The sequence below is a fragment of the Camellia sinensis genome, chromosome 11 (genome assembly GCF_055761805.1).
Source record: "Camellia sinensis isolate YWXY chromosome 11, ASM5576180v1, whole genome shotgun sequence".
NCBI lineage: Eukaryota > Viridiplantae > Streptophyta > Magnoliopsida > Ericales > Theaceae > Camellia > Camellia sinensis.
This window is the reverse complement of record NC_138971.1, coordinates 71,586,027-71,699,353: the sequence shown is the minus strand read 5'-3', so window position 1 is coordinate 71,699,353 and position 113,327 is coordinate 71,586,027. Positions and strand designations below refer to the sequence as shown.

General features: G+C 33.8%; 3 protein-coding genes and 1 long non-coding RNA gene across 53 annotated transcripts; 1 reads left to right on the top strand and 3 right to left on the bottom strand.

The window, feature by feature from the left end:
• Positions 1-19,672: 19,672 nt before the first annotated feature.
• LOC114299797 (uncharacterized) lies at positions 19,673-107,134 on the top strand. Of its 50 annotated transcripts, none has more exons than XR_014344008.1 (22): positions 19,673-21,296; positions 22,110-22,169; positions 25,849-26,132; positions 26,213-26,256; positions 27,045-27,126; positions 28,579-28,627; positions 29,202-29,253; positions 43,896-43,977; positions 46,037-46,112; positions 62,474-62,771; positions 62,852-62,895; positions 63,686-63,767; positions 64,120-64,206; positions 64,307-64,340; positions 65,242-65,290; positions 65,842-65,917; positions 80,211-80,290; positions 80,672-80,729; positions 81,749-81,797; positions 82,376-82,427; positions 86,742-86,952; positions 87,095-87,320. XR_014344008.1 is itself a non-coding variant. In XM_082894080.1 (10 exons), the coding sequence occupies exons 3-9, from the start codon at positions 26,120-26,122 to the stop codon at positions 64,155-64,157; spliced, it is 360 nt and encodes a 119-aa protein (XP_082750206.1). In that variant the 5' UTR covers positions 19,674-21,296; positions 22,110-22,169; positions 25,849-26,119; the 3' UTR covers positions 64,158-64,206; positions 64,307-64,533. The 50 variants fall into 50 exon arrangements, 1 of the variants encoding a protein (XP_082750206.1); XR_014344028.1 differs by lacking the exons at positions 62,474-62,771; positions 62,852-62,895; positions 81,749-81,797 and adding exons at positions 44,315-44,416; positions 45,441-45,486; positions 63,885-63,942 and having other exon boundaries at positions 19,674-21,296; positions 80,643-80,729; positions 82,352-82,427; XR_014344024.1 differs by lacking the exons at positions 62,474-62,771; positions 80,672-80,729; positions 81,749-81,797 and adding exons at positions 44,315-44,416; positions 45,441-45,486; positions 63,885-63,942 and having other exon boundaries at positions 19,674-21,296; positions 82,352-82,427.
• LOC114309129 (uncharacterized) lies at positions 34,222-36,066 on the bottom strand. The gene is made up of 2 exons (XM_028254829.2): positions 34,583-36,066; positions 34,222-34,466 (listed from the first exon to the last, which is right to left on the bottom strand). The coding sequence occupies exon 1, from the start codon at positions 36,064-36,066 to the stop codon at positions 35,176-35,178; it is 891 nt and encodes a 296-aa protein (XP_028110630.2). The 3' UTR covers positions 34,222-34,466; positions 34,583-35,175.
• LOC114309131 (uncharacterized) lies at positions 53,836-56,587 on the bottom strand. The gene is made up of 2 exons (XR_003645688.2): positions 54,199-56,587; positions 53,836-54,080 (listed from the first exon to the last, which is right to left on the bottom strand). It is a non-coding gene; the product is annotated as an uncharacterized LOC114309131 (long non-coding RNA).
• LOC114309111 (GDSL esterase/lipase At2g03980-like) lies at positions 88,750-90,926 on the bottom strand. Its single transcript, XM_028254811.1, has 4 exons — positions 90,722-90,926; positions 90,524-90,619; positions 90,169-90,375; positions 88,750-88,817 (listed from the first exon to the last, which is right to left on the bottom strand). The coding sequence occupies exons 1-4, from the start codon at positions 90,924-90,926 to the stop codon at positions 88,750-88,752; spliced, it is 576 nt and encodes a 191-aa protein (XP_028110612.1).
• Positions 107,135-113,327: the final 6,193 nt, after the last annotated feature.

Below are 113,327 nucleotides of genomic sequence, written 5' to 3'. Positions count from 1 at the left end.
GTGTAAATAATGTTGCGATCAAAATACATTTGTAATTCATACGTATCATATTAAAATTTATAAAGTCTGTAATATTTTTTGACAAAAATATTGGAAAAATATTTTTAAAAAAATACTATTATTTTCAATAAATTGTAACAATTTTACTTGTATCACACGCTTTATAAAACTCGAATAAAATAACAACGAAATAACCCAAAACTCAGGTGATGCAGCCCACAGAGAAGCACCGAAATACTCCCACTGCTGACAAACAAATAATTATTCTGTTGTTTATACCGATTGATATATATCTACCAAATAAATAATTATTATGTTGTTTAAGAATTTCAATTTAGTAGTTTATTCAACAAACAATAAAGCTAAGATTCTAAAAATAAAAATAATAATAAATAAAATATTGTGATTTCTCAAATGTCGTGGAATTTTCGGACCCCTTTCCCTGGTTGGTGATGGGTCACCCAAAGCTTTTTTTATCAAATTTATTGACTTAAAATAAATTTTGTAGATTTAAAATGTAATTTATCAAATTTATTGACTTTGAAATGAATTTTGTAAAAGTGCCCAAACATAAATACACCCCAATAAAATTAAAGTAAAAATTAAAAAATATAATTTATTATAAGAATTTGAAGTCAAAATTCTATTAATAAAAAAACTCTTCTTTTCAGTTTTTGAACAAATCACACCACTCCCATTATTTCACCTCTCTTTCTCAAAATTCACTTTTATGATCATTTTTTTACACAACCCAATTTAAACCTAATTTAAATTTTGAGTTCAAATTTGTCTACACACACCAAAAAAAAAAAAAAAAACATTTTCTACATAAACACAACTCATAAACTCAATTTTCATACAAATTTAAATTCACCATTTTTTTTAACAGAACTCAATTTAAACTCTCATTTAAATTTTGAGTTTAAATTTATCCAAAAAAAAAAAACCAACATTTTCTACAAACATTTTCCAAAAAGATTGGATTTTCTTTTAAAAAAATTAAACCCACTTTTTTTTGTGTGGCATTGTGCTGGGTGACCCCCTAACCTCCACTCATTCTCCCTCTCCATCTTCCCCACTTTCTCTCTCTAATCCCTCGGTCTATCTTTCTCATTCTCTCCTCTTATAGAAAATCAACACCCATTCTCTCTCTTTCTCAGTTTTAATGTTTAAAAAAATAAATCTTAGAAAAACAAATAGAAACACAAATCTTAGAAACACAAATCAAATTGATGTATATCAAGTGTGATTCCATTGAATATATGGATTAAGATTTAGAAAACACAAACCAAAACATATACAAATCCAAACCCATTTCAGAAACTCATCTCTCTTGCGGTCAAAATATAAGTACAGGTCCGGTTTCGACTTTCAATTGCCTTTTTATAAAATTACCCATATAAAAATGCACTCAATAAAATTATAGTAAAAACTGAAAAAAATAATTTATTATAAGAATATGTCTCGTGGGTTTTGTCACCGAAGTGAGTAAAAAAGTTCAGTTAAAAAAAAACTCTTTTTTTAGTTTTTAAACAAATCACATACCCTCATTATCTCCTTCTCTTTCTTACTTGTCTTGTGAAAAGATTATATTTTAACCGAACTCAATTTAAATTTTGAGTTCAAATTTATCGAACCCAAAAAAACAGTTTCCATAAAAACAACATTTTTCACATAACCTTTCTTTTTTTTTTTGAAAATGATAGTTACTTTTTTCAATAAATAAACATTTCTAATGATACCACTTTTTTTTTTCTTTTTTTTTTTTTTTTGAAAATGATAGTTACATTTTTTTAATAAATAAACATTTATAATAATGTTACATTCCTTAGTAAACGGAAACATTTTTTTATTTTTTTATTTTTTAAAATTTTAGATTTGGCTATTTAAAAATAAAAAATAATAATAAAACAAATTCAAATGTGCTTTTCCTACTCAAATCTGGACCGTTGGATCAATTCAAAGAGTTATTTCCTTTGTTTCATCTTCCTCTTTAATGGTGGTGGACAGCTGCGGAATGGACAGTGGCGATGAGCCGCAATGAGTCCCTACTTTCATTCATACTTTTTCTATTTTTTTCTTCACTCTATTTTCTCTCAAATTTATGATTTGATTAAATTATAGAAAATCAATACCCTCTGCAAAACCATGTCAAAAATCAAAACCCACTTAAAAAATAAAACCCATTTTTATAAAGATCAAGTATTATTTCAAATTTAAAACCTTTTAAAAAAATTAAATCTATTTAAGAAACATAATGTTAAAATTAAATTGGATAAAATAACCCACGAAAAAAATTAACCATTAAAAAAATAAAAGTATAGCAATTAAAATCACTAATGTAAAATTTTTATAAAGGCTCCAAACCTAGGCCAAATTGAATGAAAAAAAAAAAAAAAAAAGTGTAGATATAAGACAAAGTAAAAGATGATGAAGATAAAGATAGATGGACCAATTCCAATAAAAAAAAAATTGAAATTAATCGCATTGTTCAGGATCTAAACAACCATGCTGAACACTCCTCCAACCATCATTGGACTGTGGGTCAATCTTCCAAGTGTAGGAGCGTGATTTTGCACTTGATTTTACACACTATTTTTTGCGCTTTTGGTTTGCTTCCACAAAGAAAATTAGTGCTTGAATTTATTTTTTTTTAAATGCTCTACCAACCAATAATGTCAAGACCCACTTTCTCTCTCTAAAAAGTTGAAGACTCATAACTCTCTCAAGCTTCAACGCTTCTGACCGATTGACACTAGCACACGCCACCTCCATGAGCCACCGCTAGCCATCCAAACAGTACTTACCCTCATAACAACATAAAAAAATAATAAAACAAACCCATTTCCCTATCCCCATTCCCTGTCACAAAAATCTCTATAGCCTCTTTGTTTTGTGCTTCTTAATTCTTTCTTTTCTCCACTTTCCGATGAACACAACAGGCTAACAAAATCTCTTCTGTCTCCCATTATTCCTTTGCTTCCTTTATTCTCTCTGTTAATTTGTTGCACAGATCAAAACCATTCATAAACAAACAAATATCTATTTTTTTTTTATCGAGATAAACAAACAAAATAAACAGACAAATAATGATAGAATATGAATTATATAACCAAATTTAACAGAAAATATGATTTAATCTGGGTCTTTTCTGAATTTGGCTCGACTATTTTTATTTTTAATTTTTTTTCCCCCTGAATCTACATGAGGTTGAGCCATCTAGTTTTAGGCCTTGTTTAGGAGTGGCTATTTTAGCTAAAAAGCCAAAAAATTACTAAAAGTTGTCACATCACCTCTCTACTTTTCTGCACATCTTTTCGTAAAAAACCAAAAAATTACTAAAATAGTCTGTTCCCAAACGAGGCCTTAATCTGGGTCTTTAGTTGGAAGATTGGGTCTCCATCTAGTTTTATGATTTTTTTGTGGTTGATTTGTGTTCAAAAATTAGAAGAGCAGATCGATGGCAAAAGACTGAACGTAAAACAAAAGGAGGAGTGGAGCAAATGAGAGAGAGACAGAGACAGAGGAGAACAGGGAATCTCAACCCGGAAAGAAGAAGTTTATACTCACAACTCTCCTGCAATAATGGCAGAGACCCATTTCATATATATATATATAGAGAGAGAGAGAGAGAGAGGAATATACGGACGATGATGAATTGTTCATCTGATGAACTGCTTCTTTGCTACAGCTATATACCTCTATTCTTGTGGCTTTGAATCTATTGAACCTGGCGGTGGCGGGGCAGGGACGGGACCAAGAATGAGATGTGTAGAGAGAGAGAGATAAACAAGGAATGGGGTATGTGTAAACAGGGAAGGCAGAGAGATAAAGATAGACTGAGGGGGGAAGGGAGACGTGGGTAAGTAAGGAACTTATTGTTTGGGCGAGAAGTAAATGTAGATATATATTTAGGATTGATCTATAGTCATTTCAGTCATCCATCTAAATACACAAATGAATCATGACCATTAAAATGTCTTAGTAGGACAATTGTCTCTAGGATAAATTCAAAAACCCTCTTCCCTTATTATATAGATATATAAAGCATCTTATAACATGCAGAGATAGCAATTGAGGATTGGTTTGGTGGGTGTTAGTCTTACATGGAAATGAGAGTTTATTATAAACATTATATATTCAGTATTGAGAATTCGTTTGTCATGTTGATGGGATTGAATGACCGCAGAATGAGTCATGGTGATGGAATTGAACGATTATTATTATGGTTGTGGTCGGTTTCATCTTAGTTTTAAAACTTGAATCGAAATTTTGGGGACGAAATTCTTTAAGGGGAAGGTCATAGTGATTTCAGTTTTGACCCGACCCATTTGATTTTCTGGACTTGGGTGTTATGGTTGCTGAATGTTATTCATGTCTTTTTCTCTCTATTCTTACTTGAGTTTGGCTATTGGGTTGTATCGAGCATGTTTGGAACAGGTTGGTTGCTTAGTTTTTCAAACCTTTTGTTGCCCAGGATTTTGCTCCTCCGCTTGAGTAGTACTTCTTGCACTCAAGCGAGCTTTGTGAATTCTCAGTACTTTTGCAGGTCTGCAAAACTACTGAGAGAGTGTATTCTACGCTCGAGCGGTGTTTTCTGCGCTCGAGCAAATGGGCGCTTGAGCGGCCTTTTTTGAGCTCGAGCATTGGTATGTTGTCTGCAAAACTACTGGGAGTGTGCATTTTGCACTCGACCGTCACTTCTTGCACTCGAGTGGAACAACTTATTGTGTCTAATGCTTGAGCGTACGTTCGAGTGGACTGTGCGTATATCAGTTCGTAAAAACCACTTTTTACATCACTTTTTCATCTCTTTCTCTCTCTAAAACATTTCAAAACCCTAGATCTTGAGCTTCTCTCTCTAGAACTCACATTCTCTCTAAATTTTCACCTAGATCCATTGGTTTCTCAACCCTAGTGTCTTTGGTGTTGAGCATCTCAAAAGCTCCATTTTGATCCGAACAAAAGTCAGTTTCAGCGTCTTTAAAGTTTTCTTCTTGCTTTGTTTGTCTTCTAACTTTAAGGTAGGGGCTTTCTATACTCTTCTATGATTTTTAACTTAGTTATTTGTTGATTATGTAAATAATGTTGGGATTTGGAGGACTTTAGACAAACCTAGGGTTTGGGTTTAAAATCAAAATATGGATTTTCAAATGAAGGTATTGTGTTAAATTTATTGATTTTTCACACATAGATTGGATTTGGGAGAAAATAGAGCTTTGTCCTAAAATGTTTCAAATAATTATTTTGTGTAAATAATGGAATTGATATTGGAAATCTAAAATTGGATAGATGTTTATGTAAATGGTGGAGTTGGATACTTGTTATCTTTCATCTATGAAAATTTAGGTAGTTTATTTGTTTTGGATTGTATATCTGTTTAGAAATATCTATTTTGGCCTATCAGTGAAGGATATCTATGATTGTTGTAGAAATTGCATGAAGATTAGGTGAATTGAAACTAATCTCTTATTTGCGGTTATTGAACATGACTGTGTTTTAATACATTGTATATGTATGATGTTTGAGAGGAGAAAATGGATGTACTCTATGTTTGGGAGAAGAAAGGGGATAGTCTCCATTGAATTTAGTTGACTTGAGTGTCCAGAGTGAAAGTCCCGAAAACCGTACGTATATACATAGGTGCCGATTCCCACGGACGAAATTTTCATAAAATGGCAAATTGAAGTGTTAGTGTAATGGTTGTATTGATTAGAGAACTACTAAGTTGTAGCCTCAGTTGGGTTGTGTGGATAACAATGGATTTGATTCATGAATTGAGGTGAAATGAATTGACTTGAAATGAATTGAGATATAAAACTTGGCATATTATGATCTTGTAGAATATGAATGATTTTATCACAAGCATTGCATATGCACATTATACTTATGTCTTTGTTAATATTCATATATTGTGTTAGATTATTTTCTACTGGGCTTTGGCTCATCCTACTTGGGAAAAACCATTTTCAAGTGCTATACAAGCCTAGGATTTTATTTGTTTTGAGCTAATGACTCTTTTTGTTATAACCAAGCACGGTCTTAGAAAGATGTAAGCCTATAGGACATATGAATATCTGTTTAGCTTTCATTCTTTATTACGCCTTGTAATACATGCTGTAGATTCAAGATAAACGATTTATGAATGTATATCGCATGTGTCACCTTTTCTATATTAACTCTGATTAATGGAAGCCTCTCATTTTATGTATATCACCTTGTACTAGTGCTTGGAGTTAGATTATTGTAATTATTTTGGAGCGTTACAGGGACTATGAGATTAACAGTTCGGATCATCAGTATAGGTCCGAATTAAAACCCATAAAAGAAGTTTGTAGAGATATAGAGATATGAGGTGTGAAGGAAAGCTTATCCTGGTAGAAGGAGAGGTCCAAGAAATAATTTCCGTTTTTAGTTAAGATCTCTAAATGTTATTAGTTTAGGTCATTTATCCTATCTTTTATATTGTTTAAGTGATTTTAAAACTTTAAAATTTAATAACTTTTGATTTACATCTTCATTTTTTTATATAAAATTTATATTTTTGGAATTCTATTGATAAGATCTTTCAAACAATATACATGAGTAATATGAAATTCTAAAAAAAAAAAAAAACATTCATAAAATTTCATTGACTTGGTCATCGAAATTTCACTGACCAATTGAAATCCACCAACCTAGGTCATTGAAAGGTTAGTGAAATTTTACTGACTTGGTTATCGAAATTTTAAAATTTCATTGACTTAAACAAGTTTTCTCATCGAAATTTCATTGACTTAGACTGACTTGGTCATCGAAATTTCACTAATCAACTAAAATTTCACTGAACAAGGCTAGGTCAGTGAAATTTCAATGGCTTCGCTGATTTGGTCATCAAAATTTCATTGATTAACCGAAATTTCACTAAATCAGACTTGGTCATCGAAATTTCACTAACTGATTGAAATTTCATTGACTTGTCTTAGGTCAGTGAAATTGCATCATTTTTTTTTTTTAAAGAATTTTGTATTCTTCATGAATATTGTATTACAAATCTTGATGAAACGATTTCAAAAATACAAATTTTATAAATTTAAAAAAAAAAAGAGAGGGAGATTTAAAGGATATTTGAGATTATCTAAATAAATATATTTTTTTGCTTTTTACGAAAAAATATGCAAACAAAGTAGAGAGGTGATGTGATATATAAAAAATAAAAAAAGAGATTAAAAAAATGTGCTAATATAGGTGATACCAAATAGTGTCTTAGATAAAAAGTTATAGAATTTTCAAAATTTTAAATGAGTTAAAAAAGTTATAGAATTTTGTCACCATGTGTTATGGAGGACCTAAATTAATATAGAAAATTGTATTGTCCTTATATTTCTAAAAAAAATATTATTAGGGTTCTTTAACTGAAGACCAAAAAAAAAAAATCAAAAAATATGCAGAATTTAAAATGAGTTCTTTAGATTTATATATATTGTCATTAAAACCATGTGAAATTTAAATATACACCATAAAATTTGGAGAAATATGAACTAAAATATGGGATTGGACCGTCTTCAGTCCATAATCGGATTGGATAGACCAATTTGGCCCAATAGGTTCACTTTTGGGCCATGTTTCGATAATCTAAACCATTCATATTTTAGAATTCATCGAGTATATTATTCCAACAAAAAATAAATTGATCGGATAACGAAAACCTATGCATTCAAATCAATTTTATTTATTTTCTCACCATCTATTTTTTTAATACAAAATTGATCTAACCATATGGTTTATGTTATCTAATCAACTAAATTTTTTATAAAAATAATATATTCAATTAATTTTAAAATATAAACAATTTAAGTTATCGAGAGCTAAAACTGAACTCAAACTGCCCAAATAACACATCTCTTGTTCTCCACCGGACTGGCCAAAAGCCATAGTCTTAAAATATATAGACACAATTTGAAAAGCAGAGACAACAACATATAGTACTATAATATGATATGATATGGTTGGTGAGCTCTTTAATTGGGTGTTTAATTACTTCTCAGTTTTCTCAAAAGCTGAAAGGGACATCTTTAATTGCTTAAAGAGACATCTTTAATTACAAGTGAAAGGGACAACTTTAATTGCTTAATAAGACTTATTGGGTGTTTAATTGTTTCTCAGTTTCTCAGAGCTAAATAGGACATATCTATCTATATATTACATAAGAAAAAGAAGATTTTTAATTTATAGGCTTTGTAAGAGTTTCAATATCCTAATTTTAATTTTCTAATTTCTTGATTTGAAAAAAAAAAAAAAACTTTAGCATTTATTGACTTCTCCCAACCCATCAATTTTTTTGACTTCTCTCATAACTATTGCAGCATCATTTTCAATTTCTCCTGTACACTATGGTTACACACAAAAATAAGGAAGATAAGAATTTAGCTATGGATCTCAAAAAGATATAACAATATCTAAATTTGAATTATGATTTAGTAATATAATTATCTATTTTTTTGATGTGTATCTATCAAATTTTAAATCACTTAATGGGACGAATTAATCAATTTTCTAAAATTATTAATTTGTTAATTTATAAAATAGATTAAAACAACTATTGTCTGATTTATTTATTTAATAACAAAAATATTTCACAATCTCTACATCCTAATCTCTCTCACCGATTTCCAAAAAATATAATATTAAAACGTGCCTTCCTTCACTCTTTCCCAAAATATCAGATAATATTTTTTATGAAAGTTATAGATATATCTATCTATATCTTATATATTATATTATAACATAACAAAAAAAAAAAAAAACTAAAAATCAGATATACAAACAGATAAAATTAATAAATTTGATTTTTATTTATTCAGTTAAAATCTTTTTTTTTTTTTTGCATCTCAATATCCATTTTTAAATTTTAAAAATCTTTAAAGTTTATCTAAATAAATCTAATTTGAAAATATCTCCCACCATTATATTTTAAGTCAATAAAACTCACATTCCTATCATATATCTAACTCACATCATAACTTACCTAAATAATAATAATTAAAAACAAATAGAAATAATAGATAAATTAAATTTAAAAAAAAAATAGAAACCCACAACTCCATCTTAAATAAATTGAAAAAAAAAAAAAAACCCAAATAGAAACTACACAAAAATAAAAAAGATAAAAATTTAGATATAGATCTAAAAAAAATGACAATATCTAAATTTGAATTATGATTTAGTAATATAATTATCTATTTTTCTGATGTATATATATCAAAATTTACAGATTAATTAATTTTCAAGTCTTATTTAAAGAATAATTTGATTAGCCATCCCAACTCCTAAACTTCGCGGGCACTAACAGAGGAGCTAACCGATTGGGTTAGGTGAGGTTTAAGTTATTGGAGGTAACATTCTCTCACTCTATAAATTTATTTATTTTTTAATTTTATTTTTTTCTCGTGTGATTCTCTTTCTCCACTGTTGGTTTGGTTTTGGTTTCAGTTTTAGTGAGGTTTTTATGTTTGTTTACAGGTTTGCATGGTAGAGAACAATTATTGGTGATTATGGTTGCAATCGAAGTATCTACGTCCGTTCCATACCAAGGATTTTGATCGAATTTTGTTTTCTTCAGTGAAGACCATAAAATTGAAGTAAAAAAATGGGTATCAAATTTTTTATTTTTTATTGTCATTTTATTTTATAAAAAATGTGAAAATTTATTGAGAATTCAAGATTTTACTATAATATTAGATTTTTGTATAATTAGGTAAATTTAAAACTTTTAAATATCATTGTATTTTTTTATTTTTATCCTCTTTCTATCCCATTAGACCATTACTGCTACTTGTTAGTTTGTTAATTATAATTTAATTAATTGAAAATGAAAGCTTAATATAACTTTTCATATATATTATAGTTAATTTGTTATATAATAGTTGTATATAATAGCATAATATATAAGGATAATCTCTAAGTATAATGTCTATTTTTTTATGTGATTAAAATAGCCCATCTTAATAATATATAGAAAAGTTAGATGGTTTATTTTATCTCTAAGAAACCCAATCTTTTTTTTTTTTGACTTTTTAATTTTTTTAAATTGAAACATCAATTGTTTATGTCTATAAAACAAAACTGATAAACACATATAAAAAAGTTACACAATTTTTTTCTTTTTCTTTTTCTTTTTTCATTTTTAATAAGTAGGATATTTACAAATGGAAAATGTTTGACACTCCAAATTTTTTTCCATAATCCAACTTATAATGATGTAGTCATAAGTGTCAATTTTTATACAAATATAAGAAGAGAATTAATTAAATTATATATTTCAACCGACCACATACTCGAACTTTGATTATTTCAACATGTTATTTCACAATAATTCCAATTAAGAGAATCTTCAACCCTTAATATATTTTTTTTTATCAAATTATAATTTCATAAAAATTAAAAAGATGAAAAGTTGAATGTGTTTGGTTTGAATTTTCATGATTAAGTTTTTTGAAAACTGAGTTTTTTGGTTTTCGTGTTTTTTTGTTTTTAGTGAATATTTTTAAAATTTTAAACATTGTTTTTACTTTTTTAGATGCACCTTACTTAGATGTATCTAAAAAATAAAAAAAATGTGAAAAAATATTTTAAAAAATAAATAAATACATAAAAAATACAAAAAATGTACTGAATTCTTGTATTTTTTTTGTATTTTTGGTATTTAGTGAATTTTTAAAAGATTTTTTTTACAATTTTTTTACTTTTTAGGTGTATTTATGTTAAATGTGTCTAAAAAATAAAAAAATTGCTTAAAATATTTTAAAAAATTAGTAAAAACAAAAAAAGTGGAAAATAAGAAAGTAGAATTTTCTAAAAAGTGTTTTTGGAAAAATGGAACCAATCATTTTTTTTTTTCCATCAAAATTGGTGAAAAGAAAAAAAAAATGGGATAAGAATGAAAGTTTTTTTAAAAATTGATAAAAATTTAATGAAAAAGTTAAAGTAATTCATATCAAATCAAAATTTTTATTCAAATTTAAAATCAAATTAAATAAAAAAAATAAAAGAAAGTGATGAAAGTTTAAAAATATTTTGAAACCTTCTTATTCATAAAGATTAGAAATCCGTGTGTAACTTAAATTATTGGATTAATAATAGAAACATCATATTAATTATTGTGAAATATCACTTCACTTCATATTTAATATTAAAATTATATATTTTCTTTAGTTATAACTTTTAAATTTGTATATTTTCATAATAAGAATAGGTATGTCATAACTCAATTAATCTCATTTAATCAGGTTTAACCTTTTTTTATACAAATTGCCAAAATTGTACTAAATATATATACACATATATATATATATATTAATTTTTTTAAACTAATAATTTATAAATTTATAAACATAAAAGTTAACTTATAAATTTCATGTATACCATAAAATAAAATATTAAATTACTTTATGATAATTATAATAATTTTTTCTTAATTTATAAAGTTTGGTGCATAGCACGGATTACCACAAATAATCACATGATGCAAAAGACCAACTAATAATTTTTCCAACAATGGCCAAGTCCATCTAGTCAAATGCCTTAAATTCTCTCTCTTTCACTCACACACTCTTTTTTTCTCTCTCTAAAAACACCCATAAGAGGATTTATTCATTGGCATTCGATATGTACGACGCCCTCTCTAGAAAGAGAAAAATCACACAGTGCAGAATTGTTTGGACTTAGTAAATTTATTTTAGAATTAATTTTAATAATTTAAATTGTTTATTTTCTAAATTTATTAAATAAAATATTCACATAAAAAATCAAAATAATTAAATATCAGTAATTATATAATTGAATCATTTATTTTTTAAAAAATAAATGATAAATATAATTTTAAAAATAATTATCAATTCTTAAAAAATTAAATCATCAAAACAGGATATATAATGGGCTATACGAATCTCTTAAATTTTCTTATATTGAGATCTCAATATAAGAAAAATCGAATTCTAAATTCTTAAATTACATATATAATAAGTCATAATATGTAATTTAAAAGCCAAAAATATTTGATGATCGTTTTCATAAACATTTTTCAGTATATATATAGAAAAAGAAGTTGTCCTTACCAATATACTCTTTCTGTGTCTCTATTATCTTGCCACGTGCTCCTCGCGTGCCTTTCAATTCTCTACAGCCCTTCCTTCTCGTAATAGCTTCTCTCTCACCGGTGACTTAAATACACCAACCTTCCATCAACCCCTCATTTCCTCTCTCTCTCTCTCTCTCTCTCTCTCTAAACATGCCTTGTGTAGACGATGTTTATTCACCGCCATTCCTCATCGTCAAAAGAGGTACCACTACCATCAGAATCCCTCAGATCAACCACAACGACTCTTCTCCACCATTGTCATCTTCATCTCCGTCTTCTTCACTAATTATAGTAATCATCATCATTGCCTCCTCTATCATCATCACTGCCTCTCTCTACCTCCTCCTCCGTTTCATCACTCGCCACTACAACAACCGCTCCTCTGCCGCAGTAGATGGCGTCGTCTCCTCCAGAACAACCAATACTATTCAAATCGTGATCGGTGTTTATATGAGCAGCGAAACTCCTCCAACGATTTGATTAACTCTCTTCATCTCTTCACATTCGGTTTCGTCACCAGAAACATTGTTAGTGGTGACTGCACTATGTGTTTATCGAAGTTTGAGAGGAACGATTAGCTACGGTTACTTCCTTTATGTTGTCATGCTTTCCATACTGATTGCATTGATGCGTGGCTTTCGTCCAATCAAACGTGTCTGTTGTGCAGGTCCGCTGTGTATCCAACTGAGGAAGTTGCACTGAATAAAATCATTTCGTCCACGGTACCAGAAGATCGTGGGAACAGTTTTCGGATTGAGATCAGAAGCGTGAGTCGACGACGAGGTAGGTCCGATTCCAGTGATGGTCGAAGATCGTACTCAATCGGCTTGTTTGACTATATTGTTGATGAAGGCTACGAAGTCTCCGTAGATTCCATATATCGGCGAGGACTCTCTGATTGTTCTTCCGTTAGCAAGGACTCGGCTGAAGTACCGATGGTGGTGAACGCGCCGCTGGGAGAGAATTTGGCTTCTGAAGTCGCTGGACGAAGCTAGCTGAGAGACTACGTGGATCGACTTGCGTTGATTTCGTCTTGCACGGTATCATTTAGCAACTCTGGCAAGTTTTTCACCAGTAGTAGTCGCCAGACCAACACGGTTGTCGCCATCAATGAGGAATTGGAGGCTAATCGTATTGAAGAAGAGATAAGTGAGTTGTTTCGGTGGTTCTCAGGGGTTTGATTGGTAAATTTAATTTGTTTTTTAAGCAATTCAGATTTTCAAAAATTAATTCCAATTTTTTGCTTCAAATATACAAACTCGATTGTGTAGCAAAAAATTGGAATGATTCAATTTTCATATATTTCTATTAAATCATTGTACATATATTAGGGTTCTATAAATGGATATAGAGGTGACTAAAGTCTTTTAGGTATGTAAATCTCTGTTAATGATTTTGTTGCGTTTTGTATGAGTAAAAAAGTATTTTCAAGTGAACGATATTCTTTATAAATATTAATATGCAAAATCATAATATTTTTCTTGATTTTGTAATTAAGTTTTGAAGACAACACTAACAGATATTTTCCCTTAAAACAAGGTACTAAATTATGCAAGTATTAAATTTTAAAGATCTTTTTTAATCATAAAAGGAATGAATACATATAAATAATTTTTTCCCCTTTTATTTTCCTTCTTAAATTCAAATTTTAAAATTTTAATCGTGTGTTTGATTTTAATTTTTTGAATTCAATTTTTTAAAAATTGAGTTTTTGTTTTTTGTTTTTTGTATTTTTTATTGTTTTTAGTAAGCATTTTTTTTTTATATTTTTAGATGCACCTTACTTAGATGTATCTAAAAACTAAAATATTTGTAAACAAATATTTTTAAAATTTAATAAATATACAAGAATACGAAAAATATACTGAATTTTTATATTTTTTAATATTTTTGATATTTAGTGAATTTTTTAAAGATTTTTTTTACAAATATTATACTTTTTAAATGTATTTACATTATTAAAAAATTCAATAAAAATAAAAAATATATATGAAAAGTAAAAAAATTTAATTTTTTGAAAAGGGAATCTTGAAAATCATAACGAAACAGACTGAATGTGTTTCAATTGAATGTTTTCATTTCTACAAAAACGTAAATAAAAGAAGTTCCATACAAAAACAATTGAACTTTAAAAAAAATACATAAAGTAATAAATCTTATATATTTTTTTTAAAAGTATTTTTCTTGAATTAGACAAGTAAAGAAATTATCACAATTCACAAGCAGAACTTGCATATATATAGAGAGAGAGATAGACAGACAAACAGAGAGAGAGAGAGGGAGAGAGAGAGAGATTGCTTACAGTTAACTTGAACCATGGGTAAGGAGCTTTCTCAATTTATGTAGTTAGGAAAACCCCAGAACGTTGATTGACTACTTGTTTTTGCCCAAATATATAGCACTGGCTTACAACCGAGCTATCGTGCTGGTCACACTTTCAAATTTGGAATAGGCCCAAACATTTATTGCATGCTCCTATATCGTGTGTAAATAGATGATATGTTATAATTTTAAAAATTTTAAATTTTTATAATTTATATGATAGGTGGCGTTATAATTTCAAAATGATAATATCAGTTATATTGATACACTAATTAATATATTAATGAGTGCATATAGGACTATCATTCTTTAATTCCTTAATTAATATTAGAAATTAATCCCAAAGCATATTCAACTTGGTATTTTGGAAAAATTGTTAGATATTTTTATAATATTATGCAACATTTATTTCATAGTATTTTTAGCTAATGAGAAACAACATTATTTTTTTAGATTGGGAATGAGAAACAACATTATCACATATAAATCTATTGAATAATTATTCTATCAAAATATCACATTTAATTCACACGCTTTTGAAGTCAATATACCAATTCTGTTTTAATTTCTCAAGATTATATATAACATTGTAGATAAAATTGAAAGTTTTGGATCTTTAGAGACATATTTACGTAATCTATCCTATAATTATGTTTCGCATGCTTATTTGGATTAAAATAGTCATATAGGACAAAATTAACTATTTTAGTCAAATATATAGGACAAAATGTCACATTCAAATTATAATCATTTTATTTTTTCTCTCACAAAAATCAAAAAATAGAAAAAAAAAAAAAAAACTTATCCCAAATGAAGATTTTTAGCCACAAACTAAAATAGTCAAAAAGTCAAAAAACTAACCCACATCCTAAACGATGGCTATATATATTATAGCAAAATATGTTTTTGTGAGAACCTTGTGAAGTCGCGAGGACTCCATAACCTTATAATCAATTTGTGAATTTGTTAAATTAAAAATAAATTTAAAAAGTAATACTCCCTCCGTACCAAAATATTAGTCCCTTATTCTATTTTTTATTGACTCAAAATATTAGTCTATTTTCAAAAATTAAGAACAAAAATAATATGAATTTCCTATTTTGAATTTCTTTTAAATTCATTAACAACATATAAAGTACAATCATGACAATTGATATTTCCTAAAAAATGTACTATCAAAGGGTAATTTTGAAAAATTAATTTTTTTGAAGTGCACTAATTGTACTACCAAAACAAATTGAATTTCTCAAAAGAGACTATTATTTTGGGACGAAGAGAGTATTGACTAATCTATTAAAGTATATAGTTTTTAAAATATTAATTCCCTAATTTATAATTTTCAAAAGGAAAGATAAAAAATACGGTGATGATTCGAGGCTCGAATTCGAGGCTCGAATTTGGCTCGAATTCGTCGGAGTCGGAGTCGGAGTTGGAGGAGGAGGGAGGAGGAGGAGGAAGAAGGGGGAGGGAGGGGAGGGGGCCATAAAAATGGCTGGAGGAGGAGTCGGGGCCGGAGGCGGGGCTGCGCGGAGCTGCGGCGTGCTATGACGATCGGCGGCGTGCTGCGACGGGGACGGCGGGCGGAGGCGACGAGCTCCTCGCGACGAGGACGGCGGGCGGAGGCGGGGGAGCTCCCTCTCTCCTGTTCCCCTCTGTTCCTGGTTTCAACGAAGAAGACGAAGAAGAAAAGAAGAAAAGAAAGAAAGAAAAGGAAGAAAAAGAAAGGGAAAAAAAAAAATGCAAAACGACGTCGTTTTACAGATTCGAGCCAAAAGTCGAGCCAATTATTCGAGCTACCAGGAATTATCCTAAAAAATATTTCATATCTTTTCAATCTAATCTCTTGATTTTTATTTTCTTTCCAATATATATATATATATTTAAATTTGCTTCTCTCTCTCTCTCTCTCTCTCTCTCTCTCTCTCTCTCTCTCTCTCTCTCTCTCTCTCTCTCTCTCTCTCTCTCTCTCTTCCCCTCTTCTCAACTTATCTCTGTCCTATTGATTGGCTAATCCATAAAACTTTTCTTTAGTGACAACTTACAGACCCTAAAGAAGTCATATCATGCGAAAGAATAACCCACAACTTTCATTATCTTTTTTCCAAGATTTAAAAGGTTAGTTGATATTTAACTTTTCACCTTCTTTTCATTACATTTTATGGCGAAAGCTTTTTTTGACTTTTTGGGTTAGAGTCTATAAAATAATAAAATAGGCTAAAATAATTAATAAGATAAAATATTACATCAAATCCATAATCATATCATTTTTTCTCTCACAAACATCACATCCAACTACAAAAAAATCAAACTATCTTCTCAAACACAAAAATTTTAGCCTATTAAAATAACCAACAACTAAAACAGCCTACTAAAATAGCAACTTCCCAAACACTCACTTGTAAGATTCACACCACGCCGTTTTCAAACTCTTTTTTATCGTTGAAGATAATTATATATTAGCATATCACTCGTGCTATGTACGAAATAAAATAATATATTATTTAATAAAAATATGATAATTATATTTAATTTTTTTTGTATTTTGTAACATAAAAATTAAATGAAAGCTAGCCAATCGAGATTTTCGTAATTGTTTAAAATTAAGAAAATTAAAAAAAAAATAATATGAAATATTGATCATAAGACTTCTCACTAAAAATCTCATTTTGCATATATAAATGGGAGCATAAGATTCACTTTATGTAAATGAAACAATTCACTTTTTCCTTTTTTTTTCGATGTGGGATTATAAAATAAAAGTTAAATGGAAGCTAGTCAATAGAGATTTTCTTAATTGTTTAAAAGTTAACAATGGTTTAGGAAGGAACTTTATTTTGAATCAAGCAATCTTAACCGTTTAATATTTAATTAGGTCAATCTTTAATTTATTTCGAATTAAACAAATTTTACCAATATATTTTGATAAAATCACTAAAATCGCAATTAAACCAGCAAATCAGTCAAACCGAAAATGGTTTACCCTATCGGCTAGGTCAAAGGACCAACCAACTTATACAAAAGTTAATTAATTAAAACTTTTAAATTTTATTTGAATTTTAAAATTTAAACTGTCTTGAACTGAAACATACACAACACTACAATATTAAATGGAAGCATAAGGTTTATATAGTGAAATAACTCATTTTTTTCTCATTTTCCTGATGTATGATTGTAAAATAAAAGTTAACAGTTGTTTGGACGAAAAGTTCATTTTTAATCAAACAATCTTAGTCGTTCAATTTTTAATAAGGTCAGTCTTAGTTTATTTCAAATCAAACAAATCTAAGCAATATATTTTGATAAAACAGCTAAAACCGTGGTTAAACTAGTGAATCAGTCAAACAAAAAAGGATTCAGCCTAATCAGTTAAGTCAAAAGACTAACTAATATATAACAAAATTAATTAATTAAAACCTTTAAATTTTATTTTAACCTTTAAACCATCTTGAACTAAAACATGCACAATATTATAATATTAAATGAGAGTATAAGATTCAATTTGTATAAGTGAAACAACTCACTTTTTATTTCTTTTCTCGATGTGAGACTGTAATTATTTTAAAGTTAAATATTATGAGAGTTTTAAAATTTTAAATAAAATTATTTTTAAAATCAAAACATTTATTTAGGATTATAAAATAAAAGTTAAATGAAAGCTAATCAATTGAGATTTTTTTAATTGTTTAAAATTAAGAAAATAAAAAAAATGGTATTGATTATAGAGTTTCTCACTAAAAATCTTTTTTTACTTATATAAATGGTTTTTCTTTCCTTTCCCGATGTGGGATTCTAAAATAAAAGTTAAATAAAAGCTAACCAATAGAGATTTTCTTAATTGTTTAAAATTAAGAAATTTCAATAATTTATATAAAGTTAAGTGAAACAATTCAGTTTTTTCTTTTTTTCTCGATGTGAGATTATAAAATAAAAGTTAAATGAAAGTTAGCCAATGGGGATTTTCTTAATTGTTTAAAAGTTAACAATTGTTTGGGCGGAAAGTTTATTTCGAATTAAGCAATTTTAGCCATTTAACCTTTAATTAAGTCAATTTTTAATTTATTTCAAATCAAAACAAATTTAACCAATATATTTTGATAGAACTGCTAAAATCGCAGTTAAACCAGCGAATCAGTCAAACCGAAAACGGTTTACCTTATCGGCTAGGTCAAAGGACCAACCAACTTATACAAAAATTAATAAATCAAGACTTTTAAATTTTATTTTAATTTTAAAATTCAATCTCTCTTGAACTGAAACTTACACAACACTACAATATTAAATGGGAGCATACGGGTTATATAGTGAAACAACTTAGTTTTTCTTCCTTTTCCTGATGTGGGATTGTAAAACAAAAGTTAACAGTTATTTGGACGGAATGTAATGACCCAAAATATATATATTTTTTAAAATAGTCAGTGCATAAATTAATTGAGTAATATTTGAATTGGAGTGTTGTGTAAAGTTATGTGCAAAAATGGTTCAATTTTGTAATAATTTCTTTTAAAAATATAATTTTCCATCTCAGAAATTATGAAATTTTTTATTATGGTGTTCTTATAAGAGTCTAGCATGCTGGATAAAAATTTCGAAATTTAATGGTGAGTATTTATTTTATGAGAATTTACAGACTGATTGGTGTTCAATTTAATTTATAACAAATATTAAAATTGAGTTTTGGGTATTTGGACCATGATTTGAGATAAATTAATTGGGACTATTTTGGTATATAATTTGACCATGTTTGACTTATGGGTGAGATCCATGATTTAGATTCAATTTAATTTGAATTTGTTTATGATTCATGTTTAATTATCCAATCCCTTTTAATTATGTGATTGGTAAGTTACTATTATTTATTACATGAGATTATAATAAATATGTAATAGTTGATTTTATGGTGTGTACCATATGATGAAAAATTATATATTTTTATAGTGAATAAAATGGGTGTATATTTCGTGGTTAGTAAAATATTATATTTTGTGATGTACAAAAATATTATATTTCGTGATGAAAAAAATTATATCATTTTATAATTTATATTATAAAATTTTGAAGTATTATAACAAAAATTATATTATATTTTTTTTTGAAAAACTCATTTTAGAAAAGTGTACCCACGTGGGGTTGTCCCCACGCCACTCCCTCTCCCTTGTCCCTTCTTTCTTTTCCTTACCTCTTCTTTTCATTTGTTTTGTTTAAATTGGCAAAGAGCTCAGCGCTCTCTCTCTCCCTCTCTCTCACAACGTCTCTCTCTCTCTCTCTCTTTTCCCTCTATTATTGGCTTAAGCTTTAAGCTTAGAATGAGAGTTTTTAGAGTGAAATTTTATAAAAATGTTGTAAATGAAAGTCGAAGAGCTCATCGTGATCTCCGCAATGGTGGTCTCGGATCCATGATCGGGTGATGTTTGCATGTTCGGATTAGTTTTTCTTTATATTTGAGGTAGAGATTTTCTTCATATTATTTCATTAAAGCTATGTTAGGGCTATTTTGAGAAAATATATATTCATAGGAGGCATCACATATATATATATATATATATTTTAGATTTTTGTTTGGTAATTTTTGAAAGAAAAATTATGTTGAAATGTTAAGAAGATTGGTATTTTGAGATTGATTTGGAAAAATTACCTTGGGTTGATAATTTTTTTGCTAAAAATCTGAAAATTTGTTGATAATTTTTTTGCTAAAACTTTGAGAATTTGATTTTTATAGTTGTATAGATTGTATTCACATCATATTATGATTAGATGATTTATTTTGAAAAATATAAAGTTGAATCATTTTCCATTTTTGATTTTTTTTTTTAGAATTTTTTTTTGAGAAAAATAAATTTATATTGAGGAATATAGTTTAAATTGTGGAGTTGGAATTATAGAGTGATTTTGGAATTAAAGACTCTAAAAGTGTTATAATTAAGGATTTATTTTGGAATTAGAAATTAAAAGTCTAAATGACTTAAGAATGTGAAATTGATGAGTTGAATCAGTTCAATTTCGAGTATTAGACCATATGGGAGTTTAATTAAACATTTGATTGAGCTTAGTGAAATTAAGATTTGATCAATTGGGTCCGAATTGAAGTTAATTAAGTTATGAGGATTTTGAAGTAAGATTATTGTGGATTAAATTTATTTATGAGGTGTTGAGTTTGTGTATGTAATTTATTGACGGATATTTCGAGTTTATCTGAAATTGAAGGCCTTAAAGATTTGAGGAGTCAAAATTGATGATGGAAATAAGTTTAATTTGATATTAGGAATCTTTTGGGAGTTTGATTAAAAATCTGATTCAGAATGAAAAAATTAAATATAATTAATTGGGCTTTAAAGAAAGTCAAATTAGACTAATTAAATTAAGTAAGATTTGTGATTAGTTATGATTAATTTAATTATTTATTAATCAAATTTTATTAAGATTAAGTGCTGCTTAATTAAATAAATGCTGATCATCAATTAAATTGTAGAATGCTCTAGAATTTGAGGATCTACGTGGGTGTTGGTGTGGGTGTGGGTGTGGGTGTGGGTGTGGGTGTGCAGAGAACTATTGTGTGTGCTGAGAAATCTGTGTTAGTGGGTACATGTGAGGGATGTATATGTGTAATGGTTGGAGTATGTGTGTAATGGTTTGGAGGGTTTGCTTCAATTGTTTTGTTGGAAGCTCAAAGAGCCGAGAGAAAGAGAAGAAAAACCGAGAGAGAGAGAGAGGGAGAGACCAACTCTAGAGAGAGATTGAGTTCCGAAATTGTGAAGAGAAGAAGAGAATTGAGCTCAAGGAAGAATCAAAGAAGGAAAGTGTAGAAAGGAAGGAAAAATTGAGAAATCATCGAGGACCTCATCAATTGAAATAACTTTAGGTAAGATTTTTCCATCTTTTCATGTCTTGATCTTGTTTTGCATGGATTCACATACTAGAACTTGTATTTTGGATTTTGTAGAGAAGTTCATGGAATTTTGCAACCTAGGGTTTGAGATTGATGAGTTGATGCATCTATCTTGTGTTTCATCCTTATATTCATGCATTTTTCATGGTTTTATGAGAGAAATCATTTACCAATCTTGTTTTGTAAGATCAATTGCATGTGTATTTGAAGATTTAAGAAAGTTTCACTATATTTAAAATAGCGAATGAAAATTTTTGAAAATTTGTTTTTGTTTTGAATGTTGAATAAAGCTTTCAATTGAGGTTGTCTAACATGTTTTTGGAACCTTATGACTCACTTTAGGAAACGAATTTGAAGTTTGTTGATGATTTTTTAAAGATGAGTTTTCATGTTAAATTTATGAATCAGAAAAATTAGAGATTGTTTTAAATCTTGGATTATTCTCTCAATTGAAGTTATTTTACTTATTTTTGGAACTTTGGGACTCTATTGAGGTTGGTTAAATTGAGTTTGAAAAGATTATTTTGAAGATGAGTTTTATGTTCAAATTTACGAAGCAAAAATCATTGAATTAGGCTTGATTCGTGGATTAAGTTTTCAATTGACCATGTTTTCCTTATTTTCTTGCATATGGGACCCCTCAGGACATCTAGATTTTGCATTTTAGTACTTTAAGAGCATGTTAGCAATGTTTTGAGCTAGGCATAAGGTTGAGGTTAGGTTTAGGCCATTTGTTGCATTGTTTATGTTCTAAATCTTCCAGTACATGCTATATGTGATATGTAGGTCTTGCGCCGAGCGTTGAGCCGTCTGTTTAGAGGTTTTCTCACATTTTCTTCTTTTGAGGTAGGGATTTCTAGTTCTCCTTCAACACTCTCATTTACAGATAGATTTGTGGTATTTTCCTTATACAAATTCAAAATCTATATTTTAAGCATATTGTGACAAATCATGAGATTTGGGGGTTTAGGGTTTGAAGGGTTGGGGTTTTACTTGTTGGGTTATGATTTTGGGCTATGAATTTGGGTGTATAATTAATGGAAGAGTTGGAATAAAAAATGTTTTTGTGCAAAGCTTTAATTTATCTTAAAACCCTAGTTTGGCTCATGAAAATGGTTGATGGTTTTGTTAAAATTGGAAGTAGTATTATGAAATTGCGGGGTTAAATTGCACATATTCATGGTTAATTGAACTTTGATGATGTTTGGAAAATTCATGTAAAAATTACGATTGAACTCTTGTTAATAATCTAAGTTGTGTTATGGAATGAGATTGAGAACATTGAATTGTGAATTGTATTGATAATATGAAAGTTGTGATGAAATTATGAAGTGGAAATTTAAGGAAATGAGTTGGGTTGTGTTATGTTGAATTTTATTGTGTTATGTTGAATTGTATTGAGTTATGTTAAGTTATGTTGAGTTGAGTTGGGTTATGTTGTGTTGAGTTGGGTTATGTTGAGTTGAGTTGAGTTGTGTTGGGTTGTGTTGTGGTTGGTACTCGCGCGGGGAGTCAAAAATGTTTTTGGGTGCCCACGTCCTTCTATATGATAGTCGGTAAATGTGGGGGTGATTTAAAATTCAAGGTGCCCAATTGCCCTGTCTAGGCTTATCGTTGGACGAATGTGGAAAAATGTTTTTGGGTGTCCACTGGTCCTGCCGTATTGTAGTCGGCAAAAGTGGAAAAATAGATGATTTTGAAAATGATTTTTGGTTGTCTACATCCTGCCGTATAATAGTTGGGAAATGTGGGGATGGTTTTAAAGTTAAAAACGTATTTGGATGTCCACGTCCTGCCATATGATAGTCGGTAAATATGGAAAAACATGATTTTTGAAAAACGTGGTTTTGGAAAAATATGATTTTTGAGAAAATGGTAATTTTTTTTTTTTTTTGGGAGTTCACTTCCTGCCGTATAATAGTCGGCAAAAGGTGGAGGGTGTTAGGAGTCAGGTGCCCGCTATCCTGCCATATCCAGTTGGCAAAAGGTGGAATGTGTTGAGTTGGTGATGATATGTGTGACTTGTGATGAACTTATGAAATTACAATTTGATGTATAATTTGGTATGGAAGGGGAATGCGTAGAGAAATTATTTAAAAATAATGGATAATAAAGTAGTAATTGGATAAGGGGTTGGTGATAATGAATTCACTAGGTTGTTTGTAACTGTAAGGAAAGATTATGAGTTTTGTTTTGTAATTAATGGAGAAATTGAATTAAAAGGGTTTATTGTCATCATGATATGTTGAATTATAATTGATAATACAAATGTGGATGTGATGTTGTTAGACAAGTAGGAGTTGAGTGTAGGAGAATTGTTATTGAATATGAAGGAGATTTGGATTTCTACGTTAAGGAGTTATAACAATAATGGATAGATAGGTGGGAATGGAGTGTATGAGGGTGGTTTTTGAGTATTAAGGGAACTTGAACTTTGAGGTTATAGAGTTATAATAAATGTAATTAGTAAAAAGGAAAATGGAAATAAAAAGAATAATATTAAAATGGAAATTAAATGAGGAATATTTTGAAATTGGTTAAAAAATTTAAAATGATATTGTTCCTTAAATATATTTGTTTTCAAAAAGGATTTATGGTTTTCTAATGATAAGAGATAATTTGTAGTTTTCCTTAAATGTTCAAGTAAATTTTGAGAAAAAGGTACTTTACGTATGATATTTTGAAATTACAAAATGTCACGTTACTATATGGTATCACCCTACATGCATGATCATTTCTATCTATAGAATGATTATTGTTTTAGAATTCTGAAATTCTTACTGGGCATTACTGCTCATCCCTCGTCGTTTTACTTTTTTTTTAAGGAAGAGAATTCGGATTCATTAGTTGAAGAGTTAAGAAGTGCATGTGTCTCTTATGTGCAATTTCATTGTAGATGTGAAAGAAATAAATATTAAACATTGATATTTGTAGTTTCGTAGCTGAAGCTTGGCATGTATTATTGCTATTGTTGTATTCATTGAGAGAGAGAACATGTGTTATTATGTTTCTATTACTCAAGGGTAAATGATATTTGTAAAAAAAAAAAAAAAAAAAAGGACCTAAATTAAAGGTTTTTGGTAATGTTTTCGAGTAATTAAAAAATTGGGGCGTGACACTTTCATTGACATCTGTGAGTCCTTGATATGGTTATATAAACTATTTATTGAGTCCCTCTCTGTTATTGAGTCCCTTCGAACTCGCAGAATTTTTTTCATGATTATTTTTTTTTAGTCAGATACATTGTGTTCTCTCATTTGTTATTGAGTTTATTTATTCCTTTATTTATTGTGTTTGTGTGCTCTGGTTTTTGTTCCATTGTGAATAGCATTTAGATAGCTGAATTTTGTTTAATGCAGTTGGATTCCCAAATTTTGTGTTTGTGTGCTCTCATCCAATACTTCTCTTGCACCAGGTTTATGCAAAAGCCTATATAACAATGCTTGCAATAATATCAAAACCACTACTGTAATTAGTTAATTACTTAGAACAATGCTTGCAATAATATCTAATTCCCATATTGATGCTAAGGGAATTAAAAGAAACAATACAAAACCTTGATAGATATTCTATCACTATGGACATGTTTGGGGGTTGAGTAACAGCACCCATGAAAGGAACAATAAGTAGTGAGTTAGAACATAGCAATAACTTAAAAATAAATAAACAAAAATAAAAGCCATCAAAGTAAGGTGATACCCTCAATTTCAGAGCACAGTTTGTCTAGAAAGTTGTTGATGTTTACCTCCCTTAAAAATTCATTGATTTGCTCTGGATGAAAGTCTTGATCCATAAGAATCTTGTTTTTGCCTCTGGCCTCATTTTCATGAATGCTCAAATAGAATGAGTTCCCAAAGGGTGTGGGAATGTTCTCTCACTCCAATTTATTAAAGTCATGCCACTGAAGAAATGTTTTCTCACTCAAGGAATGTTTAGGGAAAGCTTTGAGTAACTTAAAATTTGTTATTGAAAATTGAAACAAATTGTTTATGTTGGTTGTTGATTTATATATATACTAGCGTATGCCCATGCTTGAAGGCACAATGTAAATAATGTTAGGATTAGAATATAATTGTAATCAACACTATTTAAATTTATTTTTTAATTTGATAAATGCACAAATTTATTATAAAATTTTGAAGTTCTCACCAAACTCCTAACGAAAACTCGCTTTTGCTTATATAATATATAGCTAGATAGATGTTTCCGAGTTTGTTTGATGGTGGGTCACCAAAGCTGAACAATAGTTGTTTGCCTATGCCATTTTCTTGATATAGAAACAGGGATTTTAAAAAAATAAAATAATAGTATAATGATGTTGGGTGGTTCTGTTTTTGATTAAATAGTATATTGATGTTTAACAGTGTTGTTTTTGATTGCAGTGGTTCCTGTTGTAATTTTTTTTTTTCCATTTAAATTTTTTTCGATTAAAGGCATTGCAGTTTGGTTTCATATTTTGTTTATGGGTGGATTTGAATAGTTTGAACTATTTGATTGTTTTATTATTTATTAATTTTTTTTGCAGCTGCTGTTCTCAGGGAAGAGGTGGCAGTCCACCTAATCAATTTAGATTCAGTTTTGGAACTAAAATTTGACAATATTATATGTTATGTTATGTGATGTGTATGTGTGTGTTTGCCCAGGAATCTGTTATGTTATGTGATGTGTGTGAGTGTCTTTGACAGTATATGATAGTTTCGATGGCTTTTACTGGGAATCAATTTTTTTTTTTTTAATCTAAATTTTGTTTTTTTTTGTTGTGGCAATGGGTGGGCTGCTTCCCATGAGCAAATTAAATGGATTTAAAAGGTTGGTTTCATATTTTGCTTATGGGTGGATTTCAATAGTTTGAGTTATTTGATTGTTTTATTTATTTATTTATTTTGCAGCTGCTATTCTTAGCATTTCAGTGCACCATGTTAACCCATTAAAGGTATCCAAATTCTTTAGGAGGATGCTTGGCTTCCATTGAGAATTAAATTGTTGAATCTGTTTGTTGTTTACGAATTTTTTTTTAAATTTAATTTTGTTATTTGTAAGTTATTGAAATAAATTTACTCATTTCTAATATTGTTAAATTTACTAATTTCTTATGGCATGTTTGTTTATATAGTGTTGATTGAATTTTTTCCCCTTCAATTTCTCTATGGATAACTGAAAGAGGAGTGCAGAGAAGTTGGGCATAATTGTTTGTGATTCTTTACGGTTTTGATTTCATTTATATGAATATGAATTAGGTTACTATGAGATGACATAAGGCTTTTTCAATGAAATGAGTTTCTATGAATGGGTGACTTCTATTTATTTTTCTGCTCTAAGATGAGATAAGTCTTTTTTTATGAATGGATCTTCAATGTTCAAAAATTGTAACTCAGTATGGAAGGTTGAAACAGTGATTGTGCTTAATTGCTATTTACTACCTTCAGCTTGGTTTGCTTATTCATATGTTCATAGAAATGATTTTTCATGCTTTTTGGCACTCACATTTGTGGATTGAAATGCCACATTTGTTTGGTTACTAATTGATAGTTGTAAAGAGCATGCATTTGTCTATTCACTCTCAAATTGGCCCCTCTATAAAACATGTATATTCAAATTGGTGAATCAAATAGTGGGAGTTGGATCTTATTTTTAATAACAAACAATGGGCAATTTTTAGGGGGTTGATTTTGGATAATGGAGCTTGCTTACTTATATTTTCTATTCTTCCTTTTGTTTCAGGTACATATGCCTTGGCTTGAAGGAGTGTTTGATTCGCTCATAAAAAGTTGTTGTGACTTTGTTTGCTGCAATGGTCGATTAGGTAATTGGTCTGCCTTCCATTGATGGATTTGTCAATAATTTGTTGTTTATCTATTGTTCAGCTTGGCTTCATTTTATATGTTGTGAAAATTAAGAATCTTAAATTTTTATTAAATAGGCTTCATTTACATGTTGGCTATCTTCTGGATTATTAGCTAGGTTTAGAACCAAGAAGAGCGAGTACTTGATTTTTTTATGGTGATAATTTGGGTCTTCTATTTTAATTTTTGAATTTCATACAATTTTGATGATAATCATTGTGATAATTTTTACTATAATTTAAAAAATTAGTATTGTTTAGAATGCCTTTATGTTTGATTTTACTTTGTTTTGATTAGACTTGAAAAATTCAGGTTATACAATGAATGGAAGTGTTGTGTGGGTCTATTAGTGAATGTTTCAAGAAATGGAGAGCAATGGCACAACGGCCCATTAAACAAGTGAGCCTTTTTTATTCGTCACAATTTTATATCTTTGATTGGGGAACTAGAAGTTTATTTATTGAGTTTCTTTTGTTGTAATTTTTCTTCTTGATATAGGTGATTTTGGGGATGGAAGAGAAATTTAGATCAGGTTGATTCAATAGAATAACTTTGCCTATTACTTTTTCCACACCTTATAACTCTACCAGTGCTTATAATCAATAAAATTTTCATTTTAAAATTTAGACACTATAGGCACAATTGTATATTCATTTTAAAATAGATGCGACAAACAAATATGATTATCATAAATTAAAATTTTGATTGGATGGGTTAGAGTCAATTTTTTTTCTTTTTTTTCTTCTTCTTCCCTTTACCCCTGTGACTCTTAACTCAATATATTTTAGTTTTGTTGAGTAAAAATCATCTGTTATTTTGTACAAGAGCTGAGCCTATTCTTTCCTATCTTTTTTTTTTTTCTTTTGTCTTCTTCTTCTCTCATTTTTTATTTTACTTTCAAAGTGATTAAAAAAAAAAAAAAAAAAATTATACTTTCAGCTTTGCTAGTTATTTTGCAAGACTATAAACGATGCTGAGATTGGCTCAATGACGTCTAGAAAGAATTTGTAAAAGAAAAACAGTAAAGAGGTCTAGATTAACAAAAGCCAGTTTTAAGCCAATTGGTTGTTTCTTTTTTTCTTCAAATATTTGGTTTTGGAACTAAATTAATTCAGTAGACCATCTATGTTATTAGTTAGTCATCTTGGAGTAATGAGTGATGGCATAAACTTACTTTATGCTTGAAGTAGTTTAAACCTACTTTATACTTTTAATTGGACGATTATGCATAATGGTTACCTCATAAGTGAAAAAGAAGGTGGTTTCACTTTCAACCCTTAATGTTGGGGAAGTGTCCTCTTAAATGTTGTTGGCAAATTCTTGGTGATTGATTTGGAGTATACAACATGTTATCAATCACCTAGAAAGCATACAAACCAACTAATTCCTTTTTCTTTTTTTTCTTTTTGTAGTAGGCAGGTCAATTGATTGGTTTGAGGCAAAAGTGGTGTTGGGTATGAGGTGAGGAAAAGCCGTGAATTTCATGTAATGATTTTTTGAAATGATTTAGATTTTAGAAATCCATCTTCATGTAATGAGTTTTTTAAAATGGGTTAGATTTAAATGTGTTTTTGAATGGTTTTGATTCCAAAAATATTAAATTGATAAATGAACCAACACAATTATTGAAATGGGTTTCTGAATGAGTTTCTAAAATCAATTTTCATGCACTGATTTTCGGAAACTTATCTTTATTTTGTTTAATTTACTTCCCCAATGTAACTATTTTCTTTATATCATTTGGAGTATTAATTATGTTTTGCTTATTCTCTTTTTAACTGTTTCGTTTCTCTACTTAATTATGTTTAATTCAGTTTCATTCTCTCTCTTTCGTTTTTCTGTTGTGGTAAGTATCTTTTATAAGTTTGTAATCTTTGTTTAAAAAAATAGTACATTTAATTTTATTTAATGAACCTTTGGGTTTAATTTTAGTTATATTTGCCCATTAACTTGATTTCAAGTTTGATTTTTTTGGTTGCCTACTAATTGTTATACATATCGCTTCAACTAGAGAATGAGTTAAGCATTATCACAGGGATGGAAACTCAAAGGAGCATGATCATCCAAAAATGGATACTTCACACAAGGTAAGCTTGAATTGTTTAAAAATATAATTTTGTTCGGTTTTATAGTCTTCAAAAATTCTTCTTCCTTATAACAAGACTCTCTTAGTCTTAATAAAGAAAATTATTCGCTTCCCTTACAAAATTTGAGTTTAATTCTATTTAGAGGTTTGTATGATTTATCGGCGTTCTCAATTGGTCTATCTATACTATTATTTGCTTTTTTATTCATTATTTTACTTTAGTAATGCATACATATGTCTATTCTCACTTCGCCATTGAATGACATAATTCAATTGACCATAATAGTTATGTTCAATTCTTCTTAATTCGTAGCTATTGATTTTCCTATTTCTCATATGTATTTTGATGCAATTTTTCATGTTACATTTTCTTTTGATGCAATTATTCTTCATTACAATTTCTTCCGATTTTCTCATATGCATTTTGATGTAATTTTTTATAGCTATTGGTTTTTTGAAGCAAATTTAAGCGAGTGATTTTGTTGCAAGTCATTGATCTATATTAGAAACATTAGGTTACGTTGTTTCTATTGGTGTCGTTGGTTGGTTCTCTCATGTTAATTTTTTTTTTTTTTTTTTTTTTTGAGCTAGGATGGTTCTTTTGTACCAAAATGTTCATTGAGCTTTATTTGAAGGCATTTAAACCTGAGAAAACGAAAGGGTTACCGGTTATGATTCAATAACATTCTTTTATTGAAGGTTATCCCATTCTAACTTGCTATAGTGTATATATTTGGACTTTTAGTTTAGCAAATGTTTCTAGATTCTTTGCTTGTGCTACATTCAAATATATAATTCATTTTTTGGACTTAATTTTGAAATTTGCTATTTGAAATTTATAAATGCTTTTGCTAATTCAACGTGTCGAAACAATTTCAGTTTCTTATATGTGAAGTTTTAAGTCAGAGTGATATTACCATTTTGAAATGATTTATTACCATTGAGTTTTGTAGCATGTGATACCAAAAAAATTGTTGGCAGTGCCTTCAGGCATGGGTTATCCCTAGTATTATATATTAAACATTAAAAGGCTAATAACCATCCATTAAATAATAATCATCCAAAAATATCAACAAAAACAACCACTCATTACATGATCATCATCCAAACGCATAAGAAAAATTAATTTGGTAAAAAAATAAAGTATTTATCATTTTTTATATAATTTTATTTTTGGTGTGTAAAAATAATTTATAAAAATTTAAAAATATTTTGACATTTATTTTTGTCAAACTAATTTATATTTTATCAAATTGATGACTTTGTCCTTGAAATGGACCAACAAGGTCTTCAATTGTCCTTATTTGGAATGAGATTCAAAATTCAAGAGTAAATGTATCACAATTGAAAAGTTAGGAACTAAAGTAATCTCAAACTACTGGGACTGATTGTGTGATTTTCCCAAATTAATCACCAACACAATCATCCATCCAAAAATTTTGAGCGGGAAAAATTATGTGACATAAATGACCTCGTTTGCAATTTCTGTGTTCTCATTTTTATTTTTCATAATTGTGCTATGAATTTTTCTCACTCAGAATGCCTTTGTAAAATGTGAAGCTCCCCACACAAATACTAATTACTTACTTCCAATTGTAGTCTATAGGCTATAGCATAATAATTTCACCATTTATTGGTCTTAAATACATACAGCCACTTTAACTGGTACCACAACTTTGGATCATTATATATATTCAAGCACAAAATGAATACAACAAGAGGCAAAACCAGAGCTAGCTCTTATTGGGTTTGCTTGCTGTCTTCTCACCTAGATTATCATGGCTGGAATACTTGCTCTCTTAACTATGCTTTCTTTAGCTTTCTTTCTTACAGAAACCTCTGTCCATGTCCCCGCATTATATGTATTCGGGGACTCAATTGTTGATGAAGGAAACACGCAGCCATCTCCACCATATGGCATTGACCTTAACACAACAATACCCATTCGTTAGACCAATGGAAAAATTGTTGTTGATTTCATTGGTAAACTTTGGATTCTTTTTATTATTGCTCTCTCCCTCTCTCCCCCTCACTCTCTCTCTCCCTCTCTCTCATTTTTTTCATGGTATTATACCAAATGATCCAAGAAATATCCTCTTGTTTGTGGCGAGCTTCTTGGGATTGCCATTTGTTCAACCTTCCACGAACACTTAAGGAGTGGAAATATCCAAAACTGGTGTAAACTATGGATATGCTGCTTGTGGTTTGTTGCGCCAAACTGACCCTGTAATATAAATAACAATATTTTCTTGTTCGAATTATTTTACTTCTCTATAAATATACATGGTGATTGTTTTAATTTTAATTTTAACGTTAATTTTTGCAGAAGAATTGTTCTTTTGAAGATCAGATCGGCCAATTTAATTTAACTGTGGCAAATGATCTTACAAAAGCATTCAACGAACGCGAACTTGTCTAACATTTGACAAGTTCTGTTTTTCTTGTTTCATTTGGCATAAATGACTACTCCTTCAACTATCTGTCCTCTGGGGTTGTGAGCAAAATGGCACCCCAAGAATTCGCAAAAATACTTCTAAATGAAATGTCGACGGGTTTGAAGGTAAAAAAGTTGGTGAGTTTCAAATTTTCTAGTGTTTGGAATACGTAATATGAAGATATGTTAACAAAAATGACATGTTTTGCATACATTGTATAGATTGGGGGTTAGGAAATTTGTAGTTAAGAACATTTGGCTGTTGGGATGCACACCAAACTTTGTCAATCAGACCCTTGGGCAGTTTCTTGCAATGAAACTATCAACCAGCTGATCATTCCTTATAGTAACAGTTTTCCAAGCATGCTGAATGATTTACAATCTTATCTTATTGGTGCTGCTTTTTCACACTCAACGATTTCCAGTTCGTGACAAACTTGATGCAGAATTCGGGAAAATATGGTATGTAAAACTACTTTTAAACTATGGCATTTAGAAGCTTCATGTTTTCACACAAAATGTTGTTTCATATGAGTGCATTAGAAACTCCATTGATTTTAAGAAATGGAATGACAAGCTTTTTTTGTTTTTTTTTAATGGAATGAGTACTTTTTTGTTTTAAAAAATCTCAATCATAATTAATGTGGCCAATATTATGTTTAGAACAAAAAATGACCCAATTATTAGGCCTCAAGTTCATAACCAGATTCGGTTGGCTAATAGCCCACCTTCACCTTATCAAGCAAACTAAACATAATATTGGCCACATTAGTTATGATTGAGATTTTTTAAAACAAAAAACTACTCATTCCATTAAAAAAAATAATAATGGAGTTTGTACTGCACTCATATGAAACAACATTTTGTGTGAAAACATGAAGCTTCTAAATGTCATAGTTTAAGAGTAGTTTTCCATACCCATATTTTCCCGAATTCTGCATCAAGTCTGTCACGAACAGGAAATCGTTTGAGTGTGACAAGGCATCACCAGTAAGATAAAATTGTAAATCATTCAGCATGCTAGGAAGACTGTTACTATAAGGAATGATCAGCTAGTTGATAGTTTCATTGCAAGAAACTGCCCGAGGGTCTGATTGACGAAGTTTGGTGTGCGCCCTAACGGCCAAATGTTCTTAACTACAAATTTCCTAGCACTCAATCTATACAATGTCTACAAAACCTGGCATTTTTGTTAACATATCTTCATACTACGTACTCCAAACACTAGAGAAAATTTGAAACTCACTAACTTTTTACCTTCAAAGCCATCGACATTTCATTTAGAAGCATTTTTGCGAATTCTTGGGGTGCCATTTTGCTCACAACCCCAGAGGACAGATAGTTGGGGGAGTAGTCATTTATGCCAAATGAAACAAGAAAAACAGAACTTGTCAAATGTTGGACAAGTTCTTGTTCGTTGAATGCTTTTGTAAGATCATTTGCCACAGTTAAATTAAATTGGCCGATCTGATCTTCGAAAGAACAATTCTTCTGCAAAACTTAAAATTAAAATCAAAATTGATACAATAACCATGTACATTTATAGAGGACAGATCATTGGAGGAGTAGTCATTTATGCCAAATGAAACAAGAAAAATAGAACTTGTCAAATGTTGGACAAGTTCTTGTTCGTTGAATGTTTTTGTAAGATCATTTGCCACAATTAAATTAAATTGGCCGATCTGATCTTCAAAAGAACAATTCTTTTGCAAAAATTAAAATTAAAATCAAAATTGATACAATAACCATGTACATTTATAGAGGACAGATCGTTGAAGGAGTAGTCATTTATGCCAAATGAAACAAGAAAAATAGAACTTGTCAAATGTTGGACAAGTTCTTGTTCATTGAATGCTTTTGTAAGATCATTTGCCACAATTAAATTAAATTGGCCGATCTGATCTTCAAAAGAACAATTCTTCTGCAAAAATTAAAATTAAAAAAAAAAAAAATGATACAATCACCATGTACATTTATAGAGGACAGATAGTTGAAGGAGTAGTCATTTATGCCAAATGAAACAAGAAAAACAAAACTTGTCAGATGTTGGACAAGTTCTTGTTCGTTGAATGCTTTTGTAAGATCATTTGACACAGTTAAATTAAATTGGTCGATCTGATCTTCAAAAGAACAATTCTTCTGCAAAAATTAAAATTAAAATCAAAATTGATGCAATCACCATATATATTTATAGAGGACATATAGTTGAAGGAGTCGTCATTTATGCCAAATGAAACAAGAAAAACAGAATTTGTCAAATGTTGGACAAGTTCTTGTTTGTTGAATGCTTTTGTAAGATCATTTGCCACGGTTAAATTAAATTGGCCGATCTGATATTCAAAAGAATAATTCTTCTGCAAAAATTACTATTAAAATTTATACAATCAGCATGTACGTTTATAGAGGACAGATAGTTGAAGGAGTAGTCATTTATTCCCAATGAAACAAGAAAAACAGAACTTGTTGACAAGTTCTTGTTCGTTGAATGCTTTTGTAAGATCATTTGATACAGTTAAATTAAATTGGTCTATCTGATCTTCAAAAGAACAATTCTTCTGCAAAAATTAAAATTAAATTTAAAATCAAAATTGATACAATCACCATGTACATTTATAGAGAAGTAAAATAATTCGAACAAAAAAAAGTTGTTATTTATATTACAGGGCCAGTTCGGTGCAATAAACCACAACCAACCTGTCCATAGTTTACATCAGTTTTGGATATTTCCAATCCTGAAGTATCTGTGGAAGGTGGAAGAAATGGCAATCCCAGGAAGCTTGCTGCAAACAAGAGGATATTTCTAGGATCATTGGGTATAATACCATGAAAAAAAGGAGGGAGGGGGAGAGAGAGAGACAGAGACAGAGAGCAATAATAAAAAGAATCCAAAGTTTACCAATGAAATCAGCATTAATTTTTCATTGGTCCAGCGAATGGATATTGTTGTGTTAAGATCAATGCCATGTGGTGGAGTTGGCTGCGTGTTTCCTCCATCAACGATTGCGTCCTCAAATACGTATAATGCAAGGACATGGGCAGAGGCTTCAGTCAGAAGGGAAGCCAAAAAAAGCATAGTTAAAAGAGCAAATATTCCAGCCATGATGATCTAGGCGAGAAGAACTGCAAACCAACCTAATAAGAGTTTGTTGTAGTATTGTCTTTTGTTGTATTCATTTTGTGTTTGGATATATATAATGGTCCAATATTGTGGTACCAGTTAAAGTGGCTGTATGTATTTAAAACTAATAAATGGTGCAATTATTATGCTATAGAGTCTATAGATTGTAATTGGAAGTAGGTAATTAGTGTTTGTGTGGAGAGCTTCACATTTTAGAAATGTATTTTGAGTGAGAGAAATCCAAAACACAATAATTAAAAATAAAAATGGGTGCACAGGAATTGCCAAACAAGTCATTTATGTTGCATATAATTTCCCTGCTCAAAATTTTTTTGGTGGATGATTGTTTGTTGGTGATTAATTTGGATGAATCACACAGAGTCCCTGTAGTTTGGGATTTGTGTCATTTTAGTCCCTAACTTTTCAATTGTGATACATTTGATTTTGTGACCTGGTTGGCCACACTTAAAACAGGAAAAACCACTCGGTGCACTCTTCCCCAGGCCTGGTGCACTCTTCCCCAGGCCTGCACTAGGCAAAGGGAAGGTGGATCTAGACTGCTGCGGTTGAGACTGACTTGGAAAAGTGCTCCTGCTCTTCTTGTTGGGTCTGTAGTCCCTGTATGACCCTCGACCCCTAGACCTTGAACCCCGAATTCTCTTCTCCTCGGCCTCCACGGTAATCTCTACGTGTGCCGTCACTTCCACAAGACAGTCATAGTTCCGGATCATATTTCCAGCAACCTTGAACAAGATCTTGGTTCTCAACTTCTTCTCAATTTCAATGCAACGGTGTTCTTCCGTTGCCACCAACTCCGGTGCAAACCGGGACAAACTAGAGAAGGCCGCTTCAAACTCGGCCACGGATATATTAAGTTGTTTGAGATCTTGAAATTCTTGCCTCAACCTCTCCCTAACAGTGGGAGGTAAATATTTATCTTGGAAAGCCACCATAAATGCTTCCCACGTCGGCTCTACTGGACCCTTGGCGTACTTCCACCATTGGTTCGTATCTCCTTTGAGATAGTAACTCGTAAGAGTCACTCTTAGCTCACTGTCTTCAATGTGAAGCATCTCAAATGTCTTCACCGTTTGCTCGAGCCACTCATCCGCCTTCTTAGGCTCGGGGCCACTATGGAACTCATCTGGTTTGGCCCGTAAAAACTCCCTAGTGAGAAAGCTCGCCCTCGTCGCTACGGCGTTCTCTCTAGATTGGTTCTCCGCCCTCAATATATTCATCGACTTCCTCAAGGCCCCCGCCATTTCTTGGGCTAGGGCTCCAATTGCGGCTTGACCCGCTTGTCCCAGAAATTCTGCTTGTCCCACTTGCTCGGCACATTAGCTTGGCCCAACGCCTCCTGTTGCACCGGAACCTGATGGGCCGGTACTCCATGCACACCCCTGCGAGCCCTACCACGCCTTCCACCTCTAACACTACGGGTTTGAACCCTTCCTGGCATACTAATTAAGGAACAAGATAAACAATTCAGCACATAATCTCAAATGTGCCTGCGATCTCTCTCACACGTTTGACCACAACAATTTAATATATTTTCTATCATATAAACAATTCAATTCCACTCTACATAAGCACTTAGTCACGTAAGCACATACGGATTATCCTTTTGTGATCGAATTCGTCCCATGAAAGACCAAGAATTCTTCGTAGAATGAGTATTGATAAAGTACCATTCTAATAAGACCTCAAGGAATTTAACAGGCGCAAACATCCCAAAAGTCCAATCCCATACGTATCTAGTCATGTAAGCATGTTATCATATAGTCACAAAATACAAAACATCTCCTACTCATGCGAAATGAACCCATTGTGGACTAACAACCACTCCCCGCGAGCCTTAATTATTCAAACCCGGTAGCTCTGATACCAAGTTGTAACGCCTCAAAATTTCTCCAACATAATCTAGGTACATCAACTAACATTTATTATAGAATAATAGCAATTCCCAAATCATCATAACATTGATCATTAAAGTTTGTACAAAATAGTCCCATATGCAAATTATACATTCAATGATATGAAATACATGAATCTATAGCATGTAGAACGTAAAATCCAAAAATAAATAAAATGCCCTCAAGGGGCTTACATGTTTCAAGGCTTAAGCCTGGTTACACAAAATATGGTTTCTTGAACCCATACATATATAGCCCTTGGCTTACAAAAAAATAAATAAATAATATGGTCATAACAAAATAGAGCCTTGTGCTCTCAATACATACATCCACATCCTAGTTTGGCGGATTCACCACATCTTTCCCTGCAGCAAAATCCCATAGGGGTGAGCATAAAGCCCAATAGAGAAATCCTTAACAAAGTATATACATTTTATACAAGCCTCATAAAAAGGAATGCATATGCCATGCTACTCTTTTGACGTGAAAATCAGATTATCATCTTTTGAGAATCCTTTTTGCTCAATGATATCTTGAAATCTCAGCAATGCATAAATTATCAATTTAATTCAAGGGGGGCGGTAAATACAACTCGGGTAATCCCTAGGTTGGTGTCTGCAAGTAGGCATAACTAGCACTACCAATACCCCACTTTACCGGTTGCTAATCAGAAGGGAAGTGGTACTTCCTCCGTGCGTGTTTTCGGTCTCTCACCTCGGACACTCAGGCCAACTTAATCAATTCCATCTACACCTCCTCTCTTTACTTACCAACGTATTTATCCCAAAACATTTTAATAGTTTCATTTCACTACATTTCTTTCCCAATGCAAATGTTTTCAAATCTCAACTCAAAATTTGTATACCATGCAATAATAGAAATGCCAACGCAATATATATATATATATATATGTATCGAGGCAAAATAATAATCCTCCATTGACAATATTTCCCACACAATTTATCAAATTTGATCACAAACTCCCATTCTCCTTTTCAATGCGATTTCATCAATTATCATGTATGAATATATATATATATATATCCAAGTGTTGCATCAATTCCATATTTCATGCGTTCTCATCAATTTGCCATTTCATAACTACGTATGTATATGCATTTAACAATAAATTCAAACAATGTCTCCAAACCCTCATACATCAAGAAAGTTGCCATATTTGCAAATAATAATATGAAATTTCCACTCACTCTTTCATTTAACAGAAGAAAATCCATAGATTCTCAACATTTTCCAAAACCCCCAATTTCTAGGTTTTTCACCAAAACTAGACATTCCTTCATTTCTTAGTAAAACTTCACTAAAAACATCATTCTTAAGTCAATATGATTCAACTATTCAAGAAAATCTTTGAAAAGAAACAAGAGATGAATTCTTTTCCTTCTAGAGCCAAAAACTAAATTTCAAAACAATTAAAGAGGAAATCTCTAAATTAACCGAAACTTGCAAATATATATATATATATAACTCTAAGAAAAATCCCTACCTCATGTTCTTGGAGAGAAAAGAGATGAAATCCCCAAAAATCAATGGTGACGAATCCCGATCTTCACCGCACACAATGTAACTCTCGAGGAGCTCTTCAACTTTGATGAAGGGACAAAGGGTAAAACTCTAATGGAATAAGGGAAATCAAAGTTTGGATCATGTTTGGTGTAGGAAATGTAGAGAGGAGGAGGAGAAAAGGGTTTTTAAAGAGAGAGAGAGAGAGAGAGAGAGACATACAAAGTGATATACACACAGCCCAAGCTGGATTTTTCGGACTCAGCCCGTCCTGTACGTGCGACCCTCATCCCCGCACGTGCGGCTCTCCCAATCCGCACCTCCTCCCGCACCTGCATATAATGCAGTGTGCAAGCCCGGAATTCCTCAGATTCCCGCACGTGCGGCCCTAGTCTTCCAGCCCATAATTTCCTCGGCTCAATCCCGGCACTCCGGACCAAACCCACACCCTCTGAAACAAGTGAAACTCAACATCGGAGTAAACAAGAACGAAAATTTTGAAAAAAGAGATCCTCCGAACACAACAAACCCAAAGAGAATGATGAGTGAAGGGACGCACGACGTAGCCGGCCATTACAACCTTCCCATCATTGGAAATTTTGTCCCCGAAATTAAATCAACTACTCAAAAAGAAAAGTTTCTAGCAATCACAACCATGCTATTACAATTTCAAACCGCAAAATGAATTCTCAACCTACATTTACTATTCTCATCATGATTACCACACTAACATTGACCATCCAAGATAAACATATGCATGGAGCTTTTCAATAAATTTAGTAACAACTCACAACTTCTTCATGCTTGAAACAATAATGTACATAACAACACGTACTTAACAATTTCAATACATTTCCCCTCAACGCTAGGGAATAAGACTAATGAAAAACTACTTAAGCATGTTCAAATACATCTGGATACTTAGAGCGGACTTCTGCGTCCCGCTCCCACGTTGCTTCCTCAACCCCATAGTGTCTCCACAGCACCTTTACTAATGGTATAGTTTTACCCCGTAGCACTTGCTCCTCGGGTATCTAGTATTTGGACCAGTCGCTCTTCGTAAGAGGCATCCTCGTCTACCTTCAAATCAACCCAATCAAGCACATGAGAAGGGTCGGGCTCATACTTCCTAAGCATAGACACATGGAACACATTGTGAACTCTCGAAAGTTGTGGCGGTAAAGCCAACCGATACGTCACTTTCCCAATTCTTTCCATTATCTCGAAAGGCCCAATAAACCTCGGAGACAACTTACCACTCTTACCAAATCTCATCAAACCCTGTCTTGGTGAGATCTTAAGGAACACATGGTCACCAACTTCGAAAGATAAAGGTCGTCTCCTCTTATCAGCATAACTTTTCTGTGGGTTTTGAGCCGTAGCTAACCTCTTTCAAATGAGGGCAACCTTCTCAGTTGTCTCTCTAATAATTTCCGAACCCAACAGCGGTGCATCACCTACCTCGACCCAACAAACCGGTGATCTACAAGGTCGGCCATACAATGCCTCAAACGGTGCCGTCTCGATGCTAGCTTGGTAACTATTGTTATAGGCAAACTCAATCAACGGTAAGTGCCTCTCCCAAGACTCCTTGAAGTCCAAGACGCAAGCTCTAAGCATGTCCTCCAAAATGTGAATAGCATGCTCCGTCTGTCCATCGGTTTGAGGGTGGTGAGCGGTGCTAAAAGTCAACTTAGTTCCCAACACCTCTTCAAGGCTTTGCCACAACCGGGAGGTAAAACGAGAATCTTTGTCCGATACAATGGTTACGGGAACTCCATGAAGTCGAACTATCTCTCTAATGTACAACTTTGCCAAGTACTCAATTGAGTGGCCGGTACGCATCGGAATGAAATGCGTAGAGTTAGTCAACCTATCAACAATCGCCCAAACGGCATCCTTGCCTTGCTGTGTTCTAGGATGCCCAACTACGAAATCCATGGTGACGTGCTCCCATTTTCACTTAGTTATCGGTAAGCGTTGTAGCAAACCCTCTGGTCTCTAGTGTTCGGCCTTCACTTGTTGACAAGTAAGACAATTTGATACAAATAAAGCGACATCCCGCTTCATGCCCCTCCACCAAAACTGACGACTAAGATCATGATACACTTTGGTGCCTCCCCGGATCAATGCGTGAGTGATGGAACTCCCGAAGTACTTCTTCTCTACAAGATTCTGGTACAAACAAACGGTCTAGATAACGTACACTCAGATCCGAGTGAATGTTCTAACCCTTCTCTTCCTTCTCTTTGGAGAATTGTTATTGAATATGAAAGAGATTTGGATTTCTACGTTAAGGACTTGTAGCAATAATGGATAGATAGGTGGGCATGGAGTGTATGAGGGTTGTTTTTAAGTATTAAGGGAACTTGAACTTTGAGGTTATGGAGTTATAAGAAGTGTAATTAGTAAAAAGGAAATTGGAAATCAAAAGAGGAATATTAAAATGAAAATTAAATGAGGAATATTTTGAAATTGGTTAAAAAATTTAAAATGATGCTGTTCTTTAAATATATTTGTTTTCAAAAAGGATTTATGGTTTTTCTGATGATAATAGATAATTTTTATGGCTGGAAGTTTTCCTTAAATGTTCAAGTAAATTTTGAGAAAAATGTACTCTACGTATGATATTTTGAAATTACAAGACGTCACCTTACTATATGGTATCACCCTACACGCATGATCATTTCTATCTATAGAATGGTTATTGTTTTAGAACTTTGAGATTCCTACTGGGCATTACTGCTCATCCCTCGTCGTTTTACCTTTTTTTTTAAGTAGAGAATTCAGATTCATTAGTTGAAGAGTTAAGAAGTGCATGTGTCTCTTATGTGCAATTTCATCGTAAGTGTGAAAGAAGTAAGTATTGTACATTGATATTTGTAGCTTCGTAGCTGAAGCTTGGCATGTATTATTGCTATTGTTGTATTCATTGAGAGTGAACATGTGTTATTATGTCTCTATTAGTCAAGGGTAAATGATATTTGTTAAAAAAAGAAAAAAAAAAGAGGACCAAAAATAAAGGCGTTTGGTAATGCTTCCGAGTAATTAAAAATTGGGGCGTGACACTTTCATTGACATTTGTGAGTCCTTGATATGGTTATATAAACTATTTATTGAGTCCCTCTCGTCTGTTATTGAGTCCCTTCGAGCTCGCAGAATTTTTTTGAGCAGAATTTTTTAGATGATTATTTTTTTTTAGTCAGATACATTGTGTTTTCTCCTTTGTTATTGAGTTTATTTATTCCTTGATTTATTGTGTTTGTGTGCTCTGGTTTTTGTTCCATTGTGAATAGCATTTACATAGCAAATTTTGTGTTTGTGTGCTCTCATCCAATATTTCTCTTGCACCAGGTTTATGCAAAAGCCTATATAACAATGCTTGCAATAATATCAAAACCACTACTGTAATTAGTTAATTACTTAGAACAATGCTTGCAATAATATTTAATTCCCATATTGATGCTAAGAGAATGAAAAGAAACAATACAAAACCTTGATAGATATTCTATCACTATGGACATGTTTGGGGGTTGAGTAACAACACCCATGAAAAGAACAATAAGTAGTGAGTTAGAACATAGCAATAACTTAAAAATAAATAAACAAAAATTAAAGCCATCAAGTAAGGTGATACCCTCAATTTCAGAGCTCAGTTTGTCTAGAAAGTCGTTGATGTTTACCTCCCTTAAAAATTCATTGATTGGCTCTGGATGAAAGTCTTGATCCATAAGAATCTTGTTTTTGCCTCTGGCCTCATTTTCATGAATGCTCAAATAGAATGAGTTCCCAAAGGGTGTGGGAATGCTCTCTCACTCCAATTTATTAAAGTCATGCCACTGAAAAAATGTTTTCTCACTCAAGGAATGCTTAGGGAAAGCTTTGAGTAACTTAAAATTTGTTATTGAAAATTGAAACAAATTGTTTATGTTGGTTGTTGATTTATATATATACTAGCGTATGTCCGTGCCTGAAGGCACAATGTAAATAATGTTAGGATTAGAATATAATTGTAATCAACACTATTTAAATTTATTTTTTAATTTGATAAATTCACAAATTTATTATAAAATTTTGAAGTTCTCACCAAACTCCTCACGAAAACTCGCTTTTGCTTATATAATATATAGCTAGATAGATGTTTCTGAGTTTGTTTGATGGTGGGTCACCAAAGCTGAACAATGGTTGTTTGTCTATGCCATTTTCTTGGTATAGAAACAGGGATTTTAAAAAAATAAAATAATAGTATAATGATGTTGGGTGGTTCTGTTTTTGATTAAATAGTATAATGATGTTTAATAGTGTTGTTTTTTATTGCAGTGGTTCCTGTTGTAATTTTTTTTTTCCATTTAAATTTTTTTCGATTAAAGGCATTGCAGTTTGGTTTCATATTTTGTTTATGGGTGGATTTGAATAGTTTGAACTATTTGATTGTTTTATTATTTATTAATTTTTTTTGCAGCTGCTGTTCTCAGGTGGCAGTCCGCCTAATCAATTTAGATTCAGTTTTGGAACTAAAATTTGACAATATTATATGTTATATTATGTGATGTGTATGTGTGTGTTTGCCCAGGAATCTGTTATGTTATGTGATGTTGTGTGTGAGTGTGTGTTTGACAGTATGTAATGGTTTCGATGGCTTCTACTGGGAATCAATTTTTTTTTTTTTTTTTAATCTAAATTTTGTTTTTTTTGTTGTGGCAATGGGTTGGCTGCTTCCCATGAGCAAATTAAATGGATTTAAAAGGTTGGTTTCATATTTTGCTTATGGGTGGATTTCAATAGTTTGAGCTATTTGATTGTTTTATTTATTTATTTATTTTGCAGCTGCTGTTGTTAGCATTTCAGTGCACCATGTTAACCGATTAAAGGTATCCAAATTCTTTAGGAGGATGCTTGGCTTCCATTGAGAATTAAATTGTTGAATCTGTTTGTTGTTTACGATTTTTTTTTAAATTTTATTTTGTTATTTGTAAGTTATTGAAATAAATTTACTCATTTCTAATATTGTTAAATTTACTAATTTCTTATGGCATGTTTGTTTATGTAGTGTTGATTGAATTTTTCCCCCTTCAATTTCTCTATGGATAACTGAAAGAGGAGTGCAGAGAAGTTGTGCATAATTGTTTGTGATTCTTTATGGTTTTGATTTCATTTATATGAATATGAATTAGGTTACTATGAGATGACATAAGTCTTTTTCAATGAAATGAGTTTCTATGAATGGGTGACTTCTATTTGTTTTTCTTCTCTAAGACGAGATGAGTCTTTTTTTATGAATGGATCTTCAATGTTCAAAATTGTCACTCAGTATGGAAGGTTGAAACAGTGATTGTGCTTAATTGCTATTTACTACCTTCAGCTTGGTTTGCTTATTCATATGTTCATAGAAATGATTTTTCATGCTTTTTGGCACTCACATTTGTGGATTGAAATGTCACATTTGTTTGGTTACTAATTTATAGTTGTAAAGAGCATGCATTTGTCTATTCACTCTCAAATTGGCCCCTCTATAAAACATGTATATTCAAATTGGTGAATCAAACAGTGGGAGTTGGATCTTATTTTTAATAACAAACAATGGGCAATTTGTAGGGGGTTGATTTTGGATAATGGAGCTTGCTTACTTATATTTTCTATTCTTCCTTTTGTTTCAGGTACATATGCCTTGGCTTGAAGGAGTGTTTGATTCGCTCATAAAAAGTTGTTGTGACTTTGATTGCTACAATGGTCGATTAGGTAATTGGTCTGCCTTTCATTGATGGATTTGTCAATAATTTGTTGTTTATCTATTGTTCAACTTGGCTTCATTTTACATGTTGTGAAAATTAAGAATCTTAAATTTTTATTAAATAGGCTTCATTTACATGTTGGCTATCTTCTGGATTATTAGTTAGGTTCAGAACCAAGAAGAGCGAGTACTTGATTTTTTTATGGTGATAATTTGGGTCTTCTATTTTAATTTTTGAATTTCATACAATTTTGATGATAATCATTGTGATAATTTTTACAATAATTTTAAAAATTAGCATTGTTTAGAATGCCTTTATGTTTGATTTTACTTTGTTTTGATTAGACTTGAAAAATTCAGGTTATACAATGAATGGAAGTGTTGTGTGGGTCCATTAGTGAATGTTTCAAGAAATGGATAGCAATGGCACAACAACCCATTAAACAAGTGAGTCTTTTTTATTCGTCACAGTTTTATATCTTTGATTGGGGAACTAGAAGTTTATTTATTGAGTTTCTTTTTGTTGTAATTTTTCTTCTTGATATAGGTGATTTTGGGGATGGAAGAGAAATTTAGATCAGGTCGATTCAATAGAATAACTTTGCCTGTTACTTTTTCCACACCCTATAACTCTACCAGTGCTTATAATTAATTACAATTTTCATTTTAAAATTTAGACACTATAGGCACAATTGTATATTCATTTTAAAATAGATGCGACAAACAAATATGATTATCATAAATTAAAATTTTGATTGGATGGGTTAGAGTCAATTTTTTTTCTTTTTCTTTTTCTTCTTCTTCTACCCTTTACCCCTGTCACTCTTAACTCAATATATTTTAGTTTCGTTGGGTGAAAATCATCTGTTATTTTGTACAAGAGCTGAGCCTATTCTTTCCTATCTTTTTTTTTTCTTTCGTCTTCTTCTTCTCTCATTTTTTATTTTACTTTCAAAGCGAGGATTGTAAGTTGTGATTAAAAAAAAAAAAATTTCAGCCTTGCTAGTTATTTTGCAAGACTATAAACGATGCTGAGATTGACTCAATGAGGTCTAGAAAGAATTTGTAAAAGAAAAACAGTAAAGAGGTCTAGATTAAAAAAAGCCAGTTTTAAGCCAATTGGTTGTTTCTTTTTTTTTTTCAAATATTTGGTTTTGGAACTAAATTAATTCAGTAGATCATCTATGTTATTAGTTAGTCATCCTGGAGTAATGAGTGATGGCATAAACTTACTTTATGCTTGAAGTAGTTTAAACCTACTTTATACTTTTAATTGGACGATTATGCATAATGGTTACCTCATAAGTGAAAAAGAAGGTGGTTTCACTTTCAACCCTTAATGTTGGTGATGTGCCCTCTTAAATGTTGTTGGCAAATTCTTGGTGATTGATTTGGAGTATACAACATGTTATCAATCACCTAGAAAGCATACAAACCAACTAATTCCTTTTTTTTTTTTTTTTTTTAGTAGGCAGGTCAATTGATTGGTTTGAGGCAAAAGTGGTGTTGGGTATGAGGTGAGGAAAAGCCATGAATTTCGTGTAATGATTTTTTGAAATGATTTAGATTTTAGAAATCCATCTTCATGTAATGAGTTTTTTAAAATGGGTTAGATTTAAATGTGTTTTTGAATGGTTTTGATTCCAAAAATATTAAATTGATAAATGAACTAGCACAATTATTGAAATGGGTTTCTGAATGAGTTTCAAAAATCAATTTTCATGTACTGATTTTCGAAAACTTATCTTTATTTTGTTTAATTTACTTCCCCAATGTAACTATTTTCTTTATATCATTTGGAGTATTAATTATGTTTTGCTTATTGTCTTTTTTACTGTTCCGTTTCTCTACTTAATTATGTTTAATTCAGTTTCATTCTCTCTCTTTCGTTTTTCTGTTGTGGTAAGTATCTTTTATAAGTTTGTAATCTTTGTTTAAAAAAATAGTACAGTTAATTTTATTTAATGAACCTTTGGGTTTAATTTTAGTTATATTTGCCCATTAACTTGATTTCAAGTTTGATTTTTTTTGTTGCCTACTAATTGTTATACATATCGCTTCAACTAGAGCATGAGTTAAGCATTATCACCGGGATGGAAACTCAAAGGAGCATGATCATCCAAAAATGGATACTTCACACAAGGTAAGCTTGAATTGTTTAAAAATATAATTTTGTTCGGTTTTATAGCCTTCAAAAATTATTCTTCCTTATAACAATACTCTCTTAGTTTTAATAAAGAAAATTATTCGCTTCCCTTACAAAATTTGAGTTTAATTCTATTTAGAGGTTTGTATGATTTATCGGCGTTTGCAATTGGTCTATCTATACTATTATTTGCTTTTTTATTCATTATTTTACTTTAGTAATGCATACATATGTCTATTCTCACTTCGCCATTGAATGACATAATTCAATTGACCATAATAGTTATGTTCAATTCTTCTTAATTCGTAGCTATTGATTTTCCTCTTTCTTATATGTATTGCGATGCAATTTTTCATGTTACATTTTCTTTTGATGCAATTATTCTTCATTACAATTTCTTCCGATTTTCTCATATGCATTTTGATGTAATTTTTCATAGCTATTGGTTTTTTGAAGCAAATTTAAGCGAGTGATTTTTTTGCAAGTCATTGATCTATATTAGAAACATTGGGGTTACGTTGTTTCTATTGGTGTCGTTGGTTGGTTCTCTCATGTTAATTTTTTTTTTCTTTTTTTTATTGTTTGAGCTAGGATGGTTCTTTTGTACCAAAATTTTCATTGAGCTTTATTTGAAGGCATTTAAACCTGATTAAACGAAAGGGTTATCGGTTATGATTCAATAACATTCTTTTATTGAAGGTTATCCCATTCTAACTTGCTATAGTGTATATATTTGGACTTTTAGTTTAGCAAATGTTTCTAGATTCTTTGCTTGTGCTACATTCAAATATATAATTCATTTTTTGGACTTAATTTTGAAATTTGCTATTTGAAATTTATAAATGCTTTTGCTAATTCAACGTGTCGAAACAATTTCAGTTTCTTATATGTGAAGTTTTAAGTCGGAGTGATATTACCATTTTGAAATGATTTATTACCATTGAGTTTTGTAGCATGTGATACCAAAAAAATTGTTGGCAGTGCCTTCAGGCATGGGTTATCCCTAGTATTATATATTAAACATTAAAAGGCTAATAACCATCCATTAAATAATAATCATTCAAAAATATCAACAAAAACAACCACTCATTACATGATCATCATCCAAACGCATAAGAAAAATTAATTTGGTAAAAAAATAAAGTATTTATCATTTTTTAAATAATTTTATTTTTGGTGAGTAAAAATAATTTATAAAAATTTAAAAATATTTTTTGACATTTATTTTTGTCAAACTAATTTATATTTTATCAAATTGATGACTTTGTCCTTGAAATGGACCAACAAGGTCTTCAATTGTCCTTATTTGGAATGAGATTCAAAATTCAAGAGTAAATGTATCACAATTGAAAAGTCAGGAACTAAAGTAATCTCAAACTATTGGGACTGATTGTGTGATTTTCCCAAATTAATCACCAACACAATCATCAATCCAAAAATTTTGAGCGAAAATTATGTGACATAAATGACTTGGTCTGCAATTTCTGTGTTCCCATTTTTATTTTTCATAATTGTGTTATGAATTTTTCTCACTCAGAATGCCTTTGTAAAATGTGAAGCTCCCCACACAAATTATGGTGATTGTTTTAATTTTAATTTTAACATTAATTTTTTGCAGAAGAATTGTTCTTTTGAAGATCAGATCGGCCAATTTAATTTAACTGTGGCAAATGATGTTACAAAAGCATTCAACGAACGCGAACTTGTCTAACATTTGACAAGTTCTGTTTTTCTTGTTTCATTTGGCATAAATGACTACTCCTTCAACTATCTGTCCTCTGGGGTTGTGAGCAAAATGGCACCCCAAGAATTCGCAAAAATAGTTTTAAATGAAATGTCGACGGGTTTGAAGGTAAAAAAGTTGGTGAGTTTCAAATTTTCTAGTGTTTGGAATACGTAATGTGAAGATATGTTAACAAAAATGACATGTTTTGCATACATTGTATAGATTGGGGGCTAGGAAATTTGTAGTTAAGAACATTTGGCCGTTGGGGTGCACGCCAAACTTTGTCAATCAGACCCTTGGGCAGTTTCTTGCAATGAAACTATCAACCAGCTGATCATTCCTTATAGTAACAGTTTTCCAAGCATGCTGAATGATTTACAATCTTATCTTATTGGTGCTGCTTTTTCACACTCAACGATTTCCAGTTCGTGACAAACTTGATGCAGAATTCGGGAAAATATGGTATGTAAAACTACTTTTAAACTATGACATTTAGAAGCTTCATATTTTCACACAAAATGTTGTTTCATATGAGTGCATTAGAAACTCCATTGATTTTAAGAAATGGAATGACAAGCTTTTTTTGTTTTTTTTTAATGGAATGAGTACTTTTTTGTTTTAAAAAATCTCAATCATAATTAATGTGGCCAATATTATGTTTAGAACAAAGAATGACCCAATTATTAGGCCTCAAGTTCATAACCAGATTCGGTTGGCTAATAGCTAACCTTCACCTTATCAAACAAACTAAACATAATATTGGCCACATTAATTATGATTGAGATTTTTTAAAACAAAAAACTACTCATTCCATTAAAAAAAATAATAACGGAGTTTGTACTGCACTCATATGAAACAACATTTTTGTGTGAAAACATGAAGCTTCTAAATGTCATAGTTTAAGAGTAGTTTTCCATACCCATATTTTCCCGAATTCTGCATCAAGGCTGTCACGAACAGGAAATCGTTCGAGTGTGAAAAGGCATCACCAGTAAGATAAAATTGTAAATCATTCAGCATGCTAGGAAGACTGTTACTATAAGGAATGATCAGCTAGTTGATAGTTTCATTGCAAGAAACTGCCCGAGGGTCTGATTGACGAAGTTTGGTGTGCGCCCTAACGGCCAAATGTTCTTAACTACAAATTTCCTAGCACCCAATCTATACAATGTATGCAAAACATGTCATTTTTGTTAACATATCTTCATATTACGTATTCCAAACACTAGAAAATTTGAAACTCACCAACTTTTTTACCTTCAAACCCGTCGACATTTCATTTAAAAGTATTTTTGCGAGTTCCTGGGGTGCCATTTTGCTCACAACCCCAGAGGACAGATAGTTGAAGGAGTAGCCATTTATGCCAAATGAAACAAGAAAAACAGAACTTGTCAAATGTTAAACAAGTTCGCGTTCGTTGAATGCTTTTGTAAGATCATTTGCCACAGTTAAATTAAATTGGCCGATCTGATCTTCAAAAGAACAATTAAGGCTCGCGGGGAGTGGTTGTTAGACCACAATGGGTTCATTTCGCATGAGTAGGAGATGTTTTGTATTTTGTGACTATGTGATAACATGCTTACATGACTAGATACATATGGGATTGGACTTTTGGGATGTTTGCGCCTATTAAATTCCTTGAGGTCTTATTAGAATGGTACTTTATAAATACTCATTCTACGAAGAATTCTTGGTCTTTCATGGGACGAATTTGATCACAAAAGGATAATCCGTATGTGCTTACGTGACTAAGTGCTTATGTAGAGTGGAATTGAATTATTTATATGATAGAAAATATATTAAATTGTTGTGGTCAAACGTGTGAGAGAGATCGCAGGCACATTTGAGATTATGTGCTGAATTGTTTATCTTGTTCCTTAATTAGGATGCCAGGAAGGGTTCAAACCCGTAGTGTTAGAGGTGGAAGGCGTGGTAGGGCTCGCAGGGGTGTGCATGGAGTACCGGCCCATGAGGTTTCGGTGCAACAAGAGGGGTTGGGCCAAGCTAATGTGCCGAGCAAGTGGGACAAGCAGAAATTCCAGGACAAGCGGGTCAAGTCGCAATTGGAGCCCTAGCCCAAGAAATGGCGGGGGCCTTGAGGAAGTCGATGAATATATTAAGGGCGGAGAACCAAGCTAGAGAGAACGCCGTAGCGACGAGGGCGAGCTTTCTCACTAGGGAGTTTTTACGGGCCAAACCAGATGAGTTCCATAGTGGCCCCGAGCCTAAGAAGGCGGATGAGTGGCTCGAGCAAACGGTGAAGACATTTGAGATGCTTCACATTGAAGACAGTGAGCTAAGAGTGACTCTTACGAGTTACTACCTCAAAGGAGATGCGAACCAATGGTGGAAGTACGCCAAGGGTCGAGTAGAGCCGACGTGGGAAGCATTTATGGTGGCTTTCCAAGATAAATATTTACCTCCCACTGTTAGGGAGAGGTTGAGGCAAGAATTTCAAGATCTCAAACAACTTAATATGTCCGTGGCCGAGTTTGAAGCGGCCTTCTCTAGTTTGTCCCGGTTTGCACCGGAGTTGGTGGCAACGGAAGAACACCGTTGCATTGAATTTGAGAAGAAGTTGAGAACCAAGATCTTGTTTAAGGTTGCTGGAAATATGATCCGGAACTATGACTGTCTTGTGGAAGTGACGGCACACGTAGAGATTACCGTGGAGGTCGAGGAGAAGAGAATTCGGAGTTCAAGGTCTAGGGGTCAAGGGTCATAGGGGGACTACAGACCCAACAAGAAGAGCAGGAGCACTTTTCCAAGTCAGTCTCAACCGCAGCAGTCTAGATCCACCTTCCCTTTGCCTAGTGCAGGCCCGGGGAAGAGTGCACTGAGTGGTTTTTCCTATTTTAAGTGTGGCCAACCAGGTCACAAAATCAAATGTATCACAATTGAAAAATTAGGGACTAAAATGACACAAATCCCAAACTACAGGGACTCTGTGTGATTCATCCAAATTAATCACCAACAAACAATCATCCACCAAAAAAATTTTGAGCAGGGAAATTATATGCAACATAAATGACTTGTTCGGCAATTCCTGTGCACCCATTTTTATTTTTAATTATTGTGTTTTGGATTTCTCTCACTCAAAATACATTTCTAAAATGTGAAGCTCTCCACACAAACACTAATTACCTACTTCCAATTACAATCTATAGACTCTATACCATAATAATTGCACCATTTACTAGTTTTAAATACATACAGCCACTTTAACTGGTACCACAATATTGGATCATTATATATATCCAAGCACAAAATGAATACAACAAGAGACAATACTAGAACAAACTCTTATTAGGTTGGTTTGCAGTTCTTCTCGCCTAGATCATCATGGCTGGAATATTTGCTCTGTTAACTATGCTTTTTTTGGCTTCCCTTATTACTGAAGCGTCTGTCCATGTCCTTGCATTATACGTATTTGAGGACGCAATTGTTGATGGAGGAAACACGCAGCCAACTCCACCACATGGCATTGATCTTAACACAACAATACCCATTCGCTGGACCAATGAAAAATTAATGCTGATTTCATTGGTAAACTTTGGATTCTTTTTATTATTGCTCTCTGTCTCTCTCTCTCTCTCTCTCCCCCTCCCTCCTTTTTTTCATGGTATTATACCCAGTGATCCCAGAAATATCCTCTTGTTTGCAGCAAGCTTCCTGGGATTGCCATTTCTTCCACCTTCCACAGACACTTCAGGATTGGAAATATCCAAAATTGATGTAAACTATGGACATGTTGGTTGTGGTTTATTGCGCCGAACTGGCCCTGTAATATAAATAACAACTTTTTTTTGTTCGAATTATTTTACTTCTCTATAAATGTACATGGTGATTGTATCAATTTGGATTTTAAATTTAATTTTAATTTTTGCAGAAGAATTGTTCTTTTGAAGATCAGATAGACCAATTTAATTTAACTGTGGCAAATAATCTTACAAAAGCATTCAACGAACAAGAACTTGTCGACAAGTTCTGTTTTTCTTGTTTCATTGGGCATAAATGACTACTCCTTCAACTATCTGTCCTCTATAAACGTACATGCTGATTGTATCAATTTTAATTTTAATTTTTGCAGAAAAATTGTTCTTTTGAAGATCAGATCGGCCAATTTAATTTAACCGTGCAAATGATCTTACAAAAGCCTTCAACGAACAAGAACTTGTCCAACATTTGACAAATTCTGTTTTTCTTGTTTCATTTGGCATAAATGACTACCCCTTCAACTATATGTCCTCCATAAATATACATGGTGATTGTATCAATTTTGCTTTTAATTTTAATTTTTGCAGAAGAATTGTTCTTTTGAAGATCAGATCGACCAATTTAATTTAACTGTGTCAAATGATCTTACAAAAGCATTCAACGAACAAGAACTTGTCCAACATCTGACAAGTTCTGTTTTTCTTGTTTCATTTGGCATAAATGACTACTCCTTCAACTATCTGTCCTCTATAAATGTACATGGTGATTGTATCATTTTTTATTTTAATTTTAATTTTAATTTTTGCAGAAGAATTGTTCTTTTGAAGATCAGATCGGCCAATTTAATTTAATTGTGGCAAATGATCTTACAAAAGCATTCAAAGAACAAGAACTTGTCCAACATTTGACAAGTTCCATTTTTCTTGTTTCATTTGGCATAAATGACTACTCCTTCAATGATCTGTCCTCTATAAATGTACATGGTTATTGTATCAATTTTGATTTTAATTTTAATTTTTGCAAAAGAATTGTTCTTTTGAAGATCAGATCGGCCAATTTAATTTAATTGTGGCAAATGATCTTACAAAAGCATTCAACGAACAAGAACTTGTCAAATATTTGACAAGTTCTGTTTTTCTTGTTTCATTTGGCATAAATGACTACTCCCCCAACTATCTGTCCTCTGGGGTTGTGAGCAAAATGGCACTCCAAGAATTCGCAAAAATACTTCTAAATGAAATGTCGATGGCATTGAAGGTAAAAAGTTAGTGAGTTTCAAATTTTCTCTAGTGTTTAGAGTACGTAGTATGAAGATATGTTAACAAAAATGCCATGTTTTGTAGACATTGTATAGATTGGGTGCTAGGAAATTTGTAGTTAAGAACATTTGGCCGTTGGGGTGCACTCCAAACTTTGTCAATCAGACCCTTGGGCAGTTTCTTGCAATGAAACTATCAACTAGCTGATCATTCCTTATAGTAACAGTCTTCCTAGCATGCTGAATGATTTACAATTTTATCTTACTGGTGATGCCTTTTCACACTCAAACGATTTCCTGTTCGTGACAGACTTGATGCAGAATTCGGGAAAATATGGGTATGGAAAACTACTCTTAAACTATGACATTTAGAAGCTTCATGTTTTCACACAAAATGTTGTTTCTGCAAAAATTAAAATTAAAATTAAAATAAAAAATGATACAATCACCATGTACATTTATAGAGGACAGATAGTTGAAGGAGTAGTCATTTATGCCAAATGAAACAAGAAAAACAGAACTTGTCAGATGTTGGACAAGTTCTTGTTCGTTGAATGCTTTTGTAAGATCATTTGACACAGTTAAATTAAATTGGTCGATCTGATCTTCAAAAGAACAATTCTTCTGCAAAAATTAAAATTAAAAGCAAAATTGATACAATCACCATGTATATTTATGGAGGACATATAGTTGAAGGGGTAGTCATTTATGCCAAATGAAACAAGAAAAACAGAATTTGTCAAATGTTGGACAAGTTCTTGTTCGTTGAAGGCTTTTGTAAGATCATTTGCACGGTTAAATTAAATTGGCCGATCTGATCTTCAAAAGAACAATTTTTCTGCAAAAATTAAAATTAAAATTGATACAATCAGCATGTACGTTTATAGAGGACAGATAGTTGAAGGAGTAGTCATTTATGCCCAATGAAACAAGAAAAACAGAACTTGTCGACAAGTTCTTGTTCGTTGAATGCTTTTGTAAGATTATTTGCCACAGTTAAATTAAATTGGTCTATCTGATCTTCAAAAGAACAATTCTTCTGCAAAAATTAAAATTAAATTTAAAATCCAAATTGATACAATCACCATGTACATTTATAGAGAAGTAAAATAATTCGAACAAAAAAAAGTTGTTATTTATATTACAGGGCCAGTTCGGCGCAATAAACCACAACCAACATGTCCATAGTTTACATCAATTTTGGATATTTCCAATCCTGAAGTGTCTGTGGAAGGTGGAAGAAATGGCAATCCCAGGAAGCTTGCTGCAAACAAGAGGATATTTCTGGGATCACTGGGTATAATACCATGAAAAAAAGGAGGGAGGGGGAGAGAGAGAGAGAGAGAGACAGAGAGCAATAATAAAAAGAATCCAAAGTTTACCAATGAAATCAGCATTAATTTTTCATTGGTCCAGCGAATGGGTATTGTTGTGTTAAGATCAATGCCATGTGGTGGAGTTGGCTGCGTGTTTCCTCCATCAACAATTGCGTCCTCAAATACGTATAATGCAAGGACATGGACAGACGCTTCAGTAATAAGGGAAGCCAAAAAAAGCATAGTTAACAGAGCAAATATTCCAGCCATGATGATCTAGGCGAGAAGAACTGCAAACCAACCTAATAAGAGTTTGTTCTAGTATTGTCTCTTGTTGTATTCATTTTGTGCTTGGATATATATAATGATCCAATATTGTGGTACCAGTTAAAGTGGCTGTATGTATTTAAAACTAGTAAATGGTGCAATTATTATGGTATAGAGTCTATAGATTGTAATTGGAAGTAGGTAATTAGTGTTTGTGTGGAGAGCTTCACATTTTAGAAATGTATTTTGAGTGAGAGAAATCCAAAACACAATAATTAAAAATAAAAATGGGTGCACAGGAATTGCCGAACAAGTCATTTATGTTGCATATAATTTCCCTGCTCAAAATTTTTTTGGTGGATGATTGTTTGTTGGTGATTAATTTGGATGAATCACACAGAGTCCCTGTAGTTTGGGATTTGTGTCATTTTAGTCCCTAATTTTTCAATTGTGATACATTTGATTTTGTGACCTGGTTGGCCACACTTAAAATAGGAAAAACCACTCAGTGCACTCTTCCCCGGGCCTGCACTAGGCAAAGGGAAGGTGGATCTAGACTGCTGCGGTTGAGACTGACTTGGAAAAGTGCTCCTGCTCTTCTTGTTGGGTCTGTAGTCCCCCTATGACCCTTGACCCCTAGACCTTGAACTCCGAATTCTCTTCTCCTCGACCTCCACGGTAATCTCTACGTGTGCCGTCACTTCCACAAGACAGTCATAGTTCCGGATCATATTTCCAGCAACCTTAAACAAGATCTTGGTTCTCAACTTCTTCTCAAATTCAATGCAACGGTGTTCTTCCGTTGCCACCAACTCCGGTGCAAACCGGGACAAACTAGAGAAGGCCGCTTCAAACTCGGCCACGGACATATTAAGTTGTTTGAGATCTTGAAATTCTTGCCTCAACCTCTCCCTAACAGTGGGAGGTAAATATTTATCTTGGAAAGCCACCATAAATGCTTCCCACGTCGGCTCTACTCGACCCTTGGCGTACTTCCACCATTGGTTCGCATCTCCTTTGAGGTAGTAACTCGTAAGAGTCACTCTTAGCTCACTGTCTTCAATGTGAAGCATCTCAAATGTCTTCACCGTTTGCTCGAGCCACTCATCCGCCTTCTTAGGCTCGGGGCCACTATGGAACTCATTTGGTTTGGCCCGTAAAAACTCCCTAGTGAGAAAGCTCGCCCTCGTCGCTACGGCGTTTTCTCTAGCTTGGTTCTCTGCCCTTAATATATTCATCGACTTCCTCAAGGCCCCCGCCATTTCTTGGGCTAGGGCTCCAATTGCGGCTTGACCCGCTTGTCCCGGAATTTCTGCTTGTCCCACTTGCTCGGCACATTAGCTTGGCCCAACCCCTCTTGTTGCACCGGAACCTCATGGGCCGGTACTCCATGCACACCCCTGCGAGCCCTACCACGCCTTCCACCTCTAACACTACGGGTTTGAACCCTTCCTGGCATCCTAATTAAGGAACAAGATAAACAATTCAGCACATAATCTCAAATGTGCCTGCGATCTCTCTCACACGTTTGACCACAACAATTTAATATATTTTCTATCATATAAACAATTCAATTCCACTCTACATAAGCACTTAGTCACGTAAGCACATACGGATTATCCTTTTGTGATCAAATTCGTCCCATGAAAGACCAAGAATTCTTCGAAGAATGAGTATTGATAAAGTACCATTCTAATAAGACCTCAAGGAATTTAATAGGCGCAAACATCCCAAAAGTCCAATCCCATACGTATCTAGTCATGTAAGCGTGTTATCACATAGTCACAAAATAAAAACATCTCCTACTCATGCGAAATGAACCCATTGTGGTCTAACAACCACTCCCCGCGAGCCTTAATTATTCAAACCCGGTAGCTCTGATACCAAGTTGTAACGCGTCAAAATTTCTTCAACATAATCTAGGTACATCAACTAACATTTATTATAGAATAATAGCAATTCCCAAATCATCATAACATTGATCATTAAAGTTAGTACAAAATAGTCCCATATGCAAATTATACATTCAATGATATGAAATACATGAATCTATAGCATGTAGAACGTAAAATCCAAAAATAAATAAAATGCCCTCAAGGGGCTTACATGTTTCAAGGCTTAAGCCCGGTTACACAAAATATGGTTTCTTGAACCCATACATATATAGCCCTTGGCTTACAAAAAAATAAATAAATAATATGGTCATAACAAAATAGAGCCTTGTGCTCTCAATACATACATCCACGTCCTAGTTTGGCGGATTCACCACATCTTTCTCTGCAGCAAAATCCCATAGGGGTGAGCATAAAGCCCAATAGAGAAATCCTTAACAAAGTATATACATTTTATACAAGCCTCATAAAAAGGAATGCATATGCCATGCTACTCTTTTGACGTGAAAATCAGATTATCATCTTTTGAGAATCCTTTTTGCTCAATGATATCTTGAAATCTCAGCAATGCATAAATTATCAATTTAATTCAAGGGGGGCGGTAAATACGACTCGGGTAATCTCTAGGTTGGTGTCTGCAAGTAGGCATAACTAGCACCACCAATACCCCACTTTACCGGTTGCTAATCAGAAGGGAAATGGTACTTCCTCCGTGCGTGTTTTCGGTCTCTCACCTCGGACACTCAGGCCAACTTAATCAATTCCATCTACACCTCCTCTCTTTACTTACCAACGTATTTATCCCAAAACATTTTAATAGTTTCATTTCACTACATTTCTTTCCCAATGCAAATGTTTTCAAATCTCAACTCAAAATTTGTATACCATGCAATAATAGAAATGCCAACGCAATATATATATATATATATATATATATATATGTATCGAGGCAAAATAATAATCCTCCATTGACAATATTTCCCACACAATTTATCAAATTTGATCACAAACTCCCATTCTCCTTTTCAATACGATTTCATCAATTATCATGTATGAATATATATATATATATATATATATATATATATCCAAGTGTTGCATCAATTCCATATTTCATGCGTTCTCATATATTTGTCATTTCATAACTACATATGTATATGCATTTAACAATAAATTCAAACAATGTCTCCAAATCCTCATACATCAAGAAAGTTACCATATTTGCAAATAATAATATGAAATTTCCACTCACTCTTTCATTTAACAGAAGAAAATCCATAGATTCTCAACATTTTCCAAAACCCCCAATTTCTAGGTTTTTCACCAAAACTAGACATTCCTTCATTTCTTAGTAAAACCTCACCAAAAACATCATTCTTAAGTCAATATGATTCAACTATTCAAGAAAATCTTTGAAAAGAAACAAGAGATGAATTCTTTTCCCTCTAGAGCCAAAAACTAAATTTCAAAACAATTAAAGAGGAAATCTCGAAATTAACCAAAACTTGAAAATATATATATATAACTCTAAGAAAAATCCCTACCTCATGTTCTTGGAGAGAAAAGTGTTGAAATCCCCAAAAATCAATGGTGACGAATCCCGATCTTCACCGCACACAATGTAACTCTCGTGGAGCTCTTCAACTTTGATGAAGGGACAAAGGGTAAAACTCTAATGGATTAAGGGAAATCAAAGTTTTGATCTTGTTTGGTGTAGGAAATGTAGAGAGGAGGAGGAGAAAAGGGTTTTTAAAGAGAGAGAGAGAGACATACAAAGTGATATACACACAGCCCAAGCTGGATTTTTTGGACACAGCCCGTCCCGTACGTACGACCCTCATCCCCGCACGTGCGGCTCTCCCAATCCCCACCTCCTCCCGCACCTGCATATAATGCAGTGTGCAAGCCCGGAATTCCTCAGATTCCCGCACGTGCGGCCCTAGTCTTCCAGCCCACAATTTCCTCGGCTCAATCCCCGGCACTCCGGACCAAACCCGCACCCTCTGAAACAAGTGAAACTCAACATCGGAGTAAACAAGAACGAAAATTTTGAAAAAAGAGATCCTCCGAACACAACAAACCCAAAGAGAATGATGAGTGAAGGGACGCACGATGTAGCCGGCCATCACAACCTTCCCATCATAGGAAATTTTGTCCCCGAAATTAAGGCTTGGTTTGGGGTACACTAAATAATACAAAAAGTCAAAAAGTCACTATCCTATTTAAGTCACATCATCTTATTTAAATCACATCACCTCTCTAACACATCACATCAAATCCAACCCAAACCCAACCCATATAAGCCAATAAGTCAAAAAGTGCACTTTTTTAGAATATCCCAAACCAACCCTAAATCAACTACTCAAAAAGAAAAGTTTCTAGCAATCACAACCATGCTATTACAATTTCAAACCGCAAAATGAATTCTCAACCTACATTTACTATTCTCATCATGATTACCACACTAACATTGACCATCCAAGATAAACATATGCATGGAGCTTTTCAATAAATTTAGTAACAACTCACAACTTCTTCATGCTTGAAACAATAATGTACATAACAACACGTACTTAACAATTTCAATACATTTCCCCTCAACGCTAGGGAATAAGACTAATGAAAAACAACTCAAGCATGTTCAAATACATCTGGATACTTAGAGCGGACTTCTGCGTCCCGCTCCCACGTTGCTTCCTCAACCCCATAGTGTCTCCACAGCACCTTTACTAATGGTATAGTTTTACCCCGTAGCACTTGCTCCCGGGTATCTAGTATTTGGACCGGTCGCTCTTCGTAAGAGGCATCCTCGTCTACCTTCAAATCAACCCAATCAAGCACATGAGAAGGGTCGGGCTCATACTTCCTAGGCATAGACACATGGAACACATTGTGATCTCTCGAAAGTTGTGGCGGTAAAGCCAACCGATACGCCACTTTCCCAATTCTTTCCATTATCTCGAAAGGCCCAATAAACCTCGGAGACAACTTACCACTCTTATCGAATCTCATCAAACCCTGTCTTGGTGAGATCTTAAGGAACACATGGTCACCAACTTCGAAAGATAAAGGTCGTCTCCTCTTATCAGCATAACTTTTCTGTGGGTTTTGAGCCGTAGCTAACCTCTTTCGAATGAGGGCAACCTTCTCAGTTGTCTCTCTAATAATTTCGGGGCCCAACAGCGGTGCATCACCTACCTCGACCCAACAAACCGGTGATCTACAAGGTCGGCCATACAATGCCTCAAATGGTGCCGTCTCGATGCTAGCTTGGTAACTATTGTTATAGGCAAACTCAATCAACGGTAAGTGCCTCTCCCAAGACTCCTTGAAATCCAGGACGCAAGCTCTAAGCATGTCCTCCAAAATCTGAATAGCATGCTTCGTCTGTCCATCGGTTTGAGGGTGGTAAGCGGTGCTAAAAGTCAACTTAGTTCCCAACACCTCTAGAAGGCTTTGCCACAACCGGGAGGTAAAACGAGAATCTTTGTCCGATACAATGGTTACGGGAACTCCATGAAGTCGAACTATCTCTCTAATGTACAACTTTGCCAAGTACTCAATTGAGTCGCCGGTACGCATCGGAATGAAATGCGTAGAGTTAGTCAACCTATCAACAATCGCCCAAACGGCATCCTTGCCTCGCTGTGTTCTAGGAAGCCCAACTATGAAATCCATGGTGACGTGCTCCCATTTTCACTTAGTTATCGGTAAGCGTTGTAGCAAACCCTCTGGTCTCTAGTGTTCGGCCTTCACTTGTTGACAAGTAAGACAATTTGATACAAATAAAGCGACATCCCACTTCATGCCCCTCCACCAAAACTGACGACTAAGATCATGATACACTTTGGTGCCTCCCCGGATCAATGCGTGAGTGATGGAACTCCCGAAGTACTTCTCTACAAGATTCTGGTACAAACAAACGGTCTAGATAACGTACACTTAGATCCGAGTGAATGTTCAAACCCTTCTCTTCCTTCTCTTTGGAGAATTGTCATTGAATGTGAAGGAGATTTGGATTTCTACGTTAAGGACTTGTAGCAATAATGGATAGAAAGGTGGGCATGGAGTGTATGAGGGTTGTTTTTAAGTATTAAGGGAACTTGAACTTTGAGGTTATGGAGTTATAAGAAGTGTAATTAGTAAAAAGGAAATTGGAAATCAAAAGAGGAATATTAAAATGAAAATTAAATGAGGAATATTTTGAAATTGGTTAAAAAATTTAAAATGATGCTGTTCTTTAAATATATTTGTTTTCAAAAAGGATTTATGGTTTTTCTGATGATAATAGATAATTTTTATGGCTGGAAGTTTTCCTTAAATGTTCAAGTAAATTTTGAGAAAAATGTACTCTACGTATGATATTTTGAAATTACAAGACGTCACCTTACTACATGGTATCACCCTATACGCATGATCATTTCTATCTATAAAATGGTTATTGTTTTAGAACTTTGAGATTCCTACTGGGCATTACTGCTCATCCCTCGTCGTTTTACCTTTTTTTTTAAGAAGAGAATTCAGATTCATTAGTTGAAGAGTTAAGAAGTGCATGTGTCTCTTATGTGCAATTTCATCGTAGGTGTGAAAGAAGTAAGTATTGTACATTGATATTTGTAGCTTCGTAGCTGAAGCTTGGCATGTATTATTGCTATTGTTGTATTCATTGAGAGAGAACATGTGTTATTATGTTTCTATTACTCAAGGGTAAATGATATTTGTTAAAAAAAGAAAAAAAAAAAGAGGACCTAAATTAAAGGCGTTTGGTAATGTTTCCGAGTAATTAAAAATTGGGGCGTGACACTTTCATTCACATCTGTGAGTCCTTGATATGGTTATATAAACTATTTATTGAGTCCCTCTCATCTGTTATTGAGTCCCTTCGAGCTCGCAGAATTTTTTAGATGATTATTTTTTTTTAGTCAGATACATTGTGTTTTCTCCTTTGTTATTGAGTTTATTTATTCCTTTATTTATTTTGTTTGTGTGCTTTGGTTTTTGTTCCATTGTGAATAGCATTTACATAGCCAAATTTTGTGTTTGTGTGCTCTCATCCAATACTTCTCTTGCACCAGGTTTATGCAAAAGCCTATATAACAATGCTTGCAATAATATCAAAACCACTACTGTAATTAGTAAATTACTTAGAACAATGCTTGCAATAATATCTAATTCCCATATTGATGCTAAGGGAATTAAAAGAAACAATACAAAACCTTGATAGATATTCTATCACTATGGACATGTTTGAGGGTTGAGTAACAACACCCATGAAAAGAACAATAAATAGTGAGTTAGAACATAGCAATAACTTAAAAATAAATAAACAAAAATAAAAGCCATCAAGTAAGGTGATACCCTCAATTTCAGAGCTCAGTTTGTCTAGAAAGTTGTTGATGTTTACCTCCCTTAAAAATTCATTGATTGGCTCTGGATGAAAGTCTTGATCCATAAGAATCTTGTTTTTGCCTCTGGCCTCATTTTCATGAATGCTCAAATAGAATGAGTTCCCAAAGGTGTGGGAATGTTCTCTCACTCCAATTTATTAAAGTCATGCCACTGAAGAAATGTTTTCTCACTCAAGGAATGTTTAGGGAAAGCTTTGAGTAACTTAAAATTTGTTATTGAAAATTGAAACAAATTGTTTATGTTGGTTGTTGATTTATATATATACTAGCGTATGTCCGTGCCTGAAGGCATAATGTAAATAATGTTATGATTAGAATATAATTGTAATCAACACTATTTAAATTTATTTTTTAATTTGATAAATTCACAAATTTATTATAAAATTTTGAAGTTCTCACCAAACTCCTCACGAAAACTCGCTTTTGCTTATATAATATATAGCTAGATAGATGTTTCTGAGTTTGTTTGATGGTGGGTCACCAAAGCTGAACAATGGTTGTTTGCCTATGCCATTTTCTCGGTATAGAAACAGGGATTTTAAAAAAATAAAGTAATAGTATAATGATGTTGGCTGGTTTTGTTTTTGATTAAATAGTATAATGATGTTTAATAGTGTTGTTTTTTATTGCAGTGGTTCCTGTTGTAATTTTTTTTTTCCGTTTAAATTTTTTTCGATTAAAGGCATTGTAGTTTGGTTTCATATTTTGTTTATGGGTGGATTTGAATAGTTTGAACTATTTGATTGTTTTATTATTTATTAATTTTTTTTGCAGCTGCTGTTCTCAGGGTAGAGGTGGCAGTCCACCTAATCAATTTAGATTCAGTTTTGGAACTAAAATTTGACAATATTATATGTTATGTTATGTGATGTGTATGTGTGTGTTTGCCCAGGAATCTGTTATGTTATGTGATGTTGTGTGTGAGTGTGTGTTTGACAGTATGTGATGGTTTCGATGGCTTCTACTGGGAATCAAATTTTTTTTTTTTTAATCTAAATTTTGTTTTTTTTTTTTTTTTTGTTGTGGCAATGGGTTGGCTGCTTCCCATGAGCAAATTAAATGGATTTAAAAGGTTGGTTTCATATTTTGCTTATGGGTGGATTTCAATGGTTTGAGCTATTTGATTGTTTTATTTATTTATTTATTTTGCAGCTGCTGGTCTTAGCATTTCAGTGCACCATGTTAACCGATTAAAGGTATCCAAATTCTTTAGGAGGATGCTTGGCTTCCATTGAGAATTAAATTGTTGAATCTGTTTGTTGTTTACGATTTTTTTTTTTTTAAATTTAATTTTGTTATTTTAAGTTATTGAAATAAATTTACTCATTTCTAATATTGTTAAATTTACTAATTTCTTATGGCATGTTTGTTTATGTAGTGTTGATTGAATTTTTTCCCCTTCAATTTCTCTATGGATAACTGAAAGAGGAGTGCAGAGAAGTTGGGCATAATTGTTTGTGATTCTTTATGGTTTTGATTTCATTTATATGAATATGAATTAGGTTACTATGAGATGACATAAGTCTTTTTCAATGAAATGAGTTTCTATGAATGGGTGACTTCTATTTGTTTTTCTGCTCTAAGATGAGATGAGTCTTTTTTTATGAATGGATCTTCAATGTTCAAAAATTGTCACTCAGTGTGGAAGGTTGAAACAGTGATTGTGCTTAATTGCTATTTAATACCTTCAGCTTGGTTTGCTTATTCATATGTTCATAGAAATGATTTTTCATGCTTTTTGGCACTCACATTTGTGGATTGAAATGTCACAGTTGTTTGGTTACTAATTGATAGTCGTAAAGAGCATGCATTTGTCTATTCACTCTCAAATTGGCCCCTCTATAAAACATGTATATTCAAATTGGTGAATCAAACAGTCGGAGTTGGATCTTATTTTTAATAACAAACAATGGGCAATTTTTAGGGGGTTGATTTTGGATAATGGAGCTTGCTTACTTATATTTTCTATTTTTCCTTTTGTTTCAGGTACATATGCCTTGGCTTGAAGGAGTGTTTGATTCGCTCATAAAAAGTTGTTGTGAGTTTGTTTGCTGCAATGGTCGATTAGGTAATTGGTCTGCCTTCCATTGATGGATTTGTCAATAATTTGTTGCTTATCTATTGTTCAACTTGGCTTCATTTTACATGTTGTGAAAATTAAGAATCTTAAATTTTTATTAAATAGGCTTCATTTACATGTTGGCTATCTTCTGGATTATTAGCTAGGTTCAGAATCAAGAAGAGTGAGTACTTGATTTTTTTATGGTGATAATTTGGGTCTTCTATTTTAATTTTTGAATTTCATACAATTTTGATGATAATCATTGTGATAATTTTTACAATAATTTTAAAAATTAGCATTGTTTAGAATGCCTTTATGTTTGATTTTACTTTGTTTTGATTAGACTTGAAAAATTCAGGTTATACAATGAATGGAAGTGTTGTGTGGGTCTATTAGTGAATGTTTCAAGAAATGGAGAGCAATGGCACAACGGCCCATTAAACAAGTGAGCCTTTTTTATTCGTCACAATTTTATATCTTTGATTGGGGAACTAGAAGTTTATTTATTGAGTTTCTTTTTGTTGTAATTTTTCTTCTTGATGTAGGTGATTTTGGGGATGGAAGAGAAATTTAGATCAGGTTGATTCAATAGAATAACTTTGCCTATTACTTTTTCCGCACCCTATAACTCTACCAGTGCTTATAATCAATTAAAATTTTCATTTTAAAACTTAGACACTATAGGCACAATTGTATATTCATTTTAAAATAGATGCGACAAACAAATATGATTATCATAAATTAAAATTTTGATTGGATGGGTTAGAGTCAATTTTTTTTCTTTTCCTTCTTCTTCTTCTTCCCTTTACCCCTGTGACTCTTAACTCAATATATTTTAGTTTTGTTGGGTGAAAATCATCTGTTATTTTGTACAAGAGCTAAGCCTATTCTTTCCTATCTTTTTTTTTTTCTTTCGTCTTCTTCTTCTCTCATTTTTTATTTTACTTTCAAAGCGAGGATTGTAAGTTGTGATTAAAAAAAAAAAAAATTTTACTTTCAGCCTTGCTAGTTATTTTGCAAGACTATAAACGATGCTGAGATTGACTCAATGAGGTCTAGAAAGAATTTGTAAAAGAAAAACAATAAAGAGGTCTAGATTAACAAAAGCCAGTTTTAAGCCAATTGGTTGTTTCTTTTTTTCTTCAAATATTTGGTTTTGGAACTAAATTAATTCAGTAGACCATCTATGTTATTAGTTAGTCATCCTGGAGTAATGAGTGATGACATAAACTTACTTTATGTTTGAAGTAGTTTAAACCAACTTTATACTTTTAATTGGACGATTATGCATAATTGTACCTCATAAGTAAAAAAGAAGTTGGTTTCACTTTCAACCCTTAATGTTGGTGAAGTGTCCTCTTAAATGTTGTTGGCAAATTCTTGGTGATTGATTTGGAGTATACAACATGTTATCAATCACCTAGAAAGCATACAAATCAACTAATTCCTTTTTCTTTTCTTTTTTTTTTTGTTTTTTTAGTAGGCAGGTCAATTAATTGGTTTGAGGCAAAAGTGGTGTTTGGTATGAGGTGAGGAAAAGTCGTGAATTTCATGTAATGATTTTTTGAAATGATTTAGATTTTAGAAATCCATCTTCATGTAATGATTTTTTTAAAATGGGTTAGATTTAAATGTGTTTTTGAATGGTTTTGATTCCAAAAATATTAAATTTATAAATGAACCAGCACAATTATTGAAATGGGTTTTTGAATGGGTTTCTAAAATCAATTTTCATGTACTGATTTTCGGAAACTTATCTTTATTTTTTTTAATTTACTTCCCTTATGTAACTATTTTCTTTATATCATTTGGAGTATTAATTATGTTTTGCTTATTCTCTTTTTAACTGTTCCGTTTCTCTACTTAATTATGTTTAATTCAGTTTCATTCTCTCTCTTTTGTTTTTCTATTGTGGTAAGTATCTTTTATAAGTTTGTAATCTTTGTTTAAAAAAATAGTACAGTTAATTTTATTTAATGAACCTTCGGGTTTTATTTTATTTATATTTGCCCATTAACTTGATTTCAAGTTTGATTTTTTTTTGTTGCCTACTAATTGTTATACATATCGTTTCAACTAGAGAATGAGTTAAGCATTATCACTGGGATGGAAACTCAAAGGAGGATGATCATCCAAAAATGGATACTTCACACAAGGTAAGCTTGAATTGTTTAAAAATATAATTTTGTTCGGTTTTATAGCCTTCAAAAATTCTTCTTCCTTATAACAAGACTCTCTTAGTCTTAATAAAGAAAATTATTCGCTTCCCTTACAAAATTTGTGTTTAATTCTATTTAGAGGTTTGTATGATTTATCGGCGTTCTCAATTGGTCTATCTATACTATTATTTGCTTTTTTATTCATTATTTTACTTTAGTAATGCATACATATGTCTATTCTCACTTCGCCATTGAATGATATAATTCAATTGACTATAATAGTTATGTTCAATTCTTCTTAATTCGTTGCTATTGATTTTCCTATTTCTCATATGTATTTTGATGCAATTTTTCATGTTACATTTTCTTTTGATGCAATTATTCTTCATTACAATTTCTTCCGATTTTCTCATATGCATTTTGATGTAATTTTTCATAGCTATTGGTTTTTTGACGCAAATTTAAGCGAGTGATTTTGTTGCAAGTCATTGATCTATATCAGAAACATTGGGTTACGTTGTTTCTATTGGTGTCGTTGGTTGGTTCTCTCATGTTATTTTATTTTTTATTTTTTTTTTTTTATTGTTTGAGCTAGGATGGTTCTTTTGTACCAAAATTTTCATTGAGCTTTATTTGAAGGCATTTAAACCTGATAAAACGAAAGGGTTACCGGTTATGATTCAATAACATTCTTTTATTGAAGGTTATCCCATTCTAACTTGCTATAGTGTATATATTTGGACTTTTAGTTTAGCAAATGTTTCTAGATTCTTTGCTTGTGCTACATTCAAATATATCATTCATTTTTTGGACTTAATTTTGAAATTTGCTATTTGAAATTTATAAATGCTTTCGCTAATTCAACGTGTCAAAACAATTTCAGTTTCTTATATGTGAAGTTTTAAGTCGAAGTGATATTACCATTTTGAATTGATTTGTTACCATTGAGTTTTGTAGCATGTGATACCAAAAAAATTGTTGGCAGCGCCATCAGGCATGGGTTATCCCCAGTATTATATATTAAACATATCAATTATACATTAAAAGGCTAATAACCATCCATTAAATAATAATCATTCAAAAATATCAACAAAAACAACCACTCATTACATGATCATCATCCAAACACATAAGAAAAATTAATTTGGTAAAAAAATAAAGTATTTATCATTTTTTATATAATTTTATTTTTGGTGAGTAAAAATAATTTATAAAAATTTAAAAATATTTTTTGACATTTATTTTTGTCAAACTAATTTATATTTTATCAAATTGATGACTTTATCCTTGAAATGGACCAACAAGGTCTTCAATTGTCCTTATTTGGAATGAGATTCAAAATTCAAGAGTAAATGTATCACAATTGAAAAGTCAGGAACTAAAGTAATCTCAAACTACTGGGACTGATTGTGTGATTTTCCCAAATTAATCACCAACACAATAATCCATCCAAAAATTTTGAGCGGGAAAAATTATGTGACATAAATGACTTGGTCTGCAATTTCTGTATTCCCATTTTTATTTTTTATAATTGTGTTCTGAATTTTTCTCACTCAGAATGCCTTTGTAAAATGTGAAGCTCTCCACACAAATACTAATTACTTACTTCCAATTGTAGTCTATAGGCTATAGCATAATAATTTTACCATTTATTGGTCTTAAATACATATAGCCACTTTAACTGGAACCACAACTTTGGATCATTATATATATACAAGCACAAAATGAATACAACAAGAAGCAAAACCAGAGCTAGCTCTTATTGGGTTTGCTTGCTGTTCTTCTCACCTAGATCATCATGGCTGGAACACTTGCTCTCTTAACTATGATTTCTTTAGCTTCCTTTCTTACTGAAACCTCTGTCCATGTCCCCGCATTATACGTATTCGGGGACTCAATTGTTGATGAAGGAAACACGCAGCCACATCCACCATATGGCATTGACCTTAACACAACAATACCCATTCGTTAGACCAATGGTAAAACTTTGTTGATTTCATTGGTAAACTTTGGATTCTTTTTATTATTGCTCTCTCTCCCTCTCTCCCCCTCACTCTCTCTCTCTCTCTCTCTCTCTCTTTCTCTTTCTCTCTCATTTTTTTCATGGTATTATGCCAAATGATGCAAGAAATATCCTCCTGTTTGCGGCGAGCTTCTTGGGTTTGCCATTTGTTCCACCTTCCACAAACACTTAAGGAGTGGAAATATCCAAAACTGGTGTAAACTATGGATATGCTGCTTGTGGTTTGTTGCGCCAAACTGACCCTGTAATATAAATAACAATTTTTTCTTGTTCGAATTATTTTACTTCTCTATAAATGTACATAGTGATTGTTTTAATTTTAATTTTAACTTTAATTTTTGCAGAAGAATTGTTCTTTTGAAGGTCAGATCGGCCAATTTAATTTAACAGTGGCAAATGATCTTACAAAAGCATTCAACGAATGAGAACTTGTCTAACATTTGACAAGTTTTGTTTTTCTTGTTTCATTTGGCATAAATGACTACTCCTTCAACTATCTGTCCTCTGGGGTTGTGAGTAAAATGGCACCCCAGGAATTCGCAAAAATACTTTTAAATGAAATGTCGACGGGTTTGAAGGTAAAAAAGTTGGTGAGTTTCAAATTTTCTAGTGTTTGGAATACGTAATATGAAGATATGTTAACAAAAATGCCATGTTTTGCAGACATTGTATAGATTGGGGGCTAGGAAATTTGTAGTTAAGAACATTTGGCCGTTGGGGTGCACACCAAACTTTGTCAATTAGACCCTTGGGCAATTTCTTGCAATAAAACTATCAACCTGCTGATCATTCCTTATAGTAACAGTTTTCCTAGCATGTTGAATGATTTACAATCTTATCTTATTGGTGCTGCCTTTTCACACTCAGACGATTTCCAGTTCGTGACGGACTTGATGCAGAATTCGGGAAAATATGGTATGGAAAACTACTCTTAAACTATGGCATTTAGAAGCTTCATGTTTTCACACAAAATGTTGTTTCATATGAGTGCATTACAAACTCCATTGATTTGAAGAAATGGAATGAGTAGCTTTTTTTTTTTCCTTTTTTTTTTTAATGGAATGAGTAGTTTTTTGTTTTCAAAAATCTCAATCATAATTATTGTGGCCAATATTATATGTCAAGTCTGTCACGAATTATGATTGAGATTTTTGAAAACAAAAAACTACTCATTCCATTAAAATAATAATAATAATGGAGTTTGTACTGCACTCATATGAAACAACATTTTGTGTGAAAACATGAAGCTTCTAAATGTCATAGTTTAAGAGTAGTTTTCCATACCCATATTTTCCCGAATTCTGCATCAAGTCTGTCACGAATAGGAAATCGTCTGAGTGTGAAAAGGCTTCACCAGTAAGATAAAATTATAAATCATTCAACATGCTAGGAAGACTGTTACTATAAGGAATGATCAGCTAGTTGATAGTTTCATTGCAAGAAACTGCCCGAGGGTCGGATTGACAAAGTTTGGTGTGCGCCCCAACGGCCAAATGTTCTTAACTACAAATTTCCTAGCACCCAATCTATACAATGTCTACAAAACATGGCATTTTTGTTAACATATCTTCATACTACGTACTGCAAACACAAGAGAAAATTTGAAACTCACTGACTTTTTACATTCAAACCCATCGACATTTCATTTAGAAGTATTTTTGCGAATTCTTGGGGTGCCATTTTGCTCACAACCCCAGAGGACAGATAGTTGGGGGAGTAGTCATTTATGCCAAATGAAACAAGAAAAACAGAACTTGTCAAATGTTAGACAAGTTCTTGTTCGTTGAATGCTTTTGTAAGATCATTTACCACAGTTAAATTAAATTGGCCGATCTGATCTTCAAAAGAACAATTCTTCTGCAAAAATTAAAATTAAAATTAAAATCAAAATTGATACAATCACCATGTACATTTATGGAGGACAGATCGTTGAAGGAGTAGTCATTTATGCCAAATGAAACAAGAAAAATAGAACTTGTCAAATGTTGGACAAGTTCTTGTTCGTTGAATGCTTTTGTAAGATCATTTGCCACAGCTAAATTAAATTGGCCGATCTGATCTTGAAAAGAACAATTCTTCTGCAAAAATTAAAATTAAAATTAAAATCAAAATTGATACAATCACCATGTAAATTTATAGAGGACAGATAGTTGAAGGAGTAGTCATTTATGCCAAATGTAACAAGAAAAACAGAACTTGTCAGATGTTGGACAAGTTCTTGTTCGTTGAATGCTTTTGTAAGATCATTTGCCACAGTTAAATTAAATTGGTCGATCTGATCTTCAAAACAACAATTCTTCTACAAAAATTAAAATTAAAATCAAAATTGATACAATCACCATGTACATTTATAGAGGACATATAGTTGAAGGAGTAGTCATTTATGCCAAATGAAACAAGAAAAACAAAATTTGTCAAATGTTGGACAAGTTCTTGTTCGTTGAATGCTTTTGTAAGATCTTTTGCCATGGTTAAATTAAATTGGCCGATCTGATCTTCAAAAGAACAATTCTTCTGCAAAAATTAAAATTAAAATTGATACAATCACCATGTACATTTATAGAGGACAGACAGTGGAAGGAGTAGTCATTTATGCCCAATGAAACAAGAAAAACAGAACTTGTTGACAAGTTCTTGTTCGTTGAATGCTTTTGTAAGATCATTTGCCACAGTTAAATTAAATTGGTCTATTTGATCTTCAAAAGAACAATTCTTCTGCAAAAATTAAAATTAAATTTAAAATCAAAATTGATACAATCACCATGTACATTTATAGAGAAGTAAATAATTCGAACAAAAAAAAATTGTTATTTATATTACAGGGCCAGTTGGGCGCAATAAACCACAACCAACATGTCTATAGTTTACATCAATTTTGGATATTTCCACTCCTGAAGTATCTGTGGAAGGTGGAAGAAATGGCAATCCCAGGAAGCTTGCTGCAAACAAGAGGATATTTATGGGATCATTGCGTATAATACCATGAGAGAGAGAGAGAGAGAGAGAGAGAGAGAGAGAGAGAGAGAGAGAGCAATAATAAAAAGAATCCAAAGTTTTCCAATGAAATCAACAATAATTTTTCCATTGGTCCAGTGAATGGGTATTGTTGTGTTAAGATCAATGCCATGTGGTGGAGTTGGTTGCGTGTTTCCTCCATCAACGATTGCGTCCTCAAATAGGTATAATGCAAGGACATGGACAGAGGCTTCAGTCCGAAGGGAAGCCAAAAAAAGCATAGTTAACAGAGCAAATATTCCAGCCATGATGATCTAGGCGAGAAGAACTGCAAACCAACCTATTAAGAGCTAGCTCCAGTATCGTCTCTTGTTGTATTCATTTTGTGCTTGGATATATATAATGATCCAATATTGTGGTACCTGTTAAAGTGGCTGTATGTATTTAAACTAATAAATGGTGCAATTATTATGCTATAGAGTCTATAGATTGTAATTGGAAGTAGGTAATTAGTGTTTGTGTGGAGAGCTTCACATTTTACAAATGCAATTTGAGTGAGAGAAATCCAAAACACAATAATTAAAAATAAAAATGGGTGCACAGGAATTGCCGAGCAAGTCATTTATGTTGCATATAATTTCCCTGCTCAAATTTTTTTGGTGGATGATTGTTTGTTGGTGATTAATTTGGATGAATCACACAGAGTCCCTGTAGTTTGGAATTTGTGTCATTTTAGTCCCTAACTTTTCAATTGTGATACATTTGATCTTGTGACCCGGTTGGCCACACTTAAAACAGGAAAAACCACTCGGTGCACTCTTCCCCGGGCCTGCACTAGGCAAAGGAAAGGTCGATCTAGACTGTTGCGGTTGAGACTGACATGGAAAAGTGCTCCTGCTCTTCTTGTTGGGTCTGTAGTCCCCCTATGACCCTTGACCCCTAGACCTTGAATTCCGAATTCTCTTCTCCTCGGCCTCCACGGTAATCTCTACGTGTGCCGTCGCTTCCACAAGACAGTCGTAGTTCCGGATCATATTTCCAGCAACCTTGAACAAGATCTTGGTTCTCAACTTCTTCTCAAATTCAACGCAACGGCGTTCTTCTGTTGCCACCAACTCCGGTGCAAACCAGGACAAACTAGAGAAGGCCGCTTCAAACTCGGTCACGGACATATTGAGTTATTTGAGATCTTGAAATTCTTGCCTCAACCTCTCCCTAACAGTGGGAGGTAAATATTTATCTTGGAAAGCCACCGTAAATGCTTCCCACGTCGGCTCTACTCGACCCTTGGCGTAATTCCACCATTGGCTCGCATCTCCTTTGAGGTAGTAACTTGCAAGAGTCACTCTTAGCTCACTGTCTTCAATGTGAAGCACCTCAAATGTCTTCACCGTTTGCTCGAGCCACTTATCCGCCTTCTTAGGCTCGGGGCCACTATGGAACTCATCTGGTTTGGCCCGTAAAAACTCCCTAGTGAGAAAGCTCGCCCTCATCGCTACAGTGTTTTCTCTAGCTTGGTTCTCCGCCCTCAATATATTCATCGACTTCCTCAAGGCCCCCGCCATTTCTTGGGCTAGGGCTTTAATTGCGGCTTGACCCACTTGTCCCGGAATTTCTGCTTGTCCCAGTTGCTCGGCCACATTAGCTTGGCCGGTACTCCATGCACACCCCTGCGAGCCCTACCAAGCCTTCCACCTCTACCACTATGGGTTTGAACCCTTCCTGACATCTTAATTAAGGAACAAGATAAACAATTCAGCACATAATCTCAAATGTGCTTGCGATCTCTCTCCCACGTTTGACCACAACAATTTAATATATTTTCTATCATATAAACAATTCAATTCCACTCTACATAAGCACTTAGTCACGTAAGCACATACGGATTATCCTTTTGTGATGAAATTCGTCCCACGAAAGACCAAGAATTCTTCGTAGAATGAGTATTGATAAAGTACCCTTCTAATAAGACCTCAAGGAATTTAATAGGCGCAAACATCCCAAAAGTCCAATCCCATACATATCTAGTCATGTAAGCGTGTTATCACATAGTCACAAAATAAAAACATCTCCTACTCATGCGAAATGAACCCATTGTGGTCTAACAACCACTCCCCGCGAGCCTTAATTATTCAAACCCGGTAGCTCTGATACCAAGTTGTAACGCGTCAAAATTTCTCCAACATAATCTAGGTACATTAACTAACATTTATTATAGAATAATAGCAATACCCAAATCATCATAACATTGATCATTAAAGTTTGTACAAAATTGTCCCATATGCAAATTACACATTCAAAGATATGAAATACATGAATCTATAGCATGTAGAACGTAAAATCCAAAAATAAATAAAATGCCCTCAAGGGGCTTACATGTTTCAAGGCTTAAGCCCGGTTACACAAAATATGGTTTCTTGAACCCATACATATATAGCCCTTGGCTTACAAAAAAAAATAATAATAATAATATGGTCACAACAAAATAGACCCTTGTGCTCTCAATACATACATCCACGCCCTAGTTCGGCGGATTCACCACATCTTTCCTTGCACCAAAATTCCATAGGGGTGAGCATAAAGCCCAATAGAGAGATCCTTAACAAAGTATATACATTTTATACAAGCCTCATAAAAAAGAATGCATATGTCATGCTACTCTTTTGACGTGAAAATCAGATTATCAGCTTTTGAAAATCCTTTTTGCTCAATGATATCTCGAAATCTCAGCAATGCATAAATTATCAATTTAATTCAAGGAGGGCGGTAAATACGACTCAGGTAATCCCTAGGTTGGTGTCTGCAAGTAGGCATAACTAGCACTACCAATACCCCACTTTACCGGTTGCTATTCGGAAGGGAAGTGGCACTTCATCCACGCGTGTTTTTGGTCTCTCACCCCGGACACTCAGGCCAACTTAATCAATTCCATCTACACCTCCTATCCTTACTTAGCAACGTATTTATCCCAAAACATTTTAATAGTTTCATTTCACCACATTTCTTTCCCAATGCAAATGTTTTCAAATCTCAACTCAAAATTTGTAACCATGCAATAATAGAAATGCCAATACAATATATATGAATATATATATATATATATCTCAGGGAAAAATAATAATCCTCCATTGACAATATTTCCCACACAATTTATCAAATTCGATCACAAACTCCCATTCTCCTTTTCAATGCGATTTCATCAATTATCATGTATGAATATATATGAATATATATATATATCCAAGTGTAGCATCAATTCAACATTTCATGCGTTCTCATCAATTTGCCATTTCATAACTACATATGTATATGCATTTAACAATAAATTCAAACAATGTCTCCAAATCCTCATACATCAAGAAAGTTGCCATATTTGCTAATAATAATATGAAATTTCCACTCACTCTTTCATTTAACAGAAGAAAATCCATAGATTCTCAACATTTTCCAAAACCCCCAATTTCTAGGTTTTTCACCAAAACTAGACATTCCTTCATTTCTTAGTAAAACCTCACCAAAAACATCATTCTTAAGTCAATATGATTCAACTATTCAAGAAAATCTTTAAAAAGAAACAAGAGATGAATTCTTTTCCTTCTAGAGCCAAAAACTAAATTTCAAAACAATTAAAGAGGAAATCTCGAAATTAACCAAAACTTGAAAATATATATATATAACTCTAAGAAAAATCCCTACCTCATGTTCTTGGAGAGAAAAGTGTTGAAATCCCCAAAAATCAATGGTGACGAATCCCGATCTTCACCGCACACAATGTAACTCTCGAGGAGCTCTTCAACTTTGATGAAGGGACAAAGGGTAAAACTCTAATGGATTAAGGGAAATCAAAGTTTTGATCTTGTTTGGTGTAGGAAATGTAGAGAGGAGGAGGAGAAAAGGGTTTTTAAAGAGTGAGAGAGAGAGACATCCAAAGTGATATACACACAACCCAAGCTGGATTTTTCGGACTCAGCCCGTCCCGCACGTGCGGCCCTCATCCCCGCACGTGCGACTCTCCCAATCCGCACCTCCTCCCGCACCTGCATATAATGCAGTGTGCAAGCCCGGAATTCCTCAGATTCCTGCACGTGCAGCCCTAGTCTTCCAGCCTATAATTTCCTCAGCTCAATCCCCGGCACTCCGGACCAAACCCGCACCCTCTGAAACAAGTGAAACTCAACACCAGAGTAAACAAGAACGAAAATTTTGAAAAAAGAAATCCTCCAAACACAACAAACCCATAGAGAACGATGAGTGAAGGGACTCACGACGTAGCCGGTCATCACAACCTTCCCACCATAGGAAATTTTGTCCCCGAAATGAAATCAACTACTCAAAAAGAAAAGTTTCTAGCAATCACAACCATGCTATTACAATTTCAAACCGCAAAATGAATTCTCAACCTACATTTACTATTCTCATCATGATTACCACACTAACATTGACCATCCAAGATAAACATATGCATGGAGCTTTTCAATAAATTTAGTAACAACTCACAACTTCTTCATGCTTGAAACAATAATGTACATAACAACACGTACTTAACAATTTCAATACATTTCCCCTCAACGCTAGGGAATAAGACTAATGAAAAATAACTTAAGCATGTTCAAATACATCTGGATACTTAGAGCGGACTTCTGCCTCCCGCTCCCACGTTGCTTCCTCAACCCCATAGTGTCTCCACAGCACCTTTACTAATGGTATAGTTTTACCCCGTAGCACTTGCTCTCGGGTATCTAGTATTTGGACCGGTCGCTCTTCGTAAGAGGCATCCTCGTCTACCTTCAAATCAACCCAATCAAGCACATGAGAAGGGTCGGGCTCATACTTCCTAAGCATAGACACATGGAACACATTGTGAACTCTCGAAAGTTGTGGCGGTAAAGCCAACCGAAACGCCACTTTCCCAATTCTTTCCATTATCTCGAAAGGCCTGATAAACCTCGGAGACAACTTACCACTCTTACCGAATCTCATCAAACCCCGTCTTGGTGAGATCTTAAGGAACACATGGTCACCAACTTCGAAATATAAAGGTCGTCTCCTCTTATCGGCAAAACTTTTCTGTAGGTTTTGAGCCGTAGCTAACCTCTTTCAAATGAGGGCAACCTTCTCAGTTGTCTCTCTAATAATTTTTGGGCCCAACAACGGTGCATCACCTACCTCGGCCCAACAAACCGGTGATCTACAAGGTCAGCCATACAAGGCCTCAAACGGTGCCATCTCGATGCTAGCTTGGTAACTATTGTTATAGGCAAACTCAATCAACGGTAAGTGCCTCTCCCAAGACTCCTTGAAATCCAGGACGCAAGCTCTAAACATGTCCTCCAAAATCTGAATAGTACGCTCCAACTGTCCATTGGTTTGAGGGTGGTAAGCGGTGCTAAAAGTCAACTTAGTTCCCAACACCTCTTGAAGGCTTTGCCACAACCGGGAGGTAAAACGAGAATCTTTGTCCGATAAATGGTTACGAGAACTCCATGAAGTCGAACTATCTCTCTAATGTACAACTTTGCCAAGTACTCAGCTGAGTCGCCGGTACACATCGGAATGAAATGCGTAGACTTAGTCAACCTATCAACAATCACCCAAACGGCATCCTTGCCTCACTGTGTTCTAGGAAGCCCAACTATGAAATCCATGGTGACGTGCTCCCATTTTCATTTAGTTATCGGTAAGCGTTGTAGCAAACCCTCTGGTCTCTAGTGTTCGGCCTTCACTTGTTGACAAGTAAGACAATTTGATACAAATAAAGCGACATCCCGCTTCATGCCCCTCCACCAAAACTGACGACAAAGATCATGATACACTTTGGTGCCTCCCCGGATCAATGCGTGAGTGATGGAACTCCCGAAGTACTTCTTCTCTACAAGATTCTGGTACAAACAAACGGTCTAGATAACGTACACTCAGATTCGAGTGAATGTTCAAACCCTTCTCTTCCTTCTTTTTGGAGAATTGTTATTGAATATGAAGGAGATTTGGATTTCTACGTTAAGGACTTATAGCAATAATGGATAGATAGGTGGGAATGGAGTGTATGAGGGTTGTTTTTGAGTATTAAGGGAACTTAAACTTTGAGGTTATGGAGTTATAAGAAATGTAATTAGTAAAAAGGAAAATGGAAATCAAAAGAGGAATATTAAAATGAAAATTAAATGAGGAATATTTTGAAATTGGTTAAAAAAATTTAAAATGATGCTGTTCTTTAAATATATTTGTTTTCAAAAAGGATTTATGGTTTTTCTGATGATAATAGGCAATTTTATGGCTGGAAGTTTTCCTTAAATGTTCAAGTAAATTTTGAGAAAAATGTACTCTACGTATGATATTTTGAAATTACAAGACGTCACCTTACTATATGGTATAACCCTACACGCATGATCATTTCTATCTATAAAATGGTTATTGTTTTAGAACTTTGAGATTCCTACTGGGCATTACTGCTCATCCCTCGTTGTTTTACTTTTTTTTTTTTAGGAAGAGAATTCAGATTCATTAGTTGAAGAGTTAAGAAGTGCATGTGTCTCTTATGTGCAATTTCGTCGTAGGTGTGCAAGAAGTAAGTATTGTACATTGATATTTGTAGCTTCGTAGCTGAAGCTTGGCATGTATTATTGCTATTGTTGTGTTCATTGAGAGAGAACATGTGTTATTATGTTTCTATTACTCAAGGGTAAATGATATTTGTTAAAAAAAGAAAAAAAGAAAAAGAAAGAGGACCTAAATTAAAGGCGTTTGGTAATGTTTCCGAGTAATTAAAAAATTGGGGCGTGACACTTTCATTGACATCTGTGAGTCCTTGATATGGTTATATAAACTATTTATTGAGTCCCTCTCGTCTGTTATTGAGTCCCTTCGAGCTCGCAGAATTTTTTTGATGATTATTTTTTTTTAGTCAGATACATTGTGTTTTCTCCTTTGTTATTGAGTTTATTTATTCCTTTATTTATTGTGTTTGTGTGCTCTGGTTTTTGTTCCATTGTGAATAGCATTTAGATAGCCAAATTTTGTGTTTGTGTGCTCTCATCCAATACTTCTCTTGCACCAGGTTTATGCAAAAGCCTATATAACAATGCTTGCAATAATATCAAAACCACTACTGTAATTAGTTAATTACTTAGAACAATGCTTGCAATAATATCTAATTCCCATATTGATGCTAAGGGAATTAAAAGAAACAATACAAAACCTTGATAGATATTCTATCACTACGGACATGTTTGGGGGTTGAGTAACAGCACCCTTGAAAAGAACAATAAGTAGTGAGTTGGAACATAACAATAACTTAAAAATAAATAAACAAAAATAAAAACCATCAAGTAAGGTGATACCCTCAATTTCAGAGCTCAGTTTGTCTAGAAAGTTGTTGATGCTTACCTCCCTTAAAAATTCATTGATTGGCTCAGGATAAAAGTCTTGATCCATAAGAATCTTGCTTTTGCCGCTGGCCTGATTTTCATGAATGCTCAAACAGAATGAGTTCCCAAAGGGTGAAGGAATGCTTTCTCACTCAAGGAATGTTTAGGGAAAGCTTTGAGTAACTCACTTAAAATTTGTTATTGAAAATTGAAACAGATTGTTTATGTTGGTTGCTGATTTATATATATACTAGCGTATGCCCGTGCCTGAAGGCACGGTGTAAATAATGTTAAGATTAGAATATATTATAATCAACACTATTTAAATTTATTTTTTAATTTGATAAATTCACAAATTTATTATAAAATTTTGATGTTCTCACAAAACTCCTCACGAAAACTTGATTTTGCTTGTATAATATATAGCTAGATAGATGTTTCTGAGTTTGTTTGATGGTGGGTCACCGAAGTTCAACAATGGTTGTTTGCCTATGCCATGTTCTTCGTATAGAAACAAGGATTTTAAAAAATAAAATAATAGTATAATGATATTGGCTGGTTCTTTTTTTTTGATTAAATAATATAATGATGTTTAATAGTGTTGCTTTTAATTGCAGTGGTTTCTGTTGTAATTTTTTTTTTCATTTAAATTTCTTTCGATTAAAAGGCATTGCAGTTTGGTTTCATATTTTGTTTATGGGTGGATTTGAATAGTTTGAGCTATTTGATTGTTTTAATTATTTATTATTATTATTATTATTATTATTATTATTTTTTTTTTTTTGCAGCTGCTGTTCTCAGGGAAGAGGTGGCAGTTCACCTAATGAATTTAGATTCAGTTTTGGAACTAAAATTTGACAATATTATATGTTATGTTATGTGATGTTGTGTGTGAGTGTGTGTTTTTGACTGTATGTGATGGTTTCGATGGCTTCTACTGGGAATCAAATTTTTTTTTTTTAATCTAAATTTTGTTTTTTTGTTGTGGCAATGGGTTGGCTGCTTCCCATAAGCAAATTAAATGGATTCAAAAGGTTGGTTTAATATTTTTCTTATGGGTGGATTTCAATAGTTTGAGCTATTTGATTGATTTATTTATTTATTTATTTATTTTGCAGCTGCTGTTCTTAGCATTTCAGTGCACCATGTTAACCCATTAAAAGTATCCAAATTCTTCAGTCGGATGCTTGGTTTCCATTGAGAATTATATTGTTCAATCTGTTCTTAGCTTACGAAATTTTTTTAAATTTAATTTTGTTATTTGTAAGTTACTGAAATAAATTTACTCATTTCTAATATTGTTAAATTTACTCATTTCTTATAGCAGGTTTGTTTATGTAGTGTTGATTGAATTTTTTCCCCTTCAATTTCTTTATGGATAACTGAAAGAGGAGTGCAGAAAAATTTGGCATAACTGTTTGTGTTTCTTTATGGTTTTGATTTAATTTATATGAATATGAAATAGGTTACTATGAGATGACATAAGTCTTTGTCAATGAAATGAGTTTCTATGAATGGGTGACTTCTATTTGTTTTCTACTCTAAGATGAGATAAGTCTTTTTTTACGAATGGATCTTCAATGTTCAAAAATTGTCACTCAGTATGGAAGGTTGAAACCGTGATTGTGCTTAATTGCTATTTACTACCTTCAGCTTGGTTTGCTTCTTTATATGTTCATAGAAATGATTTTTCATGCTTTTTGGCACTCACATTTGTGGATTGAAAGGTCACATTTGTTTGGTTACTAATTGGTAGTTGTAAAGAGCATGTATTTGTTTATTCACTCTCAAATTGGCCCCTCTATAAAACATGTATATTTAAATTGGTGAATCAAACAGTGGGAATTGGATCTTATTTTTAATAACAAACAATGAGCAGTTTTTAGGGGGTTGATTTTGGATAATGGAGCATGCTTACTTATATTTTCTATTCTTCCTTTTGTTTCAGGTACATATGCCTTGGCTTGAAGGAGTGTTTGATAGCTCATAAAAAGTTGTTGGGACTTTTTTACTGCAATGGTTGATTAGGTAATTAGTTTGCCTTCCATTGATGGATTTGTCAATAATTTGTTGCTTATCTATTGTTCAACTTGGCTTCATTTTACATGTTGTGAAAATTAAGAATCTTAAATTTTTATTAAATAGGCTTCATTTACATGTTGGCTATCTTTTGGATTATTAGCTAGGTTCAGAACCAAGAAGAGCGAGTACTTGATTTTTTTATGGTGATAATTTGGGTCTTCTATTTTAATTTTTGAATTTCATACAATTTTGATGATAATCATTGTGATAATTTTTACTATAATTTTAAAAATTAGCAATGTTTAGAATTCCTTTATGTTTGATTTTACTTTGTTTTGATTAGACTTGAAAAATTCAGGTTATACAATGAATGGAAGTGTTGTGTAGGTCTATTAGTGAATGTTTCAAGAAATGGAGAGAAATGACACAACGACCCATTAAGCAAGTGAGCCTTTTTTATTCGTCACAATTTTATATCTTTGTTTGGGGAACTGGAAGTTTATTTATTGAGTTTCTTTTTGTTGTAATTTTTCTTCTTGATATAGGTTATTTTGGGGGTGGAAGAGAAATTTAGATTAGGTTGATTCAATAGAATAACTTTGCCTATTATTTTTTCCACACCCTATAACTCTACCAATGCTTATAATCAATTAAAATTTTCATTTTAAAATTTAGACACTGTAGGCACAATTGTATATTCATTTCAATATAGATGTGACAAACAAATATGATTATCATAAATTAAAATTTTGATTGGATGGGTAAGAGTCATTTTTTTTTCTTCTTCTTCCCTTTACCCCTGTGACTCTTAACTCAATATATTTTAGTTTCGTTGGGTGAAAATCATCTGTTATTTTGTACAAGAGCTGAGCCTATTCTTTCCTCTTTTTTTTTTTTTTTTTTCTCTCTTCTTCTTCTTCTTCTCTCATTTTTTATTTTGCTTTCAAAGTGAGGATTGTAAGTTGTGATAAAAAAAAAAAAATTATACTTTCAGCTATGCTGGTTATTTTTTAAGACTATAAACAATGCTGAGATTGGCTCAATGAGGTCTAGAAAGAATTTGTAAAAAAAAAAATAGTAAAGAGGTCTAGATTAACAAAAGCCAGTTTTAAGCCAATTGGTTGTTTCTTTTTTTCTTCAAATATTTGGTTTTGGAACTAAATTAATTCAGTAGACCATCTATGTTATTAGTTAGTCATCCTGGAGTAATGAGTGATGGCATAAACTTAATTTATGCTTGAAGTAGTTTAAACCTACTTTATACTTTTAATTGGATGATTATGCATAATGGTACCTCATAAGTGAAGAAGAAGGTGGTTTCACTTTCAACCCTTAGTGTTGGTGATGTGCCCTCTTAAATGTTGTGGACAAATTCTTGGTGATTGATTTGGAGTATACAGCATGTTATCAATCACCTAGAAAGCATACAAACCAACTAATCCCTTTTTGTTTTCTTTTTTTTAGTAGGCAGGTCAATTGATTGGTTTGAGGCAAAAGTTATGTTGGGTATGAGGTCAGGAAAAGTTGTGAATTTCATGTAATGAATTTTTGAAATGATTTAGATTTTAGAAATCCATCTTCATGTAATGATTTTTTTAAAATGGGTTAGATTTAAATGTGTTTTTGAATGGTTTTGATTCCAAAAATATTAAAATGATAAATGAACCAACAAAATTATTGAAATGGGTTTCTGAATGGGTTTCTAAAATCAATTTTCATGTACTGATTTTTGGAAATTTATCTTTATTTTGTTTAATTTACTTCCCCTATGTAACTATTTTCTTTTTATCATTTGGAGTATTAATTATGTTTTGCTTATTCTCTTTTTAACTGTTCCGTTTCTCTACTTAATTATGTTTAATTCAGTTTCATTCTCTCTCTTTTGTTTTTCTATTGTGGTAAGTATCTTTTATAAGTTTGTAATCTTTGTTTAAAAAAATAGTACAACTAATTTTATTTAATGAACCTTTGGGTTTAATTTTAGTTATATTTGCCCATTATCATTGATTTCAAGTTTGATTTTTTTTTTTGTTGCCTACTAATTGTTATACATATTGCTTCAATTAGAGAATGAGTTAAGCATTATCACAGGGATGGAAATTCAAAGGAGCATGATCATCCAAAAATGGATACTTCACACAAGGTAAGCTTTAATTGTTTAAAAAATTAATTTTGTTTGGTTTTACAGCCTTCAAAAATTCTTCTTCCTTATAACAAGACTCTCTTAGTCTTAATAAAGAAAATTATTCGCTCCCCTTACAAAATTTGAGTTTAATTCTATTTAGAGGTTTGTATGATTTATCGGCATTCTCAATTGGTCTATCTATACTATTATGTGCTTTTCTATTCATTTGTTTACTTTAGTAATGCATACATATGTCTATTCTCACTTCGCCATTGAATGACATAATTCAATTGACCATAATAGTTATGTTCAATTCTTCTTAATTCATAGCTATTGATTTTCCTATTTCTCATATGTATTTTGATGCGATTTTTCATGTTACATTCTTTTGATGCAATTATTCTTCATTACAATTTCTTCCGATTTTCTCATATGCATTTTAATGTGATTTTTCATAGCTATTGGTTTTTTGAAGAAAATTTAAGCGAGTGATTTTGTTGCAAGTCATTGATCCATATTAGAAACATTGGGTTACGTTGTTTCTACTAGTGTCGTTGGTTGGGTCTCTCATGTTATTATTTATTATTTATTTATTTTTGAGCTAGGATGATTCTTTTGTACCAAAATGTTCATTGACCTTTATTTGAAGGCATTTAAACCTGATAAAACGAAAGGGTTACCAGTTATAATTCAATAACATTCTTTTATTGAAGGTTATCCCATTCTAACTTGCTATAGTGTATATATTTGGACTTTTAGTTTAGCAAATATTTCTAGATTCTTTGCTTGTGCTACATTCAAATATATAATTCATTTTTTGGACTTAATTTTGAAATTTGCTATTTGAAATTTATAAATGCTTTCGCTAATTCAATATGTAGAAACAATTTCAGTTTCTTATATGTGAAGTTTTATGTCACGACCCCAAACCGCCCCTAGTAGGATGGTGCCGTGATGGCCAGTAATCCGAGATTACCGAAGGCCAACTTTCAAAATTCACACACAATCAGAGTATTACATATGGGGCTAACAAGTGCGGAAGCAATAATTTACAATCTAATTAGTCCGTAAGAGCTGTGCATAGATCCGATGAAATGTCACACATCTTAATTAAAGTCTTACAACTTGAATACAACAAAATAAAGTACATATTACATCTTAACAAAAGGGCTTCACAAGCTGACATAAACAAAATACATAAAATACAAGTCAAGAAACATAATCTTCCAAATTGCCGACATCCTCACTGTCGACATAACATACATACAAAACACACATCTCGGCGTAGCCGACTTCTTGCTTGTTACCTACATATATACATAGGGAGGGTGAGCTTTGATACTCAGTGAATGGTACAAGTAATAAAGGTTTTGAATGAATGATAACCGAGATCCTTGCAAAACATACGTATCATGGCTTGTACAAAACATGGGATGAATCTAGTTCATCAACTTGATCTTACAAAACTTACTTACGTACTTTGGATGTTAATAGCATCTACATAATACAAGGGATGACATTCTGGACTTACAAAACCCACACGGTAAACCGTCAGTGGCAAAACAAGACAAAACAAGGGAATAATCCACCCGGAATCGATTAGACAAACCCATCCGCACAAGGCAGTCGGTGGCAAGGGAGATATCTCAAACAAGGGTGCTACAAAAGTTTAGAGTCCTCTAGCACAAAGGACCTATGTTACAAAGGCCCGTAGCCCCCTAACACGAGAGTACTGCAAAAGTTTAGAGTCCTCTAGCACAAGGGACTTTCCGAGAATGTCATCAAAACAAAATAATACTTGATATACAAAATAGGGTTAATCATTCATGCTTGATCAAATGCTTTTATCAAAACGAAACAAGGCTTTATCAAATCTTTATAACATAACTTTATTAAAAATACCACTCACATAGCTCTTCGGACGTCGGGATCAAGGCAAAGGTCCAAGTCCTACAAACACATGGCAAAGTCTACTGAATGCACTTCACAAAACAAGTCTTACATGCATGCAAATGATCTCGGGAAAACATGCTGGAAGTCAAAACACTGTTTTACATGTCAGGAAGACATGCTGGGTACCAACCAGGTCTTTGCCGAGGTCCCACGCTTCCTGGCCGAGGTGTGGTTATCGAGGCTTCGGCGTGCGGCTGCATGCTGAGGTGCGCACAAGACAAACTAAAGGTGTAAGTGATCATGCAAGGTAGGCCAAGGTGAGATATGATGCTTGGCCTAAGTGTGAGGTATGGGTAAGAGTGATCTCGGCGACTACACTTAGGGAAGTGAGGTCTGGAGATCTGGGTTTCCACCCGTGAAGAACATGAACATGAAGACCATGAAGAATATGAATGCTAAAATCATAACTTCTTTATTACAAAATCTGGGATTTCATGCTATGAGTTCGAAAACATGGACCTGGGTACCCATACTTGAAAATCATATGAAAACAAACACAAAAACATGGATCTTGGCATGAGCTTTCGGATCAAGACATGACTTTCTTCAAGAACACATGAATACTATTTTCTCTTTCTAAAACCGAACTTCAAAGCAATGCATGGCTTACAAATCGTATTCCATCATGTAATGCAATAACATGAACATAAAGAACAACATGAGCAGATCAAGAATCTAACCTTAGAACACGGATCTAACCGTTCGATCTCTAGGGATCAAGCTTGGAAATCTACTCTCCCTCAAGAACTCCTCTCCCTCTTCTAGAGCTTCTCTCTCTCTTCAAAACAAAGATATAACAAATGATAGGTTTCTCTCTCTGCCGGCTGACTTAACACTCAGCTCGGACACGTGGCAACGGCTGGTTGGCTCTCCCCAAAAAGGTGATAGATTGACAAGACAAGACTATGACAAAGTGTATCTAACAAGCTACCCGGTAAGGCACTCCGGCAAGTGATGACATCGGCTAAGGACAAAGCTTCGGCAACTAAGGTGACAATGACCTCGGCTAGGAAGGACAACACTTGACTAAGTTGTGCCACACCTTGGCCTAGATGTGCCACACCTCGGTCTAGGTCATACCACTCCAGGACAAGATCACTTAGGTGCAAAGGTAACATCTCGGCCTAGATAGTACACATCTAGGCCTTGGTGATGAACACCTCGGCCTAGATAATGACATCTCGGCCAATATGTCAGGGCGAAGATGGAGATCAAACAAAGTGGTTCCGAGATAATTCTAGACTGAAGATGACCTCGGCTTGGAATGATCTAGGCTTAACATGACTTTGGCTTGAGACACCAAGGAAGGAACAAAGCATGCATACAACACTTAGACATATCACATAAACACAAAACAAGGCATGGACCTTACTTAGGCAAAACAAGTCATAAACATGCAAATGCAAGCTTAACGAGTCATAATCATACAAATGCTCATGAACATGACTAAGACATAAATGTGGGTTGTTACATTTTAAGTCGGAGTGATATTACCATTTTGAATTGATTTATTACCTTTGAGTTTTGTAGCACATGATACCCAAAAAATTGTTGGTAGTGCCTTCAGGCACGAGTTATCCCTAGTATTATATATTAAACAAAATCGATTATGCATTAAAAGGCTAACAACCATCCATTAAATAATAATCATCCAAAAATATCAACAAAAACAACTACTCATTGCATGATCATCATCCAAACGCATAAGAAAATTAATTTGGTAAAATAAAATAAAAAATAAAGTATTTTTCATTTTTATAAAATTTTATTTTTGGTGAGTAAAAATAATTTATAAAAATTTAAAAATATTTTTGGACATTTATTTTTGTCAAACTAATTTATATTTTATTAAATTGATGACTTTGCCCTTGAAATGAACCAACAAGGTCTTCAATTGTCTTTATTTGGAATGAGATTCAAAATTCAAAATTAAATGTATCACAATTGAAAAGTCAGGAACTAAAGTGACACAAATCTCAAACTATTGGAACTATTTGTGTGATTTTCCCAAATTAATCACCAACACAATCATCCATCTAAAAATTTTAAGCGGGAAAAATTATGTGACATAAATGACTTGGTCTGCAATTTCTGTGTTCCCATTTTTATTTTTTATAATTGTGTTCTGAATTTTTCTCACTCAGAATGTCTTTGTAAAATGTGAAGCTCCCCACACAAACACTAATTACTTACTTCCAATTGTAGTCTATAGGCTATAGCATAATAATTTCACCATTTATTAGTCTTAAATACATACAGCCACTTTAACTGGTACCACAACTTTGGATCAGTATATATATACAAGCACAAAATGAATACAACAAGAGGCAAAAGCAGAGCTAGCTCTTATTGGGTTTGCTTGTTGTTCTTTTCACCTAGATCATCATGGCCCGAATACTTGCTCTCTTAACTATGCTTTCTTTGGCTTCCCTTCTCACTGAAGCCTCTATCCATGTCCTCGCATTATATATATTCGGGAACTCAATTGTTGATGAAGGAAACACGCAGCCAACTCCACCATATGGCATTGATCTTAACACAATAATATCCATTCGCTGGACCAATGGAAAAACTATTGCTGATTTAATTGGTAAACTTTGGATTCTTTTTATTATTGCTCTCTCTCTTTCTCTCTTTCTCTCTCTCTCTCTCTCTCTCTCTCTCTCTCTCTCTCTCTCCTTTTTTTCATGGTATTATACCAAATGATCCAAGAAATATCTTCTTGTTTGCAGCAAGCTTCTTAGGATTGCCATTTGTTCCACCTTCCACAAACACTTCAAGAGTGGAAATATCCAAAACCGGTGTAAACTATGGACATGTTGCTTGTGGTTTGTTGTGCCAAACTGGCCCTATAATATAAATAACTTTTTTTTGTTCAAATTATTTTACTTCTCTATAAACGTACATGGTGATTGTATCAATTTTGATTTTAATTTTAATTTTAACCTTAATTTTTGTAGCAGAATTGTTTTTTTTTTTTTTGAAGATCAAATCGGCCAATTTAATTTAATTGTGGCAAATGATCTTACAAAAGCATTCAACGAACAAGAACTTGCCTAACATTTGACAAGTTCTGTTTTTCTTGTTTCATTTGGCATAAATGACTACTCCTTCAACTATCTGTCTTCTGGGGTTGTGAGCAAAATGGCATCCCATGAATACTTCTAAATGAAATGTCAACGGGTTTGAAGGTAAAAAGTTAGTGAGTTTCAAATTTTCTCTAGTGTTTGGAGTACGTAATATGAAGATATGTTAACAAAAATGCCATGTTTTGCAAACATTGTATAGATTGGGGGCTAGGAAATTTGTAGTTAAGAACATTTGGCCGTTGGGGTGCACACCAAACTTTGTCAATCAAACCCTCAGGCAGTTTCCTGCAATGAAACTATCAACCAGCTGATCATTCCTTATTGTAACAATCTTTCTAGCGTGTTGAATGATTTACAATCTGCCTTTTCACACTCAGACGATTTCAGTTCGTGACAGACTTGATGCAGAATTCAGGAAAATATGGTATGGAAAACTACTCTTAAACTATGGCATTTAGAAGCTTCATGTTTTCACACAAAATGTTGTTTCATATGAGTGCATTACAAACTCCATTGATTTTAAGAAAATGAATGAGTAGCTTCCTTTTTTCTTTTTTCTTTTTTAATGGAATGAGTAGTTTTTTGTTTTAAAAAAATCTCAACCATAATTAATGTGGCCAATATTATTTTTAGGACAAAGAATGACCCAATTATTATGCCTCCAGTTCATAACCAGATCATGTTGGCTAATAGCCCACCTTCACCTTATCAAACAAACTGAAGCATGTTTGCATTGGTGGGTCTCAAAACCATCCTACTCCTTTCCTTTACACAACTAAACCAAACCAAACCAAACCAAAAGTACCCAAACTAACCAAAAGGCATCAATTGATTTTACTACACAGCCATGATTACATTCATCTCTCTCTCTCTCTCTAATTTTACTACATAGGCATTATTACATTCATTCTGTCTTTCTCTCTCACTGTGGTTTTTTGGATACATTGCACTGCATGAATTTGAGTTTATGAAACATCCCATCTGATAACTTAAGAAACTTGAGCAAGAACTTCAAAAAGTATATCATTTGATTGAAAACAAAAGTGAACTGCCTTGGCAAAATTGAAACTGCAACCAGTTCTAAGTTCCCTATTAAAATGCGAAAATGCCCATAATTTTCTTCTAGTAAAACATATTTTAAAAATTTTGATCGAAAGTAACAATTAATAGAGAACATATGTATAACCAACCCAATACCATATTTTAAAAATGTTGTTCCTATTTTCTCTCAATGATTCTTCACCATGTGAGGTGGAACAAAGAAACCTTCCTTATTCTATGATTGCCAACCTAACCCCTCATTCTTTGTTGTCGGGAAGAACAATACCACCAGCGAGTGCTACAATTATAACAATCCCAATACCATCTGCAAGGATAGAGATGAACAGTTCAACGAAAAAACATTGTTGGCTGCTTGAGTGGGATGAATAGAGTCAGAGTTGAGATATTGATCTCTATCCTAGTAGATGGTATTGGGATTGTTATAATTGTAGCACTCGCCGGTGGTATTGGTTATCCCTGCAACAAAGAATGAGGTGTTAGGTTGGCGATCATAGAATAAGGAAGGTTTCTTTGTTCCACCTCACATGGTGAAGAATCATAGAGAGAAAACAGGAACAACATTTTTAAAATTTGGTATTGGGTTGGTTATACATATGTCTTTATTAATTGTTACTTTCGATGAAAATTTTTAAAATATGTTTTACTAGAAGAAAATTATGGGCATTTTCGCAGGTAATTTAGAACTGGTTGCAGTTTCAATTCTGCCAAGGTAGTTCACTTTTGTTTTCAATCAAATGATATACTTTTTGAAGTTCTTGCTCAAGTTTCCTAAGTTATCAGATGAGATGTTTCATAAACTCAAATTCATGCAGTGCAATGTATCCCAAAAACCACAGTGAGAGAGAAAGACAGAATGAATGTAATAATGTCTATGTAGTAAAATCAGAGAGAGAGAGAGAGAGAGAGAGAGTAAGAATGTAATAATGGCTATGTAGTAAAATCAATTGATGCTTTTTGGTTAGTTTGGGTACTTTTGGTTTGGTTTGGTTTGGTTGTGTAAAGGAAAGGAGTAGGATGGTTTTGAGACCCACCAATGCAAACATGCTTCAGTTTGTTTGATCAAGTGAAGGTGGGCTATTAGCCAACAGGATGTGGTTATGAACCGGAGGCCTAATAATTGGGCTTTGTCCTAAACATAATATTGGCTACATCAATTATGATTGAGATTTTTTAAAACAAAAAACTACTCATTCCATTAAAAAAATAAAATAAAAAATCAATGGAGTTTGTAATGCACTCATATGAAACAACATTTTGTATGAAAACATGAAGCTTCTAAATGCCATAGTTTAAGAGTAGTTTTCCATACCATATTTTTTCGAATTCTGCATCAAGTCTGTCACGAATTGGAAATCGTTTGAGTGTGAAAAGGCAACACCAGTAAGGTAAGATTGTAAATCATTCAGCATGCTAGGAAGACTGTTATTATAAGGAATGATTAGCTAGTTGATAGTTTCATTGCAAGAAACTGCCCGATGGTCTGATTGACAAAGTTTGGTGTGCACCCCAATGGCCAAATGTTTTTAACTACAAATTTCCTAGCCCCCAATCTATACAATGTCTACAAAATATGGCATTTTTATTAACATATCTTCATACTACGTATTCCAAACACTAGAGAAAATTTGAAACTCACTAACTTTTTACCTTCAAACCTGTCAACATTTCATTCAGAAGTATTTTTGCAAATTCTTGGGGTGCCATTTTGTTCACAACCCTAGAGGATAGATAGTTGAAGGAGTAGTCATTTATGCCAAATGAAACAAGAAAAACAAAACTTGTCAAATGCTGGACAAGTTCTTGTTCGTTGAATGCTTTTGTAAGATCATTTGCCACAGTTAAATTATATTGGCCGATCTGATCTTCAAAAGAACAATTCGTTTGCAAAAATTAAAATTAAAATTAAAATTAAAATTGATACAATCACCATGTACATTTATAGAGAAGTAAAATAATTCGAACAAGAAAAAGTTGTTATTTGTATTATAAGGCCAGTTTGGTGCAATAAACCACAACCAACATGTCCATAGTTTACATTGGTTTTGGATATTTCCACTCTTGAAGTGTTTGTGTAAGCTGGAACAAATGACAATCCCAGGAAGCTCACTGCAAACAAGAGGATATTTCTAGAATCATTGGGTATAATACCATGAAAAAAAGAGGAGAGAGAGAGAGAGAGAGCAATAATAAAAGGAATCCAAAGTTTACCAATGAAATTAGCAATAGTTTTTCCATTGGTCCAGTGAATGGGTATTGTTGTGTTAAGATCAATGGCATATGGTGGAGTTGGCTGCGTGTTTCCTCCATCAACTATTGCGTCCTCGAATACGTATAATGCAAGGATATGGACAGAGGCTTCAGTCAGAAGGGAAGCCAAAGAAAGCATAGTTAATAGAGAAAATATTCCAGCCATGATGATCTAGGCGAGAAGAACAGCAAGCCAACTTAATAAGAGCTAGCTCTAGTATTGCCTCTTGTTGTATTCATTTTGAGCTTAGATATATATAATGATCCAATATTGTGGTACCAGTTAAAGTGGCTGTATGTATTTAAGACTAATAAATGGTGCAATTATTATGCTATAGAGTCTATAGACTGCAATTGGAAGTAGGTAATTAGTGTTTGTGTGGAGAGTTTCTCATTTTACAAATGCATTTTGAGTGAGAAAAATCCAAAACACAATTATTAAAAATAAAAATGGGAACACAGGAATTGCCGTGCAAGTCATTTATATATAATTTCCCTGCACAGAATTTTTTGGTGGATGATTGTGTGTTGGTGATTAATTTGGATGAATCACACAGAGTCCTTGTAGTTTGGGATTTGTGTCATTTTAGTTCATAACTTTTCAATTGTGATATATTTGATCTTGAATTTTGAATCTCATTTCAAATAAAGACAATTGAAGACCTTGTTGGTTCATTTCAAGAATAAAGTCGTCAATTTGATAAAATATAAATTAGTTTGACAAAAATAAATGTCAAAAAATTATTTTTAAAATTTTTAAAATTATTTCTATTCACTAAAGATAAAATAATATAAAAATGATAAATATTTTATTTTTTTAAATTTTTTTATCAAATTAATTTGTTGTACATGTTTGGATGATGTTCATATAATGAGTGGTTGTTTTTCTTGATATTTTTGGATGGTTATTATTTAATGGATGGTTATTAGGCTTTTGTTGATAATCGATATGTAAAATATTTTAGATTTTGGATTTTTTAATTTAATGGATTAGTTTAATAATGACATCAAAGTTGTCGTCGTATTTGACTTTTGAAAAAATAAAACTAATTTAACAAAAATAAATATTAAAAAAAATATTTCTACTCTTCCAAAAGATAAAATTATATAAAAATGATTTGTTTTAATTTTTTTAACCAATTTAACTTTTAGTTTCTTAGAAAAAAAATTTGAAAACTAAATCAAATAGAACTTTATAATGAAAAAAATTCTAACTTTATTCATTTAAAACAGGCAATTATATTTCAAATAACATATAAGTTAACTAACATAAAATAAGTTATATTTTGATTTTGCCCTTCCAATGGAGCAACAATGTCTTCAATTGTCCTTGTTTGAAATGAGATTCAAATTTCAGGTTTAAATGTATCACAATTGAAAGGTCATGGACCAAAGTGACCCAAATCCAAACTATAGAGACTGTTAGTGTAATTCGCCCGATTAATTTATATAGTATAGGATTCATGTGAGGTCCATGTGAAGTGTGGTGGAGATTAATTTCTGAGTAATTTCTTAATTAACAAGGGTAGACTTGTAATATTACTCATAATTTCATGTCCTAAGCATATGTATCTATCTAATGCACTTGGGTTTGACCTAGTGGTTTTGTAGTCACATTTTAAGGTGTGGTGGTGAAGGGAAGGTCAATGGTTCAAGTGGATGGAGTAGTGGTGACATCTTTAGTTGTAATATAACTTTATTAACAATTTAACATCCTACAATACAATCTTTGCCCAAAAAAAAAAAATTCTAAAATTTCTCAAGATATTGATTTGTGATTATGTATCAATTTTAACCAGTAAATAGTAATCCCAATCAAACAATCAAAGACAAATTGTTACAACGATTTAAGTTGGAAAAATCACAATTGGAGCGCCTCCAATTGTGTTAAAAAATCACCGGCAAAAGCCATAAAACAATCCACTATGAAGACACAAAGGAATTACACAAGTGTTCTCTCAATTACCTAGCGAATCCACGCCCGAATCGAACTAACCTGTATGTGCCTCTTCCAGCTCGTCTTCACCTCAGAATTGTCTTGTCTAACATTGAATTCACAACGTCGATGTCAAATTCACGGCGATGAGCCACTCTGGAATCCACCAAAGTTTCACGCTCAAGTTCCACGAAATCCAGCGAAAAACTACTCTCTTTTGTGAATAAATGAAAACAAACAAACCCCTTGATATAATCCACTCAATTCATGATATAATCTCTCACAGATATCAACGTAAACAAGCAAAGAAGCTCTAGATAAAAATCTTAATACCCAAGAAGCAGATTTGGAAGTTGTGCCATAGAAACAGACTGAATCGCAGCTTTATAAAGACAAGGGTCGCGATGCTCGCTCAAGCGAAGGAGACTAAAATGCGTGTTTTTCCAAGTGCCTTCGCTTGAGCCACCAAAGTGTCGCTTGAGCGAGAAATGCATCTTCTCAGTATTTTTACAGTTAGTGAAAACTTCTGGGACCCAAGATTCTTTACTCGATCACACATTCCTTCGCTCGAGCAAACAAACAATTTCGACTGCATAGGCACAATTCAGGTTGGATTTGCATTTAAATACTCATAGCCTCACTGAAATAAAAGATCGAATAAAATTACAACTGAAAGAAGTTTTGTCAAACAGAATTGCCAATAATAAAACCTAACAAAAATAATTTTAAAAAAAGACTGTAAACAGAGGATTTTGGGCAATCAATCAATCATTTATAAGGTTAGATAAGAAAATAATGTCCAAATAGTACACATTAATGTGTGTTTGGGATAACTGAATACTTGTAAAAAATGTATTGATTGAGATAATTGAATTGTTTTTGTTTATATTGCGATTTCGATTTTTCCTTTCTGTATTTGTTGTATTCTGGACTTTGGTCCCATGGAGTTGGTGGTTGTGTTCCCTGTTGTCATCCTTTAATTCCGTGTGTTTGAGTTTTGGGATGTGTTGGACGTGTTTCAAACAGGTAGGTTGAGTTCTAGCCTCAAATGTAGTTGCCCAGGTTTTTGGTGTTACGCTCGAGCGGGACATTCTACGCTCGAGCGGAGTTTTGGTTTTTGGTTTTTCGCTCGAACGGGCCTTCTTGCGCTCGAGTGGGGTTTACATACTCCCAGTATCTCGTGCTTCTGCAAAACTTTTGCAGGTGTGTTTTTCACACTCGAGCGAGTTTCCTTACACTCGAGCGGGTCACGCTCGAGCGGGTATATTGGCGCTCGAGCGGGTAGTGCTTTGTCTGTGAAAGTTCTGGGAAGGGGAAATCTACGCTCGAGCAGACTGGCTTTCGCGCTCGAGCGGATGCATTTTATTCTTGTGTCTTGGAGCTCGAGCGGGCCTTCTTGCCCTCGAGCGTGTCCAGATTTTTGTGCTTGACGTTCGAGCATTCTATTCTCCGCTCGAGCGGGAGTGTCGTATATCAGTGGGCAGCTGGGCATTTTTGAATCACTTTTTACACTTCCTCTCTCTCTCTCTCTTACTTTCCCAAAATCAATTTTGAGAGCTCCTCTCTCTAGAATCTCCCTTCTCTCTTAGGATTGAACTAGTTAGAGTGTTCTCCTACCCTTTGGCCTTTACAAATAGTGTGTTGATCATCAAGGGCTACATTTTGATCTGAAAAGATTGAAGTTTGGAGCACTTTGAATTTCTTCATCTTCTCCGTTTGAGCTCTAACTTCCGAGGTAGGGATATCCTACTCCTCCTTATGAGCTTTGTCTTTAAATTTTAGCATTTTGATATGTTGGGGATTGTTGGGTAATTTTGAGAAAGTTTGGGTCTTTGTGTAATTTTACAAGAGATGGGGTTTTATTTATATAAGCCTATATGCATGTTTAGCATGGAGAAATGAAATAAATGTTGGGTTATTAATAGAAATGGAACCTTAGGGTTGTTTTGTTAATTATGGGAAATGCCCTAATTACATTGATGAATTAATTTGTGAAATTAATTTTGAGAAATGAGAAGTTGAATTGAGAATGTTGAAATTGGGAACGTATCGGATTAAAGGGTGTAGTTGGATCATTTATCACTCACCTAGTTGAAAGGTTGATATTTTATCCATTTGGTGCATTTATTTTCTGTTTAGAAATAACTGTTTTGGGCTATCGGTGGAGGATAGTCTTGATTGTTGTAGACAATGCATGATGATTAGGCAAACTAAAACTAATCGATTGAGTATGCTATCGAGTATAGCGGTTGGAATAATACATTAACTTTATTTATTGATTGATTATGTATATGATCTATGTTTATATACATTGTGTGTGGGGGGAGATAGGGGATGTACTCCACAGTTTTCGGGAAGATAGGGGATGGACCTCTAAACCGGATTTTGTGTGTCATTGATACAGCACTACAATGTGTATCAAGTGTGGATTATGGAAGTGTTTGAATTGATTTGATATAGCACTAAAATGTATATCGTTATCAATTGTGAAGTATAGAAGTGTTTCTATGTGTTATTGATACAACACCAAAATGTGTATCCATCATGAATTTCGTAAGTGTTTTAAAGATGAGTCTTAATCTCATTAAGTTATTTGGCTAGGTTCTAAGCCTTGTTTTCAAACTCAAAGTTGAGAAAGAAATGGGAAATGAAATGTAACGTAGACTTAAATGTCATGAAATTGTAACGTGTTATAAGTGGAAATATAAGTGTGGACCATCTATCGAATGCTGTTATTTTAGTCATTGTTTATAGTTGGTTTAGTATATTTGTACTGAGCTGTGGCTCACCCTATATGGGACAACATTTTCAGGTACAGGTAGCATGCCACCTCCAAGGACATAGCTTGGGAGGCTTGAGACTGTTGAGCTGTTTTGTGTTTTGATTGTATTATATGTCTATCAAGCCAAGGGCTTTCTTTGTATAGAGTTAGTACTCTCTTTTTGTAACCAAGTGTTGACTTGGAAAGTTTTAAGCCCATAGGGCATTTACTTTTGATGTCAACATGTAATACATTTTGTAAAGACTACTCTGATGGGATATATTTATGCTTTATTCACTTATATTTAAGCATACTATTGTTGGATGATTTATGGGTTTATTTTGAGGGCGTTACAACTTGGTATCAAAGCGTACCGGGTTCAAATACTTTGGGTACGTGGGAAGTGATTAGTATCACAATGGGTTTGTCTCGCTTGTTAGAGACCTATGTGTGACATTATGTGTTTATTTGATAACATGTTTATGTGACTGTGGGTATGGGATTTAGTTTCTAGGATGTTGATTGGATCCATGGGTTTCTGTGAGTCTTGTTGGAAAAGCACTTGATCAATGCTGTTTCTAACCGGAACTCTTGTAACGCCTCGAGACTATCATTATCTGAAAATGAAATTCGTAAGTGCTTATGTGTTTATGTGCTTACGTGGAGTGAATTACAGTTGTCCATGTATTAGGACGCGAGTGTTTAGTTTTGGCACATTTATAAATGTGCTAATGTTCTTCGTTACCTTTATTAGGATGTCAGGACGAGGAAGAGGTGGTAGATGTGGCAGGCGTGGTAGGCAAGAGATGCCTTTACCGGATGATATTCCGGCACAGCAGGAGGGGGTTGGCCAGGCCAATGTGTCCAAGCCAGCAAGTCAGTAGGCTATGGGCGACTTAGCCCGAGGGATAGCCGATGCCTTGAGGGAGTCTATGGGTATTCTCAGAGCTGAGAATCCAGTTCAGGCTCCAGTGCAAGCCTAGGTTGTTGAGGCAGGGCTTTCCTTCTTGAAGAGGGAGTTCTTCCGGTCTAACCCGGACGAGTTTATTGGGGATCCAAAGGAGCTACTTAAGGCTGACGAGTGGTTGGAGCAGATGAGTAAGACGTTCGAGATGCTTGGCATCGAGGACGGGGCGTTGAAAGTGACCTTGGCATCCTTCTTGCTTAAAGGGGGTGCGGGTCAGTGGTGGAAATACATGAGGGGCCGTATTGCGGGCACGTGGGAGGCATTTGTGGAGGCTTTTCAGGAGAAGTACTTATCTCCAGCAGTCAGGGAGAAACTGAGAGACCAGTTCTGCCAGCTTTTACAGTTGAGTTCTTCAGTGGTCGAGTATGAGGCTGCTTTTGCTAGCTTGTCCAGGTTCGCACCTGAACTTGTGGCGTCCAAGGAATGCCGCTGCATCGAGTTTGAGAAGAGGTTGAGGCGCAGCCTCAAGATAAGAATTGAGGATTCTATGATCCGAGACTATGGGCGCTGGGTTGATGCTGCAGCCCATATGGAGATCATGATGCAGGAGGAGGAGAGACAGAGAGGCTCCAAGAGGAGCCAGGATGGTCAGGGTGATGGCAGGAGATAGAGGGGTGCTAACCCTCAGCAGTCTCAGGGTGGTGTTGCTAGATCGACCTTTCTAGTGCCGAGTGCAGGCTCGGGGAGAGGCAATCAAGGGGATTTCACCTATTACAAGTGTGGTCAGCTGGGCCACAAGGCTTCGATTTGCCCACAGAAGGGAGGAGGTCAAAGAGCTGCTTCATCTTCAGCTAGACCGCAGAGCCAGAGTTAGGGCAGGGGCCAGCCCTTGTCTTGTTGTCAGTGTGGTCAGCCTAGGCACCTGAAGAGGTTTTGCCCACAGTTGAGTGCCACTTCGGGTGCGTTTGGTTCTAGGAAGACGCAGGGTTTTCAGCCAGCTCAGTCTGTGCAGGCCTTGAGGGCCAATCCGGGAGCTTCGTCGTCCTAGTCTGTGCAGCAGTCGTATGCTCCGAGGGGTGAGCAGGTGGATCAGGGCCCTACTGGGCGCGTGTATGCTGTTACCGCGCAAGATCTTGTACCTGCTCCATTAGTTGTGAGAGGTACCTTCTTGTTTTGCAACTCGGTTGCTAGTGTATTGATTGATACGGGTGCATCTCATTCTTTTGTATCTGCTGCATTTGCATCTGTTTTGGGATTGGAGTTGGCATAGTTAGCATCTCCTATTTGTGTAGTGTCACCCATTGGGGGTGAGTTGATTTTGAAACAAGGATGTAGGGGTTGTGATATAAAAGTCGCCGATCGCCGGCTTCCGTTTCCTTTTGTAGTTATGCCCATGTCGGGATTTGATGTTATTTTGGGTATGGACTGGCTATCGTCATACTGGGCAGTTATTGATTGCTACCGCCAGAGGGTCACAGTATGTACCTTGAGTGGGGAGTGTTTCCATTTCTTGGGGGACCGGGTTGGTAGTGTTTTGCCACCGGTGTATGATCCGCGAGGGCGGAGTGAGCTTAGTGGTCTACTTGCTAGCTTTTTTAGTAGTGAGTGCGGTGAGACCCAGACTGTGTTGCCGAGAGTGGTTTGTGAGTACTCGGACGTCTTTCCCGAGGATCTCGTTAGTTTGCCACCTCATCGTGAGATCGAGTTCTCTATTGATTTAGTGCCCGGCACGGCGCCGATTTCTATGGCACCTTATCGTTTCGCCCCAGCCGAGTTGAGTGAGTTGAAGATTCAGCTCCAGGAATTGCTAGATAAGGGCTTCATTCGCCCTAGTGTTTTGCCGTGGGGAGCACCGGCCCTCTTTGCTAAAAAGAAAGATGGTGCCTTGAGACTTTGTATAGATTACCGGAAGTTGAATCGGGCTACGGTTAAGAATAAGTACCCTATGCCCCGTATAGATGATCTGTTTGATCAGTTGAAGGGGTCCCGTTGTTTCTCTAAGATAGATTTGAGATCGGGTTACCACCAGTTGAGGGTCAGGGAGGAGGATATTCTGAAGATGACATTCTGTACGCGGTATGGCCATTATGAGTTTCTGGTGATGCCCTTTGGGCTCACCAATGCACCGGCAGTCTTTATGGACTTGATGAATCGGATCTTCCGGGAATTCTTAGATCGTTTTGTGGTCATTTTTGTGGACGACATTCTTATCTATTCACCTTCAGAGGAGGAGCACGAGGAACACTTGAGAGTGGTGCTCAAGTTACTTAGAACCCATAAACTGTATGCCAAGTTTGGAAAGTGTGAGTTCTGGCTGGGGGAAGCCAAGTTCTTTGGCCATGTGATTTCTGGAGAAGGGGTGTCTGTTGATACATCCAAGATTGAAGCAGTGCAAGATTGGGCACAGCCTAAGAGTGTGTTTGAGATTCGCAGTTTTCTAGGATTAGCTGGGTATTACCGCCGGTTTGTGAAGGATTTCTCCAGGCTAGCTTCGCCGCTGACTAGATTGACGCGGAAAGGGGTCAAGTTTGTATGGAGTGAGACTTGTGAAAAGTCGTTCCAAGAGCTGAAAGTTAGATTGACCACCTATAGACACCCTATTTTTGACCGTCCTCAAGACTTGGACGTCATCGTTTGAACACTCGATGATCATCCCTGTTCATGTTCGTCTTGAGTTCTCGGAGGTTTCGGCAACGCGCTTTGCCTCAAGACCTTTAAACTTGTTTGTTTTGTGTTTGGTTTTGCATCAAACACTTGTTGTTTTGCTTCTGAGGATGGGAAATAGCTTGTAGGCCATCCCTACACCTCACCGGCAATGGCTTGAGGCCACCGGCCTTGTTTCCTTACCACCGGCCACTGGTGATGGTCGGTCGGCACATTTTGTGGTTGGTCGGCCAACTTTGTTGGCTGATTAGCCACTTTTTCTGGCTGAGACCTTTTCTTGAGGGGGTTTGAACCTTTTGAACCCCCTGTTTTAGCTTCTTGCAGAAAGCTTGAACCTTTTGAACCCCCTGTTTTAGCTTCTTGAAGAAGCTTGAACCTTTTGAACCCTTGATTTTTAGTTTCTTGAGGAAGCTTGAACCTTTTGAACCCTTGGTTTAGCTTCTCCAAGAAGCTTGGCCCTTTTGCCTAGCTTCTCCAAGAAGCTTGGCCTTCTTGGCCCTTTTTGCTCCAAGCTTCTAAGAGAAGCTTGGACACTTCTTCCTCTATAAAAGAAGAGCTCCTCTTCCATTGCAAGGGTTCCAAGAAATTTGTCCAAGACAAAAATATATATCTCTCTTGATATCTCTACATCCAAGCCTCCAAAGTGCTTGGTTCTTGACCCCTTTGCACCCCAACTACTAAGCACACACCTCCACCATTCATCTAAGGTTCTTGGAGGGTCTTGTGGGGGCTCAAGACTTGGTTTTGACTCAGAAAAATCTGCTGGAGTGCTGGTTTTGAAGAAGGCCTTCAAGGGTGAGTTTCTAAGCCTTAAATCCCCCGTTTTTGCACACACTTTTAGCCTATCTTGCATGCTGTTTTGAGCTTAACTTATAACTGAAAAAAGTCTTGTTTTTGAGTGCTCTAAATAGTTGTTTAAGAGTGTTTTAAGCTTTGGGGTTGTTTGACCCCTCTTAGGGCTTGTTTGGCCATTTTGTGCCATTTTGGTTGAGCTCCGGGACCACCTTGTTTGGGCCTCCTCACCACTGAAATCCCTTAGATTTCAGTGATGAGGATGGTGGTTTAAGGTCCTAAGAAGGAGAGGGCCATCCCCTCTCCTTGTTGTCTTCAAAAAGGGCCATTTTAGCCTCATGTGTGAGCACCATTTTTAAATTCATGTTGGCCATGTCTTAAGTGCTATTTGTGCTTATTTTGCCATGATATAGCACTTTTTTTACTTGGTTTAGACACACCATACATGCCTTGCATACTTGTCTTGTAATGCCATGAATTTGCCTTAACATGCTTTAGTCTTTGACCCTTGTTCTAGCATGATTTTGGCCAAGCTTTGTGAAGCTTTTATGCATGTTTTAGTATGCTTTAGCTCTGTTTTCAGTTGCTTTGGCCATTCTCAACATGTTTCATATGGTCTCTTTGCATTCTAGCTTGCTAGCTTTGGGTGTGTGGGTCACTAGCATGCTTTACTTGGCTTGTTCTCATGATTTGGCATCATTGGAGACCATATTTCAGTCCATGTTCCATGTTTGCATACTTGCATTTTCCATCCCTTTCATGCTTTGAAGAGTTGATGGCTTATGCTCCATGTTTAGGCCCTCGTGCATGCATGCTTGCGTGTGTGTTTTCATGCTTTTGTTGCATCATTTTGGCCACTGTTTTGGGCCTACTTGAGGGTTGTCCACTTCGGTTCAAGACCATCCTAGCATGTTGTTGCATGCTTGCCTTGTATGTTGTTGTATATTTGGCCTTGTTCCATGTTTGTTACATTGCATTTTGCATGTTTGACACATTGCACATTTGCATGCTTAGCTTGCATACTTAGGTTGCATAGCATTGCATGCATCCCATGCTTCTTAAATTGATTATGATAGAGGTTAGGGCCCATTATTTGTTTTGTGCATTTCATTCTAATATTGAATTGCATGCTTTGGCTTCTTGGGCCATCACGCATTGAAATGCGCGATTGGTGGTCCGAGGGTCAAGCACCATCCTCCTTTGAGTCATAAACATGATAAGGAGTGTGGTTGGTGCAAACATTGCTTGAAATGCATTGACATGCCATGTTTTGCCCTCTGCTGTTGTCAAAACAGGTTTCTGCAGGAAGCTTTGGCCGACCGACTATCCTTAGTGCCGACCAACCAAATATGGATGACTGAGAGATCAATCAATGGTCGATGACCATTACCAATGGCCGATGATGATTCCCCTTGGCCGGTGGTACTCTATAGTGTCCATGGAGCATACCTTGGGAGTTGTGAAATATTCAGAGGAGTAGAGCAGAGCAGGGTAAACAGAGGCAACTTGTGCATGGCGATGGATTTCCGCCAAACCCGAGCACGCGTGCATTGGACCCTCTTCTGAGGCCTTTTACTGCTTTCTTAGCTTAGTTAATTTGTTTAACTAGTCAAGTGGTCTATAATATTTAATAGCTTGTAGGTTAATTAATTTGTATTATTCTTTTGGTCCCTCCGAGCAAGGGTGAATTTGTAATAAGTGTGGGTGCGTGTGTGCATGTCTTCCAACCCTCACTTCTTTCTCCCTTTTACTTACCTGCTTTTAATGGTTAGTATTAGGGCATATTTAAATTAGCATACCTTATGCTATGCATGCGTGTATCCATATATTTGTCTTGCATGCACTGGGCTCGGCGCATCATACTAACTGCATTGTATTTCAATTCTAAGTTGAATACGTGTTAGTTGTAGCATCATCATATGTCATCTTAGAATAGCCGAGCCTATTGTAGTTGCATCTTGCATGTGTTGCATTAGTCATCTTAACATGAACTAGGATCATGCATATGATTACTAACTAGTTTCTGTTTTGGCTCGGAGTACTAGGTAAGCATTTATGCTTTAGCATCTCGCATGTGTGTGAATGTTAACATAATAGCATGCTTACCATGAGGCTATGTGCTTATGTGATATACCTGCCTGAATGCCTGTGGGTGAAGGTTGGGTTATTTGAATTGGAACAATGCATTGATTGTTAGTTTTAAGCCCACTTGAAAGTGGCAAAACTATGTTTTCTAAGCCCACTTGAGGGTGGCAAAATTCATGTCTTAGCTTACTTGCGGGTAGCACCATCAAACCATTTTCAAATAAACAAACATGAAATGCTTTGTTCCAATTTAGGCGATCCAGTCTATACTTGTATGCTGTGCGCATCACATAGTAAATCTAGGCTAATAACCGGAATAAGAACACGTAATGTTTTCAAAACAAGATATCATGGTTAGTAGAGGCCGATCTTCGGATCGGGCGAGAGGGGGTGCTCATAGCTGACTTTCCCCAATCGTACCCAAGTTCCCGAACCGAGGCAACTTTGGTGATGACGGACACGTGGCCTTAGGCAAACGAGTCAGGGTTTCCTAAATTCCCCCAAAATAAATATTTAGGTGGCGACTCTGTATCTGGCAAAGCAGTCCATGTTTGGCACTTCTTTTTAAAAAATTAATTTTCCAAAACGATTTGCCGGATTTGGACTCTTTGATGATTCATCGGTCTTGCATTGCACTCTGCGAGATTAGATACAGGACCGTGACAATTTGAGTCTAAACTGTAGTGAGCCCAAAATGAACAGAACAGGACTCATCCTCCCGGGGTGTTCGGGGACGTCTACACCACCACTCTGGTTTTGATTATTCCGGAGAGAGGTTTGGGTTATGCGGTTTATTGTGATGCCTCACGAGAGGGTTTGGGTTGTGTGTTAATGCAAGAGGGGGAAAGTGGTAGCCTATGGCTCACGTCAGTTGAAAATACACGAGAAGAATTACCCTACACATGCCTTAGAACTAGCAGCTCTGATCTTTGCCTTGAAAATCTGGAGGCACTACTTTTATGGGGAGAGGTTCAAGGTGTTCTCGGATCATAAGAGTTTGAAGTATCTATTTACACAGAGAGACTTGAACTTGAGGTAGAGGAGGTGGATGGAGTTCATTGAGGACTACGACTTCGAGTTGCACTATCACCCGGGAAAGGCCAACGTAGTGGCCGATGCCCTTAGCAGGAAATCCATTAGTGATGTAGCTTGTATAGCCATTCGGGAGTGGGAGATGTTGGGTGCACTTGGCGAGTTTGATTTGCTTTTGGGCGAATCCGTTAAGGCTGCGGCCTTGTTTTCGGTTGTTGCGTAGCCTGCACTTATGATTCGAGTGTTAAAGGCACAGGGAGGTGACCTTGAGGCAGAGTCTTTCCGAGAGAAGATTTCCAGGGGGAAGGTTGAGAAGGGTTTGACGGTGTATCCCGATCAGAGTGTGAGATACCGAGACCTTTTGTTTGTGCCGGAGTCTTGTCGAGAGGAAATACTCCGAGAGTTTCACCATTCACGCCTTGCGGTGCATCCGGTAGGCACTAAGATGTATCGGGATTTGGGTCGCCAGTTTTGGTGGCGGGGTATGAAGAAGGATGTGGCGGTTTTCGTGTCTAAGTGCCTTACTTGTCACCAAGTGAAGGCCGAACATCAGAGGCCATCGGGTTTGTTATAACCCTTGCCTATTGCCGAGTGGAAGTGGGAGCATGTCACTATAGACTTCGTTATAGGTCTACCGAGGACTTAGCGGGGTAGTGATGCTATTTGGGTGGTTGTAGACCGGTTGACTAAGTCGGTGTACTTCATTCCTATGCGCGTGAGAGATTCGGTAGATCATCTTGCCGACTTGTATATTCGGGACATAGTGAGGTTGCACGAGGTCCCAGTGACGATCATCTCAGATAGAGACCCTCGTTTTACTGCTAGGTTGTGGCAGAGCTTACAGAGTGCCTTGGGCACTAGATTGACCTTTAGCACGGCTTATCATCCTCAGATTGACGGGCAGTCCGAGCGTACTGTTCAGATCCTTGAGGATATGCTTCGGGGTTGTGTTCTTGACTTTAGTGGGTCTTGGGAGAGGCACTTGCCCTTGGTGGAGTTTACCTACAACAACAGTTTCCAGTCTAGTATCGGTATGGCACCGTTTGAGGCTTTGTATGGCCGACCGTGTAGGTCTCCAGTTTGTTGGGCCGAGGTGGGTGATGCACCTTTGTTGGGCCCGGAGTTGGTAAGAGAAACGATGGAGAAAGTCGAGCTTATCCGTACGAGGCTCGTTACAGCCCAGAGTCGTCAAAAGAGTTATGCCGACCGTAGGAAGAGACCTTTAGCTTTTGAGATGGGTGATCATGTCTTTCTGAAAATATCACCTAGGCAAGGTTTGATGAGGTTTAGGAAGAGTGGAAAGTTATCCCCTCAGTTTATCGGTCCCTTTGAGATCCTTGAGAGGATTGGCGAGGTTGCTTATCGTTTGGCTTTGCCGCCATAGTTGTCCGGAGTGCATGACGTGTTTCATGTGAGTATGCTTCGGAAGTATGAGCCGGATCCATTGCATGTATTGGATTGGACCGACTTAGAGGTAGATGAGGATGCCTCGTATGAGGAGAGACTGGTTCGGGTCTTGGATAGGCGGGATCAAGTCTTGCGAGGCAAGACCATTCCCTTGGTAAAGGTTTTGTGGAAGCATCACGGAGTGGAGGAAGCCACTTGGGAACATGAGGCGAATGTCCGTGAGAATTATCCGGACTTGTTTGTTGATGTGTAATCATGTATTGAGATTTTGTAATATTGTTGAACTTTAAGAGCATTATATATGGCTTAAGTTGTAAAATATGGTATATGTTTTGGTTTATGGAATTATGTGTTGGAACTTTCCTTAAAATGGAAGTTTAATGTAAACATTGCATATGTTGAATGTATTGTAGAAATAGGAATATATCATGAATATTGAATATGATATAGAATTGTGGAGTGTGGTATCGAAATTTGTGAAATTTCAGGGAATGCATATCTATAATGCATGTTGTGGAAAATGTTGTAAATTGCCTCTTGAAAAGAGATGAGATGACCGGTAATGGGTCGAGTTGTTAAATTTCACATTGTAATAATGGTGGAAATTGAGAAAATCTTGTTTTTTGAAAAACTTGTATTCAATTTCAAGGACGAAATTCTTTAAGGGGGGAAGGTTATAGCGATTCTGATTTTTCCTTTCTGTATTTGTTGTATTCCGGACTTTGGTCCCGTGGAGTTGGTGGTTGTGTACCTTGTTGTCATCCATTAATTCCGTGTGTTTGAGTTTTGGAATGTGTTGGGCGTGTTTCGAACAGGTAGGTTGAGTTCTGGTCTCAAATGTAGTTGCCTAGGTTTTTGGTGTTACGCTCGAGCGAGACATTCTACGCTCGAGCGGAGTTTTGGTTTTTGGTTTTCCGCTCGAGCGGGCCTTCTTGTGCTCGAACGGGGTTTACACACTCCCAGTATCTCGTGCTTCTGCAAAACTTCTGCAGGTGTTTTTCATGCTCGAGCGGGTTTCCTTACACTCGAGCGGGTAGTGCTTTGTCTGTGAAAGTTCTGAGAGGGGGAAATCTACGCTCGAGCGGACTGGCTTTCGCGTTCGAGCGGATGTATTTTATTCTTGTGTCTTGGAGCTCGAATGGGCCTTCTTGCCCTCGAGCGTGTCCAGATTTTTGTGCTTAACGTTCGAGCGTTCTATTCTCCGCTCGAGCGGGAGTGTCGTATATCAGTGGACAGCTGGGCATTTTTGAATCACTTTTTACACTTCCTCTCTCTCTCTCTTACTTTCCCAAAATCAATTTTGAGAGCTCCTCTCTCTAGAATCTCCCTTCTCTCTTAGGATTGATCTAGTTAGAGTGTTCTCCTACCCTTTGGCCTTTACAAATAGTGTGTTGATCATCAAGGGCTACATTTTGATCCGAAAAGATTGAAGTTTGGAGCACTTTGAATTTCTTCATCTTCTCCGTTTGTGCTCCTACTCCTCCTTATGAGCTTTGTCTTTAAATTTTAGCATTTTGATATGTTGGGGATTGTTGGGTAATTTTGAGAAAGTTTGGGTCTTTGTGTAATTTTACAAGAGATGAGGTTTTATTTATATAAGCCTATATGCATGTTTAGCATGGAGAAATGAAATAAATGTTGGGTTATTAATAGAAATGGAACCTTAGGGTTGTTTTGTTAATTATGGGAAATGCCCTAATTATATTGATGAATTAATTTGTGAAATTAATTTTGAGAAATGAGAAGTTGAATTGAGAATGTTGAAATTGGAAACGTATCGGATTAAAGGGTGTAGTTGGATCATTTATCACTCACCTAGTTGAAAGGTTGATATTTTATCCATTTGGTGCATTTATTTTATGTTTAGAAATAACTATTTTGGGCTATCGGTGGAGGATAGTCTTGATTGTTGTAGACAATGCATGATGATTAGGCAAACTAAAACTAATCGATTGAGTATGCTATCGAGTATAGCGGTTGGAATAATACATTAACTTTATGTATTGATTGATTATGTATATGATCTATGTTTATATACATTGTGTGTGGGGGGAGATAGGGGATGTACTCCACGGTTTAGGGGAAGATAGGGGATGGACCTCTAAACCGGATTTTGTATGACATTGATACAGCACTACAATGTGTATCAAGTGTGGATTATGGAAGTGTTTGAATTGATTTGATATAGCACTAAAATGTATATCGTTATCAATTGTGAGGTATAGAAGTGTTTCTATGTGTTATTGATACAGCACCAAAATGTGTATCCATCATGAATTTCGTAAGTGTTTTAAAGATGAGTCTTAATCTCATTAAGTTATTTGGCTAGGTTCTAAGCCTTGTTTTCAAACTCAAAATTAAGAAAGAAATGGGAAATGAAATGTAACGTAGACTTAAATGTCATGAAACTGTAACGTGTTATAAGTGAAAATATAAGTGTGGACCATCTATCGAATGCTGTTAGTTTAGTCATTGCTTATAGTTGGTTTAGTATATTTCTACTAGGCTGTGGCTCACCCTATATGGGACAACATTTTCAAGTACAGGTAGCCAGCTTCCTCCAAGGACATAGCTTGGGAGGCTTGAGACTGTTGAGCTGCTTTGTGTTTTGATTGTATTACATGTATATCAAGTCAAGGCCTTTCTTCGTATAGAGTTAGTACTCTCTTTTTGTAACCAAGTGTTGACTTGAAAAATTGTAAGCCCATAGGGCATTTACTTTTGATGTTAACATGTAATACATTTTGTAAAGACTACTCTGATGGGATATATTTATGCTTTATTCACTTATATTTAAGCATGCTATTGTTGGATGATTTATGGATTTATTTTAAGGGCGTTACAGTTTAAATAGTAGTTGCCTTCATTCCATTCCATATGTTGCATATTATTTATATCAAAATAATGCCATTGCAATATAAAAAATAAAAATAAAAATTTTGTGGTCTTTCAACAGTACAAACTCTCAAAAGGTGATGGAGTATATATAAGTTATAATATTTTGAGTTGTTGATATTATTGTGTATCATAATCAAACTATTTTTAGCCATAATCAAATAAATAAAACAAAATTTCACATGAGTCATAACCAAAATAATATCAACAATAACCAAATTATAGCAAACATTATAATGGATTATAATAAAATATTTCTTCAATCATAATCAAAATAACAATCTTAATAGATTATAGTTATGTTATAAGTAATATTATAATAGGTTATAATCAAGTCATAATCAATATCATAGTGGAACATAATCAAATACTACAAAATATCATGATTTGAAAATATGATAGAATTTTTCAAAATTGTGTACCTTGAACCAAAAGAAAAGTGTTGATTTCAAGAAAATATATGATTTGATTCAAATTAGACTTCAAATTAGCTTCAAAGTACTGGAGTTGAGGTTGATTATTTATTTGTTCAAGATTCAATAAGTTAAATGTATAAGATAAAAAAATGCATATAGTTGGAAGGACAAGCAAGAAGGTAATTCTTCACAAGCAAGAGTATATGTCCCTATTGAATCCAAGCTAAATATCTTTTAGAGAATCCTCTTTTTGAACAAAAATACAATAATTTGATTACGAAGAATGATGATGAAAATTGTTCAAAAATGACTCTTCAAAAAGGGTTGGATTCTTTAAAGTTCGTACTTGAGAGAATAGGTGGTTTAGTGGGTCTATTTTGGAGACCAGCTTCGTTAATTTGAACCATTCACTTTTAAAATTTGTTAAATAGAATATTTATATAAAAATTTGAGATGATTGGATATTAGTAGTTATATATTTGAATCATATTTGTCTTAGAAAAATGGATAACATATCAAGGTCAACTCAAAAATGGGCCCACCAACCCAACTTATCCTCTTAAATTTAATGACCAAACTTGTTTGGGGACTTAACATTTAAGCAGAAAAGGTAAAAAGTCACTATTAGTTGTCACATCACGCTTTCTATTTTTCTGCATATCTTTTTCATAAAAAGCCAAAAAATTATCAAAATAGCAAATTCGCAAATGAGGTTAAGATAATTCAAACTTGACATATGGAAGATGAGGTAGAGTAAATAATTTAATGAGCTGACATACAATCTGGTATAAAACAAATGAATTAATGAGAAATAGAAAAACTAATTAGACCATCTTAAATAATGACGGATAAAAAGATCATGATTCTCTCATTTCACTCCATTGAATGTTAACATCTCAAAAGGTAGCCAACGAATGGTCCCAATGAAAAATCACATAAATCATTTAATGAGTCCATTAAAAATTATTGTAGTTTCAATTTTGTTTATAAAATATTGATCTTGTTAACATGTAATTTAAGAGTACATGTTAAGAAAGTAATAAATAATATTTAACTTTCTCCACTTGCACCAAAAATATAAATATAGAATATAAATTAATTATGATATTTTTAAATAGTTAATTTTTTTCATATGGACAATAGTACCCCTATATTCATAAGACAAAATTTCTTTAACTATTATTGAATAAAAAATATTAAAAAAAGTATCCTATATATATATATATATATATATTGTGGATGGTTCTAATGTAGTGAGAATCTTAGCAACATTTTATAAAGGTATTGTTGGAAAAAATTTTAGTTGACTTAATTTTTAGAATTTGTATTTTGAATTTATTTTTAAAACAATTATAAACTAATTTGAAAAAAAATAAATATAAATAAATATTTGAATTTTAAAATATTATTTATGTTCCAAAAAAAATCATATGAAAATAGTTAGTGTTTAATTTTTCTTAAAAAAAATCACCAAATTAAATTTCCATTCTTGAATTTTTTGTGGAAGGTGTAACAAATGGCAATCCCAAGAAGGGAAGCCAAAGAGAGCATAGTTAACAAAGCAAGTATTCCAGCCATGATGATATAGGCGAGAAGAACAGAAAGCAAACCCAATAAGAGCTGGCTCTGGTATTGCCTCTTGTTGTATTCATTTTGTGCTTGTATATAAATAATGATATATTCTTGTAGTAGCAGTTAAAGTGGCTATGTATTTGAGACCAATAAATGGTGCAATTGTTACGCTACAGACTACAATTGAAAGAGGTAATTAGTGTTTGTGTGGAGAGCTTCACATTTTACAAAGGCATTCTGAGTGAGAAAAATCCAAAACACAATTATTAAAAATAGAAATAGGAGTATAAGAATTGCAGAGCAATCCTTTTAGGTCCCATATAATTTCAACCGGTCAAAATTTTTGGGTGGATGATTGTGTGTTAGAGATTAATTTGTGTAGTGTGTGATTCATGTGAGGTCTATGTGTAGTGTGGTGAAAACTAATTTCTAAATAATTTCTAAGTTGATAAGGATAGGTTTGTAATATTACTGATAATTTCATGTCCTAAGCATATGTATCTATCTAGTGCTCTTAGGTTTGGCCTAGTGGTTTTGTAGTCACATTTTAAGGTGTGGTGGTGAAAGGAAGATCAAGGGTTCAAGTTGATGGAGTAGCGGTGACCTCTTTAGTTGTAATCTAAATTTATCAGCAATTTAACATCCTACAATACAATCTTGACCAAAAAAAAAAAGTGGATTTTGGGCAATCGATCATTTATAAGCTTAGATTAAAAAATAATGTTCCAATAGTACACATTAATGTGTGTTTGGAATAATTGATTACTCGTAAAAAAAAAAGTATTGATTGAGATAACTGAATTTTTTTTTTTTGAATAGTAGTTTCCTTCATTTCATTCCATATGTTGCATATTATTTACATCAATAAATTGTCATTGCAATATATATATATATATATATATATATATATATATAAATCGAGGTCATTCAACCATCGAACTCTCAAAAGGTGATGTAGTATATATAAGTTATAATATTTTGAGTTCTCGATATTTCTTTGTATCATAATCAAACTATTTTTACATAACCAAATAAATATAACAAAATTTCACATGAGTCATTACCAAAACAATATCAACAATAACCAAATTATAGCAAACATTATAATGGATTATAATCAAATATTTCTTCGATCATAATCAAAATAACAATCGCAATAGATTATAATTAAGTCATAAATAATATTGTAATACATTATAATCAAGTCATAATCAATATCACAGTAGATCATAATCAAATATTACAAAATATCATAATTTGAAAATATGATAGAATTTTTCAAAATTTTGTACCTTGAACCAAAAGAGAACTGTTGATTTCAAGAAAATATATGATTTGATTCAAATGATTTTAGACTAGCTTCAGAGTATTGGGGTTGAGGTTGATTACTTATCTGTACAAGATTCAATTAGTTCAATGTATAAGATAAAAAAATTGCATATAGTTGGAAGGATGAGCAAGAATGTAATTCTTAAAAATCAAGAGTATTTGTCCCTGTCGAATTCGTGCTAAATATATTTTTCAGAATCTTCTTTGTGAACAAAAGTACAATAATTTGATAAGAAGAATGATGATGAAAATTGTTCAAAAATGAGTTTTTAAAAAGGGTTGGATTCTTTCAAGTCCATACTAGCGAGAATAGTTGAGCTTAGTAGGTCCGTCTTGGGAACAATTTTGATAATTCAAACAATTGATTTTTAGGACTCGTCAAGTAGAATACTTATATAAAAAATTAAGATAACTGGATATCAATAATTATATGTTTGAATTATATTTATTTTTAAAAAATGGCCAACATCTCGAGGTTGACTCAAAAAGGGCCCACCTAACCTAACTTATCCTATTAAATTTAATGACCAACCTTGTTTTGTGACTAAACATGATTGTCAATAAATCAAAAAGTCACTATAAGTTATCACATCATTCTCTTTATTTTTCTGAATATTTTTTGTAAAAAATTTAAAAATTAATAAAATAACTTGTTCCGTTAAGATAATTCAAACTTGACATATGGAAGATGGGATAAAGTAAATAATTTAATATACAACCTGGTATAAAAACAAATAAATTAATGAAAAATGGAGAAACCAATTAAACCATATTAAATAATTACTGCGATAAAATGATCATGATTATTATTATTATTATTATTATTATTATTATTATTATTATTTTTGAAACTGAGGTGTCCGGTTTTTATCGCTGGGCTGCGTCCACCGACTAATCCTCAAGGGGAGCAATCACAGCATCCCACCGCCGCGGCTCCCCGCTTAAATCCCAAAGCGTCCTAGAGGGAAATCGAACCCGTGACCGTGCACCTAACCCACACAATCACGTCTTCACCCTTAACACTGGGCCACCTAGGGGGTGGGTCGATAAAATGATCATGATTCTCTTTATTTCATGTCTATTTCGCTCCATTGAATGTTACCATCTCAAATGGTAGGAAACGAATGGTCCCAATGAAAAATCACATAAATTATTTAATGAGTCCATATAATATTGTTTTAGTTTTAGTTTTTGTTTTTGTTTTTGTTTTTTTTGTTTTTTTGTTTTTCCCTATAAAATGTTAGTCTTGTTAATATGTACATGTTAACAAAGTAATAAATGATATTTAACTTTCTCCACTTGCACGAAAAATATAAATATAGGAGAGAAATTAATTATAATATTTTTAAATAGTTAACACAAACCTTAATACATTCATTTCATCACCACTTACTCTTTAAAATTAATAAACTCTTAACACGAGCAAGGATCCACTGTCTCCCAAAATCCCTGTTCCCTTGTCCCAAATCACTCACAACCGTTGAATCATTTGAGAATCCCAAGACATATCTAATGGTTGTGAGTGATTTGGGATATGGAGACATGAATTTTTAGAGAGAGGGAATCCTTGGGCCTCTTAACACACCTTAAAATATATTTTTGAATCCCACTTTTATCATATAATACATTATTTTTTAACCACTCCATTATGGATGCTCTTAAGCAATTAAAGATCTCCGTTTCACTTGTACATATCATATTATATGTCCTGTTGAGCTCTGTTTTCTATCATATTATATGTTCTGTTGAGCTCTGAGGAAACTGAGAAGCAATTAAACACCCAATAAATCTCTTTAAGCAATTAAAGATGTCCCTTTCAATTGTACATATCATATTATATGTCATGTCTCAACTCTCAGAAAACTAAGCAATTAAACACCCAATTAAAGAGCTCACCTACCATATCATATCATATTATAGTACTATATATTGTTGACCATGACATTATCCTCTTTGCTTTTCAAATTGTATCTATATATTTTAAGACTATGGGTTTTGTCCAGTTCGGTGGAAAACTAGAGATGTGTTATTTGGGCCTTCTGAGCTCAGTTTTAGGTTGCGATAATTTAAATTGTTCATATTTTAAGATTAATTGAATATATTATTTTTATAAAAAATTAAGTTGATTAGATAACATAAATCATATGTTTAGATTAATTTTGTATAAAGAAAATAGACAGTGAGAAAATAAACAGTTTATACAGAATTTGAAATGAGTTCTTTAGATTTATTTACATTGTTATTCACACCATGTCAAATTTAAATATATACCATAAAATTCGGAGAAATATGAATTAAAATATGGGATTGGACTGTCCCCGGTCCATAATCGGATTGGATAGTCCAATTCGATCCAATAGTGTAGACACCTCATTTTTGACCGTCCTTAAGACTTGGGCGCCTCACGTTGAACACTCGATGATGAAATAATAGGCTATACAATCGTTCAATTTCTTCAGCAAAAGCTTCGATTTTGAGTTTTAGAACCTAAAACCTTGCACTCCCGTTGGACCAAAACCTAATTTTTTCTAACCTGACCACTTAGAGACTTGCTAGCCAATAGGTGGCCGGCATGCCAATTTTATTGGCCGGACGTCCCTCTCTATGGTCGGTTGGCCATGTTTAGTGCCAGGCAGATATTTACAGCCAACTGTCCACCCCGTGTGCATGTCTTGCACCAGTTGGCTCAATACAGATATTTTCGACAGGGGAACCTGTTTTTCTATAAATACTTGACCATCTCTTATGGTTTTAGGTTAGAAAATTTTGAC

What these genes read in the sequence shown, in the direction of transcription:
- LOC114299797 (XM_082894080.1), top strand. An exon ending in ACCATGTTAACCCATTAAAG is followed by an intron (nt 26,257 to 27,044) that starts GTATCCAAATTC and finishes CTTTTGTTTCAG; the next exon opens with GTACATATGCCTTGGCTTGA. An exon ending in AAAGTGGTGTTGGGTATGAG is followed by an intron (nt 28,628 to 29,201) that starts GTGAGGAAAAGC and finishes GCATTATCACAG; the next exon opens with GGATGGAAACTCAAAGGAGC.
- LOC114309129 (XM_028254829.2), bottom strand. Translation starts at nt 36,066, where the DNA reads ATGGCGGGGGCCTTGAGGAAGTCGATGAATATATTGAGGGCGGAGAAC.
- LOC114309111 (XM_028254811.1), bottom strand. Translation starts at nt 90,926, where the DNA reads ATGGCTGGAATATTTTCTCTATTAACTATGCTTTCTTTGGCTTCCCTT. An exon ending in AACTATTGCTAATTTCATTG is followed by an intron (nt 90,620 to 90,721) that starts GTAAACTTTGGA and finishes TCTTGTTTGCAG; the next exon opens with TGAGCTTCCTGGGATTGTCA. An exon ending in TCTGAATGAAATGTTGACAG is followed by an intron (nt 88,818 to 90,168) that starts GTTTGAAGGTAA and finishes CTATCCTTGCAG; the next exon opens with ATGGTATTGGGATTGTTATA.